Below are 139,329 nucleotides of genomic sequence, written 5' to 3'. Positions count from 1 at the left end.
GTACTTCAATAGAACAGCTCAGAAAGAAGGAACCAGAAACCGTGGTACCACTGTGCCCAGCATCCCCTCCTCCCCTGGAGGGCGACCTGTCCCTACTCCTCTGCCCCTAACCATCCTGGGGTGCCCTCCCCTCCTCGCCTGCCATGGGCCGTGCTCTCTGATGGATCCTTCCAGTTACTCACTCATGAATTCCAGGTGAGGCTGCCACCTGAACACTAGAACAGAACAAAACTTGCTCTCTAGACCTTGTACTTCTGTGCTTGTCTTCACAGCACGACTCCTCAGAAGAGCTGTCTACACTTGCCCTCTCAAATTTCCCTCTGGTGTTATCTCTTAAACCCTCAGGCTTCCGCCCCCCTCCCCCACTCCAACAAAATGCTCTGGTCCAGGACACCCAAGGCTTCGTGGGGTTGCATCCAGCAGCCACTGTCATCTCCATGACCCCCTCTGCTGCTCCCTCCTCCTGGAAACACTTTCCCCTCGGCCCATTTGGCCCCTTCTCCGGGTTCTGCCCTCTGACTGGCACCTTCCGGCCCCTCTGCCATCCTCTCCTCTCCCTGCGGTCCTGCTCCTGGCTGGTGGTCACTCCGCCCCACGGTTTCCAGCTCCGTCCAAATGCTGGCGACCCTCCAGTGTTTATGCAGGGACATGTCCCTCCAGTGAACAGCAGAACTCATCCCCACCAGGTTCAGGACACAACTCTGACCCCCTGGGCGGACCTGCTTCCCGTCTCAGCCAATGGCAGCTCCATCTTCTGTCACTGGGCACAAACATTTGGATTCATTCCAAATTCCTCTCCTTTCCTGTTTTCCCACATCCGCTTTATGTGGAAGTCCTGTCGGCCCTATCTTCAAACATGCCTTAATCCAACCATGGCTCTTGGCCTCCGCTGCTGCGGCCCGGGGCACAAGCCCACCTGTCCCCTCTGGGTTGCAGCTGCAGCTTCCGCCCCTGCCCCCCAGTCTATCCTGAACAGAGCAGCCAGTGAGCCAGTCCCCGAACACCTGAGTCAGAGCGAGCCAGGCCTCTGCTTAGAAGCCCAGCAGCGGCTCTGAGTCCCTGAGGTCCCATTCTGGGTCTGAACCCTGGCCCGACCCTGCCTGACCTCAGCTGCTCTCCCCTGCTCACTTCTTCCAGCCGTGTGGCTCTCCTTGACCCTCCTGGAGTGCCAGGCCCTTGTACCTCAAGGTAGGGGTAGAGCTGCTCCCAGGCCTGGGTGTCCCGTCCGCCCTGCCCAATGGCTCCTTCCCCTCTCAGGTCTGTGCTCAGATAACCCTGAGGCCTCTTCTGACCAATCTGCCAACAAAACCCCTGGCTTCACCCAGAACAAAGCATGGGGACATTTACAGGAATGCACTCAACAAGGACAATGCACTGCCTGGCATCCAGTCAAACTTACTGGATGCAGAGAAGGAAAATGCAACACATAATGAGGGAAAAAAATGAATCGAATGACACTGATGACAGAATCAGTAGAACAGACATTAAAACAATTCTTATAACTGTATCCTGGACGTTCAAAAGGGTGGGAAGAAGACTGAGCGAGCTTGGAGGGACTAGGGCCTGAACGAGGCCACAGGAAGCAAAGGCGTGGGAGACCGCTGGGCTCACAGGGACGGGAGCCGGGAGCCAACCCAGGGAGGCTCCCGTTGGCCAAATATGGGGCCAATGATCATCAGAGAGCATAATAGGCACAATAGATTAAAATATATCAAATATGTTTAAACCATGAATGCATAACGCTACCTAAAAAACCCAGCAAGGCAATGTAGGTGCTGAGGAACCAACACGTTACTTTTAAAACTGGCAAATAATGGGAGAGAATCAATCATCTATCTTCCATTATGAACAAACTGAACCTCAGGATAACCAAAGGTGTGATGAGGGGCCATTTCTCCTTGTGAATATTCCAGCTAATAAATGAAGAAGAAATGCAGAATTAGAATACTGCCATCTCACCGCCCTGATGGGATCATGGGCCACAGCAGCACCCATCCATGATGCTAACGGTGCCAAAAGGGAGATGATCAGACACTACGTGCTTCTAATCTAAGGACGGCAGCAGCAAAAATCCGACCTGAATCCCAGTGCAGCAGACTGTGCCTCACCCACATGCCATCCACCGTAGCCCCTCCAGTGGGCACCACAGTCTGTCCACTCTCTGTCCCAGGCCTTCTCCCACAAGGGGGAGGAGGAACCCCGGGAACACACGTACAAAATCACAATGGAGTGATGCTGCTGGATAGCCCCCCATGGCAGGGTGGCAGGGGGTGCACCTCCGGGAGCCATCTTTGAACCCTCTGGCGCCTGGAGGGTCCAGCCCCATTCCTGCAGAAGCAGCCTCTGATTTGGTGTTTGCTCCCTGCCTGTTTCTCACTCCCTCCTCTTTCCCGCGTCCTAAGATCATCTCCCAAATACAGCCCCTGACCTACATCCCTCTCTCAGGCTCTGCAGATTAAGACATGGATCCGCCTCCCGTCTCATGCCCACCAACCCACAGGGCAGCCGGAGACAGCTTGGGACGCAAGCAGAACAAGCGGCTCTGTTTCTTCCACAAACAGCTTTCAAGGGACTTAAAAAGATATATCAAGCGAAACTATGGATGGAAAAGGAGTGTAGCCCAATGCTTTATTTGGATCCTGAGTCAAACAAACTAAACAAAGCAAAGTAAGGCGTGCGACAGTCAGGGCGGGCAGGCACAGCCAGCTGTCAAGGATCTTGAACAGTCAGGGTCCCTTCTCAGGGTGTGGGGATGGAATTGTGGTTGTGTCTGTTTCAGTCTTATCTTTTAGAGATAGATACTAAAATATCTATGGGTGAAATGATGTGCTGTCTGAGATTTTTTCAGAATAATTTGGAGGAGTTGAGGTGGGGAGGAATCTAGAGGAAACAAGACCGGCCATGAGTCGATCGTTATGGGACCTGAGTGACGTATTCCCGTGTATTTATTACATAAGTCACTGTCCGTTTGTATTTGTTCAAATGTTCCATAATAAAAACTTTAAAAATTGCAATCACATGCACTGCCACCCTTCTCTGCTCTTTTTCCACCGAGTTCACCACCATCAGGCGTGGTACAGACCGTTTTACTCCCTCACTCTTCGTTGTCCGTTTCTCCGCCCCAGAAATCAGGCTGTCCTGAAAGTCGGGCACGTCTCTGCCACTTTTCTTCAGAGCTGCACTCCCAGCACCTGGAGCAGAACTGGGTCCAGAGAAGCAGGCGCATCAGCGAAGGAACGAGTGTCAGCGTGCAGATGGCGGCCTGGAGGCTCGCGGGGGCAGCAGTGGAGCAAGAAGGTGGGTAAGCACTGAAGGATGGTGAAGGACTGCCTGCCGGGCAGATTTGACAGGAGACAAAGATCTGCTTACGTTCCAGAGTAAAGAGAAGGTTTCTCTTTCTGGAAGGCAGGATGGGAAAGTCCCAGCAGTGCTGTGTGTGTGGTGCCTGAAATTCCTAATTTCAGAGTTCTTCTGAAATGCACCCGGCCGCCTGTGCAGTGCCACCTGCATGCCCGTGAAGATGGAACTGGAGGAGCCAACGCAGTGCATCGAGGCGGCTGCGAGTAGCAAATGCTCTTTGCCTCTGACTGGGGGCCTGTGCTTCCTGCAGACACATATGTGTGAGACTGTGCTAGGCTGCCTTGTCAGCTTGCAAGTAGAACAAAATCTCAAAGCCTTCACTGTTTCTGATTTAACACACACTCATTTCACACCACACACACACAAAGTGGATACCCTTTGCACACTATGCATCAAAGAAGTAGATGCCCATTTTTTCCCATTCAGACAGAAAAATTAAATAATCATTTCATTCCATATTATACACAAAAGACAGAGACTCATCTCATACCACACATACCAAAAAACAATACAGCTGCCTGTAACACACCATGGACAGACACATGATACTATCTCATACCAGACACACACAAAGTAGATGAACATCAGGCTATGCACAACAGCATCAGATACCCATCTCTCTCTGTCACACACACACATGACACTGCCTCACACTGTGCATGTACAAAAATGTGCCCATCTCACACTATACACACACACAAAAGTGAGAAAATCAGCTCTTTCCACTTCTTTAACAGGCTGAATGGGTCTAGGCAGCTAGGACAAAACAACCACAGAGGCATAGGTGGGAGGGGCCCGCAGGCTGGGTCCAAGTACCTGTTGACTCTGGGGTGTATGTGAGCCCCTCAGAGCTGGCCTTTCCCAGACTCTGTGGGAGGGAGACAGAGGAGAGGATGGGACAGGCGACCCCAAGGGCTTCTTTCTGGTGGGGACCAGCTGGAGCGCAGGCCGCAGGGACCAGAGCTGTTCTGCGTTTGGGTAGACAGGCTCACGTTCCAGTGCAGACTTGTAAACTGTTTTCAGTGGGCCGACTCTCAGATTGGCCTCCCATATGGATAAGGATGAAGTCACACTGTCCATTTTGAGGTGGCCTGAGAATCCGGATTCTGATTTGCTTACTCAGTTCCCTGCCATGGGGTGGTGTTGGAAGCAGCTCTGAGCAGGCATGAGTGAAGGTGTGGACACCAGGGGAAGGGTGTGCCTCTGGAATCGGACCGGCCCAGGTGGCTCCCTCCTGCCCAGGTGTGCATGGGTGGGGAAGTGGGCCACCCTGTGGAGAACCTGCAGGGCAGGCGGGGCCAGAGGCATCGCAGAGGCTGCCATGGAGGGGCGCAAGGCGGAAAGGTCCCCATCCCACTCACACACTTCTATCTTCACCTGCAACCATGTGCCAGCCACATCCCACTCCAGGGATTTGGGTGTGGGCAGACCGGCTCCTGCCCTGACATAGCTGACATTCTCTTGAGAGGAGCAGACAAAGACAAAGTAAAAAACAAACAGAATGGGGCCACCATCGACCACCTCATCATGTAAGGTAAGATTTTTCCGGGATGTTATCCTCAGCAAGGAAAGTGTTGCCTTTGCTGCAGTCTCAGCAAAGCAATGGCTCTCAGTTGCTTAATTTTTGACAAGATACTGTTTAGGGAAGACGCATTAGCCTGAAAATGCCTCAGCTAATGCTACTTCGGGATGCTGATAGGAGTCTATAATTGGTTAAGAAAAAAGGAGATAAAGAAATTGAAACACAGATTTAGTTATAATTGTGTGTTGATTGTTATTTTAAACAAGCCTTTAAAGATAATTTTCAAAAGCAGGACACTAGGTGGTTTTTGTGAAGAGATCTTGTCTTCAAGGTGTGAGAGTCCCCAAGGTGTGCAGATGGATTCTGGGCTCAGAATGACCACTTCTGTGGGTGGGGTTACACCTGGATCCAAAAGCTGAACAGCTTAGATGCTTATGTTGAAGATACTTGTCCAGAATGAAATAAAACCATCTCATTAAATGTGAGAGGAAAAAGTCATTGTTTCCAAATGAACGCGCTTTGCACATTACATGAGTTTTTAAAACTAAACTTCTTATTTTGAGATAATTGTAGATTCAGATGCAGTTGTAAGGAATAATACAGAGATTCCTTGTATACTTTACCCAGTTTCCTCCATAGATAACATCTTGCAAAACGCAAACATACGGTATCACAGCCATGAGACTGACCTTGATACAACCCACAAGAATAAGAAATCTTATTCAGAATTCTCCAGCTTCACTTGTGTGTGTGTACTTAGCTTGACTGTATCCCATGTGTAGATTTGTGTATCCACCGCAGCAAAGTACAGAACATTTCCATCACCATGAGGATCTCTGCTGTCTTCCTGTTATACCACCTCTCTCCCGCTCCCCCAATCCCTGAAACCACTAATCTGTTCTCCACTTCTAAAATTTTATCTTTTCAAAACTGTTATACAAATGGAATCACACAGTATGTAACCTTTTGAGCTTGGCTTTTTTTTCCCCACTTGGCATAATTATGCTGAGATTCACCCAGGCTGCTGAGGGTATGTCCACTCCCACCGAACACCATTCCATGGTGTAGATACACCGCAGTTTGCTTAACCATCCATCCACTAAAAGACATCTGGGTTGTTTCCAGTTTTTGACTATCACAAATATGGCTGCTATGAACATCTGGGTACTGATTTTTGTGTGAACACAAGTTTTTAGGGTCATATGATAATTGCATATTAGTTTTATAAGAAACTGCCAACCTGCTTTTCATACTGGCTGTAACATTTTATATGCTTGTCAGCAATGTATGAGTGACCGAGTTGTCCACAGCCTTGCCAGCATTTGATGTCGTTATTTTGTAGTTCGGCCATTCCGAAAGGTGCGTAGTGTCATCTCATTGTCACTTTAACTTGCATTTTGCTAATGGCTCGTGGTGCTAGCCGTTGCTCTGTTCCCATCTGTGCATCCTCTTCAGTGAGATGTCTCTTCATGTCTTTTGATCATTTTCTAACTGGACTTTTGTTGTTGTTGTTTTTTACTGTTGAGTTCTGAAGCCTCTTTACATATTCTGGAAACGAGTCCTTCGTTGGATACGTGGTTTGCAAATATTTTCTCCCAGTCTATGTCTACAAAAACTTTTTTGATAGGAACTATGTTAGACCTATAGATCAATCTGGGGAAAACTGACCTCTTCACTATGCTGAGTCTCCCTATCCATGAATTCAGTCTGTCCCTCCATTGTTTAAGGTCTTCGTTGATTTCTTTCATTACTGTTGCTTAATTTCTAGCGTACAAGTCCTGAGTACATTTTGCTGAGTTTATACCCAAATATTTAATTTTCTCTGAAGTAATTGTGAATGGTGGTGTATCTTTAATTCTGGTTTCCACGTGTGCGTTGGCATATAGAAATGAGACAGATTGCATCTGTGGCTCTTGCATCCCGCAACCTTGCTGAGCTGCCTAAGAGCCCTAGAAAGGGGGAGCCGCCCACACAGCCATGAGGGAGGGTCAGAGATGTGGAGAGGAGCACGGGTGCAAGGCCTAGCATCCTGTCCATTTACGTTAGCCCAGGGGAGACCACAAGTGACCTCGGGAAGAGCAGTACTGGGGGAGTACTGGGGAGGGGCTATCCGAGGTGGCCTGCTGGGTGGGGAGGAAGCTGGAGAGGAGACTGCCTGCCCTAGGGTGTTCTCCGCGGAGAGAGAGAGACTGACGCTACCACTCTTCTCTGCCTTCCAGCACACAGGTCTCTCCATCTGAAACAAACAGAAACCTGTGTTTCCTCGCTCTGCCCCAGCTGTTTTCTCAACTGGCAGATAATAACCCAGTGGGGAGGCTGTCTGTCCCCTGGCCCACCCAAGGTTCAGCGCTCTGGCGCCACCCTTTACCTGAGCAGAAGGTCAGGCTGGACTGGCCTGGCGCTTCCTCCTCCGCCAGCACCACCTCTGCCTGCTCCCCACTTCCTGCTTCCCTTCAAGGCCGAGTCTAATGACTAGTGTGGATCGGAGGCTCTTGGCAAACTGACCCCAGCCTCTGCTCCCAGGCTGGCCTCCTACTAACCCTCTCTGTGACTTGTTGGGACATCAGGAATTGGGGGAGGGGGGTGGGCGAAGGGGACCTTCCCAAAGACCCGGACTTTCCGCTGGGCAGAGTGACTTCTTGGCGCCCTCTCCTGCCCCTACTCGCGTGGGCGTGTCCACCCCACAAAGAGGCAGTGACCCGGCTTTGCCCCTGCGAGGGGACTCTGTCTCTGGTTTTGTGTCGGAGACTTCCATCCTGGTCAGAGGGGGAGGGTCCAACTTCACGACCTGTCCTTTTCGCACCTGGCGGTGCGGTGACTCCGTCCCTCGGGGCGGAGACTGACTCCGCCCGCCCCGCCCGGCGCGCCTGGCCCCACTCGAGGGCGGACCCGGCGTCGGCGCTGCGCTCCTGCAGCCGGCGAACCCAGCGCGGCGATGTCAGGGCCGGCGGGGGACAGGCCCGGGGCGGCCGAGACCCCGATCTTGGGCGCGCTGCGGGGCCACCGTGTCTATGCGCGCCGCTGGGTCTTCCTGCTGGTACTCAGCCTGCTCAGCTGCTCCAACGCCACGGTACGCGGGCGAGGGCTGGTTCGGGGCGGGGTGGGGGGTGCAGGGCACGGCCGAGGCCCCGACCCAGTCGGAGCCCCGGACCCGCCTCCCGCCAGGATCTGCGCGCTCCTCTCACCCTCCGGGGCCCCGGTGCGCCCAGGGCGCCTGTCTGCTCCAGGGCTCGGGTCTGCGGGGACTCCGACCGACCACCGACCGGACATTGGGACCACGGGGCTGGGCGGGGGAGTCGGCGACCTGAGCCAGCGGGTCCTGCAACCACGCGGATGTGGAGGCGCCGGGAAGGAGAGCCCCTTCTGTTGGCTGTGACTGCGCAGGGAGAAAAGGGGCAGGTGTCTGTCCTCGTGGCTGAGCCCAGGTCCTGAGACCTACGGTGGTTTTGAAAGGGTCCCTCTGCTGCGCCGGGACGGGCTAGAAGTCACTGCACAGCTGACAAGAGGTCCTCCAGTGGTCCCCCACTCCGCCTGGCATAGGCCTTCATAGTCTGGCTCCTGCCCTTCTGCTCCAGCCCCAACCCCTCAGGGCAGGTCAGGTCAGGGTCTGATCTGCCTACTTACCTGTGCTCAGGACACCCTCCTGGGTTTCTGACTCAGGTTTTTTTTGTTTTATTTTGTTTTGGTGAGGAAGATTGTCCCTGAGCTAACATCTGTTGCCAACCTTCCTCTTTTTGCTTGAGGAAGATTGTCCCTGAGCTAACATCTGTGCCAATCTTCCTCTATTTTGTGTGTGGGATGCCGCCACAGCATGGTGTGATGAGCAGTGCAGGTCTGTGCCTGGGATCTGAATCTGTGAACCCTGGGCCACCGAAGTGGAGCACACAAACTTAACCACTACGCCACCGGGCCGGCCTCCTGACTCAGTTTTGAGGTCCCTCACAGGAGGCCTTCCTTATCTGCCCCCCAGTCTCTCCATAGCTCACCAGCTGGGGTCCACAGTGACCTGTTACCTGTTCTAGAACTGTCCCCACTGTTGGCAGGGACTTAGCCATGTTCGTCATCACAACCTCTGAGATCAGGGGATCAGCCGGTGAGAACCAGGTCTGCCAGTTACCGAGGCCCAGTGGCCCCAACCTGCTTCTCCCCCAGGCTCAGCCCTGAGCCTGCAGTTGCTCTGCCCGGAGGCTTGGGCTCCTCTCTCCCCATCCCATCAGATACAGGTGGGCTCAGCGGGTGAACTTTTCTCCATCCTCCAGCCCCAGGCTGGGCCACCCCCATGTCCCTTGGACAGGCAACCACATGCACTTGAACAGAGGGAGGGCTTGGAGTCACCCTTCCCATACCTGATCCTGGCGTGGCTGCCTGCTCACGGGACCAGGCTGCCGTGCTGCCCCACACGGGGCTCCACTGGACCACCCGCGTCTCACCTCCCTGGTGCTGCCACCTCTGCCTCCCAAATGTGCCTGAAGGAACCTGTGTGTGATGACCCGGCCTCCCACAGAACCCCAGGGACTGGTTGGGCAGCATCTGGCCGCCATGTAGTCGTGTAATGCCAAGCCACAGTTGGCAGCAGGACTCACAGCTCAGGGAGGCACTGAGCGGCCGCGGGACAATCAAGGAGGAGGGATGGGGTGGGCAGGCATGGACAGTCCAGGCGGACAGCCTTGGGGGGGTTCTCAGGCAGCAGCCACTCTTCGACGTCATTCCAAACTTCTTGGGGCCTTTTTCTCCTTTCCTCCGTGGACGGATGTGGAGATCCAGCCCTGTGCCAGGACAGACAGCATCCATGGCCGGGGCCTGGGGTCTGCCGGGACTCCGGAGATCTCTGTTCTCCGCGGGACTAACCACTGTGGCTGGGCCCCAGGCCCCTGTGTCTGGACACTGGGAAGCTGGAACTGGCTTTGATTGCAGTGGTCTGAGGATGCAGGGCAGGGGTCTCCCTCGGCCTCTGGAGCTGCTTTGATAGGTCCTAGAGTGGACACGTGCCACGAATGGACTTGAGAAGTTTCTTGGACACTGAGGCAGTGTCGTGCTGCCCTCCCTTTTTATCCAGAAGTCATTGTGGAGCAAATAAGAATCTCACCAGGAATTGTTGTGACCCCTGCCTTGGTCACTGCAGTGAGCACTGACCATCAGGCTTACCTCTGCCAAGTTCACTGAGCTGCTCACTGGCTCTGTCTGCAGCCAGGTGACCAGGGCTCCCAGGTTCTAAGAGGGCAGCATGACGGGCAGGTGGAGCAGTGCTCAGAGTGAGGTCTGTGCAGCCCCAGAGTGGCTCAGGGAGACATCCCAGTGGTCTGGGTGAGAGCCAGCATGTGGGGTGGCTGCCAGCACACTCAAAGGGATGTGAGGGGCACCTGGCAGGGCTGGGAGCAGGTCAAAGGGGATTCTTGTGTCCTAGGGACAGATTGTCGTCTCCTTGCTTCCCGGCCACAAGCTCTGAGGAGGAACGAGGATGGGCGAGGCGGGCAGAAGGGCAGATTTGGGAAACAGACCCCACACTTTCTCTCTGCTGGATTGGGCCACGCAGGAAGCAGCTGGACCTGTGTGGGGGCTCTTTCTGAACTGGGAGATCTGTCCTCTGCTCTGTCCTGAAAAAAAGGAAGAAAAGGCAGCTGTTGCCCAAGCTCTCTGTCATGTGAGACTCTGCGGTCAGAGCTCTGTTGGGTCAGGAAGGCTGGATCTCACTGCCTCCACCAGGGAGGGTGTGGTGTGGGTCGTCTCAGCCCTGGAGTGATCCTGTGCTGTGATTTGTGACACCCTCGCCTTTATGCCCGGCCCTCCCCTGCCTCCTCCTGCGGTAAACCTTGGCAAGTGCCTCCTGTCCTCTTGGCCCGCCCGTCTTTCAGGGATGAGGCAGTGTCTCACCTCCTCCAGGAAGCCTTCCCCCTGACCCGGCTGCACTCGCTGTTTGCTGCGGGGTTGAGTCCCAGTACTGACCGTGCCTGTGGCTGGGAAACGCCACCTGCTTTGGGGAGGGTCTCACCTTCCAAACGCCTGGTCTCCCGTCGGGGGTTGGGCTGGCCACGGCAGGGCCGGCACATGGTCCAGGGGCTTCCCCTGGGACTCAGGCACTGAGTTTGCAGACAGGCTGGAGGTGCCTTTTGAGTCCCCTCCTGCCCCCCTGCCCCATGAAAGCTGCCCTTTTGCTGTCCCTTGCACTCGGCCCCTCCACAGCTCTGGGCCCACCCTGCCTCCTGCCCTTGTCCACCTGAGCGTCCACCACAGGCACTGAGTGTCTACTGAGTGTCCCCCCAAACATGCTCTTCTGCCTGGCCCACCTGGGCAAACTACACGTCCGTGGGACTGGGGGCCAGGGCTGCTGGCTGCCCTCACCCCGGCCCCCCTTCCTGCCCCCGTGCTCCATGTCCAGTCTAGGCCCCTGCCACACAGTGCCCCCCGGCACGGCGGACGTCCACCTCCTGCTGACAGCCCTCCTTGGACGGTCAGCCCTGGTGGAGCTCGCTGTCTGGCATGCTCGCACCAGGCTGTTGGCCTCCAACTGCCCCCAGCACCAGGCCTACAAAGACAGCGCTGGTCCGCAGCCTGGGCACCCTGACCCCCGGGCGCCATCCCAGGGGGTGACTGGGTGAAGACCCCAGCCCTTACAGGACTGCCGGGCACTTTCTCTCCCTCAGGCTGGCTTGCCACGCCCGGGACAACAGGTGGCTATGGGATCTATGGCGCCTGCCCTGGGGCTGACGCCAGTGTGTGTCCCACAGCTGTGGCTCAGCTTCGCGCCTGTGGCTGACAGGATCGTCCAGTACTTCCACCTCTCCACTGAGCAGATCAACTGGCTCTCGCTGGTCTACCTTGCAGTGTCCATCCCATTCGGCGTGGTGGCCATTTGGGTTCTGGACTTTGTCGGGCTCCGCTGGGCGGTGAGTCAGACTCCACACCAGGGCCCTCTGTGGGACGGAGCAGAGTCACCGAGTGTGGGCTAAAGAGCCACCGCCTCCTCTCCAGGCCAGGGTCCCCAGGCAGAGCCATTGGGGTGGTAGGGCGGAGGTTGGGGTGCTGGGAGGGGAGGCCGGGCTGGCCGGGCAGCGCTCCTGACCCCATCCCTGCAGACCATCCTGTGTGCATGGCTGAACTTTGCTGGGAGTGTGATCCGCAGCCTGTACTGCATGGACATCGGGACCCAGGACCCATTTGCCTTCCTCATGGGTGGGCAGAGCCTCTGTGCCCTGGCCCAGACCCTGGTCATCTTCTCTCCAGCCAAGCTGGCTGCCTTGTGGTTCCCCGAGCACCAGCGAGCCACAGCCAACATGATCGGCACCATGTGTGAGTTGCACTGATGGTCAGCTCCGGCTTAGTGCATGGGTCCCAGCATCTCTGCACTCTTAGCTCTCAGAGGGCAGAGGGCTCCACCTGTGGGCTGGGGACCAGGCCTGGCCACAACTGAGCTGACGCGTCTCCATCTGTCCATCCAGCAAACCCCCTGGGCATCCTGGTGGCCAACCTGCTGTCACCCGCCCTGGTGAAGAAGGAGGAGGATATCCCCTTAATGGTGAGGGAGCTCATGAGGCACACCCACACATGTGGGTGCATGTGCGTGTGTGTGTGTATGTTTATGTGTGGTATATGCACGTGTGTTTGTGTGATGTGTGCACGTGTCTGTGTGCACGTGTGTGCATGTATGGTGGGCTTGCACGTGCATGAATGTGTTCACACAAGTCAGAGTGTGCACCTGCCCCTCCCTGTGGCCACATGGGTGAGTACATTCGGTGCATGTGGGATTTCTCCGTGTGTGCAAGTACTGGGCACTTCTCAGTGTCAAGCGCGGCTCTGGGGACCAGGCTGTCGGGCACTTTCCCTCGTGGGGAGAGGCCTCCCTTGAGGTGAGAGGCTGGCTGGAGCAGGAGGAGGCGTTTGTGGGGAGGGAGACCAGGGACCAGCAGAGAAAGGCCCTAGGGTGGACTTGAGGTCAAGAGGTGGGAGCTGCAGCCAGAGGCCAGTGTGTCCACTGAGTAAGGGGAGGAGGAGGGGAGGGTCATCCCAGGTGGCAGGTGGTGCAGCACGTGGTTGCCTTTGGCGCAATGGAAGACCCACGGTGTCTAAGTAGGCGAGTGATTCAGTCTGGTCCAGAACAACCCGGAGACGAAGGATGTGGCCAGAGTGTCTGGGGGAGGGCTGGGGCTGTGGTCCAGAACAACCTAGAGACGAGGGGTGTGGCTGGAGTGTCTGGGGGAGGGCTGGGGGCTCTGGTCAGGTGGGAGAGCAGGGGCAGGCTTGAACTGAGGGTCTGGAGGTGCACTGAGGGACAAGGGGCTTCCAGCTGTGCAGCTGGGTGAGTGTTGGGGTCATTCACGGAGGCGGGAAGTGAGGTCCTGTTGGCAGTTGGATGAGTGAGTCTGGGGGAGGGTCGGGCTATGGCTGTCCCTGTGTCACTGTCACTGTGTCACTGTGTGTGGAAGTCATCCTTGGGCAATGTTTTGAAAGCTGGGGTTCCAAATGAAGCAAAGCAGAGCAGGCCCATCATAGGCCCTGGGGCTCACCAACGTACTCCTGGGGATGGAGAGTTGGGGCGGCCAGCCAGGGAGGCAGTGTGCCACCTGGAGCCCAGAGCAGCGTGTGGTGCCTGTGCATGTGTGCGTGTGTCCACCAGGGCCTGTGCATGTGCACACACACACACGTGTCCAGTAATGTATACCCACTCCCCAGCTGGGCATCTACATCATCCCTGCTGGCCTCGCCTGCCTGCTGGCCACTGCGTGCCTCTGGGAGAGCGTGCCCCCCACCCCGCCTTCTGCTGGGGCTGCCTGCTCCACCTCGGAGAAGTTCCTGGATGGGCTGAAGCTGGTCGGTACTGTGGGATCCCAGAGCTGGGGTGGATCTGGGGACCGAGGAGGATAAGGGGCAGGACAGGCCCTCTAGGAGCCCTTGGGTGTCCTGCTGGGGCTCCTGGGCTGAGCGGCCCCTTCCCCTGCAGCTTGTGCGGAACAAGGCCTACGTCATCCTGGCTGTGTGCTTCGGGGGTGGCATCGGCGTCTTCTCCAGCTTCTCAGCCCTTCTGGAACAGGTCCTCTGTGTGAAGGGCTACTCCAATGTGAGTGCTGGCCCTGCCCTGGGCCCCACCCCGCAGGCTGTCTGCCTCCCCCTCTCTCCCGCCTGTGGCCATGGAGTGGCCCAGGACCTCCCCAGGTGCTGCGGTTCCACAGCTAGACGGGGTGACCTCCTGTTGTTGTGGGCAGCATTGAGCCGCTGTGTGAACAGTCGTGTCAGATGCCAAACTTGGTCTGCAGACTGTGGGGTGGTGGCCTGGGGAGGGGGTGGTGCCCAGTGGTACCAGGACTTTTTGTGCTGTTTGTCATGGTCTTTCCCAATGACCCACCCAGGGCGGCTCCCATCTTGTGGGTGTCTGGGGAAGGGTCCTCGTCTGATGTTTGGAGATGCAGAGGAGAGGGCCTTGCTCTGCTCTAAGCGTCTCGGGCCGTGCCCTCTGCTGTCTGGCATCAGCCCTGGGTGTGGGGTTCGGGCTGGCATGTTCCCAGTTCTTCAGGGGCACATGGGCACTGAGGGGTGTCTGTAGCAACCAGGCCTTTCCCTTTACAAGTTGTTGAGTTCCTGGGGTGGAGGTGACACAGGGAAGGGGCACCTCCAGGGGAAGACATGCTACAACCCCCTGGCTCTATACACAGCCAGCGGTGCAGCCGAGCTTCCTGAGTCGTCCTGCCTGGGACTCAGGTGCTGCTCAGTGACCCTGTGTGGGCTCTCTGGTGACGGCGTACATCCTAAAGATGAGCGCCTCCTCCTGGGGCCCTGGTGGCACTATCCCCTGATGACCAGGTGCCCCCGGCCTCCTCTCCTCCTCCAGGAATTTGCGGGCTTCTGTGAGTCTCTCTTCATCGAATTTGGGGTGCTGGGGGCACTGGTTCTCAGCCTGTACGTGGACCGGACCAAGCATTTCACTGGAGCCCTCAAGATCGGCCTCTGTCTGACCTCCATGGTCAGTGTGGCCTTTGCCTTGGTGAGAGTCCCCTCAAGCCGAGACCACCCTGCAGGGGTAGGAGTGTGGTGCCCTGGGGCCAGGCAGCTGGCAGCTCAGCCGGAACAGACATCTAGATCGTCTTAGGCCCCGGCCCTGCCTGCTGGGTTGGTCTCCGGGTGGGATGGGCTCCCTGGTCCCCCAACTCCAAGTGCTGCTGAGATGGGGTGCTGGTGCAGGCCTGGCTGGGTCTGGTGGTCCAGGCTGCAGCATGTCTGACTGCTGCCCCATCCCTCTGTGTGGCTTGCTGCTCCCAGGTGTCCCAACTTCAGGGACAGACTGTTGCTCTGGCTGTCATCTGCTCACTGTTTGGGCTCTTTGGCTTCTCTGTGGCACCCGTAGCGATGGAGCTGGCGGTCGAGTGTTCCTTCCCAGTGGGTGAGGGTGCGGCCGCGGGCCTGATCTTCGTGCTGGGGTGAGTGTCTGTCCCCCTGCCACTTCCCTGGGGACCCCAGAGACCCTCCCCTCGCCCACCCCAGGCCACACAGTGAGTGACTCTGTGTGGGCTGCTCTGTCAGGGGCCAACATGTTCTGAGCACTCATGAAGGCTTGGCCTGGCCGCTGGGGCCTGCCCTGACCGGAGCAGTGCACTGTCCTCAGAATGACCGCTGGCCCTGTGGGCGGTAAGAAGTGCCCAGGGCAGGGCTGAGGGCCTCGTGGCTGTCCAGGCAGGCCGAGGGTGTGCTCATCATGGTGCTGCTGACAGCCCTGACCGTGCGTCGTGCAGAGCCGTCCTTCTCCACCTGCCAGGATGGCCAGGGCCCACTGGACTGGAAGGGTGAGTGCCCGGACCGCGGGAACCCTCGAGAGCACTGGCGAGGAGGTCAGGGCCTGGCTGCCCCCTGACCCTGGCTCCAGCTCTGGGAACCTCCCCTCCACGGGCCCTTTTTTCTTGGTGCCTTTTGCTCACCTTGATGGGCAGGTGCAGGGCACCCATGGGGCAAGGGCAGGATGGAGTCAGAGGTCGACAGCCAGAGCCCCTGGGCTCAGCATGGAGGGAGCAGCCCTGAGGCCTTGACAAAAGCCAGCCTCTAAACCCCCTGTGTGAGTCGTTTTAAAATGAGATCAGAGAAAGAGAGAGAGAGCGAGAGAGACAGAAGGAGAGACAGAGAGAGAGAGAGATAGAAGGAGAGACAAAGAGAGACAGAGACACAGGGACACAGAGAGAGAGAGAGACAGAGATAGAGAGAGAGAGACAAGAGAGACAGAGAAAGACAGAGACACGGAGAGAGACAGACACAGAGAGACAGAGAGAGACAGAGAGAATGAGAGAGAGAGAGACAGAGAGCCACAGAGATACAGAGACACAGAGAGACAAAGAGAGAGAGAGAGAGACAGAAGGAGACAGAGACACAGAGACCAGAGAGAGACAGAGAAGGAGAGACAGAGGGGGAATCGCGAGTGGGGATGGCCACCAGAGAGGTGGTGCTGCACGCCCACGACCCGAGACCCGGTGCAGTGACCTTGGAGTTCATAGCTGGGTCTGTGAACATGCCCTTGGGGCCTGTTGGGGCTGGGCTGGGATCTGTTTCCGGGGTCACTCTGTAGTTGTGGTTAGTGGGGTCTGTGGCCACCCCGGGTCCTGTACGGGGAGTTCTGGTTCTTGGGCGAGCCTCGGGGCAGAACTGGGCTGTTTCTCCCCAGTGTCCGTGCTGCTGATGGCTGGTCTGTGCACCCTCTTCACCTGCTTTTTGGTGTTCTTCTTCCATACCCCGTACCGGCGCCTGGAGGCCGAGGCCAGCGCTAGCCCCTCCATCCAGGAGGACGTGTGCCCGGCAGTCGAGGACCACACACCCCACCTGGCAGCCATGCCTGAGGCTCTGCGTTGGGACCCCATGACCCCCAGCACAGATGCTGCAGGAAGCTCAGGGGCAGCTCATTCCTAGAGCCTGCTCTCCTGACCCTGCCTTCCTCCTCCTGGGAGCCCCGAGCCCCCAGAACCCCCAGGATTTGCAGAGAAGTCACAAGAGATCCAGCAGAGGTCCAGAGGCCAAGGGAGCAGTTGGTCTGTCGAGAAGACGCCTGGGGACGTGAAGGGGAGGCCGGGAGAGGCCGGCCCTGGTCATCTCGGCTGTGCCAGCATGGCTGAGCCTGGGACAGGGTGTCAGCATCCTGCAGATGCCACAAGGACTTGGGGTCCTCGGCACACCCATGGCATGGCAGAGTGGCCCAGGAGGACCTTATGGCTGTAGCAAGAAGAGCTGCTGCTGTGTGGACAAGCAGCCACTGACCAGGCAGGATGCCCCAGTGGTCAGGCCAGACCCAGGGTGGCAAGTGCAGGGGCAGTGTATGGGGGGGTATGAGGGGCATGGGCTGAGGGGGAGCTGGATGGGTTGAGGGTCCTGAGGGCCCCCAGCATGGATGAGTCTGGAGTGGACAGGTGGAGGAAGGCCTTCCTTGAAGGAGCCCATCCCAGAGCGTCTCTCAACCTCTGCTGACCACTGAGTGACCAGACCCCCAGCCTGGGTGCTAGGACAGGTGTGGGGGGCAGGTGGGGCCAGGCTGGGCTGGGAGGGTGAAGCAGATGGAGGGCCCCAGAGGCAGACACTCACCCTGCAGACCCTCCCACTCCCAGGTGGACACCTCCTCCTCCCCCCACAGATACTCGCAGGCAGGTTTGTGGGTTCATGTTTATTGAACTGGCCGCAGCCCAGGTGGGGGCGGGGGACACCCCTCACTCCTTCTCCTCCCCGTGGGTGATCACGTAGCTCAGTGCCTTGTAGTCCAGGCTGCCCATAGCATCCACGGTCGCAAACTGGAACATCTGGTTGACCTATGAGCAGGTTTGATGGGGGAGTCAGGCCCAGGCAAGAGGGAGGGAGCAAAAGGGTCCCCAAGGTGGCAGCTGGCAAGTGAATTACAGGCCCTGAACTCCAGCCGGCTCCAGCCTTGTTTCTGTGCTTGGGGAGGAGAGGGGGGCACTGCAGGGCAAGGGGTGGGCTGGGGCTCAGCCACTTGGCGTCCCCCTCACCTGAGGGCCATGCATGTCCTTCACGGAGGGCTCTGGGAGAGCAAAGGCAGTGGGTGGGGGCCGAGAGGGCCAAACCTCTTCAGCGGTCATCTTGTCGGCCTGTGACATCAGCAGCCGCTTGATGCTGAGGACAAGGAGCGGGGAGCCCAGTTAGGCTTCTCTCAAGAGCTGGAGGGGCCGCCCAGGGAGCCCTATGACCAGTCAGTCAGTCCACACTGTCTGCTGCTCACAGCGCAGGTGCCCAGGGAGGCCTGTGACCGGTCAGTCCACACCGTCTGCTGCTCACAGTGCAGGTGCCCAGGGAGCCTTGCCTGACTTGCACACTCAGGGGTCCCTATACCTGGGGGGCTCTGCCCAGGGGGGTGGAGACTGAGGGAGATTAGAGGCAAGTGTCTGGCACAGCAAATATGCCCCTTCCCAGGGCTTGGTCGAAGTAGCCCCAAAGGGGCTAAAGTCCCAGTGATGTCTGAGTGGCAGTCACCACCCAGGTCACTGGGAGCCGGGCTGTGCGTGGGCAGGACTGGTTTTGCCCTTGGTTACCCTGAGGGACTTCAGGATCTGGGGGTGACTGCTCAAGTCCCGGAAGCTGGGGGTGGGCTTGCTGTCCCTCAGACGTGGGGAGATGCCCCAGGTGTTACAGCCACACTCACTAGTCCTTGTTGACGTTGCCCTTGCCGTCGGGGTCCAGCATCTTGAAGGCGTTTAGGATGGTCTCCTCGGTGTCCGTACCAAGGGCGTTTAGGGCCCCAGGCCAGCTCCCTGCCGCCCGGGCTTTGCCTCTGTGCACGCCGTGCCCTCAGCCAGAATGGCCTCCTGCTCCTGAGCACCTCGGAGCCCCTGGAGCCCCTGCCCTGGGGGACTATTCTCAGGGTCCCCAGGGTCCTGCCAGGCCCAGAGCTGGGGTGAGTGCTCAGCGAGTGAGGGACAGAGGCCACCACCAGTAGGAGACAGGAGGTGGCCCCACAGGTATGGGACCAGAATGCCAGGTCCTAGGGCTTTTCAAGAGATCGAAAATTTGGATTTTTCTTTGAAACGTCTGGATTTCTAAGTGTTAGGAGCTAACTACAGACACACACACACACACACACACACACACACACACACACGCACTATGTTGGCACACCGGCCTGCGCTCACCGCTCAGCTTCTCCCCAAACATGTTCAGGAACATGGTGAAGTTGTGGGCCCCAAGGCCTCCTTGAGCATGACATCCAGCTCATCGTCCTTGATGTTGATTTTGCCTGTCACAGACGCGGGGGTCACTGGGCAGGAATGTCACCCAGCCGTCCTTGTTGACTTGTCCACTGTCCCCACGGGCAGGTGCCCCACAGGACCGCCCATCTTCGTTGTTCTCCAGGTGACCCCAGAATAAATGGGGTGTCGGTGGGGAGGGCAGTGGGCCAGGCTGTACTGCGCCCAGGAAAGGACCAGCCTTCGGCTCCTCAGAGGAGCACGAGGGGCCTCCATACCTCGCCCAGCTCTGTTCCTGGGCCTCCTTACTGTGTCTGGGGGCAGGAGGGCAGGCCTCTCCCATGCAATTGTGTCCCATCTCCCATGCAATTGTGTCCCTTGGGGCATCACCACACCCACCCCCAAGCCCTGGTCCCAGCCTCCCTGCTCCAGGACGCCCATGCTGGGCTGTGCCACCACTCCCGTCTTGCCCTGGTGCTGTCCTCTGCCAGCCCTGATCAAACTGGAGGGCAGTTTCTCCTCGGGCGAGGCCCGGCCCACCTCCTCACAGCCTGCAGGACCTCAGATCAGGCTTGAAGGCTGAGGAGCAGAGCCAGGCTCTCAGGCTGGACGACATTCCGCAGTGGGCTCTGGCGGAGTTCTGCCCGGGGCACCTACCCAGGGAGGCGTAGGTGTCCTTCACATCCTCCTTGTCGATGAAGCCATCTCGGTTCTGATCCATTAGTGTGAACGCCTGGAACTGAGGCCAGGGTCACGGGGCTGCTGGCCCGCCGCACCTCGTGAGGACAGGCGCCCACTCTTACTGGCTCTGGGGCAAGGCTCACGCGGGGTCTTCTGGTCACTTGCGTGACGATTCCCAGGGGACCCCTCGGGCAGGAGCGTCTGGGTGGAGGGTTCCCGGGACAAGGGCAGAGCCTTACCTCCTTGAACTCCTGGATCTGGGTCTGCTCCAAGTTGGAAAAGACGTTGAAAGATGCCCGAAGAGCCCCTGCTTGCTTCTTCTTGGTCTTCCTTCTGGCCTGAGATGAGAACACCGAGGCTGAGGGTCCCCCAGGCTGGCTGGGGCTCTCCTTGGGGGGCACCCAGGTGTTTTGGGAGGCTTAACGAAGAGGATGGGTGGACGAGGCACTTGGGCTCCAGGGTTCCTGGGCTGTGTCCCGGGCTGGGGCAGCTGCAGGTGCTTGGCGTGGGCACAGGGAGCCTGAGAGGCCCTTCAGAGCAATGCCCAGGCCTCATCCTGAACTGTGCGCTGCTCGGTCTGTGGTCTAGCCAGGAGTCAACTGGGCCTCTGAGTGTCCGGGGAGCAAATGGACTGTGCAGGCGGCCAGCAGGCAGGTGGGCTTGTTCCTGGGATCCCGCCAGGACCCCCATCTTTCGGCCCCAGATTGTCACCGGGGCAGCCATGGGCACTTATCTCCCTTCCCCCCAGCACACACACACCCTCACACATATACACAAACTCAGCTTGTGTGCATGCACACTCAGGCAAAACATACACATGCACGTGGCACATGTGCACACACATTCATCCACACAGTCACACGTGCACATACATGCACATACACATGAAAGCATATGTGCACACTCATGCCCACACACGTGTGCACATGTAACACACTCACCATGCCTGGGTCTGCCTGATGCGATGGTCTCTGCCCTCCCTGCCCGTGTCGCTTGTCTTAAGCTCCTGCCCAGTCCCCCGGGACAGTTCAGACTCCGGCTGCCACTCCCTAAAAGGACAGGCTCAGGGCCTCCGGGGGACCCGACAACTGCAGAGTGAGCTTTGGCAGCCAGCAGTGACTCAGAGGCCCCCCTCCTCCCCACCCAGCAGGGTCCCCAGCCTCCCAGGCACCTCTTCACCTGCCCCCACCCTGGAGCCTACATTCTCCTGGATTCTGTGAATCTCCAAGGCCTCCTGCACGTGGGCCGAGGGCCTGGGGGGCTGCAGGAGCCAGAGGGAGCGGTGCCTCTCCCAGATTTGCACAAAGTCCCTGTGAGGGGCCCTGGCGGCCAGTCACCAAGCATTCCCCCAGCATGTTCTGTGTGCCCTTGCCTCCCTGCCTCAGTGGCAGAGAAGTCCCAGAGGCCCCAACCCCGGCCCTGGGGCCACCCTTCCTGTCCCCATGTCTGGGAGCTCCTTGCCTGGCACATGGGAGGATAACATTTCTGGGATGGAGGGCCGCACAGATGGGCCGGGCTGGGGACAGCACTCAGCCAGGTCTTCCCACTACACTGTGGCCCCATGGGCAGTCTGGGGACCCGGCCCAAGTGCCTGTTGGTGGTGCCCAAGGTCGAAGGTCACCAGAGTCAGGCTGGATGCCCTGGTCCCTGGTGGAGGGAGTGCAGGGCTGGGGGCAGGAAAGGGTGGGGTCTGTAGGCCAAGCTCGGGCTAGAGCGAAGTGGGCAGGCAGGACTCTGCAGTTTCACACCTGCAGAACGAGCCCTCAGGGCCCGGGGGGCCAGCCCCAGGGATGAGGGGGTCAGGCTGGGTGGGGTCCCTCGGGCACATCTCTGAGCCACGTGGTATTTGCTGCAGAGGTGGCTGCAAGTGTCACAGGGGACCTGCCACAGGGGGCACACCTTGGGCCACATGGTGCCCCTGAGGGGCTGCCACACGCTATCTCAGGGCCAGCTCACCAGGGCTGGCCACAGAGCTCGGGGAGATGGGTGGCAACTCTGAGGGAGACAGAGTATCCCGCAGGTGTGAGCCCCCGAAAAGCAAAAGGCAGCAGAATTGAGAGTGAGGTACTGTCTGGGGCTTCAGCAGTCCCTTACGCACAAGTCGAGGTGGACCTTGGAGCCTGGGACTGCAGGGTCCTGAAGCAGGAGTCAGGGAGACCAAGGGAGCAGGCTCTGCTGGGTGGTCCTCCCAGGAAGACCCCAGCCCTCTCTGCCAGAGAAGATCCTGGGGTGAGGAAGCTCTTGCTCTGCTGGGGTCTGGGCCTGGGAGTTGGGGGTGGCTGGAGGGGGCAGCCAAGCCAGTGTGGTCCCAGGAAGGGGCTTTGTGAGTCCAGAGGGGCCAACCATGGCCACCCCCTCCCTGGGTGAGGGGCCTGGGGGCAAGCGGCCTGGGGACAAGAGGGCCTAGGGGCACGGGGCCTGCCTTGCGGGCCTGGGGACAAGGGGTTGGGGGGAAAGGACAAGGGGGCCTGGGGGAAAGGGGGCCTGGGGACATGGGGCCCTGGGGACAAGGGGTCTAGGGGCACAGGGAGCCTGGGGGCATCGGGGCTGGGGACAAGAGGGCCTAGGGGCACAGGGCCTGACTTGGGGGCCTGGGGACAAGGGGCCCCAGGGCAAGGGCGCTGGCCTGCACTCCTGTCACACTTAGTGCTGGGACCCCAGATTCCCTGCCCAGGGCCTCGGGCCCCTTCCCGGCCGTCCTCAGGGCTGACCGGCCGGTGCGCTCCTGGACAGCCTTGGGCGGGGTGGGGCCACGCTCCAGGTTGCAGGTTGGGGCTCCGTCCCGTCCCCGACTTCCCGCTGTGAGCGGACAACCTCCAGGGCAAGAGCACAGAGCGCACTCTCGTCTGCACGTGGTAAGCTTGACTCATACTTTTCACTTATTCAGACCTACGGTGCTTGGGCCTCGATGTGCGCTCACTCTGGGCCGAGAACATCAGGGGTCGCGGGGTGGACCCGGCGGAGCGGCCGGGGTCGCACACCAGGATAACCACCCCGCACCGTCCAGCCATCGCGCATGCGCAGCCGGTCCCGAGGCGCGCGCCGCGGACCTCACGCGCGCCTGGTGACGTCACCCCTGAGCGGGCGGGCGCCGTTCGCCCCTCTGTCCGCCAGAGGGCGCCGCCCCACAGCCGCTCTTCCGACAGCGCCTGCGCTAGCCCGAGTACGCTTTTGCGTCTCCACGGCTTCCCGGGCCCTTGCGGCGTCCTCGGCCCTGGACTGTGCTTCCGGTGCGAAGGTCACGGACAAGATGGTGCCCCCGGTGCAGGTCTCTCCGCTCATCAAGGTGAACCAGGCTTCGTAAGCGCCGCCGGGTGCTCGGCTCCGCATGGGGCTCGTGTGTGCGACCCCCAGAGCCCGCGACCCTCATCCCGTCCTCTGCCCTCCTCCCCCATTCTCCCGGAGCCCGCGACCCTCACCGGGTCCTCCGGCCCCCTCCCCCATCCTCCCGGAGCCCGCGACCCTCACCCCGTTCTCCGGCTCCCTCCCCCATCTTCGCGGAGTCCGCGACCCTCACCGGGTCCTCCGCCCCCCTCCCCCATCCTCCCGGAGCCCGCGACCCTCACCCCGTCCTCCGGCCCCCTCCCCCATTTTCCCGCGCCTCTCACCCCCGCCCCTCTGACCGGCTTTTCCCCGCAGCTCGGCCGCTACTCCGCCCTGTTCCTCGGCGTCGCCTACGGAGCCAAGCGCTACAGTGAGTGACCGCTGTCCCCGCCGACCGGGCGGCGCTTGGGGCTTTTCGAGCCTGTTCGGCCTCCCCGGGCCCCCAGTAAACCCCAGCGAAGTAAACGCGCCAAGGACGAGAAAGGGGGGGCTTGACCGCTGAGCGCGGCCTGGGCAGAGGTGCATTAGCTTGGGCAGGGGTGCATTATCTCAGGTGTGCATTAACTCGAGCAGGGATGTATTAGCTCAGGCAGGGGTGCACTATCTCAGGTGTGCATTAGCTCGGGCAGGGGTGCATTAGCTCAGGTGTGCATTAGCTTGGGCAGGGGTGCGTTATCTCAGGTGTGCGTTAGCTCGGGCAGGGGTGTACTATTTCAGGTGTGCATTAGCTCGGGCACGGGTGCATTAGCTCAGGTGTGCATTACCTCGGGCAGGGGTGCATTATCTCAGGTGTGCATTAGTTCGAGCAGGGATGCATTATCTCAGGTGTGCATTAGTTCAGGCAGGGATGCATTATCTCAGGTGTGCATTAGCTCAGCCAGGGGTGCATTAGCTCGGGCAGGGGTGCATTAGTTCAGGTGTGCATTAGCTTGGGCAGGGGTGCATTATCTCAGGTGTGCATTAGTTCTGGCAGAGGTGCATTAGCTCGGCCAGGGGTGCATTAGCTCAGGTGTGCATTAACTCAGGTAGGGGTGTACTATTTTAGGTGTGCATTAGCTCAGGCAGGGGTGCATTAGCTCAGGTGTGCATTAGCTCGGGCAGGGGTGCATTATCTCAGGTGTGCATTAGCTTGGGCAGGGGTGTATTATCTCAGGTGTGCATTAACTCGGACAGAGGTGCATTAGCTCGGGCAGGGGTGCATTAGCTGAGGTGTGCATTAACTTCGGCAGGGGTGTACTGTCTCAGGTGTGAGCTTGGGCAGGGGTGCATTAGCTCAGGTGTGCATTAGCTCAGGTGGGTGTGCAGGTGGCAAGGACCCAAAGTATGTTCTGCTGCTGGACACTGCCCAGGGAACTGGAAAACTCAGTTCTTCTTGAAAACTGGAGCCCAGTGGGTGCTGGAGTGGTGCGGCGTGACCCGAGCAGCCCTTGTGGCACAGAGGCTGAAGCGAGGAAGGGCGTGTGGTGCAGGGCGCCTGGTGGCAGCGGGGACCCCATAGCTGCCCTCTGGGTCGGGCTCTCTGTTGAGGGGTGAAGGTCAGGCTTCCACCTCCATCGAGGTGAAGGAGAGGAAACAGGTGCGTCTGGCGTTCACAGTGCACCTGAAGGTAGCTTTGCGTGTGGACTAAGTTCCTTTTATGTGGTGTTTCAGTGAAGAAGTTAATTGCAAGTATCTCCCCCTCCCCTTCTGCTTTCCTCAAACAGGTTACCTGAAACCTCGGGCCGAAGAGGAAAGGCGGATAGCAGCTGAGGAGAAGAAGCAGCAGGATGAGCTGAAACGGATCCAGAGAGAATTGGCAGAAGGTACCCCTGTTACTGACTCTTATGGATTTGTTCTCCATCTAGATCTTCAGAAACAGCTGCCCTGAGCGAGCCCCATAGTGGACGGAGGGGCGGCCTCCCTTCATCCAGGACTGGTCCCATGGGGCCTCGGGGGGGAGGGGAGCAGAATCATGGATGATGGGGGGACACGGTGACACCTTGCCTCTGGTGAGGCCCAGGCATACTTTCCCCCCTGACTGCCATGGCAAGTTCCAGTCACAGGAGCAGGGACAAGGACGACCATGGATGAGGGTTGAAGGAGAGCACGGTGAGGCTCCCCTGGAATTAGACACTGGGTCCTTGTGGATCGCCTGAGCATGAAATGACGAGTGTTTCCTCTAACCTTTCAGCCCAAGACGACAGCATCCTCAAGTGAGCCCTTCTCTCTCCTGGAGCAGTGTGGACGAATAAAGCTTTCTGCATGTTGATGCTGTGGCCCTCTTTACTGTCTTACTTGTCCGATTTCTGGACTCAAGCTCAGTGTTGTACTCTGTCCTCCTTGGTTTATGTCGGGTAGGGATGGGGAGGGGGTTTCAGAAGAACCAGTCACCCGTCACAGAGCCAGGATGCAGTGCACAAACAGGGCAGGAAGCACAGAAACTGTGTCACCTGTTCTCTGGGGTGTCCAGGTGAGGATCCCCAAAGAGTGCAGTTTGTAATGGAGATACAGCTGGCCTGGGCGACACGGGTGCTGCTTGGTCTTCTCTCCTCTGAGCCCTGACCCAGACCCCTGGATGAACAGGGCAGGGAGTGGGCAGTGCAAATGTTGGTGGCTGGGGGTGGCCTGGTGCCCTTACAGTTGGGACCTGGATCGCCATCCCCTTCACGAATCTTCCCCTTGACCCCATGGAGGGGACGTGGCCTCCTGAGGACCAGGCTGGAGTCTGCATAAGCTGTTCAGGGGTTTGGGTCTGAGGTGCCTGAGCAGACAGCCTGTTCCGCCCCTCCTGGCTGTGCTCTTTTAACCCCTGACGCCTGGTGTTGGAATATTGCTCTTTCCCGGCTTATGCCTTGAGCAGATTTCCTGGGCTTTGAGCCCCAGTTCATTGGTAAAATAAGTTCATTTGCAAATAAGAAGAGCAGAAGCAGCATAGGAGCACTTCAGAGCCCTGTTTGTGGTTCAGGTGAGGTTTGGGTGAGCCTCAGGTGAGGGTGGGCTCCTCCTGAGGGGGTGGGATCCAGTTGAGAGCAGATGGCTGGTGCTGAGCCCCTCTGGGAACCTGGACGAGCCCCTGCCTCCATCATAGGCCCCTGTCACTGACTGCTGAGATGGAAAAACAGCCCCTCCTTCCTGTGAGCAATGGCTGTGGGGCGTGTCTACCCCCCGGGAGCTCTAGGAGAGGGCCTAGGTGGCAGCCCAATTGGCCTTACAGCCAGCGGCCTAAACCTGCAGCTGGGAGGGGTCTCTCAGTCTCAGGAACAAATGCTCTGGAGCGCACACTACCTGTTAACAAAGTCCTTAATTTCTGCCAGATGATTAGTACCCGGTTTGGGTCTGACTGTGCCTATCCTCCTGGCTCACAGACAGTAAGGCATTGGAGGTGTGTGGTTGCTGTCGGATGGGAACGCTCGGTTGTGAACTTGGGCAGAAGACGGGTGTTTGCATAAGGCCCACCCAGTCTGGGTCTGTGTGTCTGGTTCAGAGCAGCTCCACTCAGACCATCTACTGCAGATTACTGCTGCACTGATCACTGAAGTCTGATTGCTGCTCTACTCATGGCCTTGATCTTTCTGGCAGGGTTTTCCAATGGGTCATATGCCATGTACCCTCCACTGTAGTTTACGCCACGTGAAAAAAGGGCAACTTGTTTTCTTGTTATTTTATTCTAAACTTCTGGTCATAAGTTTTTTCCTAAACCGGAGGGAAAGCAGCATCTATGTATCCCTCTCTCTACTCATATACACATAAACCCATGTGCAGTTGTGAAGATTCCACCCAGTGCTTTCAGACACAGTTCACAGACCCTTTTCAGAGTTCTCGGTGGTGTTACTATGTATCCAAGAGATGGATGAGCGTAAGGTAGGCTACACTGTGCAAGTTATTCACAGTTGGCTTTAGTTTATAAAAACACAAACTTTAAAAAAATTCAAAACATCCAAAATTGTCTTCAGTCATTTTCTTGGGCTTCTTAACCTCTCGTACCACATGGTTAGAGGCACAGTCCCAGCGGGTGTAGGGGCCGGGGAGCTGTGGGACCCCACTGACTGGCTCACAGGATGCAGCAGGTGGAAGACTTGGGTGCTGGGCCACCATTGCACATTTCTGTGCCCGCTGCATGAGAAGACACGAGGGTGAGTGAGAACCGTGTGGACAGTGGCCTGGCTCCCCCATTTCTGCTGTGTCCTGTACCAGCCCCGAGGAGGAAGGGCAGAGCGTGGGTCTGTGGTCAGCTTAAGCTGATTAGCTGTGGCTAAGCCTTTCTTATCTTAGCCTGGTGACGCTTTCAGTGCTGGCCTCCCACAACCTGAAACCGTCTTGTTTACCTTGGTTCCCTCCCCATAGTGGGGACCTGGAGGGAACAGCAACAAAAGTCCCTGAGCTGAGGTGGCCGAGCACAGGGAATACCAAGGCAAAGGAAACAAAAGCTCTGACACAGCACAGGGAAAGGGCATGCACACCTGACTCTTCCCTCTTAGCTCACTTGTCTTTTTTAGGTCTGCTGTTTTGTTTCTGAGGGTGGCATGGAAGTATAGGTAGATTTTTTGAGTTGCTTAGGAGGGAACTGCTGCTTGATGGTGGACCAGAAGAGCTGCTAAGAGGTCATGATATTTCAACTGGGCTTTCCTCCCCTTTATAAAAGAAGTAACACTAGATTTGTTACTTCCTTAGAGAAAACGAGAGTGCCCGGCTAGGAGCAAGAGGAAATCCTTGTAGTCGAGCATGCGAGCTACATTGAATTAGCAGGGCCGGCTCTACGGGATGGGCCTCCCCACCTGCCTCCTCAGGGAGGAATCTGAGGGCGCCAACCACAGGCCCGTGGGAAACCTGCCTCTTCTCCAAATTTAACTCGGTTGCTTGATTCTGCCTCTTCACACACTTTGACTTGGGGATTAGCTACGTGCCAGCCCCCCGCCCCCTGCAGGCCGTGGCAGGAGCGGAACCCAGACCTTTCTTGGCCCCTGTTCTCTCCTCCTGCTTCTCCTCCAGGGCCTTCACTTTCGCCTCGTACTCGTCAGCTAGGGCCTTCCACTCCTTCCTGTTGTTCTGCAGTCGGTTGAACATGGGCAGGATCTCCTCGTGGAAACGGGAAAACTCCTGGAAAGGGAATCAAGTCAGACCACACCTCCCACAGCTCCTGGGCGGGCTGGGATGGGGGCTTCCCCAGGGGGAGAACCGTGAGGGGGCCCGCCTGGCGGGAGGAGGGAGGACCACTGAGATGTCACTTTCCCAGGAAAGCCTTGAAGATGGAGGGGGCTCAGAGTCTGTGTTCTTGACGTTAGAACGGGGAGCTGTGGGTGTGAAGGCTCGTGACACAGACGGTCTTAGTGGAACAGAGTGCAAAGTAACTGCAGAAGATGAGTCCCTGGCAGACGGGTAGGCAGGCTCGGTGGACATGCAGGTCCTGTGGCTCCTTCTCCTGTCTCTCCCACACAGCAGACTTCACGGTGCGCATGCTCACACGCTCCCACATGCACATGCACGCACGTGCTCACACATGCATGCATGCACGTGCTCACATGTGAACACACCCTCACACATGCACATGCTCACGCACACACCCACACATGCTCACACACATGCTCACACATGTACACGCACGCACATGCTCACATGGACACATGCACACACACGTGCATGCACACATGCTCACATGCACACATGCGCACACGCACACACACACCAGCTGTGGATCGTGTGGATGCAGCTGGGGAAGGCAGTGGGAGGGGAGCCCCACGGTGGGTTAGGGTTACGGTTAGGGTTAGGGGCCGTGCTCCTCCCCAGCACCTGCAGCCCTGTGGCGGAAGCAGGAAAGGGAGCCGGTGTTTCAGTAAAGGGAAGTGCGAGTGGCCTCAGGGGCCGAGGCGGGGAGTGGATGGGCCCAGTCAGCGATGACTTCACTCAGAACCAGTCCACCTCCTCCTTGGAGTGTGGGGTTGGCCCCTGCAGCCCCCGCTGCCCCTGCCACCAGAGTGAGTGGAGCCCGTGGATGTGTTGGGTGGCACTGGGAAGGGCTCTGCAGTCAGACCCCCTCACTTGCTGGCCAGTCCCCTGAGCTGTGACATCACAGCCCCTGCCCCGTGCCTCGTCATGGTGTCCCATGGTCACTCGTCAGTTGTGCAACATGCATGTGCTGGATGGGGCACACCCAGCTGTGACAGGTGGGCCCATCCCCATCCTCCCAGAGTGCATAGACACCGAGCAAGTGCACCTGCAGATAAATCGAAGTCAGTGCCCCAAAAAACAATGTGCAGGCCATGGGGGGGGGTGCGCCCTAGATGGGGTTTGGGGAGGGGACATTTGAGGTGAGACCTCAAGGTGGGGGGAGGATGTTCCCAGAGGGAGAGAGCCTGGTGGGAAAGCACCTCGACCGGGCGAGGGCGGGGGTGGGCGAGGACTCCCTTGGGGTGACACTGAGGTTTCCAGATTTTAAGTGCAGATGTGAGGAGAATGGGGGCCAGGGCGGCACTGGGCAATCAGGTGGCCCCACACCAGCGGCCTCCTCCTCCGAACCCTGTTCACCTTGTACACGAACGTGCACACGAAGTCGATGAAGCCAACCTGCAGTTTGGGGAGTTCGGCTGCCTTGTTCCGGTCCATCATCGGCTTATGGGGGGAGCAGAGACACAGTGAGGTGCTGGTGGCCGGTGTGCCCGACAACTCCTCTGAGCCCCCACGACCCTTGGGTCCCGCCCCAGCTAGGTGAGCATGTCCATGGACACAGACTGAGCAGCGGCTACTGGATGACGGTACAGCCCCTGGCTCTGGGACCAGTCTGCCTTGATAGACACTGGCCCTTGGAAGGGGAAATCCAGGACGCCCCGTGCCCCTCTGAGCCATCGGGCTTGGTTCCGGGGCAGCCCAGTCAGCGTCCATGGTGCTGGCTCGTCGCATGTCCTCTGGGCTCCCAGGGAGCTGCGCTAGGGATCCTTGGGCTCAGGCCAGGTCAGCCCTGGCTGGAGCTCTGCCAGCCCCTTCCTCCAGCCAACCCCTCCGGGACCTATCCATGGTGCTGACCCTAGACCTGGTGCGTGCTCCTGTGGGGCAAACCCCAGATGTGCTTGGAGGAGCTGTCCTCGGTGTCCACAGACTTCAGACCCCCAGCTACCTCCTGTCAGTCTCTCCTTCACAGTGAGCCACCCTCCCAGCACTGGTGTGGTGAGGGTGAGCCATGCAGGACCCTAGAGGCCTGGCCCAGAGGGGACAAATGAGCTGCCTGCCCTTCCCCCCAAAGAGTTTGCTGGTTGGTCAGGGATCATTTCCTGCTTCTGGATCTGGCCCCAAAGCCTTCTCCACCCTGCGTTCAGAGAGTTATACATTGACTGGCGTTGACTGTGACACAAACTCTCTCTCCACCTCTTCCACATGTTGTTGGACAGCGCTATGCTCTCCTTGTCCCCTTGGGATCCTGACCCCACACTGCTGACCTGAAGATCCCAGCACTGTCCATCTGCCACCCTGTGGGCCCCTGGACTCTAGTCACTGGCTTCCTCTGGCCCTTCACTCTCCCTGTGGGCCAGGCCTGCTCCGCCTGGGGCTTCCTGGAGCAGCTTATGGCCCAGCTGGGGTTCACCATGCAGCCGCCTGGGCCCATGGAGGCTCTTGGTTATGAGCCACAGCCTGGTTCTGCCAGTTTAAACAACGACTTTCCACCTCTGCACGGGCATCGCAACTCTATCCAGATCCCGAACCACCTAAATTCACACTTGGCTCATTTCACGTGAAACCATAAAGTGAGATTGAGGCCCCAGGACCCCAGAACCCTCGAGGGTTCCCTGTCTGCACCAAGCCAGGCCTGAGGCTCCCAAGGACTATGGTGGGGGTAGAAGATTCTGGAAGCAATACTCACAATGGGCTGCTGATCCAGAACAGTCCTTTCCAAGTCACCTTGTTCCCAGAACTCAGCCGCCACCAGCAGAGCGACCTAGGGGGCACACAGAGGCAGTCATCCTGTGGAGTTCAGGGCTGGGTCAGAAACTGTCCTGAAGCCCACCAGGAGGCTCCATGCCCTTAGTCTTCTCCACACAGATCCCTGGGGCCCCCACTATCCCAGCTGGGCCTGATGCTCAGCAGCACCTTCCACGGTGGTGGCTGCTGGCCCCACCCCAGAGCAGGGCGGCAGCCCTCAGCACCACTTGCAAACGAATGGGTCTGTCTCCCATCTCAGGTTCCCCTAGATGCAGTTCCATGAGGCAGTGACAACAGGGCGGGGACCCGCAGGACTTCTGACCTTGCTCTGGACTTCCCAGGGCTTGGTGATGGCAGACAGGTCACATGCCGTCATCATCATGGCCCTGCAGGCAAACAGAACTCCAGGTACACCCAGACCGGCCTCCCTCCACCCCTGCACCCTCCTGCCCCTGAGAGGCCGGGAGACTGCGGTGGCACAGGTCCAAGGCCCCGTGTCCTCCCACCAGTGGACGGCCTTGCTGTGCACACCACTCCAGCCCCCACACTCCCACTCCCCTGCAGCCACAACCTAAAGTCAACAGTGTTTATCGGCGCCTTCTGTGTGCTGGGGATGTACACGTCTTCCCTTACTGGGTCTCTGGGACCCGCCTGTGGAGGACGCACTTCTAAGGCCCCACTTTGCAGATGAAGGAGTGGAGGCTCATAAAGTGAGTAAACTATTGCCAAAGTCCACAAACTAAGGAGATGGCCTGTCTGACCCTGAATCCTGCACTGTCCTCCCTGAAAATGAGGAGCAAGTAAGATGGAGCACTTGTGTTGAGGCATCAAAGTCTTAAGAGATGACCTGTTCTTATTCTGGAGCTTCCAGGACCCCGGGGTCTCCTAGTCGTGTTGGGGTAGGTTTGCAGGAGCAACCAGCCACCCAGGGGCAGAGACCCTCCTGCCACCCCCACTGCTCACATGACTATCTCCTTCCGTGTTGTCTCCAGGGACAGGTACTCCACCCAGCTCTTCCTGTCCTCGTAGTTCTTGGACTCGTCCACAATCTTCTGGAACATTGTCCTCTTCCTGAACCCCAGGAACAAGGGGGAGAGAGTCGACTCCACCCCCTCACTCCATGCAGGACCTGCCCCTATGCGTGCTCCTGGATCCTAGCCCCACACCCTTCTACGAAAGGAATGATGCAGGGAGTCTACGCCTAGTGGGGCCGTGGGGAGGGCGTGGGTCGGCCCGGACCCCCCCCCCAGCGGGCTGCCGTCCGGCCTCCTGGGGTCCCCCCGGGTCTGCCCAGACCCCCCTCCCCCAAAGCGGGCTTCTGTCCGGCCTCCCGGGGGTCCTCGCGGGACCCACTTGAAGTAGAGCGCCAGGTCCGTGGCGATGATGGCGATGTCCATGAGGTGGATCACATGCTCGTGCTGCCGCCGGTTGAGGTTCTGGTAGATGTTCAGGGTCTGCGGGAGGGGCTCCTGTCGCGGGTGCGCCCCGGGCCGTCCCCACCCCCTCCCGGGGGTCGTCCATCCGCTCCTCCGGGCCTCGCTGGCCGGCTTCTACCCACGGGTCACGAGCACGCGGCCCGGGACCCTTACACCGCGCCCGGCTCCCGCCCGCCCGCCTCGGACCGAGCCCACCCACCCCGCGTCCGAGCCCCGCCTGCTGCGCCCCCGGACGCCGCGCGGTGTGGACGCGGATGGGGGCGCCCGGGGCGCAGGCGAGGGTCCAGGAAACACCGCGAACCTCCTCTGAGAGCAGGAACTTCCCGAACTCCAGGTGGTGCCGCTCCAAAATCGAGGAGCCGTGGAGCTTGGCCAAGGGATTCTGGGATCTGTTACAGAGGTTTTATCAAAAACGAGCAGCGGTTAGAAGCCCGAGAGGCCCCTGGGCCCTCCCCGCCGCGCAGGGAAGGGGCCCGATGCCCGACTGGTCGTGGGGTGAGCCCCGGGGACCCTCCCGGGAGGGGAGGTGGCGGGCCCCAGGTGCCGTACTTCATCTGGTACAGGTTGTTGGTGCCGCGGTGGTCGATGTCGTGGCACAGGCCTGCTGTCACCATGGCGAGGGCCTCCAGGTCCGTGTAGTAGCTTTTCAGCTTGCCCGTCTGCGGAGACGGGTGCCCAGGTCATGCAGCCCCGCTGCCCGCTGCCTTCCCTGCTCCCGGGGCTGGGACGGGTGGGGGGAGTAGGGGGGGAAGCAGGGTGCGGTGGGGGAGCTGGGCCTGACCCTGCTGCTGCTCCCAGGCCAGGTGCCCTCGCTCATTTCCCTGGCCTGGGGGGTGCCAGCCGGTTGGAGGGGCCTCCTCCACTGCTCAGCCCTTGAAGGGCCCTACTGCCCCTGTGGAGGGCCCCCCACCTCCAGGCGCCTGTGATACTGGCCTTGGGACCAGGAGGGTCTTCACAACCCTGGCCAGAGGAGGCACCTCTCGTGCCTGGGCTCCTGGCGCTCTGCCCCCCACCCCTGGGGACCACCGGCTCCTGGGGCTCTGCCCCGGCCCCATCCACGCACCATGAGCAACGTGAACATCGTCTGGGCCACGTTGAAGCCGTGGCGCCAGTTGTGGTAGGTGATTCTCCGGTACCCTTTGCTCACGGAGAACAGGAAGCGGACCAGGACCTGGCAGAGGCCGAGGGAAACGGGCTCTGGGCACAGAGCGTGTGTCCCCCAAAGCCTTCACAGGCTGCTGGCTCTGTGTGAAAGCCCTGCTCATCCCATCACCCCACATCCCATCCCCTGGGCCCCCTCGACCCTCCCTGTCCTGGTGATTCACCACGGGCCCTGACCACCTTCCTGGGTGGGGGGGGGGGGTGCCTCGTCCAGCACCTGCAAGGTGGACGAGGGGTGGCAAGCAGCCTGAGGGGGCCAGAGCTGAAGCTAAGAACTGCTCCAGCATTCATGGGGCTTCTGGGGCCTCCATCCTACTGCCCAGCCCAAAATTGGGAAGAGGACCCCAGGCGAGGGGTCTGGGATATTTTAGAAGAAGAGGTCTGTGTGTTTTTTGTTTCTGCTGTTTTTTTTTTTTTTTTTTTTTTGGTGAGCAAGATTTGCCCTGAGCTAACGTCTGTTGTCAACCTTCCTCATTTTTTGTTTGAGGAAGATTAGCCCTGAGCTAACATCTGTGCCCATCTTCCTCTATTTTGTATGTGGGATGGCGCCACACATGGCTGACGAGTGGTGTAGGTCTGCCCCCCGGATCTGAACCTGTGAACTTGGGCCGCCAAAGCGGAGTGCACCAAACTTAACCACTGTGCCTCGAGGCCAGCCTGGAAAAGATCTGTTTTAGGCATGGGTACTTGAATGGGGCAAGGTGTGTGGGCACCTGGCACGGGTGATGGAGAAATAAGATGGTGGCTGAAGGCCCGGAGGCTGAGGGGCAGGCAGGAGGGGTGAGCCTTTTTCTGTGGGGCAGTTATCTCTGGATGACAGAATGTGGGCCAAGGGGAGCCTCTTATTGTTGCCACTGTGATTTTTAGGGCCAGAAAATTATTTGGAAATATTTTTTATTCTGTTAATATTTTCTATATTTTTTACTTTTGTGTTTTTCATTAGTAGTTAGTAAAATTTCTTTTGAAATTCCCAGCCTGCTGCTCCTGTTCTCAGGGGTGCCTGAAGAAACCTGGCTCCCTTACTGGGAGGTGGGGAGGCAGGCGCTCCCGGAGCCCTGGAGGTGGAAGCAGTGCAGAAGCTGTGGGCAGAGCTGGAAGGCTGTCCCCTCCTCCCTGGGATGGTGTCTGAGGGGCCCTGTGTTCATGCCTAGAGGATGCTGCGTGCTTTCTGCACAGGTGGTGGGCTGCTTCTGTGTCTTCTACCCCACGCCCAGTGATGCACTTAATGGTCAAGTTGCCTGGAATTCCTATTTACCATTTTCCATTCATTCATCCATCCAGTCATTTATTCTAGGCATCCTTGCTGTGTGTATTTTACCTGCATGCACTGTCCATTCCGTAATGAATATGCCCCAAACTTCCTGTGGGATCTAGGACCCCCGATCACATCTCTCCCACCTCCTGCAACATCTGGGACCCCTGACCATGTCCCCATCTCACCTCCTGCAGCATCTGGGACCCCTGACCATGTCCTCATCCCACCTCCTGCAACATCTGGGACCCCTGACCATGTCCCCATCCCACCTCCTGGGGGATCTGGAACTTTCGGACCACGCCCAGTTCGTAGTACATCTGGATGCCGCATTTGACCAGCTCAAGCTCTGTGCACTCCAGGTCGGAGAAGTGGAACTCATAGATGTCGAACTTGGTGGGCCCTGGCAGCACTTCTTTCTGTGGGAGAGATTGATGGGCTGAGGGAGGCAGGCCCATCAAATCCCCACTTGTTCCTCATCTCTTCTCCTCCCAGGACCCTCTGTCCAGCCTCAGACGTCCCAGATGTCTGGTAACATCTGCCCTTCCAGTCACCCTGGCCTATAGCCAGGGACACCCACGTCCCTGCTGCCTCAGCCCCCTTCCTCTGCTCTCTTCCCACCCGTGGCCCAACAACTAGCTAGGCAGACATGGTGATGTCACCAGGGAAACAAACACAAAGATATGCACATAAAAAGATACCCAGGCACACCCAAAGATAGACAAGGACATGTGAATACACAGGTACACAGAAAGATACACAGGCACACACATGACACACACAACACACACAGACACACAAGCACACACACGACAGAGACACAGGCACACATGACACACACAGACGTAGGCACACATGACATGCAGACACACGACACAGGAACATATGACACACATGGACACAGGCACACATGACACACAGACACAGGCACACATGACAGACAGGCACACAGACACAGGTACACGTGACACACAAGGACACAGGCACACATGACACACACGGACATAGGCACACATGACACACAGACACACACGGACACATGACACACACATGGACACAGGTACATGGGTATGAAGACAGCAGCAAACGTCACAAGATGACACTGTGTGCTCAAGTGTCCTGGGAATGGAGAAGTCTCCCCTCCCCAGGCCCTTCCAGCCTCCACCTGAGAGGTGGGAGTCAGATTCTGACCAGGATTTTCCCCAGCTCGTCCTCTTCACAGTCAGCAGGCTCCTTCCCCAGGCGTTCTCTTGTTGGCTAGGAGAGAAAACAGATGTGTTATGAGACAGAGTGACAGTGTCACCTTCACTCCCCGTGTGAGGGACAAGGAGGCAGCATCACCTTCACCCCTCATGTGTGGGACGAGGTGACAGCATCACCTATAGCCTTCATGTGTGGGACAAGGTGACAGTGTCACCTACACCCCTCATGACTGTGGGACAAGGTGACAGTGTCACACCCTTTGTGACTGTGGGACAAGGTGACAGCATCACCTACACCCCTCGTGACTGTGGGACAAGGTGACAGCATCACCTACACCCTTCATGTGTGGGACAAAGTGACAGTGTCACCTACACCCCTCATGTGTGGGACAAGGTGACAGCAGCATCTACACCCCTTGTGACTGTGGGACAAGGTGACAGCATCACCTACACCCCTCATATGTGGGACAAGGTGACAGCATCACCTACACCCCTCATGACTGTATGACACGGTGACAGCGTCACCTACAATCCTCATGTGTGGGACAAGGTGACAGCATCACCTACACCCCTCATATGTGGGACAAGGTGACAGCATCACTTACACCCCTCATGACTGTGTGACAGGGTGACAGTGTCACCTACACCCCTCTGGCACAGAGGAATAATCATCGCCTTGGAAGCCCGGCCGAGCCTCCCATTTCGGAGAGGTGACAGTGCGCGTGGGGGGCTCACGCTGTTCGGCACGTTGTAAGCTGTCCACACAGATGACTGGGGGCGTCCTGTCACAGCACGACCTGGAAGGCTCTGACCACCCCCTCTCACAGCTGAGGAAGGGACCCCCCGGCCAGGCAGAGCGTGTGGGACCCCAGGACTGGGCCTGGCCGTCAGACCGCAGGATGGGCCAGCTGTCCTGTCCCCCACCGGGCAAAGCAGGGGCCAGGGAGTGGTGGGAGCGGTACCAGGATAGACTGGATCTCGTCCTTGTCGCATCTCACGTGGTACAGAACCATGTCCTGGGCGATGTCCTTGCGGTTCTCCAGCTTGTTCATCTTGTCGTAGGTGTCCGTGTTCAGCACTGACCAGCCCAGGAACTGCGTAAGGGACTGCAGAGGGGGCCAGCATCACCCACCCCGATGGGCACCTGCTGTGTGCCAGGCCCTATGTCCCGGTGTGCGGGTCCCCAGGCGTGCCACTCCAGGGCAGTGAGTGCTTCTAACGGAGTCTCCAGGGTGCCCCCCAGGGAGCTCCCCACTTCCAGGAATGGGACCTCACAGCTCTTCCTTGTCCCTACTCTCCTCGGGCCTGCTGCTGGGTCCAGGGGCTATAGCAGATGGTAGGGAGGGACGTTGCATTGCCAGGTCCTGTGCATCACACAGGTGTCACCTTGAGCCGCACCTGTGACAGGTGTTTACCTCCATGAGGACTTCGTCCTGCTCATCAAAGGGCTTCCCGTCTTTCCTGTTGTAAAACGTTGCAACCCCCACAATCTCCTCCTTTTTGTTGACGATGGGCATGGAGAGGACGTTCTTGATGATCCACCCCGAGTCGTCCAGAGGCCCTTCCTTCAGGGAGAGGTATCCAGAGATGACTGCTGCCCTGGGTCTGGCCCTGGCCTGGGCTTGTCTCCCAGCGAGCGTGAACCTCATTTCTTCTGCCCTCACACCATGGTGACCGGGTCATTGTTCCCATCTGTGCACTCCTCCCGCATGAGAACTTCACGGCTGGGGCTTTGTCGTGACTTCTCCGACCAGAGGAGGCGGAGGGTGTTTTCCCAGCAGGGCAGCTTCACCGTGTGAGTGTGAGGGTCACGCAGGGCCCCACGCTGACTGAACACTCTGCTGCCGGGCTCTTAAAGGTCTTAGTGACTGTTGAACAAGGGGCCTTGTGCTCCCATTCCACAGGGCCCCCAAATCATGCAGCTGGTCCTCTCTCCCATCCCACCAGTGCCTGGCCAGTGGAATATGGACACTGGCCAGTTCCTGGAGGATGCCTTTAGAAACAAAGCCCATTTCCACTGGTCCACTTGACCCTCGGCCTCCTCCAGAAAAGAGCCTGCCCTGGCCCTGTGTCCCCATGAGGACATGAGGAGCAGACTAAACCCTCGCTGGGGCCTAGCACGCCCAGCGAGCCCATGGGCCTGAGCGCGCGAGCTGTGTGTCTGTTGTTAGCCACTGAGATTTTGAGGCTGTTTCTTAAGCAGCAAAGGTGAATTCAGCCCATCGTTTCTGAACCACAGCATCTTCCTTCCTAAATACAGTACTCTCTATTAATGAGGGGACAGATACCTGAAATTTGAACATTTCATCAGCGGGAGCATTCATGATGTTACAGATCTGAAAAAGGATCAGAAAAACAGCTTCACCTGAAGCAGCTGAATGTAAAGTCAACAAGACTGTCCCACCCGATGGGCCTCTAAATGGCAAAGGGGAGCAGCTGGGCGCTGGCGGTGGTGCACAGGCTGGCGGGAAGGGCTGGGCGCGAGGGATGGAGGCTGGGGCCACGGGGGACTCACAAAGCCACTTTCTGCCACGTAGGTCGGAAGGCCACTGGCCAGGGCCCAGTGATCGGCCGGGGGTGTGCTGGGGAGAGAAGCAGAGGGTCAGGTGGCGCAGATGCTCAGGTGGATGGGTGTGTGCATGCAGATTGGCACGGTGTGTGTCAACGTTTATTTCCTGCTCCGAGTCCAGGTGGGACAGGGATTATGGAGGTGGTGGGGTGGGGTGGGGGAAGGCAGTGGGTCGTGGGAAAACAGTGAGGACTAGGGAGGGTGGGAGGAGGCCAGGGGCTGAGTTTTGGGGGCACCTGACCTGCCTCATTCCTCTTCCTCTGCCCATGCTGAGGCCCCACGTCCTGGAGGAGCCCCCTTTCCCTACTGGGAGCCACAAGCTCCATCCCAGCCTCTGGAGCTCAGCGCTGGTCACCTGCCCTGTGGGCCTGGCCCTGACCTACGTCCAGGCCTAGCCCCTGGATCCCAGTCCCTTGTGGGACCTGTGGGTGGGGTCCTGACATGAGGTCATGGGGTCACATGGCCATGAGGCCCTAGGGCTGGGAGTGGCCAGCTGCCTTTCGCGGTCTCTCTAGGTTGGAGTCCTGCCCTGTCCTCCACTTGGCTGTGCTGCCCGCTGGGCTGGCTGTGCCCTCCTGTCCCGCCCCACTGGGTGTGCAATGTTGGGCCCCCCTTCCAGGGGCTCCACCTTCCTCGGCTGGCTGGATGAGCCAAGATGGGACCCCAAGGGCCTCAAAGTTCAATTGCTGCTGACAGGGCCACCTGGACAACTCACTTAATCCGCTGGACGTCCACTCCGGGTGTCCATGCTGCCTCAGGCTGTCGCCTCCCTCCTCACCCGCCAACTCCTTTCCTCCCAGATCAGTGAGTCAGCCTCCCTCCCCATCCCATTATGCCGTGACCCACCATGCAGGGAGCACCATGGCGCGAGGAGCTGTGCTGGGCGCCACCGACTGCACTGTGACAAGTCCCCAGAGCCGACTCTGCTTGGGTCTGGGGGTGGTCCCTCCCTTAAGTGACACTTCTCGTAAAACCCTGGCACTTACGGGATGACCTTGATGTCTTCCTTGCCATGGAGGATGTAGTCAATGACTTTGTAGAAGAGGATTTCCTGAGAAACGGACCACAGCAGTCGTGAGAGGAGCCTTCCTGGGAGGTGCCCTGCCCTGGACACACACGTACACCTGCACACACACACACCACACACATGTGCACACACCACATCGCCCTCAGAGTTACACACAGCCACAGACGCGCACACCCGTACACACAGGCAGACCCTCACCGACACTCGGGGGACACACATCACTCACTCTGGTTCACACGTCTTCCCTCTCATCTGTGTCCTTATTACATTTGTGTCCCACTCCAGCCCACACACAAACGGGGCCCCACACTCCTTCACACACATGCACACTGCCCACGCAGGCCTGTACAGCTGTGACACACTCGTGGAACTATGGCAAGGTGTGGTCACAACTCACCCTTGTGCAAGGACTCTTCCACACACTTGGCACACAGTGACCACTGAATCCTCACAACGCCCTGTGACGAGGGCCCTGCTATGACCCCCATTTGACACGTGGGGAGACTGAGGCATGGCCAGGCTGTGCAGCATGCCCCAGGCTGCATGCACGATCAGTGGCAGGAGTATCTGCCTGTGCTCTTACCCTCTGTCCACACTGCCTCTCTCATGCACACACTGTGTGCACACGTGCACGCACACATACAAGTGGCTCCACTCGGGGAGATGTTACAATGATGTAAGGACAGGGCAGCTGGAGGATCGGCCAATCAGAACAGATGCTGGTCATTACAGCCAGGCTGACCACCTCATCAGGAGAGCAGCACAGGCCCCCCGGCCCCAGGGCAAGGCAGGGCTGGAGTCAGGAGGAGGTGGCAGACAGGCATGAGGGGGCCTGCCCTCAGGAGCAGTCAGACAGACGGCCCACAGCTGTCTGTCCTGCCTCCCCACACCCTTCCTCTCACCCTCCCTCTCCCACCCTGGGTCGGGCTGGGATAGGCCCCTTCCCATCCTTGAGTTGGAGCCAGGGAAACTGAAGTGTGTGGGCTGGGCCTGTCCCCCGCCAACATGACTCACACGGCCATCGGGCGTGCGTGGGCCTGAGTAGGGCTGGGCTTCTCCCATTAGCACAGGCCACACGTCGAAGAATTCCTGGGCAGAGAAGAGAAGGGAGCAAGGTAGGGAGTCAGTGCTGAAGTGGGACGAGGCTGGCCAGGGGGCCCGTGGGGAGCTGAGGCCTCACCTTCTCCTTGGTCATGTCCAGGAGGCCCACCGAGTATCGGTCGCAGTTCAGATAGGCCCGCACGGTGTAGAGAGCCTTGTGAAACTGCCTCTCGATGTCTGTCAGCTCCTCAAACACTTTGTTGGCTGACCACAGCAGCACCTGGGGGGGCACACCTGTGGGCCCATGGCCACACGCGCGCACACACACACACACCTGTGTGACCACAGAAGCACGTGGGTGTGAACTGTCACACCTGATACTCACACATGCACTCATGCATCTGACCACGGAACCCCACAGGGCCACTGATGGATGGTGTCTCCCAACAGTGTCTTGAAACAGTGCTGTCACCCAGGGTTTCATCCCAGCACAGGACTACCAGCTCCCAGACCCAGGGACCCTGGAAACAACCTTCTGGGAAGTAAGGCCTCCAGATTTTGTCACATCCCTGCCACTCACTGCCTGGAGCTGGCCTCACGTTGAGCTAGTGGGTGAATGAGTGTGTGGAAATTAGTAACAGAAACCCCAACTAAACTAGATGGGGAAGGCCTGCAGGGGGAGCTCTCACACCCCATGGCACATCATCAATTACAGCAATCAGGAAGTACAACCGCTTCACTACTGAAGGAAGATTTCTCTCCCCACGGGCAACAGTCTGGGTCAATGAGAAACGCCCCAACCCAGCCAATGAGAAACGCCCCAGCCCAGCCAATGAGAAACACTGCCACCCAGCCAATGAGAAACGCTGCCACCCAGCCAATGAGAAACGCCCCAGCCAAGCTAATGAGAAATACCAGAGCTCAGCCAATGTGAAACACCCCAGCCTAGCCAATGAGACACGCCCCAGCCATGACAATGAGAAACACTGTAGTTCAGCCAATGAGAAATGCTGCAGCCCAGCTAATGAGAAATGCTATAGCTCCGCCAATGAGGAACTGTTCCCTCACTGAACTGTCACTCTCCATTGATGGACTTTCCTTTAGAACAGCCCCTCCCTCTTCCCCTTTTCTCTATAAAAGCAGCTCCCTCCGTGTTCTCTGGGTTTGCCTGTGGTTTGCCAGAGCACGCACATCCTACAGTACAATTCTTTTGGCTATTCCTGAATAAACTCATTTTGAGATAAAATAAGAGGCAAATTTGCTTTTTAAGTTGGCAAGTGAATGAATGAAAATGAAAATCAGTTGCCACAAACTTGAAAGGCAAAGTTCTGACAAGCCAGCCCTCCATAATCAGCCTGTGAGAAGTAGGGTCTGAGGATAGGAATTCCTTGTTTTCTGGATGTCAGGTCCTTTTGTGGTCTCAGCAAAGCTAGGTGACAATTCATTGACACTCCGTGAGGCCCTGGCCAGATGCTGCCTAGGGCATTGACCCCCAACCAGCCCCAGGCTGCTGTCCAGGGCTTCCGGCCAGGCTCAGACTAACTCCGCAGGGCTCTCCTCCCCGCTTGCCTGGGCCAAGATCCTCAGTTTCTGCAGCCACTGCGCAGAGGCAGGTCCCTCCAGGCCCCACGCTCTGTCTCTGGCCTGTAACGAGCACCGCCCCATGTGAGCCCTTTCCTCCTCCTGATCCTTCCTCTCATGGCCTCCTTCCTGCCCGCCCCACTCACCCTCTGCAGCCCCCCACCTTTTGCTGTCACAGGCAGGGAAGGTCCTGGAGACTCCACCTACCCTGGAGTCCTCCCACCATGAGGCAGCCCAGCACCCACCTCTCTCCACCGCTGGGTGAGGCTTTCCCGGTGGCCTGGCCCTGTCCCCTCTCTGCCTATCTCTCTCCGTCGTGGCACTCCCATGTGCCCTCAGCACTCACTGACTGACTACAGGGCCCTTGCACAGGCTCTGTCCTCTGCCTTCACAGCCATCGTCCCAGGGCTTTCTCCTCCTTGAGTCTCAACCTAAAGTCCTCTCCGGAGGGCCCCCCTGAGCACCTGCCAAACCAGATCTGCAGCACCTCATTTTCTTCCCGATCTCACAGATGAACAGTCTCATTGTTTCCCCACTTGACCACAAGATCTGTGAGGTCAGGAGGTGCAGCTTCTTCGTGACCAGAGCAGCACTGCGCACCCGAGTGCTCAGTGTGCGTTTGTTGAATGCATGGAAGATGAGATTTGCAGCTGTGAGGCAGACTGAACAATGGGTCCTGTGGCCAGCTGCCACAGGAAGTCTGCACATGCATGTCAGGGGAGGGTGGGACTCCATGGTCACCCACACCCACTGCACCGCGTCTCCTTCATCCGTCAGCTGGTGGCTAAACATCTCAGTCCCTGGCTGCTAATGGCCTGGAAATGAAAGTGCCCAGTACAGAACTCTCAACCCTTTCCCCTGTGCACAGTGAGTAAGGATGCTGATCCGCCTCTCCCCAGCTCTGTGACCTCAGGACACTCGGCTGACTCGCAGACCTTCGTGTCCCCACCTGTAAAATGGGATAATGATATTCTGCCCTCAGGATACTGGAAAGATTAAAAGTGTCAAGCTCTCAGAAGAGTGCCTGGCTCTCGGGATCCCCATGTGTGAGTGTGAGTGTGTCTGTGTGTGTGTGTGTGTGTACATGCATGTGCATCTGGGCGTGAGTGTGTTAACCACCTGTGCGTCTATCCCACAGATACTCACTGAGCTCTCCCTGTGTACAAAGCCCTAGTTAGGACCAGAACCCACATCAGAGATGTCAGAGTTGGGGGATTCAGGGTGGGGGGAAGCCAGGCACTTAGAGATGTCAGGGACAGCTGTCCCTAGTCCTGCTGGAGCTTGGCGGGGTGTGCGTGTGTGTGTGTGTGTGTGTGTGTGTGTGTGTGTGTCTGGGCTGTACATTTAAGTTTTGAGCCATCTGAGTACTTTGGTTCCCAAAGCCCGCCCCCCAGGAGGGCGATAGAGTGAGGAGGAAAAGGGTTTAGGCTTCACAGCACAGTGTCTAGGCAAGAACTTCCTCCATTCTCCACCCTGTCCCCTCTGTCTCCATCCCCAGCAGAGCATCACCCCCTGGCTCTCCCATGCCCCAGTCATACCAGAGACCAATCACCATGTGCTGGACACTGCTCTGAGGCAGGTTCTATTATGGCCCGAAGGAAATGGGGGCTCAGCAGTTAGGTCAGTGTCCATGTGGTCTGAAGCCAGGCAGGTCCCCCACCCCCCTGCCCCAGGCCTCTCCCCTTCCTCCTTCTTCCCATTTCCTTTGTAAACTTTCTGAGTTGAGTCTGCCAACACAGTCAGTGAGTAAGGTGCAGGCGTCTTTGGAATGCGGCTGGATGGATTTTTACGTCAGCATGTACTTGCGTAGCCACCGCTAGGTCAGAATTTAGAGCATTCCAGCCCCCTGAAGGTCCTCTGCCCCTAGTCAGTACCTCCTAACCCCTCCTGGAACAGCTCTTCTGACCACTGGCCCTGGAGTGTCCTGGAACTTCACCTAAGTGTCCTTATGCATTGCCTCTCCAGTGTCATTCTGGGGTGGTTCTTCTTGAATCTCCACGGTCTGCTCCTCCCTCCCCTATGTGCGGGCCCTGGGCTGTCTCCGTCCTGACTGCTATGAATTGTGGTGTCTCAGCGGTGCCGGTTGGGGGCCCCCGGACACCCTCTCATCTGTTTCCTCGATCCTACTCTTGGAACTTCTGAGCCCCCTCCTATTTACTGGTTGCTCATCTTCTTCCCAGGGCAGCCTCCTCTGCCCCTTACTCCAGGCTAAGGAGAGCCCCAACCCTGGCTGATGCCCTCATGCTGCCTGCTGGAGATCAGCAGGCCAGGACCCTCAGGGAGCAGCCTCGAGAGGCAGGCGATGGGGCTCAGTCTTTCTAGAGAAGCTAGAAACCCAGATTCTTATGTGAAATCTCAACTTTAAGATGTTGGACATGTACCCTCTTTCAGGGTGCAGCTCATACCTCACCTTTTGAGTCTTCCAGACCTTGACCCCTCCCCAGGGAGTGGCAACCCCTTCTTGACTCTGAGCCTGTGCCGCTGTCATCAGCACACACATGTTACGTGAACAAAACACCAGGTGACTGTTTGAGTGACCAAGAGGGTGTGGTCGGCCAGGGGGCTGTAGTATTGCCCTTCGTGGATTCATTAATCGTGTTCTTGTTTAATGCTTCAAGACGAAACCTGGGGGTGATGGAGGGGGCCTCCTGGTGACCTTGGAAACAAGAGGAGTCCAATTGTATTTGGAGACACAAAACACAGGCCTGCATAGGCCCCTGGAAGGGGGAGGCTGGCCTTGTGAGGCCCAACCTTACACTCATACTAGGGAGGGAGGTGTCAGGATGCCTGGAGGGCAGGGGCCAGACAGGAAAGCTAACCCCAGTGAACCCTGGGCAGCTTCTGCTCCCAGGGCTCTTGTTTGGTGGTGAGCTCCTGAGAGCTGGTTGCAGAATCTTCAGGAATTTTGAGAGTCAGTTGTTAAACACAACATTCAAGTTAAATGATGTAAAATTAAAAATTAAGAAAATTATATTAAAACAGAAGTAATAAATATAAAAACTCATCACTTCCTCGTCATTTCAGTACAGTTTACTGTTACTCACGCTCTTGAGGTGTTTATGGGGGAAAGACAGTCTATACTACAGCACATCTGTTCCTGACTCTGTCCAGTGACGTCACGGTGGGGGCCTTGGTCATGGAAATCGGCGGCGCTGCCCGGGGTGGGGAGGCATGCCAGCCCCTCCTTGCTGTTTCCTGACTCACATGTCCCGACTCTGAACATTTCCACTTGTTCACGTTAACAAGAATATAAGGCCAGCAGTTGAGCACGTGTGCTCTCTACGTGGCCTTCTGAAACTGGAGGCCTCTCACCCTGTCCTGGGAGGGGCCAGTGCCCGTCCTCAGGTCTTCACACTGAGCCAGTGGGTCATAGAAACATGGACGGCCTGGAAGGTGGGGGAGGCCGAAGTCCTGCACCAATGGGGCCCTTCATCCAGCTTTGGGTGCAACATGGACTGCTGGGCAGTGGGAACCATTCAGCTAAACCTGACTGGTCAGCTTGATATGGTAGATCAGAGAGAAATCCCAACATCCTGGGGCCAAACCTACAGTTTCCTTATTGCATCTATTGCACCTGACCGAAGTGCCGAGACGTTTCAGGAGGGGATTGATGGGACCTCCTGAGCCAGAGTTCACAGGGGGGTGATAGTTTTTGACGGGGGACAGCAGCGTCTGAGGGGGCCAGAGCCCTGCTGAGGGGTCGTTAGGACTCTGGAGAGCTGCTAAGGTTCTGGGGGAGGGAAGGGATGAGTGCTACCTTGAGAACTGCCTTAATTCTCAGTCGCCCACTCTCCTACAGCACAAGGAAGAGAAAAAACAAAGGGAAGGCACCAGGCTTAACTCCAAGCCATGTAGGAGCCAGTCTTCATTCATTTTAGACTTTTCTTTTCAAAAACAGCTGTGAGGTAGAGCCTTTGCTTCGTGCAAATTAATTAGGTTTCTTAAAAATGCCGCTCAGAGTGTAAGGTTTCAGAAACTACTTTCTACCAGGACTAGGTGATGTCTTAGTGGAAAATCAAAGTACTTAATTGAGACGTGAATGTCCAATGCTGGAAGTCCACTTTAGAATCCCACTTAAAGCACATCGGTACATGTGTGTGGTCTGAGGAGTTGCAAACGATGTGTTGCCAGATAGTCTGTGTTACCTAAGTGTCAGCAATTCATCTGCTGGAATGATATTTATTACCTGGTTTAGGTCTGGGATAACTGGACAACAGAACAGACAAAAATCACCAACTCCTAGATTCATTTTCTAATGGAGGGGCTAGAACATGGACAAAGCAAGCAACCCACCTGGCTTGTCCGCAGGAGATGAGTAAATGGAGAGGAATATAGCAGGGAGTGGGTAGGGAATGGGCCCCAGGGTGGGGGTGCTCAGGTTAGGGGAGATCTCCCCGCAAAGGAGCTGTGGGGTGTGTGGGGATGGGGCTCCTGGCAGAGGGACCAGCAGGTGCACAGGCCCCTATGGAGGAGCCTGGCTGAGTGGAGTGGTGGGTGGGGAGAGCCACAAAGAGAGGTAGGGGATTGCAGGGCAGCCACTGAAGGCCGCCCAGTACATGACCTAAGCTTTCCAAGTATGGCTCTGACTGCTGAGCCAGGGGGAACTGATGAGAGATGCAGAAGGAAAGGGACCCTGAGACAGTATGCATAAAGGGGATCCAAAAAGAGGGGGTAGCTGGAGGGGGAGGTGGGACTCAGGACACAACAGGCAGAGAATTAAAAACCTGGCTTCTCCTGGGATATGACTTTCCTGGAGGGAACATGGTCCCCCTGGGTGAGACATTTGGGGGGAAAGTGTGTGTGGTGGGCAGGGCCCAGAAAATGCTCCCAAACTTGCCTCCCCAAGGCCCACACCTGGGCTATGTGGGATAGGATTGAATCTTGACCTGAGGCCACTGTTTCAGAGCTGCTGATGGTAAGAACTTGGGGAAACGTCCTCACAGCAATGAAGTTAAGGGGCTTGGCTGGGAGGAAGCTGCACTCCCTGCTCTTGTGGGGAAAGGGGAGCCACAAAGCAAGAGCAGAATGAGAGCCGCTCAGAACACAGCCTCAAGGGAGCTGGGCTGGACCCTGCCCAGGGCAGAAGGACAAGCAGAGAGAATATATGAAGAAATAATGGCTGGAAACGCCCTCAAATTTGATGAAAGACATGAATATTAACATTCAAGAAGCTCAACAAGCCCCAAGTAGGATGAACTCAAAGAAACCTGACCAAAACACATTATAATCAAACTGTCAAAAGCCAAAAGCAGAAAGAATCTGGAAAGCAGCAAGTGAAGTGAGTCACCACGTACAAGGGACCCTCAATAAGATCCTCAGCAGATTCCTCATCAGAAACTTTGGATCCAGAAGGCAGTGGACTTACATATTCAAAGTGCCAAAAGAAAACAAAAGTGTCAACCAAGAATCCTATATCTGGCAAAACTGTCCTCCAAAAGTGAAATTAAGAGAAATTAAGACATTCCCAGAGAAACAAAAGCTGAGGGAGTTTGTTACACTAGACCTGCCCTGGAAGAAATGCTAAAGGGAGTCCTGTAGGGTGAAATGGAAGGACACTAGACAGTAACTCAAAGCTGCAGAAATTAGTAACAGAAACCGCAACTAGACCAGACAGGGAAGGCCCTGTACCCCAAACAGGAAGGACAATGGCTTCACTACTAAAGGAAGATTTCTTTCCCCGGCAACAGCCCGGCCAATGAGAGACGCCGCAGCTCGGCCAATGAGAGACGCCGCAGCTCGGCCAATGAGGAGCCATTCCCTCCCTGAACTGTTACTTTCCTCCAATGGAAACTTTCCCTTAAAACAGCCCCTCCTTATTCCCCCTTTGTCTCTATAATAGCAACTCTCCTTTGTTTTCCAGAGTTGCCTATGGTCTGCCATAGCATGCACATCCTGGATTGCAAATCTTTTGGTTATTCCCAAATAAACTCGTTTCAAGGGTAAAGGAAAATTTGCCTTTTAGGTTGACAAAACCATATGAAGAAATAAAGATGTTAGTAAATACATGGGCAATTATAAAAGCTAGTACTACTGTAACAATGAAAGCTATAAAACATTGCTTAAATAAATTAAAAAGACATAAATAGATATAAATACATCCAATTTGTGAATTGTAAGACTTACTATTGTTACAATGTCAATACTACCCATAGTGACCTGCAGATTCAAGGCAATCTATATCAAAATCTCAATGATGTTTTTGCAGAAATAGAAAAACCTATCTTAAAATTCATACAGAATCTCAAGGGACCCTGAATAGCCAAAACAATATTGAAAAAGAAGAACAAAACTGGAGGACTGATACTTCCTGATTTCAAAGCATGCTACAAACCTACATTAATCAAAACAGTGTAGTACTGGCATAAAGACAGACATTTAGACCAATGGAATAGCATAGAGATCCAAGAAATAAACCCTCACACATATGTTCAAATGATTTTTGATAAAGGTACCAAGACCATTCAATGGGGAAAAGACAGTCTGTTCAACAAAGAGTGGTGAGAAAACTGGATATCCACATGCAAAAGAGCAAAGTTGGACTCTTACCTCACACCATATACAAAAATGAACTTAAAATGGATCAAGGACCTAAACGTAAGATCTAAAACCATAAAAATTTTAGAAAAAAATTAGGGTAAAATCTTCAGGACATTGAATTTGGCAATGATTTTTTGGATATGACATCAAAGGCACAGGCAAGAACGGAAAAAATAGACAAATTGAATTTCCTGAAAATTAAAATCTTTTGTGCATCAAAGGATGCTATCAACAGAGTGAAAAGGCAACTCATGGAATGGAAGAAAATATTTGAAAATTACATACCTGATAAGGGATTAATATCCAGAATATGTAGAGAACTCTTAAAACTCAACAACAAAAAACAAGACAGCCAGATTAAAAAATGGGCAAAGGACTTGAAGGGACATTTCTCCAAAGAAAATATGTGAATGGCCAATGACCACATGAAAAGATGCTCAACATCACTAATCATTAGGGAAATACAAATCAAAACTACAATGAGATACCACCTCACACCTATTAGGATGGCTACTATAAAAAAAAATTCAGAAAATAACAACTGTTGGTGAGAATGTGGAGAAATTGGGACCCTTGTGCACTGTTGGTGAGAATGTAAAATGGTAGAGCCATTGTGGAAAACAGTATGGCAATTCCTTAAAAAATTAAAAATAGAATTACTGTATGATCCAGCAATTCCACTTCTGAGTATATACCCCAAAGAATTGAAAGCAGGGTTTTAAAGAGATATCGGTACACCCATATGCATAGCAGTACTATTCACAATAGCTAAAATGTGGAAGCAACCCAAGTGTCCATTGATGGATGAATGGATAAGCAAAATGTGGTCCATTCATACACTAGAATATTATTTAACCTTAAAAAAGGAAGGAAATTCTGATATATGCTACAACATGGATGAACCTTGAGGACTTTATGTTGAGTGAAACAAACCAGTCACAAAAAGACAAATACTGTATGATTCCACTTGTATAAGGTACTTAGAGTAGTCGGAATCATAGAGACAGAAAGCAGAATAGTGGGTGCCAGGGAGGAGGGGGATGGGGAGTCAGTGTTTAATGGGGACAGAGTTTCAGTTTGGAAACATGTAAAGAGTTATGGAAATGGATGGTGGTGATGATTGCACAATATGAATGTACTTAATACCACTGAACTGTAGACTTAAAAATGGTTAAGATGGTAAATTTTATGTTATGTGTATTTTACCACAATAAAAATAATTGGAAAAAAAAAAGTAAAGGGAGATGAGGAAAGATATACCATGCTAATACCAATCAAAAGAAAGCTGGAGTAGCTATATTAATTTTAGACAAAGCAGACTTCAGAAGAAGGAGAATTATCAGAGGTAATATATATCAAAACTTGTGGGATGCAGTGAAAGCAGTGCTTTGAGGGAAATGTACAGCATTGAATGCAGTTATTAGAAGAGAAGAGAGATTCAAAGTCAATAATATGATCTTAGGAAACTAGAAAAAGAAGATCAATTTAAGCCTAAAGCAGGCAGAAGAAAAGAAATAATAAATAAATAATAATTATTAAGAACAACTGTATGCCCTCAAATTTGATAACTTAGATGAAATAAATTTTTCATCTTGAAAGACACAAACTATTAACACTCACACCAGGGGAAATAGAATAATCTGAACAGACCTACAAATACTAAAGACATTGGACTAATAATTAATAATCTTCCAAAAAGAAAGCACTAGTCCCTGATGGATTCACTGGTGAATTCTACCATTTAGGGAAGAAATTATGCCAATTCACTACAATCTCTTCCAGAAAATAGAAGCAGAGAGAATACTTCTTCACCCACTCTTTGAGGCCAGCATTACCCTAATACCAAACCAGATAAAGACATTACAAGAAAGAAAAACTACAAACCAAAATCTCTCATGAACATAGATGCAAAAATTCTTAACAAAATATTAGCAAAACCAATCCAATAATACATAAAAATGATTATACTCCATGACCAAGTGGGACTTATCCCAGGTATGCAAGGCAGGTTCAACATTTGAAAATCCCTATAATCTACCATATTAACAGGCTAAAGAAGAAAAAAATAACACAATCATATCACTTGATGGAGAAAAAGCACTTGACAAAATCCAATACTCATTCAGAATAAAAACTCTAAGCAAAGTAGAAATAGAGGGGCACTTCCTCAACTAGATAAAATTCTACAAAAACTCTACAGTGAACATAATACTTAATGGTGAAACACTGGATGTTTTCTCCTAATGTTGGGAAAAAGGCAAGGATGTCTCCTGTCACCACTCATATTTAACATGGTACTGGGAGTCCTAGCAAGCGCAATAAGACAAGAAAAGGAAATACGATGTATACAGATTGGGAAGGAAGGAATAAAACTGTCTTTATTTGCAGATGACATGATCATCTATGTGAAAATACCAAGGAATCAATTAAAAAGAACAATGAACAATTAGAACTTGAAATTAAGAACACAATATCACTTATGTTAGCATAAAAAATTAAACACTTTGGTACAAATTCACAAAAAATGTACAGGATCTATATGCAAAAACTACAAAACTCTGAAGAAATCGAAGAAGATCTAAATAAATAGAGAGTCTCTGTTCATGAATTGGAAGACCCATTATTGTTAAGACACCAATTCTTCCCAACATCATGTACAGATTTAATACAGTCCCAATTAAAACGTCAGCAAGCTCTTTTATGGATATGGACAAACAGATTTTAAAATTTACGTGAAAAGACAAAACAAACAAGCAAACAAACAAACGCACCACAGAATAGCCAGCACAATACCACAGGAAAAAAAAGTGTTGGAGAATTGACATTCTTGACCACAAGACTGTAAGGCTATAGTGCTCAAGATGGTATGGTATTGGTGAAACAATGGACACTTAGATCAATGGAACAGAATAGAGAGCGCAGAAATAGACTCATACAAATATGGTCAACTGCAGTTTGACAAAGGAGCAAGGCAATTCAACGGAGAAAGGCTAGTCTTTTCACTAAATGCTGTGGGAACAATTTGACATTCATATGCAAAAAGAGTATCTAGACACAGACTTACCTTTCACAAGGATTAATTTAGACTTAAGTGTAAAACCACAAAACTATAAAACTTCCAGAAGATGACACAGGAAAAAATCTAGGTGACCTTGGGTTTGGTGATGAGTTTCAAGATACAACACCCAAATACAATTCATGAGGGAAAAATTAAGTTGGACTTTATTAAAATTGAAGACTTCTGTTTTTACCCAATACACTGTTAAGAGAATGAAAAGACAAGCTACATCCTTAGAGAAAATATTTGCAAAATGCATATCTGCTAAAGGACTTGTACCCAAAAACTTAGAAAAAACTCTTAAAACTAAAAATAAGAAAAGAGACAACCTAACTTAAAAATGGGCAAAAGATCTGAACAGACACCTCACCAAAGAATAAGATATACAAATGGCAAATAAGTACATGAAAAGATGCTCAACATCATTTGTCATTAGGGAATTGTAAATTAAAACAATAATGAGATAAACCTATTATAATGACTGAAATCCAAACAACTGACAATACCAAAAGCTGGTGAGGATGCAGAACAATAGGAATTTTCATTCATTGTTGATGGGAATGCAAAATGGCACAGCTGCTTTTTAGCAGTTTCTCACAAAGTTAAACATGGTCATACCATATTATCCAGCAATTGCACCCCTTGGTATTTACTCAGCTGGATTGAAAACTTTTGTCCACACAAAAACCTGTACATACATGTTTATAGCAGTTTTATTCATAATTTCCCCAAACTGGAAGCAACCAAGATGTCCCTCCATAGCTGAATGGATAAATAAACTGTGGTCCATCCAGACAATGAAATATTATTCATCGATAAAAAGAAATAAGCTGTCAAGCCATGAAAAGACGTGGAGGAAACCTAAATCGTATTACTAAGGGAAAGAAGCCAATCTGAAAAGGCTACGTACTGCATGCTTTCAACTACCTGACATTCTGGAAAAGGAAAACTATGGAGAGAGTAAAAAGATCAGTGGTTGCTGGGGGTTTGGTGGAGGTGGGGTGGGGAGGGATAACTGGATAGAGCAAAGGGGATTTTTAGGGTAGTGAAATTATTCTTCATGAATGTAGAATGGGGGATACAGCCAGCCCTGGTGGTCTAGTGGTTAAGATTCAGTGCTCTCACTGCTTCAGCCCCAGTTCATTTCCTGGTCAGGGAACCACACCACCTTCTGTTGGTTGTCATCCTGTGGTGGCTGTGTCTTGCTGTGATACTGAACGCTATGCTACCAGGATTTCCCATACTAGCAGGTGGACAGGTTTCAGTGGAGCTTCCAGACTAAGACAGACTAGGAAGAAGGACCTGGCCACCCACTTCCAAAAGAATTGGCCATGAAAAATTGGCTACGAATAGCAGTGAAGCATGGTCTGATATACCACTGGAAGATGAGAGGATGGCACAAAAAGACCAGATATTCCGCTCTGCTGTCCACTGGGCTGCTAGGAATTGAAATCCACTCAAGAGCACCACCAATAGCAATGGTGGATACTTGTCATAATGTATTTGTCAAAACCTATTGAAGTTTGCAGCGCAAAGAATGGAACTTAATATATGCAAATACAAAAAGCATTTAGTAGAGGGGGGGATTCTGAGAAAGAATGTGGACTCTGACAAGACAATCTAACTGTATTGAAATGCATGAAACCACCTCGTGGAAGGGGGTGGAGAAAAAGGTGCTGACCTAAGTGTTTTTGGAAATGAGGAGTCTGTAAGAGTAAAGGTAAAAGGAACTGCACACAGCACTGTGCTCCAGCCGATAAAGCGCCGTGTCCCATGGTGCTATAGGTTAGCAATTCTGGCACTGCTATACACGTACCCTGGAATTGAACAATTAAGTAAATGGTTATGGGATGCTGGGAGCCAGGTGTCTTGCTGTTGGAGTGGAAATTTACATACCAGCAAGGGGAGGAGGCCAGAATGATGCATGTGGTGATGGAGTTGGAGACATCAGCAAGAACCCGTGTTTACCTTAACATAGATAGAGATGGTTGCATGCAGAAATATTTATAGAGGTGACTATGCTTGGGCTAGTAGGCACACATCTGTCTCCTTCTCTGTTGGCTTATAGGGTCTAGATGCTAGCACACACCAGCAGCAATGAGCACATCCGGCACCCAGATCTTGGCTTCTAAGACCATTCTCCAATAAAAGCAGCCAGGGCTCCTTGAGGAATGGCTGATTCCAGGACTGGGCAGGAAATACATAATTGAGCCTGGACCATTATGTAGTGGCCAGAGAGTAAGGAGGTGCAAAACCCCCAAAACCAAAAACCCACTCACCAACCAACCAAAACAAAAAACAACCCAGAAGGATGGGGTCGATGAGCCCTGCCAGAGGGCACAGGAGGCTCTCCGTGGCCATGTGGAACTGAGGGGACTTAGGGAACAAGCTGAGCAACAAAGTCAATAAAGCCGTACTGGGTTATAACCTAAAGCATGAGAAACACCCATGAGTCTAGACTGGTATAAACAAATGACTACACAAATTAATAAATGGGCGAGAAGCGACAATCTCCCGTGCAAACCCCCATTCCTGCAGTGTGGGGCTCATAGCGATTTCCTGCCCAAGAGCACAGTCCGTCCAGTGGTCTTTCTAGATGCAAGTTGGACTGCATTCGCCCACCTCAGTCCTTCAGTTGCTCCCCAGCCTGGCCCTGAGCTCTGCGTGACTGCTGGGAGGCCCCTGCTCTCAGCCCACTGCTGCAGTCCCACTGGCCGCTGGTTTCCAGGTCCTCCATGGCCTCAGGCCCTGGCCACACCCTTCCCTCTGCCCTGGGCATCCTTTTGCCCCTTCCTCTCTCTCAAGCGTCCTCCCTTTGCCCCCTCTGCACAGGCCACACTGCGAGTGCTGGGACTGGGGCCCCGTCCTCCCCGGGCTGCAGCCTTAGCCCCACATGGTCCTGGCCCCAGAGAGGTATCCCTTGTGGAGGGTTTTATCACAGGTGCCTATCAGCAGGGCTGGCCTGTGGCCAGGAGACCCTCAGGGGGCTTGGGTTGCCCCCAGACCGCCTGCCCAGGCTACTCCTCTCGCAGCCCATGGGTCAGGAGGAGGCTCCCAGACTCAGCCTTTTTCTTGTGCTGAGATAAGCACAAGAACAGCAAGTGGCTAGGATGCAGACAGAACAGCAGGCGGTGATGGCACGGAGTGACCAGGTCAGCATCGATGTCCTCTGAGGCTCAGCCCAAAGGCCACATTGTGTACGGCTTTCTCAGCCCCAGGCCCAGGGTGATGGTAGCTGCCTTTTTGTCTCCTCTCCCACCCCACTCATGGTTTTTCCGAGGCTCTTGTGGGCTGGGGACTCAGAGGCAGGAGGACATGGAGGGACCTGCACTCCGCCCAGTGCCCATCAACTCCGCACCTGTTCCCACGACACAAGGTCCCGCCCTGCTCCCGCCAGGCCCCCACACCTCCCTGGCTCAGGGGGAAGCAGATTCCAGCCCTGGAATAGATTGCCCTCCTGTGTACCCAGGGCCCGAATCCACGGGGTCTCAGCCACCGACCGACGGGGCCCTCTGTTCTGGTTGTCCACCCATAATCCACCCCAGCTCCTTCCAAGGAGGGCTGGAGGCAGCTTCTGAGGAGGGCAGTGCCTGCAGCATTTGCAGATGCTCACACCCACCTGGGCCAGAGGGTGAGCTGATGAGCAGACAGGGAGCGGGAGACCCAGCCTCCCACAGGTTCCGGCGCCGCAGAACTTCCTGGCACCGCCTCCCTGCCTGCAGCGTGCCACACTAATCCATCACACCCACAACCACAAAAGCCACGGAACCCTGTCCCTGCAGCTGCCAGCCCTGGACCTGCCCAGGTGAATGCAGCACCACCGTCCTCGTCCAGACGGGTCAGGGGACCCGGACACACAGCTCTGCACCACGGCCGGGCTCGGAGGCCTGGCAGGCCGGGGAGGACGGTACCTGGCCTCGGCGTGTCTCACAGTTGTGGAGGTAGCTCAAGTGGTAGATTTTCAGGTTCAATGTGCCAAAATTCAGGTACTTCAAGAAAACCTGAAAGAGGAGTTGTAAAGACAGGAGTTAAACCCCGGTCTTCAGATGTATGCCCAGTCTACATTTGTGGAAGAGACACCGGCTGCCCGGAGGAGGGGCCCCACGTGCAGCATGGACTTCAGCACGTGTGGGCCGTGGATGGGCACACATGCCCATGTGCATGAAGATGCACACGGATGCGTAGAAGACACAGATACAGAGGAGCTGGGGTGCTAGGTCACAGAGAGGAGCACACAGACAGCAGCAGACGTGCATGTGGCATGGGCCACGCAGGGACTCAGGCAGAGAGGCGGCTTGCACACACATGCCTGCACGCCCAGTGGGCTCCCCGACACTCACGTCTTCATCTTCGCTTGTGAAACACTGGCCGTTGAGCTTGTTCACTGCCATGATCACGGCCACTACGTCTTTGCCATTCATGACGGGTGTGGCCAGGATGTTCCTCGTCACATAGCCGGTCAGCTCGTCAGCGAAGGGGCTGAAGTGGGGACACTGTGAGGCAAAGGGCGAGAAAAGAGAGGCTGTTGCTCTGTGGTCGCCTGTGCTACCTGTGCTTATCTGAGCATCTGGAGAGAAGGGCTGAGTCTGGGGGCCTCCTCTTGGCTCTGGGCTGCGAGAGGAGCAGCCTGGCCACGTGTGCCCTAGCACCCTGGTCCTGGGGTCAGGGCTAAGCTCCGTGGAGGCTGCCACTGGGCCAGTGCCGAGACCCAGCTGGCCCTGCCCTGGGCCTCGGGAGCCAAGGCAGCACAGGTACACGGCCTGTCCTTGGGGCTCCAGCCTGGCTCAGTCCCTGTCACCTCCCCTCGGAGCCGATGGCCACTGGTCCTCCATCCGCAGACTCTTTAGAGTCCTCACAGGCACCTCCCGCCCTGCACTCCACCTGGGCTGTGGGCAGACCGGGGTCCTCCCACACCTGCCACTATCGGCCGAGCTGGCCTCCTGGATGCCTCTTGAGTCTGTCCTGTCCACCTGTCCTCAAGCCCCTCCTAGTTCAGGCTGCCAAGCCCTCCTGCCTCCAGCCACCCTTGGGCAGCCCCCTCAGGCTCCTCCCAAAAGATAAGTGTTGGCTGAATGAAGGGTGAGTGCGAGTTGGGGTGGAGGGTCGCCTGCACCCCCAGGACCAGTCCACTAGTCCCTTTGGGTCTCCCAGGCCTACGCTCCAGCCAGTGTCTTCTCGAGGGGCTCGTTGCCCTCATGATAGACCTTTGTTTACCTCTGGCCCCTGGGGTGGCTCCCACCAGTCTTAGAGTGTCTCCTTGGGGCTTCTCCCCTATCGGGGCCGGTTGAGGGGCTCTTTGGTTCCGTTTCCACAGGGAACAGGTCAGCTGAGCTTTGTCTGGGCCCAGGTGGCTGAGTGTTGCTGGGACCAGGCTCCCCCGTGACCGGGACTCTGTCCCTCGGAGTGGACATGACCTGGCCTCACCCGCCTACTTTCCGGTGCTGACACTCATTGACACGAGGCCAGAGTGAGCCAGTGTGGTGGCCATGGTGGACGGCTTGGAGTCAGATGGCCTGGGCTGGGCTCTGGACTTCCGCCTGTGTGACGTCCTGCAAGGATGGGATGGCTCCGTGCCCCTTTCCTCACTGGTCAACTTGGTTGAGCAAGGGAATCCCTGTAAATGCTCCTTACATTTTATTATTATTTTTATGGCTAAAGGAACTCTCTCAGGGTTACTCAAGGACTATAAGTCCTGTGGCAGACAGAGGGGTGACTGGCCCCACGTGACTTCTGCTGCCTCCTCTGTTGCTCGGCCCCTGCGCAACCCAGGGAAGCTGACTCGCCGCCCAAGGGGACGTCAGAGGAAGCCTGCCGGACGAGGACAGGTGTTGATGCTCTTGTAAAGGGTGCGGGTGGCAGGCCCCGACTCTTCTCCTCTCTTCTCCTTCCTGATTCCTGGAAAGGCAGTGGCTCCTGGTGTCAAAGGAAAATCAGTCCTCAAGCCCTGGCAGTGGTGGCGGCATTGGGCGGTGGCACCAACGTCCTGTTGCGTGAGGACACCAAGACCCTCACTGGCCCAGCCACTGCCCTGGTCTTTCTGCTGGTCGGAACTGAGCACCGATAGAGCCTCCGTGGCATCTTCCTCTTGTGCTCAGGACTGGGTCCATGCTCTCAGCCCCCGCCATCTGCCGTCCTCTCTGGGCACCTTCATTGCACTTGCTGCTCTGGGGTCTTGCCTTCCTGGCTGCACCACCGCGTCTCCTGGCTCTACCCTGGACTCTCCTGACTGTCCTTATGCAGACGCATTCCCCTGCTCCTACCTGGGACCTCACATCGCCCTGACTGCTCCCAGGTCCCTCACGCCATGCCAGATACCCCCTCTTGCTCTCCCCACTGCATGGGGACCTTCACCCCATGCCTCTGGCTGCAGCCTCTTGGTGTCTCTGTAGGCAGCTCACCAGCCCCCACCACACCCTCGGCACAAGGTGAACAGACCTCAGAAACATCGGGGGCAGGTTCTGGCCAGGATCTGTACTCTCAGAGCCGAGTCACCTAATGGCTGGGGTCACCCACACTCCTCACCCTTATACCCTGTACACGTTCAGGCTCTGTCCCCCAGCAGTGAGAGTCCCTGAATCCTGTGCCCATTCAGGCTCTGTCCCCCAGGAGTGAGCTTGGGGCTCCCTGCCTGTGTCACTTCTACTTCACTGTCTCCCAAATCAATGCTCCCACTCGGCTTCTCTGCTGAATCAGACCCTGCTGCCCCAGAGCCTCACTGCTCAGAGCCCGGATGGCCTTGCAGGCAACAGGTGATGCTCAGGCTCCCAGAAACCTGGAGCCACACTTGCCTCTAACCAGCCTGGGGGCTGCAAATGTGCATTAGAGTCAGAGGGAGCAGTGCCCCCAACTCTCCATTCTCACTGCCCAGATCCACGTTATCCCTCACCTAGCATCCCGGCATCCCTCCGGCCTCCGCGTGCCTCCTGACCCATTTTTGCGGGCACAGCTAGTCCTACTGCCCTCCTCCCTCGCCTGAACTGTCCTGGCTCCAGGGAGCTTCCCCACAAACCCGTGTCCCTAACGCCAGCTCTGCTTCCATCAGCCCTATAAGGGCCGGTCTCTACCACTGGGGTCCAGACGCTTTGGTGACACACAGGACCCCCATAATGAGGAATCTCAGGACTCACAGCTCTTTGGGTTGGTAGGTCAGAGGCCAACACAGAGCCAGGACCTGGGTCTGGTCTTGCCCACCTGCTTGGCGGCTGTGGCCAAGCCACATTCCTACCCTGGGCCTTCCAGGAGTTTCTGCCAGGCTGCCTCACCACAAGCCCTCGGGGGTCTTAGGAGCTGCAAAGGGGTGGTGGGGTGGTGTCATAGCCCTGTGGAATCCCCCTCCTGCCACCACACACCAGTTTTCTCTGCCACGTGCAAGGGTTCCCAGCACCACAGGCACCCATTGCTCTCCAAAAATGGCCCCCATGCTGCCCACGCCCTCCGAGGATGGTGCCGGCACCTCAGGGTGAAGCACAGGGACTCTCTGCCTCTGTCTCCCCTCTGTAAAACGATGCATGAACCTGGCACTGACAATGCTTAGGGCTGCGTGACGCACTTAATGGAAACTCGCTTGTTTGCTGATTTTGACTCTGGTCTCTGTTCCACTGCACCTGAGATATATGAAAGACCCAGCGAGGCCCTGAGCATTGAGGCCAACGCCGTGCCCCTGTCCCATGGAGGAGGCATCCGCAGTGCTGGGCAGTCAGGGAGACATCAGAGGAGGCCGTCCTGATGGAGGTTGGAAGGGTCCTGAGAAGTCAAGGCCCCAGGGAAAAACAGCTCTTGAGGGGTGGGTGGGGTGAGGGGGACAGGAACCAGGACAGCCACACAGTGAACCAGACCCTCGGAGCAACCACGAGACACCCACAGCACAGCTCTGGATGGAGGAGGATGGCAGCTGGAGAATAGATCCCTGGGGGCTGAGAGGACCATTCCAGACTCAGAGAAGGGAGGGGACAAGATGTAGCTAGGAGAGGAGGTAGGGAGAGAGAGAGGGGGAGAGGAAGGGGGGGATAGAGAAGGGGTACAGAGAGAGAGGGGAAGAAGAGGAGGAAGGGGGAGGGAGATGGGGGACAGAGAAGGGGAGGGAGAGAAGGGGAAGGGAGAGGGGAGGCAGGAGAAGGGGAAATGTACAAGAGGGAGGGGGGGAGAGGCAGAGGGAGGGGAAGGGAGAGAGGGGGAGAAGGAGAGGGAGGTGGGAGGGAGAGGGAGGAAGACCCTCAGTGCCCCCTCACTGTTGAACTTCCTGTTTCCCTGGCAGTTCCTGCTCCTGATATTCTGATTTGTGTGTGACCCATTTCCTAAAAAGAGAGTGAAGATGAAGCTAATCCTAGAGATTACTATATCCAGGTCGCTGGACCGAGGCCTGTTTAGAGCAGATAAGTTTAAGAGGATTGCAGCCACGGCTGCTTCCTTCCCAGGTACCCGGGGCTGGGGGCCTGGCCACTCGTCCCTTTGTCTCCAGGGGACACTGGCTGCTTCGGGGGAGGCCTGGGTGGGTAATCCCCTCTGGATTCCTGCATGGGAAGTAGAAGAGGCTGATCCAGCTGATGGCTCCTGCTTCCAGCTCCCAGGCTGGGTCCTCTCGGAGTAGGAAAGGGAAAGGAGGCGAGAAGGCAGCCAGCCCCTCTTCTGCTCGCTGTGGCTGCTCCTCCATGCTTCTTCTCCTCAGAGCCCCTCATCCACCTCAGGGCCTCTGCCCCTCACACGTCCAGCAGGCACTTCAAACTCAGTGCACCCCAGACCAACATCGCCTCCCCCATCCAGTCCACACTCTTCTCCCCATGTCCTCCTGGTGCTTCCACACTCTTCTCCCCCTGGGGGACACCTGTCCCCCTGGTGCATCCACACTCTTCTCCCCCTGGGGACACCTGTCCTCCTGGTGTGCCAGCTCGCACCCAGCAGGGTCATTGGCACTTTCTCTTCTTCCTGCCCAACAAGAACTGGTCCTCCTGAATCCCACAGCTCCACGCAGTGCTGTCCACCCCTCCTACCCACCCTGGACCAGCCCTGGTCTCCCTGCTGCTTCTCCAGAACCCCCAAATTTTCCCTCCCCAGTGAGCAGCGTGGTCTCCTATGGGTTGTGATCTTGGGGCTCCGAGGTCCACCGGTTCCTGCTCTGACCCCTTCCTCCTCAATCCCTGGTCCAGGGAGCTGTGGGCCAAGGAGACACAGCAGGGCCTTCCCAGGCCACCCTCCCAGCTAACCCAGGGCTTCCCTCCTTCCTGGGAGCTCTGGCCGGGCCCCACTCTACTTGCCACCCCACCCCCCCCGGCCACCTTCCTGAAAGCTGAGGGTCCCCACATGGCCCGTGGGCTGACCTGTCCCATGAGGCCTGTGGGAACCCCTCACCAACCCGCGAGGTGTGGTCCAGAACCCACCTTGGTCACATCCTCGACGTTCACCATTTTCTTGGTCTGAGCCACGTGGCCCACGACCCCAATGTCCAGCGGGAAGACAATCTCGGAGTCGGGGGGCACCAGGGAGTCCTCCAGGACGCTGTCGGGCTGCACACTGAAGAGGCGTGTGGCGAGCTCGGCTACACCGTTGCGCTGGCGGTACATGAAGAGGCTGCAGCGGTCAGCATGCAGGATGGTGCAGAGGCGTCGCAGGATCTTGAAGACCACCCGCTCCATGTTCACGTTCTCCTGCATGTCCTGCACCAGCTCGAACAGGGCCGCGCTCTCCTCCACCTGGCACAGCTCACGGAAGCTGGTGCAGTCCGCCGGGCACCCATCCACGCAGGCACTGGCCACATTCTCTGGGCTCAGCTTCTTCCCAAAGTACTGGTCCGTGAAGCTGGGGTTCTGGTCAAGGAACTTCTGCACCTGCTCCTCGCTGAGGCTCATGGTGTTCCGCTCCCTGCCCGGGAGAAGCTGCCAGTCCCCAGGTGCACACGGATTCCCAGCAAACACTGTCATCAGCAAAGACTTTCTTAGTGACGATTACTGAGTCCTGGGAGGACACCAGCTGACTCACCCACCTCTGCCCCCCTCTCCTTAGATCTCAGACTTCCCACCTCCCCTGGGAAAATCAGATCCCCTGAAATGGGGGCTGTGGGGTACCACTCAAGGTCTCCGGCTCGTGGCAGGGGTCCTGGGCAGCTGGAGGCAGGCACTTGGCTTCTAGTGGAGCAGGCCCTCACACCTGATACTCCGGAGGGAGGTAATCCCACAAACGCCATGACCCTTTCTGCCTGGGGGGCCTCCTGGGTGCCCAGATCTGGGCTTAGATGTGCTGGGGAGGCGGGGGCACCAGCCCTGCCTAGGCGAGATGCAGCACGGCCCCAGGCAGGGAGAAGGGAACCCCTGACGGTGCTGGAGGTCGAGGGGTTCAGCTCTGTCACCCCATCCCCACAGAAGGAAGCGGGGAGAAGGGAGGAAGGTGACCAGCGCCCGGCGTGGAGGTGGGACCGCATGTGGGGGCTTCGCACAGACTGTTCCTTCTCTTTGCTGGTGGGCCATGGTTCTGGGTATTCGGTTCTTGCAGGCGAGGGGTTTGAACGTGAGAATCAGTCACCCGAGGGCACAACAGTGCTTCTCTGATAAGAGCTAAGGCCTTTAGTTAGAAGTCCTCTTGATGAGCCTGGAACATGCGTCTCTCTTCTTGGCCTCATTCCTACTTTTCGAGCACCTTTATTCATGCTGCTAGACCCTCTCCTCCCATAGAGTCCACAACCGCACTGCGGGCACTGCCGTGTTTTACAGATGGGACCGTTCCTGGGCATCCATGCCTCAAAGGGACCGGCATGCCTAGATGGCTGCAGGCGCCTCTCACCGAGGGCTTGTCTGTCTGCCCTGGGTATCACACAGATATTAGCTTCTCTGTGAGCCATGATGTGATTAAAAGAGAGGTTGGATTACAACTGGAGGACTCACCCCAGGTGTGTCTGACTTTCCTGCTGCAGGAGTGCCCTTTACTTCACACAAAAGAAACTGTGTGCAGATGTGTGTGCATGTGCATACATGTGGGTGCATGCACATCCATGCTGGGTGTGCATTGTGTGTGTGCATGGATGTGCATGTGCATAGATGTGTGTGCGTGCTGGGTGTGCATGAGTGTGATGTGTGCGTGTGCCCATGGACTGCTGGAAGGTTGGGGGTAGAAGCTACATCTGTGGTGTGAACCGCCCTGCACATCACTCAGCGGAGACCAGGTGGGCACCTGGCATTCTGGACTCACCTTCTGGAGCAGGAGCCAGAAGCAATGCCGACAGGCCTTGTCCACAGAGGCAGAAGCAGAAAGTTATAGTCAGAAGGACTTCAGGCCTCTCTCAGCCAAGGACCAGCAATCACAATCCAGGGCCTCGACTGAGGGAAACAGCCTCAGCTTTCTTCGTCTCTTCCTCATGTTGCCTATGTCCATATTGTCACTACAGTTTTAGCCTGGATACAGGTTTGTGTGTGGTTCTGACTTTTACTGCATTCAGCTGGCAAAAATGTGTGTGCATGCATGTATAAGCATGCATATGTGCACATGCATGAGTGAGTGCACACACATGTGAGCATGGGGCCAGTGTGGCCTCTTCTGCTTAGACAAGTTTTCTCAGCACAAGTCTTGGTTCCAGGGGACCTTCTGCATGGGCTCTGGGATGGTGCCCTGCAGCTGTGCCGACCACAATGGGCCCAGCTGGCCAAGTGTGGGGTGCGGGCACTTGTGCTGTGACGTTCCTGCCTCTGCTTAGTCATGCAGCAGATTCCTTTCAGGGATATGCTCCGAGGTCTCCCACTTTTCCTAAAAATAGTGAGTTTCTGACTGAGGATGAAGGAGAGCGGGATGAGGGGGAGGCAGGTGCTGTGGGGAGGGTGCTGTGGTGCTTGGATTTGGGGCCAGGGCTGAGGGCCACCTCTCTCTGCATTCAGCCCCCAGACAGCTTCCAGAGCCCTTCCAGCGTATTGTCTCCAGACACTCCAAGCTGGAGTCCAAATTATGCCTGGATGTGAGGGAAATGCCAACGAGGCAGCCATATGGCTGAGCAGACCAGGGTAGCTAGATCTTTGGGGGAACACTTCCCAAATCCTCAGCTCACCCCCACCCTGATGCCCACTCTCAGTGCTGCAGCCCACACTCCCTGCTTCTGCTCGCTCATTCCTGTCAGCTGATCCCTCCTCTGCTCTCTTCTTCCCCCTCTCTTGCAGATAGGCTCCTTCCCTGGAGGGCTGAGGAAAATGGGGTGTAGGTGTGAAGCTCATCTGGTGTGAGGTGTGTGTGAGCACTGAGTAGGGCAGCACCCCTGGGGCAGTGGAGGCCCTCCGGTGAAGCTGTGAGGGGAGGTCGCAGCAGTGGGAGCAGCATGGCCATGGATTCAGAGGCACGACGTGCTCAGGGTTCGTGGAGTGGTGAGGGTTCGGTGGAGAGAGTGGGTAGGGGGTGGAGGAGGGTGCTGGCTGAGGAGTTCGGGGCACTAGTGTGCCACAGCTAGACACTGGGAGCAATAGGTTGGAGCAGAAGGGAGCCCAGAGTAAGGATGCACCCACACACATCCCTCATCATAACAAATGTGCCGCCTGACTTACACCTGTGGCACCTGCATCACTTTACCTGTGGGTTGCCCTGCCCCTGAGCCTGCAGTGCTTGCAGGTGTGGGACCCCAGAGGCACCAGGAGTTAACATCTCCTAGAGGTACCCTTGGCCTGTGACTAACAAGGTCATGTGTAAATGCCCCAACTACCTCACCTGCAGGGCCCAGGGATAACTGCTCAACAACATATTCTGTATCAGCTCCTTCCCGTCTTCGTTTGACTCCCTGACCCACCTACTGGTGGTGCCTGGGGCCCCTGAGCAGGCCCTAAGGGGTGGACTCTTGACGCAGTTAGAGAGAATCACCTGTGAGGTTCACCTGTGAGGTATGTCTGTGAGATGCACCTGTGAGAAGCACCTGTGAGGTGCACTTGTGAGGTACACCTGTGAGATAAAATTATGAAGTACACCTGTGAGGTACACTATTTAGGTATACCTGTGAAGTGCACCTGTGCGGTGCACCTGTGAAGTGCACCCGTGGGGTGTACCAGTGAGATAGGCTTGTGATATACACCTGTGAGGTGCGCCTGAGAGTTATGCTTGTGAGACACACCTGTGAGGTGTGCCCGTGAGATGCACCTGTGAGGTACACCTGTGAAGTGTACCTGAGGTATGCTTGCGAGGTACACCTGTGAGTACACTTTTGAGATGCCTTTGTGATGAATGCCTGTGAGATACACCCATGAGGAACACCTGTGAGGTATTCCTGTGAGATATGCCTGTGAGATACAACGTGAGGTATGCCTGTGTGGTACACCTTGAGGTATGTCTGTGAGGTATGCCTGTGAGGTGCACTTTTGTGGTATACCTGTGAGACATGTCTGTGAGATATATCTGTGAGGTGTGCCTCTGAGGTACACATTTGAGGTATGCCTGTGAGGTGCACTTGTGAGGTACACCTGTGAGGTATACTTGTGAGGTATTCCTGTGATGTACGCCTGTGAGGTGCACCTGATGTACATCTTTGAGGTGTGTCTGTGAGATATACCTGTGAGGTGCACCTGTGAAGTGCATCTGTGAGATACTCATGTATAGCACATCTGTGAGGTATGCCTGTGAGATACACTCAGGAAGTATAACTGTAAAGTACTTCTTGAGGTATACCTGTAATGTATGCCTCTGAAGTGTGCCTGTGAGATACACTTGTGAGGTGCACCTGTGAAGAGCACTTGTGACATAGCACATATAAATATGTGATGTATAGCCTCTGAAGTGTTCCTGTGAGGTACACCTGTCAGATGCATTTGTTTGTTTGTTTGTTTGTTTTTTGTGAGGAAGATCAGCCCTGAGCGAACATCCATGATAATCCTCCTCTTTTTGCTGAGGAAGACCGACTCTGAGCTAACTTCTATTGCCAATCCTCCTCCTTTTTTGTCCCCCCAAAGCCCCAGTAGATAGTTGTATGTCATAGTTGCACATCCTTCTAGTTGCTGTATGTGGGATACGGCCTCAGCATGGCTGGAGAAGTGGTGCGGCGGTGCGCGCCCGGGATCTGAACCCGGGCCGCCAGCAGCAGAGCATGCACACTTAACCGCTAAGCCACGGGGCCTGCCCTGTCAGGTGCATTTGTGAGGTACAACTTTGAGGTACACCTGTGAGATAGGCCTGTAAGGTATGCCTGTCAGGTGCACCTGTGGTACAGCTGTGACGTGTGCCTATCAGATATGCCTGTGAGATACACTTGTGAGGCATGCCTGCAATGTACACCTGTGAGGTTTGCCTATGAGGTGTGCCTGTGTGGTGCCCCTGAGGTACACCTATAACGTACACTGTGAGGTGTGTCTTGAAGTACTCTTGTGAGGTACACCTGTGAGATACACCTTTGAGATGCACCTGTGGGGTACAACTGTGAGGTGCACCTGAGAGGTATGTCTGTGATGTGTGCCTGTGAGTTTTGTCTGTGATATAGGCCTGTGGAGTGCACCTGTGAGATTCACCTGTGAGGTACACCTGTGAGGTATTCTTGTGAGGTGCACCTGTGAGATACACCTGAGAAAGATCTGTGAGGTACACCTGTGAGGTGTGCCTGTGAGGAACATCTTTGAGGTAAGCCTGGGAGGTGTGCCTGTGAGTTAAACCTGTGAGATACACCTGTTAGATGTGTGTGTGAGATACACTTGTGTGGTATATCTGTGAGGTACACCTGTGACATATACCTGTGAGGTACACCTATCAAGTGTGCCTGTGAGGTATGCCTTTGAGGTGCACTTCTGAGTAAATCTGTGAAGTACACATTTGAGGTACACCTGTGAGGTACACTTGTGTGGTATGCCTGTGAGACACACTTGGTAGGTATGCCTGTGAGGTGGGCCTGTGGACACACCTGTGAGGTGCCCTTGTGAGATACACCTGTGAGGAATGCTTGTGAGGTGCACCTGTGAGGTGCACCTGTGACATACACCTGTGTTCAAGGGCCCATCAGATACAACAGGTAACTTCTCCACAGATGAACTTGAGGGATATTTGAGGAGAAATTGCATTGCTCCTTTGCTACGTTCCTATTAATTTTACCTCATCGTAATGCGGAATTTTAAAATTAGTAAGCACATCCTGGAAGCCACATATAACAAGGAATATGTCTCAAATAGCTAATACATGAAAAGAATTCTAGTTTCTTGTCCCAAACTGTGGAGAAGACGCATTTCACAAGGAGCATTATGCCCTGAAATTAAAATTAACCAGTCAAGAGCAAAGGCAAGAGATGGAAAGGGTGAGGAGATCGGAGTCCACATTCAGAAATCTCATGAAACTTGCGGTGCAAGGAAATGGACACACCTGTTAGGACTTTGTACTTCCATAGGACAAGTTTTGCTGGAAAGATGACAGGAGAGGTGTTAACCGGCCGTCTGGTCGCTAATGTGGGAGGTGGGGTGAGGTGGGGAGATGCCTCAGACTCCGAACCCAGGACGGGGCCTGGGGTGTGTGTGGGCTGAGGGGGGCGTGCACGCGGCTCCATCCTCTGCCCCCACCAGCTGCCTGACCTCAGGGCAATCATCCGACTTCTTTTGTTTCTGGCAACAAGGATCTTGCTGTGTCGTTTTTCAGGTGAGACAGGGCAATGTAAAGTGTGTGGCATGGGCACTGTACAGCGTGAGGTCCTGTTGAGAACAGGCCACAGAGGACAGCTGTCCTGCTCGACAAGGGATCAGGGAGGGGAAGGCTGGGGGTGTGGGAGAGAACAGAGGCCAAGTTGTCAGAGGGTACCTGGAGGGAGGAGGTGCAGAGCTGGGAGTAGAGGGATGAGGGGGCCATGTGGCCCCTGTCTGGGGTCTGTGCTGATCTGGTGTGGGAGCCGCAACTTGGGTAAAAAGCAATGTTGGACCAAGAAGAGAAAGCCAGGCCTGTGCTCGGTCCGTAGGGAATGGAGTGCAGGAGAAATTGGAACTTCCTCACTCATATTTTGTGATCATCTTCTCTGTAGGACAGACTTGATGTGCCCGAGCCCTTGGCATGGGGTGGGTGGATCTATGAATGGGACCACAATTCTTTGTTGGGATGTGGCCAGAGGGCACCCATGTGGTCCTTGAGACTGTGGCCCAGAGGGCAGAGGCAGGGGCAAGAGGCTGAACACACATTCCTTCTGATAGTCTGGGCAGCCCTGGCCCCATCCCAGCAGGACCTGCGGTGCCCCCAAGGGCAACTATGGGGGTTCATGTATGATTGTCTCTGGTGAGCCTGCCCCCAGTGGCAGGCAGGACAGGGAGGGGAAGAGGAGGGTCCATATGAAGCAGCTGAGGTCTCCTAGGCCAACTAGCCAAGGGCTGGTCCCAACTGCCAGACTTATGACCAAGGTCATCTTAGACCATCCAGCCCCAAGCCAGCTGCCAGCTGACCACATCTGCAATGTGACCTCAGGCAAGACTGGAGAAGAACTGCTCAGCCCAAATGACTGACCCACAGAATCAGGAGCAAATGAAAATTTAAGCCACTAAGTTTTGGGGCATTTTGTCATGCAGCAAAAGGTAACTGATAGTCCTGGATTCTCTAGAAGACAGAGCCTGGAGTGTGGACTAAGTGCGAATGCTTGATAAGGGAGACAGAATCCATGCGGGAGTGGGGGGGTGGGCAGAAAGTGAGACGTGGAGGAATGGAAGCAAATCCAGGTTAGCATCCTGAGCCCTGGTTCTGAGGAACCACAGACACAGCTGGTTGCTCAGCAGGTGTGTCCTTTTGGCCACGTGCACAGAGAAACCACCCCTCAGAATAGCCTTCCTCCTCAGAAGGAACAAGGGGAATTTACCTTCTCTATCTCTCCAGCCTCCTGCTTCCCACTGGTCCAAGTCTGCCCCATGGGGAATGGGCTCTCCACAGTTACAGGGGGCACTCCCACCCCCTTGGGCAGCCATTCAGAAACCCAGATGCCCCTTCCTGTGGGGTGGAGTTTCATCCACAGGCAGAAGTGGCAGGAGAAGCCAGCCAAGAGGGAGAACGTGCCCTGTCCAGGCAAGAGATTGGTCAGAGCCAGGCGGGCCAGGTGGGCCAGCTGGTGGTGGCTGAGGCGGATCAGTGGCAAGGGCCTGGGGACACTAGGTCAACCCCAGGGGCCACAGGTCAGCCTAACACAATGTTCGCAGGGTGTCACTACCAAACAGGAGGCAGTTCTTTGATCGAAACAGAACGTGTTAGAAGTCACACGAGGAGACATGCATGGTTGGGGAGCTGAAGTACAGACAAAGAAAGAATCACTCCTCTACCCCACCACGAAGAGGCCGGGTGTCAGGTGTCCGTGGGAGTGGACGCAGGCCTCGCTCACTAATGCCATTTCCACCCCAAGAGCTTTGCGCTTATGGATAATGTAAGATCCCTCCAGCCTTCTTCCTCTTTGCACGCACATCCATGTGAACGATTCTGTAATGGGACCATAGGACACAGGTTATTTTGTAGCCTGCCCATCAGTATTTTCAGTGGCTGCACAGAATTCTGTTATGTGGGGGTTCCATAACTTATTTAATTAATGTCCTATTCATGGACTTTTAGGATGTTTCTGTTTGGGTTTTTGAGGGAAAATAAATGATGCTTGGTTCTCTGTCCCATTTCTGGAGCAGTTCAGACAGTGGATGGAGAGGAGTATCACCTTTGTTGCTGAGGGCGCTCCAAGGAAGGTGTGGCCTTGTGTGCCAGCCAGGTGGCCTTGCTGACACTGCCTGCCTCCTGGGCCAGAGCTGGGAGCAGCCCACACTTACCCAGGCTATTATCTGACATGAACCAGGGGAAGAGGGCCGAAGAGACCCAATCCCGCAGACTTACAGATGCTTATGGTTTGGCCTCACTCAATCAGAAAGAGGACCAGTGTCTGTGGCCGCCAACCAGGCAGCATTCCACCTCTGTGGGGGGGGGGTGGTTAGAGGGGTGCACAGGAGTGCTAAGGGAAGCAGGGAAGTGGGAGCGGGCGTCCCCTCGTCCAGAGGGTTTTGTCTTCTAAAAACTATAATAAAGAAGGCTCTGATGAATTAACTTCTGCCTTTTGTTTTTTTAACCTGGGATCTGTGAATGTGACTTTATTTGGAAGCAAAGTCTTTGCAGATGAACCAATTTAAGATTACGCCATACTGGATTAAGGTGGGCCCTAAATCCAGTCCCTGGTGTCTTCAGAAGAAGAGGCATAGAGGAGGCCATTTGGGGACAGAGGCAGAGACTGGAGGGGATGCCAAGGATTGTCAGCCACCACCAGAAACTGGAGAGAGGCCTAGAACAGATTCCTCCCCAGAGCTCCCAGAGGGAACCAGCCCTTGATCTTGGACTTCTGGCTTTCAGAACTGGGAGACAATAAATTTTTGTTGTTTTAAGCTCCCTACTTTGTGTGTTTGGTTCGGGTAGCCCTAGAAGACTAACACAGGTGATAGGCCAGGTTGTGCCTGTGGGCTGCAGTTTGTCTGGTCTAAGCTAGCCACAGCCTCTTCCTTCTGGCCAGCGACCAGTTGGGGACCAGATATGAGCCACCTCGAACGGTTTTCTGACAACTGCTATGGTGCAGAGGGGACTGCTGGGCCCACGCTGGCCAGTCATGGTCTTTCCTTCTTCTGGACGTGCAGAGTGGTTGCCCAGTTGCAGCCATCTTGCGGGAGGCAGGTCTGAGGGCAGAGCCAAGACTAGAGGAGGGAAGGGCCCGAGAACTTGAGGGGACAGATGGAGCTGGGAGCCCCCCGCCTCCTCTGCAATTTGTCATTTCGGCCCTTTGACCAGATCTTCTGTAACCTGCAGGGGACGGCAGTGTAAGAGGTTTATCTGAACAAAAAGTTCAATTATTGGACTAGTCAGGGCTCCCCAGAGAAACAGAACCAATAGGATAGGGAGAGAGGGAAAGATTTATTTTGAGGAATTGGCTCAGGCGGCTATGGAGACTGAGAAGTCCCACAATCTGCTGTCTGCAAGTTGGAGATCCAGGGGAGCCGACAGTGCTAGTTCCAGTCCTGGTGCAGGAGACTGATGTCCAGAATTCTCTCTTCCTCCACCTTTTGTTCTATTCGGGCCTCCAATGGATTGGATGAGGCCCAAACATATTGGGGAGGGCCATCGGCTTTATTGAGTCCACCAATTCAAACGCTCATCTCATCTGGAAACACCCTCACAGACCCACCCAGAAATAATGTTTAGCCAAATATCTAGGCACCCCACGGTCCAGTCAAGTTGACACATAAAATTAACCATTGCAGTTATTTAGAGGTCAGCTTACACCCTACAAGGCCAGCTCTGATCACCAGGCCCCTCCCAGTGGGACCAGGCCCAGGAAAAGGCAGTGCCTCCCCCTCTGAGACCAAATACAGTCTCCCCAGTTCTCAGCTGCACCAGACACCTGAAAGCCAAAGCCTGCCCCCGAAGACGGCGCTGGGGCTGAGCAGTTCCCAATCTTAGATGCGCATTCTCATGCCTTTTGCTTCTGTCCAACAAGCTTATGCTCAGCTGTCCACGTGGAATCTGTGTGCATGCCCAGTGCATCCGTGCACACGCATGGGAAAGTTCACAATGGCTTTATTCATAATATCCCAAACTAGAAACAAGCAAATGCTTGTCATGAGTAAAATGGATAAAGAAACTGTGGCATATTCATACAACGGCTGAGTGTCCAGCAACAGAAGTGAATGAACTACGGACACAACAACAGGGATGAATTTCACAGACACAAAGTTGAATGAAAGAAGCCAGGCACAGAATAACCACACACTATGATTCTATTTATATAAAGTTCAAAAACAGGCAAAGCAAAACTAAAACGTTTAGGGGTGCATGTCTGTGTGACGGAAAGACAAATAAACCCAAGGAGGTGGTTTCAAGTGAGGTCAGCAGAACCTTCGTCGGGAGAGAGCAGGTGCTGCGTACTCAATGCTGCCATATTCTGCTTCTTGATTGGTGGCAAGTATACACATGCTCGTTTATAAGCCATTAAGCTGTTACACGTGTATTTTATGGATTTTTCTGAGGATCTATTATATTTCACAAGACAGAAGATTTTAGAATACTAATTAAAGTGCATTCTTGTGTCTGCAAGAGCTTACTGGCTCTGGTTTCATGAGACTGAGTTTTTCAGATTTGTCATCCCCGTGCAGAGTTGGCACAGAGATGCCCACACCACATCTGTAAATGAAGATCAATAGTGATCGTTCCTGGGAAAAAAGGGGTGAGAATTAAAAATAAAAGAAAATTTTGAGTATTTAGCCACTTAAAAGGATAAAAATACTGAAAAGGTAAATGATAAATTAGAAAAAATAATTAGAATCAGCCAAATTAAGTGGAGTCAATACTCTAGGAGACTGGATTTTAAATGCTAATAAATATTAAAACGTAAAGGCAACAAGGAAAATACTCTTCCCTTGATACATGATTACTGTTGCAATCGGAAAAGCACATGACGGTTTAAAACGTCGTCATCTCCGGGCGCCGGCTCCCTGTCTTTAGAACAAGGCAGTGGCGTGTTCCACGCGGAGCTGCCACGAGGGCCCCTGTGAAGGTGCGTGGCACGTGGCGGGCTCTGTGATTTTTAAAATAACTCCTCTTTCGCTGACAACCTGTACAAAGGTGTATGGCGGTGCTTCTTTCCAGAGCGGGCCCCCTGCCTGACCCCTGAGCCCCGCCAAATCACCCGACTACGGACCACAGCTGCTCTGTGGCCCCTCTGACCACACTGAGGAAAGGCAGGAAGAATGCTGCAGGTGGTCAGGAGGGAAGGGGCTTCACAGGTGAGCCGGGCAGGAGCTGGGAGGAAGGATTCTGCCAGAAAGCAATGGAATCAGCTGTCAAAATGTGCACGGGTCGTTTCAATTTACACCCCTGGTTATAGGTGTCAGAAACCAGCTCAGTGCAGAGGTCCTCACTGCGAGAGAGAGGAGCAGTTACAGGGTCCCTGGGAGCCCGACAGACACCCTAAAAGGCAGCTTCGTATGACAGGGACCACAGACTGCTGCTCCCTCCCCCTGCAGACACAGAGGCATTTACTGGGGAAGACAGCTGACCACCTGCTGAGCGCCAGTCAGTGACGGGGAGGGGGAGGGGGCAAGCCTGAGACTAAAGAGCACAGGAGCACCACGATGGGGGCAGGCCCCTCTACCTGCGCTCAAACCACCCCCATGCCCCCACCTCCCCGACCCCATCTTCATGCAGCAGTGTTCCTGCTAAAACTCAAGCCACAGCAGCCTGCTGCCTGCCAGGCTCTCCCACCCTCAGGATGAGGTCCACACCAGCACAGCCCAAGGCACTTCAGGACAGGGCACCTGCTGGTCACTCTCTGCCCCAGCCTTTCTCCAGTTCCATGCTCTCTCCTCAGGGCCCTGCCCTCCCTCCTTCCGGCTCCCTCCCCAAGAGCCTTCCCTCACCCCAACTTGGGGGCTCTCCTGCCTCTGCCCTGGCCTGTGTCACCTGGCCATGTTCCCCTGTGAGCAGAACCGGACTGACATTTAGACTCTGTCACAGGACAGAGCCACCCAAGTTTGGCTGCTGGCCACTCATTCATTCATTCATTTGCTCCTTCATTCATTCCACACAGCCAGGGCAGGGCCCAGTCCTGGGGAGGGGGGCAAGTCAGACCTGGACCTGGATTGCACTGAGCTCCCAGTCTGGTGGGGAAGAAAAAATAACCTCTGAGTGATTAAAATCTAGACTAACTAGACAAAATACCACATCACTTACTGATCCAGACATTTAGACTACTGAGGATCCTGCCTGCTACGGGGGATCCTCGGCCAGGGGCAGGGGAGCAGGGAATTGGGAGGACAAGGAGGTGGGGGTGCAGGGAAGTGAGGGGTCAGGGATGTGGGGTGCAGGGAAGTGGGGGAGCAGGGAGGTTGGGGTACAGGGAGGTGGGGGGCAGGGAGGTGGGGGTGCAGGGAGGTGGGGCTACAGGGAGATGAGGGGGCAGGGAGGTGGGGGTGCATGGGGGTAGGGCTGCAGGGAGATGAGGGGGCAGGGAGGTGGGGGTGCAGGGAGGTGGGGGTTCAGGGAGGTGAGAGGGCAGGGAGGTAGGGTGCAGGGAGGTGAGGGTGCAGGGAGGTGAGGGTGCAGGGAGGTGGTGGGGCAGGGAGGTGGGGGTTCAGGGAGGTGAGAGGGCAGGGAGGTGGGGTGTAGGGAGGTGGGGATGCAGGGAGGTGAGGGGGCAGGGAGTTGAGTGGCCCAGGAGGTGGGGGTGCAGCGAGGTGAGGTGGCAGGGAGGAGAGAGGGCTGGGAGGTGGGGGTGCAGGGAGGTGAGAGGGCAGGGAGGTGGGGGGCAGGGAGGTGGGGGTGCAGGGAGGTGAGGGGGCAGGGAGGTGAGTGGGCGGGGAGGTGGGGGTGCAGGGTAGTGAGGGTACTGGGAGGTAGGGGTGCAGGGAGGTGAGGGGGCAGGGAGGTGGGGGGCAGGGAGGTGAGTGGGCCAGGATGTGGGGCTGCAGGGAGATGAGGGGGCAGGGAGGTTGGGGGCAGGGATGTGGTGGTGCAGGGAGGTGGGGGTGCAGGGCGGTGAGGGGGCAGGGAGGTGGGGGTGCAGGGCAGTGAGGGGGCAGGGAGGTGGGGGTGCAGGGCGGTGAGTGGGCCGGGAGGTGGGGGGCACAGAGGTGGGGTGCAGGGAGGTGGGGGGCAGGGAGGTGAGGAGCAGGGAGGTGGGGGGCAGGGAGGTGAGGAGCAGGGAGGTAGGGGGCAGGGAGGCAGCGCACAGAGTCTGGGTTTGAATCCTGGCTCTGCAGGTCTCTGACTTCTTCATGGAAAGCCTCCACGGATAATCGGGCCTCCTGCCTCAGGGTTTATTGCATGGACTCAATGAGAAAGCCATGCAAAGCACTCATTAGTGTCTGGAGAACAGCAGGCAGCCAGCAAAAGTTAGTTACTGTTAAGTGAGGTGAAGCTAAGATCTAAGAAATAAGAAAGCAGAAGTAGGGTGAGGATGTGGCAAGGGGGACCTACAACATAAAGAGGGAACAGCATATGCAAAGGCCATGTGGCAGGAAGAGGCAGGGTGAGTTTAAGGAACAGGGAAGTGTTCAGGAGGATGCAATTGTCTGGTGAAGGGTCGGGGGAGGGGCGCTGGAGCTAGAGTAGGCCAGATCTCGAAGTACTACACCCCTGACCTGCCTGGTGTGGGCCTTTGATGGCAGAAGCCGCCACACAGCCCCTCCCAGCAAGGCCCCGCCCACGTGGACTCAGGCCCTTCCCAGGGCGGGCGAGGGTGACCCCCGGCAGTTCACTTCCTCCCCCAAAGCCTAATCAATCTGGCTTCGGCGTTGGGAATGAAGAGGCTGTTCCATCCTTCCCCACGGAGGTGGCTGCAAACCTCGTCTCCCTGGAAACCGAAATAATCATTGGAGGGCAGCTCATGACAACTCCGCTCACGCGCGTGGGTGCCACAATTATTATACAAGCTGATTTACACACTGTCCTTTCAAAACCTATACAGCATAAACGTGAAAGAAGGCTCACTATTCCTACTTTTCTGGCAAGTCATCATGCATGAGGAGGACGGAACGAGGAGGTTCAGCTGATGTTCTAAAATCTGCGCTCCCTGCTAAAAATACAGCGAAACCTGCCCCTTCTCCGCGCAGCCGTTGCGGTTCAAGTGAATCCCACGCAAACGTCCAGAGAGCCGCAGGAAGCGCCTTCGCATATATTCACTGGGCAGATGGTTTCCGTGAAATGTGGGCGAGGGCCCCCTGCGCGCTGGCTGCCTGGCTAATGTGGGTGCGGCTTTCTCCAGAGCAAGGGGCCTCCGAGGGCTTGTGCCCCTGCCCACCGGACGCCAACAGACACTCCGTGCACGAAGGGGCATGAAGCTGTGAGCTCTGGCTCCTGTGTCCACGTGCTAGAACTTGCTAAGTGGGTGGCAGGGACTGGGGTGCGTTCTCAAATCTCCCCTGCACCACCCCCGTCCCCTCCTCCCCCAGCGCGGTCCCTAGTGCAGCCGCGCCTGCCTGCCTCTCCTGGATCCGGCGCAAAGTTATTTAACGCTGCAATTAGCCAGCAGGGTGAGTCATCGGCTCCCGGGCCTGACTGCTGCTGCGGCGGCAGAGACCCTGTGGAAGGAACCACGCGGGCAGGCCCAGCCGCTCGGCCTGATGGGACCTCACAGGGCCTTCCAGAGACGCCCCCCTCCCCAGGTCTCCTATCAAGAAGAGGACGAGGGCCCAGAGAGGCCTGGGGGAAGGCCATCTCCCCCGCCCTATCCATCCCCACTCCTTCCTCTCACCCACCTTGAGTTATCATGGTCGGGAATAGGGCGATTTGCTGCCGCCCTCCCCCCCACCATTGCACTCAGGCCGTGAACCGCCTTCTGATGAATTAACTCACATGCACCTGCGTATGGGGAAATTCCTGCATGATCGCGGAGAAGGGCTTTTTAGACTAAAGCCCAAACGAGACTCATCCAGCTTGGCAGCACCAATACTCACCGGCCACCCCCCGCCCCCACCCCGCACACGAGCCGGCGCTTCGCAGGCTGCGCTGGAGGCGCCAGCACCCGAGCTCCTCCTCCTCCCCCCGCCCGGCCCCCCTCCCACCGCATCCAGAATCCCGCCCCACTCCCCCGAGCACCCTGGTTCCCCTCCCCCGGCTCCCCAACCCCCAACCCCGCACCCAAACCTCCTCCCTCCCCTCTCCTGCAGACTCGCCTCTTCCCCTTCTCCCGCTCCCAGGCTCTCCCCCATACCCGCTCCCAGCACTCGGACTCCCCTCTTCCCCCTCTCCCTGCACCCCGAGCTAACTTCCTCAGGCTTCCTGGCCGCTGGCAGGCCGGTGGGCATGGAGTGCGGCCCTAGCCCTGTCGCCAGGGAGGCGCAGACGTAGGGGCAAAGAAGTGGAGGTGCTGGGGGTGGGGCTGGGGGGGGTCCCAGGAAGAGAGTCCTGGGGTGGGGGGTTGCTTTCCCAAAGCGGCCAGGGGCTCAGTCAAGGGGAGGAAGGCGGAGAGACGCGGTGGGGGCGGGGGCCACCTCTCCTTGGGGAGGCGGCGGAGGGGCGTCCTAGGGCCTGCGGGTGCTGGGGGGGGGGCGAGGGAGGGCGGCGCCTGGGCCAGGCGCGCAGGGCCGCGGGCGGGGTGGGGGGAGCCGAGCGTCCTGGGAGGGGCGCCGCGGGCTGGGGAGGGGGCGCGCGCGCCCTGCGGTTCTCGGCGCCGCATCGGTTCCCGGCGCGGGGCCGCGGCGGCAGCGGGAGGCGGAGGATGTGGGCTCCGGCGGCGGCGGCGGCGGCGCAGGCCCGGGAGGACGCGGGAGGATGAGGAGGAGGCCGGCGGTCCGGCCGCGCGGCGCCGGGAGGAGGCGCAGGCGGCGGGGGCGGCGGCGGGCGGCGGCGGGCGCGCGGGGTGCGGGCCGGCTCGGGCGCGGAGGATGAAGTGGAGCGTCCGCGGGGCCTGCGCCGCGCTCTCCTCCTGCCTCCTGCTCGCCTGTGCGCTCAGCGCCGCCGCCGTCGGCCTCAAGTGCTTCTCGCTGGGCTCGGAGCTGCGCGGGGAGCCGTTCCGGCTGGGGGCGGCCGCCGGCGCCTTCTACTCGGGGCTGCTGCTGGCCGCCGGCCTCTCGCTGCTCGGCGCCGCCCTGCTCTGTTGCGGGCCCCGGGAAGCGCCGCTCGCGGGGCCGGGGCCGGGCCCGGGGCTCGGGGTCCCCGCGGCCCCGGCAGGGGCTCCAGAGGCCGCGCCGGGCGAGCCGGGGGCCGCAGCCGGGCCCTCAGGGCCGGTGAACAGCCAGAACCTGCTCCTGCTCGGCGTCCTCGTCTTCATGCTCGGGGTCCTCAGCGCATTTGCGGGCGCCGTGATCGACGGCGACACCGTGTCCCTAGTGGAACGCAAGTACTCCCACTACTGCCTGCCCCCGCGCGCGCCGGCCGCGGCCCCCGGCCCCGGGGCCGCCGCTCCGGGCCCGGCCCCCGGCGCGCCGCGCGCGCGCAGCACCCTGGACAGCGCCACGTCCGCCAAGTGCCGCCAGCTGAAGGACTACCAGCGTGGCCTGGTGCTTTCCACCGTCTTCAACTCGCTCGAGTGCCTCCTGGGCCTGCTCAGCCTCCTCCTGGTCAAGAACTACAAGTCGTCGCAGGCCCGGCGCGGCCGGCGCGGCCGGCGGAGGGGAGGCCGGGCCCTGGCGCGGCCCCGCAGCGGCCCCGGGCTCCGCGCGCAGCCGCTAGCCTCCCGGGCACGGCGCGGCCGGCGGGGCCGGCGGGGGCGGCGGCTGCAGCAGCGGCCGAGCGAGGCTTCCATCCTGTCCCCCGAGGAATCGGACTTCGCCGCCCCGGGGGACTGCGCGGGCTTCTCGGCGCACCACGCCGTTTCCTACATCAACGTGGGCGGCTTCCACGCGTTCGACGAGGCGGGTGTGGAGGTGTGCTGCGGGGGGCACCCGTCGGTGGAGCTGCCGGGGTACGCCCCCTCGGACCCCGACCTCAACGCCTCCTACCCCTACTGCTGCCGGCCGCCCTGCGAGGCCGTGCGCCCCTGGGAGCCAAGCCGGGCCTGCTGAGGCCGCAGGGCGACCCCGGACGGACCGCGCCCGCGCGCGCCTCGCACCCAACCACCGCGGCGAGGAAGGACCCAGGCTGGCGGGGCGCAGAGCCAGGCCTCGCCGAGGCGTCGCATCTTCAGGGGCGGTCTGGCCCGCCGCCTCTGAGGGCTCCCCGCCAGAGACTGGTCCTCCAGTATTATCATTTCTGTGTCTGGGAGGTTTCTCTTTTTTTCTGTGTCTGTTCGTATCCGGATTCCATTTTAAAGTTTACAATAAATGTTTTGGGGTCGGCTCGCCCCCACCGCACTTCTCTTTGGCAAGTCCGTTCCCTGGGGTCTCGCTCCGAGGTCCCCCGTGAGAGCTCACCACGCGAGGGTGGTTTCGCGGGAGGACGAGTCCTGGCGGAGGAAGGACAGAAAGACAAAGCAGCTAGTACTTCAGGAAGGAAAGAAGAGAAAAGCACCCACAGCAACACTTTGTACACGGATGTGCCTGCTTTTGTTGATACTTTCTTACTGTAAAGCTCTCCATAAACAGTGAAAATGTTTGGTAAATTTATTGCAATTTAAAATTGGTGAGTTCCTTTATTAAATTAATTGCTATGTTATTGGAGATATTCATCAAACTGGAGTTGGAGGGTGTCTGCACACATCAGTTTGGGGGAAATGGTTTGGTTTGGTCAGGCAGATGCTGAGTTTGAACAGTTGTATCCTGCTCGTTGGCTGACTTCATCCAGCCTCCTTCTGAAGCTAACCTTCTTGTGTACCAGGTTCCATACGTTTCTGTTCTTGGAAACTGGCCATGGGGTCTCTACTGCAAAGCTCAGCTTATTTCCGGTTAATATATATGAACAATCCAATCCTATTTTGGCAAGTCATAGTTTTTCTGGCAAATTATTTTCCTGTTTAATTCATTAATCTGGTAATTTTGAATATTGTATCATTTCATTTAAAATATACCCCTTAAATAGCTTTAATTGATGTGAAGGTCATACTTTTAAATCATTAGGATATACATGTGAGTGCATATTTACACACACAATAGGAAATGCACTCCAAATGATGGTGAAGATGATGGTACAGTGTGTTTCCACCTGGTCGGTGGGCTGGCTGGGAGCCAGCAGGCTCAGGGTCTCAGGAAAAGGTGATCCAGTGCCTGTGTGCTGGAATTGTGGCACCAGGAAGGTATGCCACTGATTGTGAACGTGCTTGGAGCAGAGCCCCACCCTGACCCAAATGGCGTGTGCCTCCTGCAAAAGGAGATATGGGCACACCCCGTGCTCTGCCAGAGGTGAGCACAGCACAAAACACTTTAGGTGAGAAAAGCTCAAGAAATAATGTGTAATATCTTTACAATGTATGGGGATTCACTTCTAATCGTGGAATAGCAGCCAGATTTGGGGCTGGAGATGGTTTCCAGGTGCAGGCTCTGGAGTGACGTCTCTCCTCAGCTCTGAGGTGCCCTGCCCAAAGCCAGAGTCCCCCATGCCCCCGAGACTGAGGCCCCATCCCAGCCGAGACCTGGCCGGGCTGCCCAGCTGCAGTAGAGGCTGCTAGAGAGAGAAGGCCCCATTTCCACACAGAGAAGTGGGGACCTGTCACCATTCAGCGGCTGACCTATGGAGCTGGCAAACCCATTGCACTGATGCCTGGACAACTACTAGGAAACCTGGAGATCTGATCAAAGAGGCCACGGGCCCATGTTCCCTCCTTGGCATGTTGATGCCACCTGAGGAGACAGAATCATTCAGGGCCACTTTACTAGCGTCTCATCCACTGGCCTCCTGAGATACTGGTCTCTGTTTGGCCTCTGAATTCAGCCAGGCTGAAGGCATGGCCCAACTAGTCCCACTGCTGGACTTTACAGCCTGGCCCCTCTCCTGCCCCTGCACTACCAGCCCACTGGCCATCAGCGTAAAGCAGAAAATGTGATCAGTGGCAGCAAAGTGACTTTTAAAATACTTTCCCATCTACCTAAATCAAATCAATAAGGCATTGTCCTGAGCAGAGCTGCTCCCCACTCCTGGAGCAGAGACCTCAGAGGCAGCTGCGAGGCTGATTTCCCAGCCCTACAGCGGAGGTGGCCAGGCCAGTGTGTGCCCAATGGGTGGGCACACAGTGCACTCCTGCAGAAGGCTGCTGGGCAGGGACTGCCTGAACGGAACAAATCCACGGGCAGCGCGGACTTAAGACGTCAGAGCTACCATAGCCTCCTTATTTTATGAGGGTTACACGGTTTGTACAGCTTAAAATGTTAGATGCCTTATGAGTCTTTCAAATGTCAATTTGCGATCAAAATCAGTGACCTGTCTAGTTTCAGACTTTTCTTGGGATAGAACAGAAGGCAGAACCGGGAGGGGCAGGGAGCATCTGGGGGTGCGCAGACAGCTGCTTTTTGCCAGCGAACTTCTATGTGACCGACAAACTAGATGAGATTTTTTAAGATGCGAGTGTTTCCAACTCCACGAATATTATTAACTTCACTTTACAAAGGCTGATATCATGATGTGGGATACCAGGGTTTTATCTTTTGAAGTTTACTAGAGGAAATAAAATCACAAATATCCCTAAACTCTAACTGTTCCAAAGATCGGTACTCAGGGAAGTGAGTGGAGAGTCACGAAGCTGCAACTCTTTCCGATTAGCTCTGACTCTCGGGGGCCTCTCCAAGGCCCTCAAGGTCCCCCGACTCTCGGCAGCACTTTTATTCACGCTCATTCTACTGTTTGAAAGTTTAAGTTAGTTGTTTAGAATTGGCTTTTTATGCTCCTTGGAAAATAATGCCAGTTCTTGGACCTTTCTTAAAATGGGTTTATTCTGCTTCTCAGAATAACTAACTCTTGGCCTGGTAGAGGCCAGACTGAGAGTTTATGATGATGATGAAATACCAAAATTAAACTAAACACATTTTAGCGTTTTTACATGGCTTAATGCTGAGTTTGTAAGTTATTGTTTTAAACATAAAAGTTGTTTACTTTTAAGGGAATAATTTAAGATAACACAGGATATAGTCACCATACCAGCCATGTTTTCTGATGATGGATGAACAGGTGCTCCCAGGGTCTCAGATGTGTAGTTTTACACACCTTCCTTAATCAGAGGGGGTGTTCTGCCCTTTGCAACACAATCTGAACCACACAACTGAATTTTTGACTGAAATTCAATTAAATAATCATTTAATTTAAAAAATCAGTCAGATGGTGTTTGTGTGAAGATCAAACTGCTGGTGATTGAAGTTTTTACTCCTGGCTGGTGTCATGACACGGTGCAGGCGAAGGCACACAGGCACATACACACACGAGTGTACACGTGAGCGCACATGCATGCACACACAAGATGCACTGGTGCGCACACACATGTGAGCACATGCGCACATTTGCGCATACATGCATGTAGGTGAGCACATGTACGCAGCACACACTCACATACACATGCGTGCACGCCCAGACATATGCACATACACGTTACACACGTGCATGCAAACACACATACAAACACACACGGCCTCCTGGGTGGTGTCTGAGGGCCAGGCCAGCAGCCCTGCTTGGGGCACCCAGGACCCCAAGTGGAAGCTGTTGGGGTGGGGTGACCTGGCTGTGGACTGGTGTGTCCCCTTGCTGCAGCGGTGTAGGATCTGCTCATGGGCAGCACGCCTCAGAGAGCACCTACTGGGGGCTGAGCTGCAGGTAGGCTCTCACTGCCACATCCAGGTGGGCAGGCTGGTGGGCAGCCCCTCTCCCGGGTGCCAGCACAGCATGGCCTCATCAGAGCTGTGTTGGGGTTGGGGTGAGTTTCCAGGCTTCCAGGTGGGTCTGTGTTGCACAGACACTGCAGAGGCCTGGCTGGTGCTGATTTCTTGAGTCATCTTCGGGTCTAGCTCCCCCTCTGAACAACAGCTGCACACATACATATTGTCCGTGGTGGCCTGAAAGTTGTTATTGCCCCAAAGCACTGTTTTCTCACCAAGATATCAAAGAAAATGAATAAATGACAGAGACCTTAAGAAAAATGAATTCTGGCATATAAATAAGTATAAAGTTTATATACCTATCTCTTTTTATATGAGACTCAGGCAGCAGCCTAATGTCAACTCGTTTACTTTCCAGGTGATCTCATATCTTTGCTTTATTTGATACTTTTCAGCATAGTAATCGACAGGAACAAAAAACCAACAAAACGGAAAAAGAAAATTTAACTTAGGAAAATAGTACGCATATATCGTAATGTCCCCAATTTGAATTCTCCCAAGCACTCTCGGGGTGGCAGGAGAAAGCCTGCCTGGTGGTTCCCGTCACAGATCTGTGTTTATAACAGTTTTCTTAAAATCTTCCTGTTTAGAGGGGAATCTGCTTACACATGTGAGTTTCATCCAGAGAAGCCCTGATCTCTGTTTTGCCTTTTTATCTGCCATTGATCCTCAACAGAATGTCAATAAAAATCTTGTCACTTTAGGATCAACGATATCTGCGTTAAAGCACAATACACTCCACAAAACAACCCTTTATTCCCCGTCTCTGTGTGGCTCTCGTCCCAGTCCTGCAGCCCGTGTGGCAGAGTGTGGCCAGATCTACTTGGGATGTGCCCAGGGCAGGAGGGCAGAGCAGGTAAGTGGTGGAGGAGGCTGCTCTGGCCCTGCGCTGCCCCTGCCCTGCTCTGCCCACAGCTCCTGGAGGGGTGCCCCACCTCACTTGCCTTTCTCCCTGTCATCCAGGCCGCAAACTTGCCCTTACGCACTGGCAGTGGTCCTTACAATATTCCTAAACCACTAGCCTCTTCCCTTTCTTCATCTCCACTCCTGAGGCAACATTTTCCTAAAACATGGGTCAGATATGTTATCCTCTTAGAAACTTTCAAGAACTGCCCTTCTCCTGAAGGAAAGTAAAATGTTGAGGACCTGGACCAGCCTGACCGTTCAGCCTTCTCTGTGGGCCACCAGGGGTTGAGGACAAACTGATGAGGGGCTGCCATCTGGTGGGGCCCTGTGAATAAACAGGTGTGATGACTGAGGCTGGCGCTCCCTGGACAAACATCGGGGACCCGTGGGGTGTGCAGTGGTATTGACTGGATGAGGGAGGGAAATGGACGTCAGGAGCAACACAATGAGGGGTGGGCCTGAACATTTTAGGAGTTTGTATAAGCTTCCTGCAGCTGCTGTCATGAAGCACCACAAACCGGGTGGCTTAAAACAGCAAATGTTTATTCTCTCACAGTTCTGGAGGCCCAAAGTCCAAGATCCAGGTGTCGTCCGGGTTGGTTCCTTCTGGAAGCTCTGAGGAAGAATCCATTCCGCGCCTTTCTCCCAGCTTCTGGGGGCTGCCAGCAATCCTTGGCGTTTCTTGGCTTGTAGACTCATCATTCCATTTCTGCCTTCACATGGCCTTCTTCTCCGTCTCTGTGTCCTTCTCTGTCTCTTACAAGGACATTCTCATTGGATTTAGATCCCACTGTAATCCAGTATGATCTGCAAAGACCCTATTTCCCACTAAGGCCATGTTCTGGGTGGACAAGAATTTTGGGGGGACAATATTGAACCCAGTACAGAACTCAACCAAGGTTCGTGGTTTGCTCATTCTTTTCTGCAGGAAGCATTCATTCCTTCCTGCATGGGGCTGTCTCCTGAGGACCTGGGGACGGGCGCTCCTTCCCTGGGCCAGGGCCGGGTGGGAATGAAGCCATTGGAGCCCTCGTCAGACCACGAGTGTTCATGGACCTGAACAGATCTGAATAGATGAATATTCTAAAAGAGCTTAAACATTAAAATTAATTGTCCAAGGGAAGAACTTTCTGAAAATAAGTTACATTTGTCTTATTGGCAAACATTTTCAGATAAAGCCACACTAACTGAATTATTTTGCAAACTCAGGCTGGCACAAGTCACGCTCCTCTCCACGGGGGGTTGAGGCACGAGTGGCCTCAGTGCGGGGGTCAGGGGGGTGCTCCAGGTCCAGCCAGGAGACTCAACACACGGGTGGACAAAGGCCGCGGGACCATGAGCTCACGGCCCCTAGGCTGCTCTGAAAGGGACCTTCTCCCTCTGACACGGATTCCTCCTGGCCTCTGCCTCGGGCCTTGAGTCCTCGGTTCACATAGCTCCTTGTGCGAATGTGCCCATCCCCCACCCGACCCCATCCCTTTGTCCTGGCCCAGCTGGGGCGCCTCTGCTGGGAGCCTCCCTCACATTCATTGGCAGGACACTGGCCCCTTCACTGCAGCGCTTTGCACACCTGTCCCAGGGGGCCTGGCCGTGAGAGTCCCTCTTGCCTTTCAAGTGTAACTCAGGTTATTTTTTCTTTAAATTCATGACTTCAGTTCTCCCACGTTGAAGCCCACATCCGTGAGCTCTGCCTGCCTCTCTCCTGCCGCCCTGGGCTCCTGCCCAGGCACTCCCACCCTCCTTCACCTCTTGTCCATCCCCATCCATTCCTCAAGATTGGGGAAAGAAGGCTCCTGGAGCTGCCAGAGGCCATGCCCTCGCCTGCCCAACTGCACACCAGCCCTGGGATCCGCGGGGAACCTGAGCGCACCCCAGTGTCTTTGTCGGCGTGGGCATCACCTAACCGATGGCTGATTTGTCTTGAGGGCTCAACAAGGGCCAGGCCTTGTGTGCCAAGCACTTCAGGTTCACTGCCTCCTTCGATCCTGAAAGCGATCCCTTTATAGGCAGGAAAACTGAGGCTTGGGGAATGCGCTTCTGTGGCAAAGATGGAGCAGGTATGAGCTCAGTCTCTCCTGGTGCCTGAGACCCTGTCTTGTTCCAGCCGCAAAGCAGGACCAAGCTGCTGTTCCTAAGCGGCATTTGTGGGAGTTCTGCAAGCCCAGGTACAGGGTGGGCAGGTGACAGTCTCCATCTCCCTCCAGACTGCCAGGAGCTTACAGCCCCTCAGGGTCCCTCAGGACCCCAAACTTGACACCTCCCTCTTCTTGGCTGAGTGGCTCCATCCCTGCCCCATCACCCACCCTGAGTCCTGTCCTGCATGCCCTGCACACACCTGTCACCAAGCCCTTCAGCTCAGCACTCTGCTAATCCATCTCATTCGCTGTTTCACTCAACAACTATCAACGGGCCAGAGCTGGAAGCTCCAGAGTGTGCCCCATGCTCTGCCCCTGCCAGGTGCCCTGACTCGAGTGCCTGTGCTTGCTCTTGGCAGAATCGTGGGATAAAGAGATTTTACATTCTTTTTTTCATACTAAGTCCAGAAATCTGGTTGTATTTTACACGTAGAGCTCCAGCCACTTTCCCAATTCTCAATAGCTTCGTGTGGCGAGTGGCTGCCAACGGCCTGACTCAAAGCCTCCTCTTTCCCTGCACACGTCTGTATTTAGATTAGGAAAACGCTGAACACGAAGTGCTGCACGTGGTCCTACACACAGGAATCCCCCATGGAGACTCAGTGTGCATTGCTATCAAAACTAAAACACAGGGGCCAGTCCCGGTGGCCCAGTGGTTAAGTTCTGTGTGCTCTGCTTCGTGGGCTGGGTTCGGTTCCTGGGTGCGAACCTACACCATTCATCTGTCAGTGGCCATGTTGTGATGGTGGCTCACATACAAAATAGAGGAAGATTGGCAGCAGACGTTAGCTCAGGGTGAATCTTTCTCAGCAAAAACAAAACAAAAAAAACTAAAACACAAAAATTTAAAATTTTGACAGTTTAAATACTCCCTGTACTTGGTCCACATTTCTCTTTTATTTTTAGTTAAACCAAGTGTTACAGGAGCAGCCAGAGATCCCCTTGTTCTTCCGGCCACCACTCACCTCGCTATGGGTCACTCCCAGGGATGTTTTTGTGCTTCTGCCACAAAAGCATGTGTCTGTGCACGTTATATTGTTTTGCACATTTTTAAACTTTACATAATGGTGTCACACTGTATAACCTTTATGTGATATGCTTTCTTGCATTCAACATGACGTTTCCCCCGGGGCCTCTGGCTCACTTATTCTGACTGAGGTATTGTATTCTGTTGCGTAGATAAACCACGGCTGATTCAGCAGTCCCGTACGGAGGCCCTCCTAGATTATGTCCTTTTTCACTTACAATCGGGGCTGCAATGAAAATCCTTACCCATCTTCTTGTTCACGGGTAAGACTTTCTCTAGACACCCCCACCAGGTGTGATTGTGGGGCACATGCATTTCAGTTCCGCTGGGAGCTCAGGACGCTCTGCATCCTGATGGTACCAAGACAGGAACACACAAGTTACTGGACCAGCAGCGAACTTCCCCACCCTGCTCAGCACCCCTCACTTTGTCCTTGTGTTGGCTGCTGTGAAATGGTGTCTCCTTGTTTTCACTTGCATTCCCACAGTTACTAGGGAGGTATCTGTATCTGTTCAGTGTCTTCTGCGTTCTTATCCTCTAGTTTACTCAGTGATTTCTAGGAGTTTGTGACACACACTCTGGATAACCTCCTCTGGAGTTTGCAAATATCGTTCTCAGAGTGCAGCTGTCTTTTCATTTGTTTGTGGTGTCACTTGTCAAAAAGTAAATCACATCTATTAATCTTTTCCTTTATGATTTGTCTTCCTTTTTGTTGCTTAAGAAATCCTCCCTATCCCGATGTTTTGAAGATATTTTTCCTTTTCTCGTATAAGTTTTACAGTTTTGCTTTTATATTTAGGTCTTTAATCCATCTGGGAATTTATCTTTGTTTATAATGTGAGGTAGAGATCTCATTTTATCTCTTAGTATTAGATATGTATGTATTTATGTCTGTACATATCTCTATCTATCCATCTACCTATCTGTCCATCCATCTATCTATCATCTACCCACCTATCTCCTTTATCATTTTATCCTTTGTTGTGTGGATAGCTAATTTTTCTAGCACCTTTTCTCTTTTATCATGTTAAGACAATTATTTCAGTGCCTTTATTAAATCTATTATTTCAAGCTGTTTTTAACATCATCTCACATACACCACTATTCCATATTTACACAATTTTTCTTCTGTGTTCTTCATTTTTTTCTATTGATCTACATGTCCCACATCTTTCTTCATCAAAATGTTGCTCCTGGCACGTTCCACATGCTTTTTAGACTGTCACATGCTGTGCAGAATCTTGCCAGGATGCAGACTGGAATTGCAATGCATTTGCACATTAATTTGGGTAGAATACCATCTTGACAATTTTGAGTCCTTTCATCTTTGAATAGGTCTTCTCTCTACTTATTTAGGTCTTCTTTTATGTTTTTTCAATAAAGTTTAATGCTTTTCTCTGTAGATGCCTTGCATGACTGTTGTTAGATTTTTCTTGAGATGCATTTTCGTTTTCGTGGTTATTGTAAATGTTGTCCTTGTAAAAACGACATTTTTTATGTGTTTGTTGCTGGTTTAAAGCCTATGACTGAGCTGGTACACTGATTTTGTACCTGGCAACATTGTAAAAATTTCTTTTCAGTTCTAATAATTTGTCTATTTCCAATATCATCTGTAACTAATGACGATTTTGCTTCTTGCTTTCTGAACCCTCTGAATATTTTCTAGTCTGAGTGTTCTTGCTCAGATCCAACACAGACTTGAGTAGAGTGGGAATGACAGGACTCCTCTTCTCGTTTCTGACTTAAGTCATTAATACAGGGGTTGCCCAGGATCTTGCCAGATACCTTTTAACACATTAAGGACGTTTCCTTGAATCTTTAATTTGCTAAGAGGGTTTATTTTTCCTTAGGCATAAATGGGTATTGAATTCTATTCAGGTCTTTTTTTCATCAATCATTATAATCATTTGTTTTCTTTCTGTATTAATCTGTTATTATGGTAAATTACACTAATATATATTTTGATTTTTTAACTTTTATTTATTTTTCCCCCCAAAGCCCCAGTAGACAGTTGTATGTCATAGTTGCACATTCTTCCAGTTGCTGTATGTGGGACTCGGCCTCAGCATGGCCGGAGAAGCGGTGCATCGGTGCGAGCCTGGGATCCGAACCCGGGCCGCCAGCAGCGGAGCGCACGCACTTAACCGCCAAGCCACGGGGCCGGCCCTATATTTTGATTTTAAATCAAGCTAATAATGCATCTAGTTTAAAAGTCTGTGGTACCATTGTTTTGTCCTCCTACTCTGTATTTCTGCCCCATAAGCAACTACTTTCTTTGGTAATATGCCTTTGTATTTATGGAAAAAATAACTACACTGCTGTTCTGGTTATTTCCATTTTGTGTATGATTACTGATTTCTTACTACTGCACTTTGGGATTAGTTTTCTTACACCCTCAACTCGACACACAATCTTCTCACCCTCCCAGGAGAGTTTTTGGGTCAAATCATGTTCTACTTAAATATTAAGATCCTACACATTGTCCACAGGTGAGGATTATAGCATTTCATGACTCTTCCTTGTTTCCCTTGAAATTCAACGTGATGTTTCCCACGAAATTGTGAGGGCCAAGTCATCCCCAACTTTTGACAGAAGTGAAAACATTCTCTCTGTGTGTTTAAACATGCCAAGTAATCCAGGATTTCTTCTTGTACAGACCACCCTTCCTGAGCCCCCTGCCCCTCCTGACACGGGCTCTGAGGGTCTCTGTACAGTCGACATTGCAGAGCTCTGTCTGCTCCTCGCAGGTCCCTGCGTGTAGCTGCATGCAGCTATGTCCCAGTATCTCAGGGGGTGGCAAGTGGGGCTGAATTCCTGCTGAGCAACACTGTCCATTATGGATGCTTGTAGCAGGTTTATTCATAATTGCCAAAACTTGGAAGCAACCAAGATGTCCTTCAGTAGGTGAATGGATAAACTGTGGTACCTCCAGACAATGGAATATTATTCAGCACTAAAAAGAAATGAGCTATCCAGCCATGAAAAGACATGGAAGAATCTTAAACTCATATTACTAAGGGAAAGAAGCCAATCTGAAAAGGCTACATACTGTATGATTCTAACTGCATAACATTTTGGAAAAGGCAAAACTATGGAGACAGTAAAAAGATCAGTGGTTGCCAGGGGTTCAGGGGAGGGAGGGATGAATCTGTGGAGCACAAATTTTTAGGGCAGTGAAATTATCCTATATGATACTGTAATGGTGAATACATGTCATTACACATTTCTCAGAACCAGTAAATTACACAAGAGTGAACCCTAATGTAAATTATGGACTTTAGCTAATAATAATGTGTCAATATTGGCTCGTCAATTGTAACAAGTGCACCACACTAATGCAAGATGTTAATAATAGAGGAAACTATGTGTGTGGGGGGGAGTGTAATATGAGAGCTCTCTGTACTTGCCATTGAATTTTTCTGTACACCTAAAACTATTCTAAAAGATTAAGTATGTCAACTAAAATAAAGACAATGGTGAAGATAAAATGGAATACTGTTAACTCAAAGAAGGCAGGAAAGGAGAAACAGAAGAATGACAAAAAATGAAAGAAATAGAAAAATGTCAGCTGTAAATCTAACACTATCAATAATTACAGTAAATGTAAATGGACTAAATATTCCAGTTAAAAGGTAGAGATTGTCAGACTGGATAAAAAAAGCAGGACCCAAGCTGTGAGTTTACAAGAGCCACACTTTTTTTTTTTTTTTATAATTTTATTTATTTTTTCCCCCAAAGCCCCAGCAGATAGTTGTATGTCATAGCTGCACATCCTTCTAGTTGCTGTATGTGGGACACGGCCTCAGCAGGGCCGGAGAAGCAGTGCATCGGTGCGCGCCCGGGATCCGAACCTGGGCCGCCAGCAGCTGAGCACACGCACTTAACCACCAAGCCACGGGGCCGGCCCACAAGAGCCACACTTTAAATACAGACACAGTAAGTAGAAATTAAAAGGATGGGAAAAGATATATGTAAACTCTAGTCATAAGAAAGTTAGAGTGGCAGTATTAATATCAGACAAAATAGACTTTAAGACAGGAGCATTACCAGAGATAAAAAGGGATATTTTATAATGATATAAAATAAATATATCAGGAAGATATAACAAATATCAACGTATATGTGTCTAATAGAGTTTTAAAATACATGAGGCAAAAACTAAGATCTGAGAGAAACACATAAACCCACAATCACAGATGGAAATTTTAGTAATCCTCTCTCAGTAATTGATAGACTAAGTAGACAAAGAAATCAGTAAGGACACAGAAAGCCTGGTTGACAACTGCTTTGACCTAATTGACATTTATAGAACGTCACACCAAACAACTGTTGAATTTACATTTCTTTTCTGTTGCACATGGAGTGTTCATCAAGACAGACCAAACACTAGGCCATAAAAGTAGAGCAAGAAATATTTCAAACTGAATGATAATAAATATGTAGCATATGAAAATTTGTAAATGCAGTGAAAACAAAGCTCACAGGGAAATGTATAGCTTGAAATGCTTATATTGGAAAGAAAAAAAGACTGAAAATGATTCTAAGTTTCTAATTTAAGAAGCTAGAAAGAAAGAAAGAGCAACTGTTGTTCACAACCATACAAACTATTGGGTGGCCGGGAAGCCATGGTTTCAGCATCCTGCCTCCTAACACGGCCACATGTTACTCACATGCCGGCATCTCACTGTGTGTGGCTACATGTTAGGAAACTGGCCGGGTGCCTGTGTATAACATGTGACGCATTCTCATAATTTTCTATTTAAAATAATGGAAAATAGATCTCCAGTTAGTGTTTCAGCATGAAACAATGGATTTTCAGAATCGATTATTGATGTTAAGTGGGAGAGGTCCTATAACTAGAAAAAACAATTTTAGAAAGTGATAAAAAACCTTAAATATTTGTAAATTAAATATTTGTACATTAAGAAACACTCTCCCATCAAAAAGATAAAAAATAACAAGTGTTGGTGAGGATGTGGAGAAAGGGAATGTAAATTGGTGCAGCCACTATGGAAAACAGTATGGAAGTTCCTCAAGAAACTAAAAATAGAGCTACCACATGATCTGAAGGAAATAATAACACTAATTTGAAAAGACATCTGCACCCCTATGTTCACTGTAGCATTATTTATAATAGCCAAGACAAGGAAGCAACCTAAGTGTTCATCGATGGATGAATGGATAAAGAAAACATGGTATATATATACATACACACACATACACAATGGAATATTATTCAGCCATAAAAAGAAGGAAATCTTGCCATTTGCGACCACATGGATGGACTGTGAGGGCATTATGCTAACTGAAATAAGTCAGACAGAGAAAGACACATACCATATGATCTCACTGATATGTGGAATCTAAAAACACAAAAACAAAAACAAAGCAAAAAATAAAAAAATGAGCTCATAGATACAGAGAATAGATTGGTGGTTACCAGAGGTGAGTGATGGGGGGCGGGGGGGAACGAAATGAGTGAAGGGATCAAAAGGTACAAACTTCCAGCTATAAGATAAATAAGTCCTGGGGATGTCATGTACAGCCTGGTAACTAGAGTTAATAATATTGTATTGTATATTTAAAAGTTGCTAAAAGAGTAGATAGTAAAAGTTCTCAGCACCAGAAAAAACACTGATGCTATGTGAGGTGACAGATGTTAACAAATTTATTGTGGTGATCATTTCATAATATATACAAATATTGAATCATGATGTTGTACACCTGAAAATAATATATGTCAATCATATCTCAATTAAAAAAAGAGAGAAAAAACTCCGCTTTCCTAGAAAACCTTTGGAATGGATGGAAAATCAGTAACTATGTAGAAGCCAATGAAAATGAAAGGAAAAAATCCAGAAAGACAAGGAGAAAAACAGAAGAAAAGAAGAAAGGAAAGAAGGAAGAAAAAGAAAGAAAAAAAAGGAAAGAACGAAGCAATAGAAGCAAGTGATGAGTAAGGGGAGAAAGTGAGTTTGGTTCAGATGACCCACGACCACAGACAACAGCAGAGACAGACGTCCACGCGTCCCGAGGGAGGCACCACGCACGAGAATCCTACTCCAGACGACACCACACAGACGCAAAGACTAGGAAGTCCACGTCCCCGAATCTTTTTTTTTTTTTTTTAAAGAAAATTCAAGGTTCAGTGTTTTATTTTTTCCAAAATGAAATATATGGGATAATTATTGTTCCTTCCACCAGCATGGAAACAAAATAGGCTATTTAAGATGAGGAAATTCTCAGGGCATGTTGCCATTTTCAGTTCAGTCCCAGATAGCTTTTTAAAAATGTTCTCAGTTCCAACCCCTCACCCTTCCAGTCAACCCTGGGCAACCTAAAAAAGTCGTAACACATTTTTTCTCCAAGACAAGTCGCCTCATGCAGGTAATATCAATACCAGCAGCAAGAGGTACCACAGGTGTGCACCTGCCACCACTTACAAGTCCCTCTTACAAGTTTCCCACGCAGGTGGCAGAAACAGCGGTGAAGCGTGGTTTTAACTTTGGTGATACTGATCAGTTATTCCGTGAACCTTTTTTGAAAAAAAGTAATAGATAATAAAATCCACCCTGCAAATCGAAGAAAGAAAATAACGAACAAGCAGTGGGGAAAGGACTGGGGGTGAGCATGAGTCATTTATCAGAGTCAAAACCGATCAGTTATGTAAATTACAGAACAAGTATGTCTGTTACAGATCGCGATGATAATTCTACAGGAATGTTTGGTAAGTGGGGGAAGGAAGGAAGAATGTGTGATAATCTTATGTTTTATAGCAGGAGTCCATAGATATGGACTAAAATAGGAAAGAGTAGTTAATTTTTAAAAAACCACCTTACTCCTTCTCAGCATTTTTATAATCTTTTTTCTTAATTTTATAGGAATATTTATGATCTAATACTTCTTGTAACGAAAAACATCTTTCCCAAGTTCAGCACTTTATTTGGTTTCACTTTAATTTCTTTTTCTACTGTTAAATTCAGAAAAATTACATGAAATCCTTTGGATTAAAAATAGCAGTGTATAGTAGATCCTCACATACGCATCCTCCCTCCCCCTTCAGAGATGTCATGAATTGTGTTTACCAAATGTTAATAATTGTTGCTTCTGGGTGGTGAGATTTAAAAACATTTTCTCTTTTCAAAATTTGGTCTTTTTCTTTATTGTTTGAAGTATTTACAATTTAAAAAATTACTGGGGCCGGCCTGGTGGCATAGTGGTTAAGTTCTCGCACTCTGCTTTGGCAGCCCAGGGTTCGCAGATGCGGATCCCGGGCGTGGACCGATGCACCGCTTATCAAGCCATACTGTGGCAGCATCCCATATAAATAGAGGAAGATGGGCAAGGATGTTAGCCCAGGGCCAATCTTCCTCACAAAAAAAAAGAAAAATTACAAACGACATCAAGTCATTACTCCTTAAAAAGGAGGGGGCAGACTCTAGGGCGGTGCGGAGGAGGGGAAGGGGAGAGTGACAGGAGAAATAAGAAGGCTCTAGGTCAAGAAGGCAGCGCAGCAAGGCACGGCTGAATAAGCAGCACTGCATACTGCTGGGCACAGCCCTCTGAGGCAGAGGGAGCTGGTGCAGCTGCAGACGGGGGGTGGGGGGTGGGGGTGTGTGTCTGTGGAGGTGAGGGCAGGGTGGAGGGCCATCATGGGCCATGACCAGGAGCTTGGGTTTTATTCTAAGTGAATGAGATAAGCCCTAGAAGGGTTTTGAGCAGGGCGCTGTTGACTGGTTTTCAGTTTCCAAGATCCCTGTGGCTGTTCTATGCGGAACCTGGGCAAGAGATGCTGGTGACCTAGGCAAGGCGATGGAGTGTGTTGATGGATTGTCTTCTGGCTGAGAGAGGTAGTGTGAGGGGCGTTGGGGGGGAGTGCTGCCATTTCCAAGATGGGGACAGGAGGCAAGGTCTGGAGGCTCCTCTTTTCACACTTGGTCTGAGGTGCCCCTGAGCCTTCCCACATACTGTCATATCCCCAGATGGCTCCTCCACCCACTGGGCCCACTGGGAGGCTCCAGGCGGGCCCAGGCACCCCACTAAGCTATGTGCTGGTAGGGGCGGGCAGCACTCCTCTGTGCCCTGCTGTGTGGTTGCTCTGCCCTCCGCCCACCACTGAGCCCAGACCAGCCACTAACCCTGGACCAGCCACTGAGCCTGGACTGGCTGCTGACCCCTGGACCAGCCACTGAGCCTGGACCAGCTCTCTAGCACTTAAGTCTTCATCCCACGTCCTTCGCCACGAAGATGGTTTTACAGCAGAGCCTGATACTGTCTGACCAGACTGTCTACAACATTCACTGGCCATGTGGCTTCAGGCAGGATTTTTCTGTTTTTCATCTGCAATTAGTTCTGATAACAATAGTACAAGACTGGTGGGACAGTCAGATGCAAAGGGCCTTGCAGATGGGGTCTTCCCTGCCTCACCTCGGCTGCTCTCTCTGGAACACTGCAATCTGCCCCTCCAGCATCTTGATCAATCCCCCATTCTCTGGCTCTGTGGTGCTCCTGCATCGACACGGGGGGACAGCTATATTTTCCGGCTCTGTTTTTGGAAAACTTGCATGTGCCACTGTGAGCTTCCACTATTTAAAGACTTTTCTGATGAGACTGTTGGAGATATAACAAGTGATTTTTGGCATTGAATAATGAACTGTGTCAACATCTGGAAGATCTATGTAACTCAGAGAATCGTTATTTTCCAAATGATAATGTAGATATTACAGAATCACACCAGGGTCCATTCAGGTGCAAGACAGATCAATGGATTTTAATGAAGCCAAGCACAAAAGTTCATTGATATGGTTTCAGCTTCCATATTGCAACTAATCTTTTCTTTTTAAAAATAACTTCTATTTTGAAATAGTTTAAATTGCACAAGAAGTTGCAGAGAGTTCCATGGACCGTTCACCCAGCTCCCCCAATCATGATCTCGTGCACGGTCCCAGGACTTGTTGGCCAGGCCCATAGCGTTGGTACAGTTTGTTAGCTCAGGGGCAGACCTCAACGGGGTTTCACTGTTGTACATGCACTCGTTTCTTTTTTCTGCAACTAACCTTTAAGAAACTATCATTTGTCGAGTTTTAGTGCAGTATCAAAAAAGAACACCCACAACGATCAGAAAAAGGATACTAAAATACTTCTTCCTTTCCCAACTGCATATCTGTGTGACTACTTCCACCAAACACACGTCACCAGACTGAATGCAGTCCAACTGTCTTCAACTAAACCAGACATTAAAGATCTATAAAAATGTAAAGCAATGCCACTGTCCTCGCTGAATATTTTTGTTTTAGAAAATATAGTTATTTTTCTTAAAAATATGTTATGTTAGGGGCCGGCCCCATGGCGTAGTGGTTAAATGCGCGCGCTCCGCTGCTGGTGGCCCGGGGTTCGCCGGTTCAGATCCCGGGTGCACACTGACACACCGCTTGTCAGGCCATGCTGTGGCGGCATCCCACATAAAGTGGAGAAAGATCGGCACGGATGTTAGCTCAGGGCCAGTCTTCCTCAGCAAAAAGAGGAGGATTGGCATGGATGTTAGCTCAGGGCTGATCTTCCTCACCAAAAAAAAAAAAAAAAGTTATATTAACATGCAGTGGGTTTATATCTTTATTTTCAAATGAATAAATTTTTTTGAAATGTTTTAGTTTTGCTTTCAAATGCCATAAATGCTGACAGATGTAACCCACATAAACCAAAGCTCCTGGGGCCCCCCAGGGGTTTCAGGATCCTAAAGGGGTTGAGCTTGTGAAGTAAACCTTGGCAGCAGACGAGCCTCCTCCCTCGAGCTCCTGGGCTCTCTGAGTTCACACACACCACAAACCTGGAGCCTTTTTATTCACCAATTTAAATGCACATATTTGGGTCATATCGTAACTTATCTAGAGGAAATTAAAAGTTCAGAAGTTTCTGGAGTGATTGCCAACAGAATAATACAATGCATATTCAAACTAAGTATTTTAAAGTGATCTTTTATTAAACTACTTACTATTTAATCTAAATTCAAGTACAGTAGTCAAAGAAATTGAAGCTATTCATCAACCTGGTAGAATTCACATCTTTTTTTGTAGAATGATCTTGCATTTAAATCTTTGAAGTAAACAGTAGACTTTAAAAATACATTATTTTTCCAGTGTCTTAATAGCATAGCTTAAGACTTTGTGTTGGTCTGATCCATGGCTGTGAAGAACACGCAGACAGCAGCTGTGATGAGCAGATGCATTCCCTCATAGAGAAGTTTTGGAGAAAACACACTCCATATAAATAAATGATACCGCAGGGATGTCACCAAAATGATATATGCGGAGACTGGAAAAGAACGAATCAGTGCGTAGCAGAGGCAAGCGTGACTCAGTGCTGAACCACTGTTAATAAAAAAGGAAATCTGTATGAGCACGGCCACTGAGGTGTCAGGTAAGGCACGAACACACACGTAGTCAATACTTGCACTCTGAAAATGGCTAAGGTAATTCTTGTTCCCGGGAGCCCCCTGCCCCCAGAAATCAGGATCTGGTCAGTCTGGTGGTAGGAGTCTCCATTTCTAATGGGCACTGAGGTGCCCAAGGAGACAACAGCGGGCGCCTCCAGTCATTCTCCAGCGCCACCACAATCATAAAATGTTGAAAAATGCACCCCAAATTTTGCAGTAATTTATTTTAAAATTATACGTGTGTACTACTAAACACATGTATATGTTATAAAATATAAACAAAGAAAAGAAAACCACACAGGATGAGACACGCGTGCTGAGCTCTTCTTCAGGCTGCTGTCCAGTGGAGCATCGGGTTTGTCTGGTCTGGGGACGCTGGCCCAAGAGTGTTTGCTGAGCAAGTGAATAGTGAGGAAGAGCATTCTTGAAATGCAAACAACCCTTCCAAGTCATGAATGTCCTCCCTCTGTCTTCAAACTACCCACACAATTGATATGTAAATCTAACCTGCTCTTTAAGGCAACTTCCCGAGATTGGGATTAATCCAAATCAGCTCCATCACCCACACATCTTTCACTCAGCCACCCTGCAAATCCTCGGAGGTCAGGCTTGCCAGGTTCTGGTTAAGCCAAGTTCCAGTTCTGACACCCCCCTCAAACACTGTGATGAGTCTTGAGGTGGCCTCTCTGCGGTCAGTCCACATCACCCGTCACCGCTGCCTGCTCTTTCTGGAGCACGGGCTCTGTCACACTCACCGCTCTCTTCACTGACTGTGTGCTCACGTCAGCACTGCTGTGTTTGAGGACATGGCGCTGGGATTATTGGAGTTCCTGGTGGGAAGCAGCGCACCTGCTGGAGTGGACGACTTGTGTGCTCAGGAGAGTCTTGGGGGTGCCAGGCTCACGCTGGGAAGGGTCTGGATGTGAAAGGTGAGCGGCGAGGAGCTCTGTGTAGGGGCAGCAAAGGCAGAGCTTCGTGTGTGTGCATGTGCATGCCAGAGGCAGAGCAGTGCGTGTGTGCATGTGCAGAGGTGCGTGCACATGTGCAAGGGTGCGCACACATGTGAGTGGGTGCGTGCCTGTGTACACGCACATGTGTGTATGGGTTTGCGTGTGCATGGGTATGTGTGCGTGCACGTACACACGTGTGCCTGTGTGCATTCGTGTGAGTGTACCTGCACACATGTGCTCTACAAAGGGACTCCTTAGGCCCATCGACCAGGTCCTATCACCCAGTGCCACTCTAAGATGCCCCCCAACGTGCTCACTGTCCAGTGAAGGGTGCTGACAGCCATTCAGGAGCCAAAGGACACCTGGCCCCTCATGCTCACAGCTCTTGCCCCCATCGTGGCCTCACTTTGCCCTAAGTGGCCCCCACCTTGGGCCTTGGGGCCTGTCCTTCTAGCTGGGTTCTCCAACTGCCCTATCACCCTTGGCGGGCAACGCGCTCTGCTTCCCTTTCGCACGTGCTCTTCCCCCTGCTCCCTCGACTGGCCCTCCTCTGGGATGCTGTTCCGACCCCGAAGCCAGCAGACTCAGGTGCTCAGCCACTCTGGGATCAGGTCTGCGATGGCACTCAGTGTGTAACCAGTTCATTTTGGGGGTAGGGAGGGCACCCCAACCTTGTTCTCCAACTCGAATGCCGGCCTCCATGGGGGACAGGACAGGGCATGGTCACACAGTGCACCCTCAAGCAGCCCCTCAGGACTATCCAGGCTCCTGTCCAGCACAGATCCTGGAGGCGAGAGCCAGCATCTCGTCTTCATGTCTCAAAGGGAAGACTCCCTACTCCCCAACCAGGCTACCAGCAAGCAGAGAAACCAAGAAGGGATTTTTCCTTCTTGTGCTTCTGGAAACCACATCCTGTTATGAGCTGGAAGAGGTCAGTGGAGACTGGGCTGCCCCTGTAGGTCCCCAGCCATCCCCACACAGACCCGCACTCGCACCCACCTCTGGCCCACGTGTTGTGGATGTTCATTCTTATTCCAGGAAAAGAAAACAGATGAAGAAGAACTTTGGCCCCTGGTGTTCGGACACCCTGTGTCTGGAACGGGGCGTTACTCGCCATCAGATACTGTGCTGCGAGACAAAGGAGGAGCCTCACCTGCTGGCTTCTGAGCTCAGGAAGCTCACTAAGTGGCTGGCCCAGAGCACAGGCTCTGCATACGTCGCAAATGCCGTCAGGAACATGGCTGGGATCTCCACGTAGGCGTCCAGGCCCACAAAGCCCGCCGAGATGTCCACCGTGGCGATGTTGTTGGAGTTCCCCTGGGACACAGGGAGAAACAGCACTGACACGGCCAGACTCACAACACAGTCACTAGCAACCATGAAAAGCCACCGATGGTCATGGCCACGGCGACATGCACACAGAGGAGCCCCAGCCACCCATCCACTCCTTCCAATCCTCGGGCTGACCTTGGACGAGCCGCCCCACCACCTGCCCACCTCACTCCCGGGCAGGGAGGAGCAAGTGAAATGTCTGCTATTTTTGAGAAACTGTAGTCAGGCACTGCACAATGATGTCTCGGTCAACAGCAGACAACATGTATGACCGCAGTCCCATAAAATGAGCACCGCATAGCCTAGGTCTGGCCGTACCATCTAGGTTTGTGTAAGGACACTGTATGATATTCACACAACGAAGAAATCCCCTAACAAAGCCTTCTCAGAACGTGTCCCCGTCATTAAGTGATGCATGACTGTGTACAAATGTAAGCCCACTGATGAACTACAGCAATTTCCACTTTCCCCAGATCTAGCTACTTAAGACGGACACACCAACCTCCCTCCTCAGGGACCCTGTCCAAGGGATGCATGTGGCCCTGGGAGGCAAAGCGGCCGAGGCGGCATGTGTTGGAGGTGGAAGGCAGTGCTGCTGCACACCTTGTTGGGGGACAATGCTGCTGTTAGGCAGCAGATGGCAGGCTGGCCCTGGGAGGGGAGGGCTTCTCGGTGTCCAGTTTACACGTCAGACCCGAGATTCTGGTCATTATCTGCGCAGCCCGACTCGCTGTGGGCCCACTCTGCTCCCCTGTCCACACTGCTGCCTGTTGCCCCAACTTGCTGTTGGGCCACTCTGCTCCCATCCTTGCACTACTGCTTGTCGCCGTAAGACTTGCTGTGGGGCCTGCTGAGCAAGGACGGGATCTGTGCTGAGTTCGCTCGCTGGCAGACTCCCCGCACACACAACGGGGCCCGCTGCAGGAACACCAGTGTCTGTCAAACATGTGTGCTCCGGCTGGCCTCAGATGTGCCAGCATCATGTGCTATCACCGAAGCTTGTCCCTCACTTCCTCATGGAATGTGGTCACATGCTGCAGAGGAGCAAACTGAAAGTCAGAGGCTGTCTCCTTGCTCGGGCTCTCTAACTGTGGCTCTGTCAGTCTTCCTGACACTGAGGCCTTGGCGCTGGGCCAGGCTGCCTGACCAGCACCTGCCTTCTCCATCTCGGCTCAGAGGGAGCCTGCGGAATCCTCCCTGACAGTGCCAGCAGGGTCTGCCATACCATCAGTCCACAAACACCAGGACACATCCGTGGATTGTGGCCCTGCCAGGATTGCTCCCACACGGAGCCGTGGCTGTGTCCGTGCCCCTGGGCAGGAGTGCTCTGTGTTCATCAGACATGCTCACCATCTAGCACGGTGCCTGGGGAACCTGGAGAAGGGAGGGGGCTGTGGTGATTTTCCTTGGGGACTCCATTCCCATTGCCCACAGAGCCACTTATGGTCAGAGACTGAGTGACCATCATTAACAGACCTCCAGATGGGAGGCAACCCCCAGGAACAGGCCTGCCCACAACTTCCGGATAAAGAGAGGGAACTGAGACACAGGCTATGTGGAAATTTCTGAAATGCTCAACAAACCTTAAAGTCTTTCTGTAGCAACACGTAAGTTATACCAATGGGCAAACGTTACAGAATCCTGACAGGATTGAATTGTACCAATTCAAATGAAGCAGCAAATCACGCTGAAAGAAACACAGCATCCGCAGCTATCTGCAAGTTCGCCTTAAGCCATTTTGCTTTTATGAAAGACCTATGTTAGTACCTGTTTTGGCTAACTGAAAGAAACGCCAATGAGTTTTCATTTTTAGAAGAAAACGTGAAAAGCAAAATAGCGTTCAGTGTTTGTTTTGCGGGAGCCGTTACAGAGGCTGCTGCACCCCAAGCAGCTCCAGTGGTGACACCAGGCTCCTTCCCCAGAACTACTCTCCTCACCTCAGCCTCAAGCCGCCATAGCCTTGCACTGTGTTTGAGCATCTGTGCTTTATGACTATTTATTTTGGTAGGTTATTTTTCGGGTCTGGGAATGCTGAAAACTTTTTTCCATATAAATTAATAGTAATTGCTTCCTCGCTTCACGCCGTTTTGGCCTACAAAAGGTTTCATAGGAATGCTCTACCCTCGGAGAGTGGGGGAACCTGCACTTCAGACCTGTCCCTTGTCCCCTCTCACCGGGCCTCTCTCCGGCTGTGTGTTTACAGCTGCTTCCCTCGTTTTCTTCCCGTTTCCATGGGCACTCTGGAATTCCTGGGCAAACTCCGAATTTCCCCACATTCACAATGCTTGTGACCTTCTAAGTGTCTTCTAACAGGATGAAAAAGCTGTGGCCTTTGAAATACGCATGCTCGACACCATGGAGATACACGAAGAAGTGAAATATCACGAGGCCACCAGAGGTCAGCCTGTGCCGGGCTGCGCCAACTGGCACATCTCCAGGCCTCAGTGTCCTGGTCATCAGGGTGGGTCCTCAATCATCCAGCACCTTCCTATGACCGGTGGCAACTGCTCGTCTGGCTCAGATTCCAGGGAGGTGCAGTCCACTCTGGAGGTCCAGCTACGACTTCTCTACCGGGGCCTGACCAACACGGGCCAGCACTGAGAACTTACTGCGCACAGGCCACCGCCTGTTTCTCATGCTGGTTAACTTAATCCTCACAACAACCGAGGAGGAGGCAAACTATTACCCCACTTGACAGATGAGGAGACAGGCGCAGTAGGTGCCCTTCAGAGGCCACCTAGCTCAGGAGTGCTGGACACCAGTGTTGGGGCTGCAGCCGCCTGTAGTTCTGCTGGGGACCGCCACTCTAGAAGCCACTTGAGTACAGGGCTGAGAGAAGTGCAGAGTCCTTGAGGGGAAAGCCATGGCTGGAGTGAAGGTAAGTAGGCTCCGAGAACCAGGGGCTAAGGGCTGGTCCTAGTCAGGTCACATCCCTGTAAGACTCATGAATTTCTAGAATTTCACCCCCACCCACTTCTGGGCTTCACACAGAAAAGCTGTGCGACTGTGGGCTGCTCTGTGAGTGAGGCTGGGAGTACCAGGAAACCAGGAAAGAAGGAGGGGATGGGGAGGCAGGCCCAGGATACACAGAACCAGACAAGTCTCTGGGCTTTGGATGGAGGAGGAGGGGGGAGCCGGTGCACATGGAGAAAACACAGATCCTCACTGTAAAGATGGGAAAACATGACCGAGACGTTCTGTAGCTTATGCAAATCACTCAACCAGGGAGTGCTGGAGCAGGGAGGGGAACTCTGGTGAGCTGTGCCCCATCCTTGTGGGTACCAACAGCAGTGACCAGGTCAAGGGTGGGGCCACTTGACCCAGGGCAGTGATGCGGGAGGGCTGGGATGGAACTGGTACCTCCAAGGCCAGGAGCTGGACCCTCTCTCCACCTGTCCGGGTGCTGTTCCAAGCACGCAGGTGCATACTAAAGTCTATCCTAGAGGCAGCTTGCACTTGCCTCTGATGGGCCCTTCAACACTGGAGAGAAGACATGACAACCACCGGGCCCCAGGGGACGAATAACCAGGTGGGGACACCCCATAGTGCCCAGTGCTGACAGCCAGGGGAAAGGGCACAAGACAGCAGTTACCATTCTTGTCAGATGAAGCAACGGAAACGTGATGTGCTTCCTGACAGCCTGCGGGAGACAGATCCAGCACAGCCACCTCTCACTGTCTCAGGCACTCATGGATCCACAGCGAAGAGGTCTGTCTTAAATAACTACTTGTATTTTATCTTATAAAATACACACGAGATTTAAGCATAATTCACCATGCCATACTAAGATTTCTTTCACCGAACAAACATTATAGCTTCCCAAATTATGGTAAAATTTTCTCCAAGAAAAACGAAAAGATAAATGACATAAAAAGTTAATAGTCTTCTACCCACGATAACAACAAAAACCTACCTGAAAATAGAAGAACGCTTGACCGAACCAATAATGCATTACAGTGATCTCGGCTGCGTCATGCCTCAGGGGTTTCCAGACGAACTTAGCCATTAGAGTCTGAATCAAGAGGCTCAGCACTAAGACGGGAAGATTATGTGGTCTCGAGAGCAATGCTGCCAGAAGAACTAGTCCACTATATATCTCCCACAAACCCACAGTCTTGACTGTGAAGTCTGCAGCAATGACTTGAGATTTAAGCAAGTCTTTGGTGCCCGTGAACAGAATGCCAAGGACAAAGACATAAACAAAACGAGCTTCAATAATACCCCTAAAAAAAAGCAAAATAGGTTAGATTCGTTAGCACCAGCTAGAGAAATGCAAACACACATTTTCCCATGAAAAGCATGTGTCTGCTTGGCTGACTAAACAAGCCACAGCACCTGCCTGCCTGGGGAACTCCATGGAAGTTTCGGGGGTGTCTGCCTCTGCGCATCAGCCCCCAGGACCCCCTACCCAGAGGCCTGTTCTCTCTGTGTGCACTTGTCTGATTGCGCCGGCTCACGGGAAATCTTGCCCATTCGGCCCAAGGATCACCTGGGTGCAAGACCAGAGCCATCACTTGTGGCATGCCAGAAAAACTGTCCCCCTCCTTTGCACACCTAATTTGAAAAACCACTGCAGGAGGTTAAGGCCCGGCCATGTCGGGGACTTCTGTAAGTCTATAAATGCTGAGATACAATTGAGCATGTTCACAACCATGCAGATTCAAGCAAGTACTTGTATCTGATGTGCACACACATCCACAATGGTGCATCCAGACTCTGGGGTCTGGAGAAAGGCAGGGGCAGGTCAGCCTGGGTTCTGCCACTTACTAGCTCTGTTATTGGGGGCAAGTTAATTAAGACCTCTGATGCTCAGCTTTGTTAGTTGTAAAATGAAGAGAAATGGTAGCTAGACCTCACAAGGCTGTCCTGGGAATGAAACAAGAGAACACACGTAAAGTGTCTGGCACACAGTAAACATTAAGTCCTATTGTGAATGAAGTATTTTAGCACTTCACTTACAGTCATCTGTAAAGTATACAATTTATGACACTATACCAAAGAATTTCATCTTATAAAACACATATATTTCTAAAACATATTTCAAATAAATTTCATGTCAAATATTTTATATATACTAGAAAAACTGATCTTTAAAGTAATGCTAAGTAAATAAAATTTTAAAGGAAATAATCACTCTAATAATGTATCTGTTTTCAAAAACTGAATTTTTCTATTTCAGATTTTCTTAGGAAGGTTTATGCATTAAAAAAATAATTCCTTGTTTTTAGTTTGATCAGTTTAATTCAAACAGTCAGAGCACTGTCTACCATGTGCCTGGCAGTGTGGAGACAACCAAGACTGGCGTGACGCCTGCCATGGGGCCACGCGTAGGCCGAGAAGCTGGGGTCAAGTGCAATCCCACAGCCAAGGTGTGTGCTAAGCTGAGCACTAACGATGGACCCACAAGGGTTAAAGAAGGAGAAATCAGCAAAGGCTGATTCAGAGAATCAGAGAAGTTCCAAGGAAGAAGGGGGCTGAACTGAGCATGCCAGGGTAGGCTGGAGGGTGAACATGAGGGAGACTGCCACCGGAGGCCTTCAGTGGGTCCACCTCCTAGCCCTAATGAGTCAGGGCTGTTTCTGCACATCTAGGACCACTGCAACCTGGCCTTCCACTCCAGCCAAACCTGGGCTTCAGAGTGCAGAATAAAGTCAGGAGTTATATGTAACGGAAGATTTTAGAATATCGATGGATAGCAGCACCGGGGGGACTGAAAGGAGAGACGCAGCGATTAGGGGGATCTAGAATTAGGATGGCTCTAGAATTGGGGTAGATCTGGAACCAGGACAGATCTAGAATCAGGATGGCTTTAGAAGCAGAATGGACTCAGAACCAGGATGGAACTAGAATCAGGATTGCTCCAGAATCAGAATGGACTTGGAACCAGGATGGATCTAGAACCAGGGTGGCTCTAGAATCAGAATGGACTTGGAACCAGGATGGATCTAGAATCAGGGTGGGGCTAGAACAAGGACAGATCTGGAACCAGGATGGTTCGAGAATCAGGATAGATGGGGGTGGGGAACGAAAGCATTTTACAGGAAGAATGTGAACCAAGCAGCGCAGGTTAAACAAAAGGGTGCACCAGCCTATTTTTTGGACACCAACAAGGTACATGCTGTTGTATCCATGAAAAGTAAGGTAAGTCATCCAAGACTACCAGTGAGTGATGCTGAAATTAGGTGCGTCAATCTGAGATCTGAGAGGAAATGAGGAACTGAATCCTGTATCACACTTTGAGATTTAATCAGACACCCCCATGTTGAACACCCTCAAATGTGACATCCAGCCTTGACATCTGCCCAGAGTCTCACACAGAACAGCCTTCAAGATATCTCCAGACCACGTGCTCCCCACCTGACCTCCCTGTGTCAGGTGAAGGCGCACCACCCTGCTGTCACCTCAGCCAGGCCCTTGGCATCACCTCGACTCCCCAACCTGGTTGGCAGGTCCTGTTTCCAGGTGTGCCCCTTGCACCCCTTGGCCACCCACACAGCCCGGCTGCAGCCCTCAGCTTTCACTTCGACCTTTTCAGAGGAGACGACATTTGCTTTTCTTTCTATGATTAGAAAAGCCATACAAAACTGAGTGAAAAGGAGTGAAAAGGACGATCCACGTCCTAATGTGATCACAGCCAATTACATGTTCTAGTGTTTCATATAAATATGAAAAAATACGTACATACTTCATAAGATGGGGTCATACTACAGTTTTACAGCCTACTGCTCCACATCTTTATATGTTCTATGAAAACACACTACTTAGTCAACTACTTAACGGCTGCAAGATTCCAGCAGAGCTGTAATGTAGCTCAGGGGCTCATCCCACTACTGTTGGCCAGTTACCTTGTTTTTCACTCTGTGCAACTGTAAATAATGCTTCAGAGGCATGCCCGCATCCCACTCTCAGGCCTCATATCTGGATTTATTCTTGAGATCAATTCTACAAGAGGACGCCGGCGTCAGAGGGTTGGACACATTCAAGGTTCTTAACGCGTTTCACAAACAGCTCTCCAGCGTGGCCCCTGCTCACCCCACCCCACGTCACCATTAAAAACAGAGAAGCTGCCACTTTGAGATGCAAAAGGTGGCCTTCATGATGCACTCTGCTTGCGGCACCCCCTTACAGGAATTCACTGTAAATTATGGGAAAGTTTGTTTTCCTGGAATGCCTCATTTCCCAACTGCTGGGAAGATCCATTTGTTATCCTCATTACTAGTTACTTCCTGAGTGAGCAAAACTGAATTCTTTAGATTCTTTACTTCTAAAGAATCCCTTATTTAAAAAAATAAACCTCAGTGATCTTACTCCCAAGTTACTTGTCTCCTTCCTACTAAACAAAGATGCCAACGAATTGGTTCATTGAGGCGTTCTTAGTGAGTTCTACTAACCGCAGGTGAAATCACAATTCTCAAAAACCAAACTCCAATGCTCTCACGATTGCACGGCATTTGTTAGTACATAAAACATTAAAATAGATCTAAAAGCAAATCCTCGTGTCTGCCAGCACACTTACTTTGAAATGTCTTTGTTGTCTTGTTGCCAGGGAAACAGCACATTTCCAATGGCCGCCCTGTAGCAATAGACGCCCAGCAGGCCGAGCGCCATGGCGACTTTCGATGCCAGGGAGCACCTCCTCTGAACCAATGTGAAAATCACGACAAGGGAGAGGGCAGCCAGAACAGAGAGTGCAGTTTTATGATCAGAGCTGAAATGAAATGGAAAATGCCAAAAATTACTAATAAGTATAACCAGTGATGTTATGGACCTATACCAAGGGACTTTCTAAAACGTGTACTAAAAATAGCTGATTTTCCTGAAAAAGCAAAAAAGAAAATTGCTGGTTATTTAAATTCAAACAAAGGTTCTTAAAAGGGAACAAATAAAGGACTGTTAACCTGAACTCTCATTTCTCACTCACAAGTGGTCCCACCAGCAGCTCTGCACCGGCCAGGGCAGCTATATGCATATAAAACACTTTCACTGGCTCCCCTGGTGCCCCTTTTCTGGGGCAGCCCCACTTTCCCAACTACAGGTAAAGAGGTTCTGGGTAAACCACACATTTATCAGTGTACACTGCACTCACAGGAGACACGCAAGTCCTGGTGGGACCCCCTTCCCTTCACTCAATAAGACAGATTGACTCAGTCAGAGCATCTGCCCCATTCCCAGCTGTCACAGGACAGAGCCCGGGCCCCTCTCTCACCTGGCCCTTGCCCACTACCCTGCTACCTTGGGGAGTGCTGAGCAGGGAAGGCAGGGTTCTTTTCTGCTTTATTCACCCTAGCTCACACTCAAGAAACCTGGACACTCCACAGTTGCATGGGTGACTATTGTGCCAAGGTGTACATATACAAATGGAAAAAAGTGACTTGGAAAGATGTGGCCCATGTCAGGATATGGGTCCCAGGGATGGCAGGTGGTGCAAGGGACACACTGGGGCCTGGTACCGCCCTCGTCCTTGCTCTGGGAGGTGGTCACGTGGGTGTCCATTCATTGTTGCTCATTAAACTGTGTGCTTTACGCACTCTCCTGGATTGTTAACTGTCACAACTGCAAAATGGAGCAATAGAGAAGGTGAGTTTAGGTGCCTCTGGAGGAGCTCTCCTGTGAGGAAGGCATGGGGTGACACTGCAGCCTCTTTACAAACTGTCAGGAATGACCCGTCAGTTACTCCTCACAGCGCGCAGGGAAAACTGCAATGCAGGAGGTAAGCGCCTCGGGCAGGAAGGGGCTGGGGTCCTGTGTGCTGGAGGAGGGTCCAGACTGAGCAGTGGGCACAGCTGCACCCTGGAGAGGGGGGCAGGGCCCGTGGGGGCGCCCCTGCATGCACAGTAGTGCATCTGGGGGTGGCAATCAGCAAATTCTCCTGCTGTGCTTCAATTTTCCAGAAAAGTAAGAAGTGAGGTCATGGTGCTGTCCCAGCGCTCTTGTCCTCACAGGCTCGGGCTCTGGCCACGACGCCAGCCAGGCGCTCTCAACTCCCCTCTGCTTCCTCAGCCCAAGGGGGACAGGCCAGCGTCCTCTCTCAGGTTGCTGTGAAAATGAAACGAGCGGACATACAGCAGGCACCCAGAAAATGCTGCCTGTGGTTACTGTGGCTGCCAAGGGTTGGCTAATATGGTTAATATTCAGGAGAAATTTCCCACAAGAATTATTGGGCAGAGGAATAAAGAATTTTACAGACTTTGATGTGCAATTCCAGGTGTCTTCCAAAAAGACTGTGCCAATGCGTGGTTCTGGGGTCCTCCCGTGCCCCCATCCTGGGTTTCATTCTTCCTTTGGTGTCTCCACCTCGCTAGGCATACAATCACCCAGTGCTCTCTAACCGGAAGTTGCCCAATTCCTAGAGGGAGTAAGCACTTCCCTTTTCCTTCTTTTGGCATTTCCTCCTTCAGAATGTGTCTGCCACTGTCCTAAGCCCCTGCCTGTAGGCAGTTCTTAGAGAAGCTCCTCACAGCACCCAGGCAGGGACCTCTGTGTCACACTCGTGGGAAAAATTTTTTCCTCTTGCTGTTCTCCTTTTACTTCAGTTTTCTAAGTCTTCACTGACAGACAATTAAGACCTATAATATAGCCAAATCTTGATCTTTTCTGTCTGGTTTTTTTCTCTCTACTCCAATCCTCCCTGTCTGCTATACTTTCTACTAGTTTTCTAGCCACTGTGAGCGGCTTCGGAGCTGGCTGAAGATTCACCCCTTTCTAGGGAGGGAGAGAGGAAAGGGAGGACAGAGGAGGAGTGCGCACAAATGGCAGAGCTCGCCCAGCCCTGCCCTATCTCCCCAGCCCCGCCTCACCTCCCCCCTCGCCCAGCCCAGCCCCATCTCCCCGAGCCCAGCCCCGTCTCCCCCAACCCACCCCATCTCCCCAGCTCCCCTAGCCCTGCCCCGTATCCCCCAGCCCTGCCCCGTATCCCCCAGCCCTGCCTCATCTCCCCCAGCCCAGCCCCATCTCATCTCCCCCAGCCCAGCCCTGTCTCCCCGAGCCCTGCCCCGTCTCCCCCAGCCCTGCCCTGTCTCCTCCAACCTGCCCCGTCTCCCCATCTCCCCCAGCCCTGCCCCTTCTGGGAGGAGGCACCGAGTGACAAAACTACATCCTTGCTACAATTATCATGTTAAAACTCAGGTTTTCAAACATGAACAATTACAGTGATTCAGCAATAAAAAACCAAACATATTACGCTAGCCTCAAATTCACCCTTCAACATCAATTCATGGGTTATGGTATATTTTTCCATTTCTTCAGATCTCAAATACCAACTGTATCCTGAATATAAAAAGTAGGCCTCAATTTTGAACAAGAAGACTGTGAGCGGACAGTCAGCCGTGGAAGGTATGGCCTAAGACCACAGCTCATGCTCTCACCTGGCAAGCCAGTGCCCCAGGTCAGGCCGGTGGGCCCACTGCACACCCGTCTGGTTTAGAGACCGCAACAGCCGGCAGCAGATGAGTATCACCCACGGGCTTGCCAGCACCATCCACTTCTCACAGCCTCTGAGCGCGTCCAGGGAAGGGTGGCCCTTGCACCCTCTGTTGAGCTCCAGCACGGCAGAGCCGGCGTTCTTGTCCTGCAAAGCTGGTGTGGCACTGCCAAAGCATTCCTCCATGTGGAGGCTGCGCTGAAGCTCACAGTCGTCTCCCAGAAGGCAGTTTCTGTAGATGTCGTGACACAGAGCCAGACACAGGGTGCTGACGAGGAAGTACCAGGTCTGGTGCTCCTCCTCAATGAAGCTGCTCGCACCCAGACTCAGGACGTGGCCCACGGTCCCCAACAAGATAAGAAGATCTAACTCCGACCACCGTGCATTGGAATGAGCTGCATTCTGTAAAAAGGAACAAGTCTTTTGAAAGGGAAAACTTTGAAAATGACACAGATCTTGCTGCACGTACTTGGAGTCCTTGCTCACAGACGTGGTCTGCTGTGACAGACACCTGCTGCTCCTCACGCCAGCACCGCTGCCCCTGCTTTCGTGGCATAGCCAGGGGGACACAGAAACAGCATGGGCAGTCCTCACCTTGGACTGCCAGTCCTAAGCTGAGTGACAAGACAGAAGATGTTTCGACTCAAACCATCCGGGCAGTGCCAGAGCTCAGAGAGCTCGCCTGCCAACCCCTGGACCCAACTCTCCATGCACCATTCTTGCCTTCTTGGAGCCAGTTCCTGCTAGTTGAAACCGAAGAACCCCAAGGATATATTCCACCAAACCAGACATCTAATTTCTCCATGAATTTTCCAGAAATTCAGAAAGTTTCCACTAAAACGGTTAATTCTATTGAAATGGCATCACAGTACTATCTCTTAAATACACCAACCTAAAGCATTTAAAATGAAAGATGAGGACTCAATGATTGTCATTTGATAACTACTCGATATTTATTCTATTTATCATGTGCCGCTAGTATACAACACACAGAGATCCCCTGAACCTAGTTAGGCCCCGGAGAACAAATCAAACGGCTCTAGGGAACCTCTGCTCTAACGGGGGGGAGCACCGTGTCATCGACAACACGGACATGTGGGAACAGGCATCTGGCGGCCCCTGTCACAAGCGGGCTGCACTGGGGGCCTGGAGTCACTGCACCGGGTCCCTCGGGCCCTGGGCACCGTGGACCAACTGTGACTGCCACCTCTTCCTCGCCGCCCTGCCACCACAACCAGCCAATGAATGAAGGTGTCAGAGGTCTAGGAATTCTAAAGGAAAACATCAGTCTTGAAAAGAAAACTGTACTTTACAAGGCAGAACGATTCCTAAGGAGGGCAGGACGAGGACAGGGTCCAAGCCCCCTTCTGACCTTCCTGGGGTGTCTAAGGAGTTGACTGAAATGGTCTTCCCTTGGCTGCAGCACAAACACCTCTTCTGAGAGATGCTCTGATTCACGCAATCCCCCGTCAGCCAGTTGCCTATGCACCTGTGACCAGCAGCTCTGTACCGTCCCCTGTGTTACAGTCACAGGGACCTTGTCTGTCCAACTAAGAAGTAAAGCTTGTGATCTGACAGCCAGATCTGAGTGTCTGAAGCTGGGATGCTCAGGGCCCCGGAGACGGGCTGCTCTAAGCACTTTCTCGTCGGCCCACTCTAAGCAATTCCTCGTCGGCCCCTCTGAAATGTGGGCTCCTTTCCTCGGCTCCCGCCAGCACTGTGCCTGGTACACACCAGGGTTTTAACCAATGTCTGATGAACGAAAGATCGTCTGAAATAACAAAAAATGGCCCATCCAGAAAGACAGTGGCATAGTCACAGGAACCAGACTCACCTTACTCAGAAGCTTTCCATCAACAAACACCTTGGTAAGAGCAGATACGACAGCGCAGAGCAGTGCAGAAATCAGCATCATCACTCCACCTGCCGTCAGCCACGAGAGGCTACAGAAATAGCACGAACTCTCGGCTGAGGTGCACATGATGACATGAATGGCCGAAAGAACCAGGAATGTCAAATAGAAGAGCAGAGAAAACACAGGTGACAACAGGGGAACCTCCAGCTCAGCCTTGTTGCTCAGTGCTTGCGGGGTGCTGAGCAGGAGCAGGGTGAGAACCTGGAACAGGAACACGACAGCAGTGAGCACAACTGCTGGGCTTGGGGAAGCCTACTTAGAAAAAGCCCATCTCCCGAACTTGTGTCAGCTGCTCAGACAGCGGAAACAGAAGAAGAAAGCCCCATCAACACTACTTCTACTGAACTGTCCAGAACACACGTCTGCAGCAACGTGGAGCGGAGCTACCTGACACCTGACAGTACTTGTGGACACAAAAGGAAAGAGTTCAACAAACAAGAAAGCTCCTATTTTTCCCTTTTTAGAAACATGGCTTTATATATCTTTAAACTATAATATTCTGGCTGAGTTATCTAATCAGTTTAACAGCTGAGCCACACAAGCGCCCGTACCTCCAAAACCACGATGGTCCCCACCGCCATCGAGTAGACATCATACTGGGCCACTTGTCTGCTCAGGGACAGGCTCAGGGTCTTCAGGGCATCCAAGTACTGCTTGCGAACCTTGGTTCCCAGGTTGAAAAGGACTTCTGAGTTATTTTCCTCCAAGTACAGTCTGATCCAGTTCCCATGCAACCTCTCTGAGATTTTAAACTGCTCAAATCCAGGCTCTAACAAGAAGAGAAAAAGGTCACATGCATATCATGGACACACACACACACACGTATAATTTCAAAGTATTCAGTTATTCACGGTATGCGGTGAAGACTGATACCTAAGGAAGATGAACTATTCCTTGGGAGGGTGGTCAGCAATACTTTCAGGAAACTAACAGCTGATGATACTTTGCATCCTCTGACATCCTTGCTGCCCGCCAGCCTGCCATGGCCCTTGGCACGTTGCAGCACAACGTGGACAGAAGTGTCTACTCGCCACTCTGTCCCTCTCTGGACCTGGCCTTACCTCCTCCTCCCCTTCTCTCTCTGTCTCTCTCCACTCTTTTCTTCTTCAATTCGCAATATGAACACAACCCAGAAATGCATTACATTAACAGGCCCTGTTTTACAGAATCTTTCCGGCACTCATGCACTGTGTGAGGACTGGGCGGGCAGTGGCCTGACACCTTCTCCGCCGTGTCCACTTCCCCATTGTAGGCTGGCCCTTCTGGCCTTCCACTAACGGCTCCTATCTTTGACCAGCTTCCCTTTTCCACATGTCCTCCTTGGAAAGGAATGCAGTCTCCTGGCCCTTCCTGCCATGACACTGAGCTATGTTTCCAATGCCAATGCCCAGCTAGACAATCCACCCCCGATGCAAAGCCAGTACTGGCGGAACAGCTCCTGGATGCGGCCCAGCCCCAGCTGCTGCTGGGTCCCCTTTTGGGACGGGAATGTGTGCTGCCCAAGGTCAGGGGGCTAACCTCCTTCCTTTCAGAGCTGGACCAGCCTTACTTTTGACTTGACTGGTCTGCAAAGCAAGAACTTCCTTTCCGAGATTCCTTGGTGTTCAACATGCCCTTCCTTGGGGCCGGCCTGGTGGCACAAGCAGTTAAGTGCTCACGCTCCATTTCAGTGGCCCGGGGTTCGGAGGTTTGGATCCCGGGTGCACACCAACACACCGCTTGTTGAGCCATGCTGTGGCAGCATCCCATATAAAGTGGAGGAAGAGGGGCACGGATGTGAGCTCAGGGCCAACCTTCCTCAGCAAAAAAGAAAAAAAGAGGAGGATGGGCATTGGATGTTAGCTCAGGGCTGATGTTCCTCAGCAAAAAAAAAAAAAAAAAAAAATGCCCTTCCGACGCCCAGCAAAGCCATTCGAGGGGCCTTGGCCCTACCCACTGGCAGTGTGCCCACCTCAGCTTTTCCCCATCATGACCAGGACAGAACCCGTGCCACCTGTCGCACGCTGCCCAGCATCCTCGATGCACGACTCCTGAGCACAGGCCCAAATGGCTACGCCTGGCCATTGCTGCTGGCACCAACTGACTTGTCCCAAGCACTGGTGGCCAGCACAACACTAAGCCCCTCATTCTTGTCCTCTCCTCGTGACCTAGAGACAGGGACGATTACTATGCTCACGCCAGAGAGGAGGCAACTCAAGACACCAGCTCACAGACTAGTGGGTGAGCTAGGATCTACCTCAGGTAGTCTGGATCCATGCAGGCATGCTTATTGCTACACTCGACACCCAGAGTCACAGACACCAGGGGCACCTGTGTCTACACCCCACCACCCAGAGTCACAGAGACATGGAGCACCTGTGTCTACACTCGACCACCCAGAGTCACAGAGACATGGGGCACCAGTGTCTATACCCCACCACCCAGAGTCACAGAGACATGGGGCACATGTGTCACCCATTACCCAGAGTCACACACATGGGGATGCCTGTGTCTACACCCCACCACCCAGAGTCACAGACACATGGTGGCACCTGTGTCTATACCCCACCACCTAGACTCAATACACATGGGGCACCTGTGTCTACACCCCATTAGCTAGAGTCACAGAGACATGGGGGACCTGTGTTTACACCCCATTACCCAGTGTCACAGACACATGGGGGCACCTGTGTCTACTCCTCTCTACCCAGAGTTATGGAGACATGGGGCCCCTGTGCATGCATCCCAACAAACACCCACTGAGCACTGACTACATGCTGTGTGCAAAGAGGTACAGTCCCCGCCTGCTTGGGCTTGTGATCCAGTAGGGTTCCCACCCATATGTATAATGACAAGTTGTGGAAAATGCTATGGAGGAAAAGTAGAGGGACTAATGAGACACTTCTGGTAATGGAGAGGGAACTGACTAAGACGGGTTGAGGGTGGGGGACAAGGAAGTTGTGACATTTTAAGCTGAAACGTAAAGGATGCCCAGGAATTAAGCAGGTGAACCTTGGGGAAAAGCATCTAGTCAATGGGAATGGCACACGCAAAGGTCCTGAGGTGAGAAAGCCCATCCCAGTAGAACTGAAGAGTCACATGAGCGATGGGCTAGGTTGCATCAGACTGGGCCGGAGATCACAGAAGCCTTAAAACCTATTTTATTGTCAGACGTGTACCCAGTTTTGTTTCAGGAAACACAATCACTGGGGTATAGACCAAGGGTGCCCCAGGGGTGTAAGCCCCAGGAATGCTTTCTCCTTCCAGGGACTGGCCTACGTTCATTTCACAGGCTCATTTCTGGCCACATCCACTGCAGTGCTCAATTCTCCCTACACTGCTCTTCCTGAAATAAGCCAACAATCCCATTGCTTTTTTGTTTTTGTTGTCTTTATCAGTTGTTAGTATAGGAAAATGACACAAATTACCAATAACAACAAATTTGCAAAAGCTACCAAGCTCATAAGTTATTTTGAAAAAAACAAAAATAAAGTAACAGTTATCTCTGGTCTGGACTGAAATGTGCACTGTGGCCAGGCGTCACCTTCGACGAAGTCCGGGCCATCTCACGGACTAAGAGCTGGTGCTCCCCAAGTTCTCCTGCCACTTAGGACATCTGGTTCCCAACCACTCCCTGCTGGCACCTCACGGTCAGCCTCCACCTCAGCACAAACGCATGGGTATTCCCTCTACGTGGTAGTACCCCACTATTTCAAGTAGGAAAAGCTGCCAACATCACATTAATGCTGCCGCAAACCGGGTGTCGACTTCCTCTAGATTCCCAAACTTGCCCCAGTCCCAGTGTCAAGCACGTTATCCGTGATGTGCCTGGATGGGTCAGAGTAAACTGTTTGAAACTATGGTGCTGGGAAGTGCGCGCTCCTGTTCCGGATCATTCCTACCGGCATATAAACACCTAGTTTCTCCCAGCTTAAAAACGAAAACAACATACCCCATCTTGGCCTCCCGTCCACTTCAGACAATAGTCCATTTCCATGCTCCCATGAGAGCTGCTGTGTCTGTCTCCAGTTCCTCATGGCACCCCCTCCAGCCAGGATTTCCCCACGTGAACTGCCCCTTTCAAAGTCACTGATAACCTCACTTGCCAGAGGAATAGTCAATTCTCAATTCCTCATTTTATTTTACCTTGAGCAGCATTCAACACAGCTGCTCACTTCCTCCTTCTTGAAATTCTTTCTTTTCTTGGCTTCTTTGACACCAATCCCCTCGCCCTGTGAGCACCCTGCCTTGCAAACTTGCTCCTCCTACAACCTTCCCCACCTCGGTAATGGTCACCCCATTCTTCCACTGTTCAGCTGAAAACCCCAGTCATTCCTTATGCCCCTGGTTTGCTTGTACCTTACATCCAGTGCATCAACAAATCCTGCTTGCTCTACCTTCAAAACAAACCCAGCATGCAACGCTTTGTCCTGGGTTCCACTGCCACAGCCTGGGCTCTCACACCCTCACCAAAGTGCCGGATCAGCCTCCTGACTCGCCCACAGCACAAGCCTGAGCCCTCCACGCAGCACCCGAGAGCCTTTGAAAATGGAAGCCAAAGATTTCAGGCTCTGCACGAAACCCTGCAGTAACTCCCCACCTAACTCAGAATGAAAGCTCCCCCTCCTATGCCTAAAAGGCCCTCATATCACTCTGACCTCATCTCCTTCGTCTTTCCCCCAGTTCACTCTGCTCCAGCCACTCCGGCCCCTGGTTGTTCCTTGAATGTGCAGGCATGTCCCCACTGCAGGATCCCGCGTCTGCCACCACACTCTGTCCCAGGCTCAAAGGCCAGGCCAGCACGGCCCTCACACACCTGCACTCCCTGCCCCTTCCCCGGTTCATCCTTTTCCTAAGGCGCTCATCACCACCTGAAATCTATCGCTTCTTCGTTTCCTCTCTCTCCCCGCCTGCAAGGTCACCTCCATGAGGGCAGAGCCCTTGTACTGCTGTATCTCCAGGGCTCTGAACAGTCCCCAGGCAAACAGGGACTTAGTGGAAAAAATTCAACATTTGTTGAATGAATGAATTTATGACAGACCTTGATTTAGATAATTGTATCTGCGGGTGTTGCTAATGGTGGTAGTCAGGGTTCTAAGAAAACAGGAACGCATCTGTATAGTCAGAGACCGATGAAGTGCACCCCACTAAACACCAGGAAAACGCTAGGCACAATGGAAACACACAGTCTAACAGACGTCAGCAACTGTTAACTGACTTACCTTTTTTATATGATGGTACAGTCTCTTGCAACAATTTGGCAAGCTGTACTGTATTTAAATGTAAAAACCTCAGTTGTTCTCGCATTGGTTTCCCTTCTATGGCTGGGAATAAGAGACTGCCTACACTGTTTTTTGGAATTGGCAGACCAAGCCCTATTGCCAGTGTTGCAGCCAAGTCAGTCTGCTGGACGTGCTCTGGACGTCTGACATCACCTGGAAAAAAGAAAACAGTTTAAATGACAGGCTCTGGGAGGTGTGTGACGTAGTCATTCTCCAAACTGACCTTCTGCAACTACTGTAAGTCAAATTCCCCTTCTCTTCAAACCATTCCCCGTAGATTTATACAGACAGCACCTCATTGTTTTTTACGTCCATAAATTTACTGAACACCCACCCTGTGTGGAGCACGGTGCCTTCCCTGAAGTAGTGTACAATACACAGGAGAGATACTAATGCAAGAAACTCAATGCCGTGTGATTTCGGAGTGTGGGGTGGGCACGCAGGTAGCAGGGAGCTCAGCAGACGCTGAGAGACAGTCACTTCGGCGAGGTCAACAGTCAACCCCCTGAACAAGGGTGAGGGCGGGATCCCTGGTGGCCCTGTTCCTCTGGATTCAGAGTGGTCCACGCAGCCCCACAAGAGAGGTGGATGCAGATGTCTCTGCAGCTCCCGAGCAGCAGCAGGCGCCTCTACTGGGGAAAGCGGGATGCGGCTGGGTTCAGCTGGGCTGAGTTCCATAACCATCTCTGACAAGCAAGACATCTGCCTACCGACGGCCTGAGCAACCAGAGTGCTTCAAGCCCCAGCAGTGGTCGGCCATACTACTAACTCCTGCCAGAATGGGCACGACATCAGGATGCTGGGCTCCGGCCCCTGCTCTGCTACTGTCCAGTGGGAGGCCCTGGACAAGAAACTCAGTTTTCTCTCCTGTAAAGAGAGCACTCAGCCCCCACACCCCAGAAGCCACAATGCAGGCCCGCAGGGAAGCCTATCCGGGAGAGGCGGCGCTCAGTGCGAGTCTCTTAGACACGCTGGGGTGAGTCTGTACAGGTTTTACTTTGATTGTGGTAATTTTGGGTTGCCTAGAATTTTTCTTTTAATTAAAAATTTGTTAATCTCTTCTTGACCAACCCCCTACTGATGGCTTCTGGGTTGTATTTAGAAAGAACTTTTACACTCCAACATTATTACTTGTTTTCTCCTAGTATTTTCTTACATTAAGTGCTCTGATCTGAAACAAAACAAAAAGCCCACCTTAAACTGCTTTGGGTACTGATGTGGTGGTGCTGGTGCTGTCACTCTGAGACCACTGAGGTCATTATGCGATACTCTAATTCTATCATAACCGGGACTGTCGACAACCAGGATTCTGAACTTGGGAGGAAGACAGTACAGATTTAAGGTTACTTTTACAGCAGTGAATGTGAATTGCAAGTATCCATACAAGATCAAGATCAATTTTATCTTAAAAAGATTTCCTTGCTTTGTCCAGAAATGATGACTAAGCCCGTATCCATGAGCACTGCTAGCTCTGACAGTGGTTCTCAAAAACTCCTTTCCACTGAAAGGAACCAGGGCACCTTGGAGAAGCAGCCGGTTCCAGGTCCAGGGAAGGAACTGTGCGTGAGAGGCTGGAATACCTTCTCAGACCAGACAGCAATAGAGCACTCAGAGATGCTGAGGTCTTTGAGACCTTAAGGTTGGAAGGACTCAGGAGCTAATCTGAAGATATTCCCACTGGCTAAAGATGGAACAATTTGAATATTAAAAAGAATAATATCTACAGTGAATTGAAACAAATAAAATATGCTTAAATCCATAAATACACAATGTTACTTAAAAAAACTAATTGGTCATAGCTGAAGCATGTTAGTGAACTCATTCACTGATTTGAAACTGGTAATTAAGTGGAAAGAATAAGCCATCATTTATCCAATCTCTTTTATGTAAATGGTACTGCTGGGTAACTAAAAAGTAGATGGGGATGAATTCTCTGTATAGATTTATTCTGGCTAGTTAATGAAAAAAAGAATTATAGAATTAAAATATCACTATTTGCAACCTCTAGTGAATCACTGGCCCTAGCTGGTCACCAACGGCTCCCAACATCACAATATAGCAGACAGTCAGACACCATGTACTTCCTGTTAGAAAGGAAGGTGCTTCCTTTTGCCCAAACCCACCAAACCAACGGGATATGAATCTGCTCGCACCTGCAGGCCAGACAGCATTTACAGGACGGACAGAGGACATATCAGCAGACAGTGCAGAGAGACTTCACAGACTCCACAAACAACCAGGTCTCTTCAATAAACAACAGTAAAATAAAAGAGGATTGGTGGAGACCTACAGATTAAAAGAGACTTAAAGAGACATATCAACAAATTGTAGTGCACAGATCTTATTTGGATCCTAATCCAAACAAACTAAAACAACTAGAGAGAGAGAGACAGACATTGAAATTTGAACACTGTCTATTTGATGATATTAAGGAATTAATGCTATTTTTTAAATGTGATAATGGTATCAAGATTATGTAAAAAAATAAAAAGAGCACATATCTTTTAGAGCCCTGCTTCCAAGTAACAAAGGAGAAGGCAGATGAGTGAGGCTACAGATGACATAAGATTGGCTATAACTGGCTGACAACCGTAGAAGCTGGGTGGTGGGCTTGGGGGCTTATTATACTATTTTGACTACTTGTATACGTCTGAAAATTTCCGTAATAAAGAGTCTTTAAAAAAGATTACAGTGCTTTGATCCGGGATTTATATTGGTTTAAAGAACGAGGTAGAGCCTCAGCATTATTTTTGTCCAGAAGGTTAGCCAGACATCCTAACATCACGTGTGGAATGCCGTGTCTTTTCTCAACTAATCTGAAATGCCACCTATGTCACCAAAGGCCCATACATACTGGGGTCTATTTTTGGCCTCTTGATTTTGCTCCATCGATTAGTGTGACTCGTTCTGGCCAGCACTAATTATTTTAATGATTGTAATTCTGTAATCCTAACACAGGCAGGCCACATTACAGAGGCAGTTTTATCCTGCAGCAACAGGAAGCCATTAAAGAATTAAAAGCATCTCAGAAGGCCATTCCTGCGGTCCAGCAGCCAGTGCTCCCCCACGTCACCACCTCTGCTGGCCCCCACTACCTGCTCTGCACAGCTGAGCCATCTTTTAAACATTCAATCAACAAACACTGACGAGACGTCCACTAGGTGCTGGGCGCTAGTCCAGGCTGGAGGGATAGAACAGTAAGACAAAATAGGCAAAGTGCCTCCCTTCATGGAGCTTCCATCGTGGGAGCAGGAAGTGGACAATAAAACAGACCTGCTCTGCCCTGTGTGGAGCTCCAGGAAGAGGCATGCTCTCCTTCCCAGACCCCCTGGCCCTGGACTGACCCAGATCTGAGCTTCTCTTACTGGGAGGTAAGGACTCTGGGGTGGGCAGTAGCAGGCTGGGCGTATATAAAATCACATGGTACACAATCCAAAATTGCTTATTCTCAAAATAATAAACACCTTAATATTTATTTTTATTAAAATATGCAATAAGAAATTTGCATGAATTGTAGGATAAAAACAAGCCTTCACAGAACTATCAGGAATGGTGGTGTGAGGAGCTCTCTGGACCTGCTCATCAGCAAAACAACATAACTAGTCAAAATCATAAAAATCACAACCACCACCACCACTTACAGCCTCTGGAAACCATCCAGGGGCATACAGCAAATGAAAAAATCTTTATTCAAGAAAATCTACTAAAACTTGGTAAGAGCAGGGGAGGCTGAGGCACTTGAGGAACCATGACTCACTCCCTCCCTCCCTTCCCAGCTCTGTGGGACAGAAACTCCACTCTGAGTGGGTGCAGCCAAGAACACAGGGCTCCCTCTCCCCCAAGCCTCCGGAGGGGCTCTGTGCTCCCCTGGGAGGGGCGGGCTTCCAGCATTGCTCATCCTCTGCAGCCACATGGTGCAAAGGCTCAATCCCAGGGAGTCGCTGGGAGCCCCCTTTTTCCAACCAGCACCACCCAGAGTCTCTACCCCAGGTACAACAGCCCTAAAATATCGGGGCCCACTCACCCTTACCCCAGTTTGCTTGCAGGGTGGAGGCTGCCCCCTGGGAGAAGCTATGGGAGAAGACCAGAGGATACTCCACAGAGCCCTGTGTGTAAAGCAGGGTGTCACTCCAAGAGAAGGGGACTGCTGTCTCCACCCACCACTAGGAACTGTGGCTCAGAGATTTTGCCTAGGGAGACAGACAGGCCAGAGAACAGAGCAAAGCTCCCCCAGAAGAACTGACATTCTTTGAAACAGAATGTGGGGAGTTCCAGCCTAAGGCTGCTCTTGAAAACAATGGAGATTCTGGAGGTAAGCAACTAAGAGGAGGCTGGAGGCTTCACGAGAGGAACAAGCTAAAACCACAGGCCAGCTAGAGGTTGATCAGAGAGCGCCAGGGAAAAAGACAGCTGAGCAGGGCTCTCCTGGGGTCAGAACAACTTCAAAGACTGGCCTCGAAAATGACCCCTGCAAAGGAGTCCAAATATAATGAGATTGGACCATGGAGCACATTTATTATAAGTTGTTGAAAATAAGAGAGCAGTCAGCTGGCAAGGAGTGGAGCCTAACAGCTGGCATCACAGCAACAGAGGCAGCAGCTTAGCAGAGCCACCCCAGAGAGAGACAGTCACAGGGCACCACAAAGACGCTGTCATCCCAGGGAGGTTGTGCCCCCACAGGAGCGACAGCAGAGACTGCACACTGTGGGGGAAGACGTCACTGAAATGGTCCAGCAAAGTCACCCAACAAATAAACCAGCAAACAACAATGACAACAGGCCCTGGAGGGGAGGGATCAGTGTCCAGAGTTGCTACAATATGTTATTTAAAATGTTCAGTTTTCATCAAAAACTATGAGCAATTATACAAAGAAACAGTAAAATCTGACTCAAACAGAAAAAAAAGTGGGCAACAGAACCTTCTGTGAAGGGCCCAGATGTGAGAGTTAATAGACAAAATCATCATACATACATTCAAAGAACTAAGGGAAACTAAAGAAGTAAAGGAAGGTGAGCCAATAATGTCTCATCAAATAGAGAGTATCAGTAAAGAGATAGAAACTATAAAAAAGAACCAAATGGAAACTCTGGAGTTGAAAAATACAGTAACTGAATATATAAAATATAATAAATGAAATGAAAAATTCACTACAGTCACTCAATGACAGATTTTGAACAGGCAGGAGAATCAGCGAATTTAAAGACAAATTGCCAAAAATTACACAATCTAAAAAACAGAAAATTTCCCGAATTTGATGAAAAACATTAATCTACACATCCAAGAAGCTCAATGAACTACAAGTTGGATAAACAGAAAATACATAGACACATTGTAATACAAATGCTGAAAGACAAAGATAAAGAGAAGGGAACCTATCAGATTAAGCTGATTTCTCATCAGAAACCACGGAGGCCAGAAGGCAGCAGGATAGCATACTCAAAGTGTTGGAAGAAAAAAGAACAGTCAACCAAGAATCTCACATCCAGCTAAACTATCTTTCAAAAATAAAGGTGAGATAAAGACATCCTCAGATTGAAAAAAAAAGACAGTTCATTGCTAGCAGACTTGCCTTACAAGCAATACTAAGGGCAGTTCTTCAGGCCGAAAGCAAGTGACTCCAGACGGTTATCTGGATCCACATAAAAAAATAAAGGTAACTAAACAATTATAAAAGACAGCACAAAAACATATTTCTTCTCCTGATTTAAAAAGCAATTATAGAAAACCATATACATATAATTATATTGTTAGTCTATAACATATAGAAATGTAATGTATTTGACAATAACAGCACAGAGGAGGTAGGTGGGGGCAAAGCCATACTGGAGAGAGAAAGTGACACCATATGAAAACATATTTCAGCACAAGAACTTGTTCACAAAAGTTCACAGCAGCATTATTCATAGTAGCCAAAAAGTGGAAACAACCCAAATATCCATCAACTGATGAATGGATAAATCAGTGGGGTCATCCACACAACGGCATATTATTCTGCAGCAGAAAGGAATGAAGTCCTGATATGTGATACAGTGGGGATGAACCTTGAAAGCACGATCCTGAGTGGAAGAAGTTAATCACAAAAGACCACACATTATAGGGTTCCTTGTATAGAAAATATCCAGAAGAGGCACATCTCTAGAGACCAAAGGATGAATGGTTACCCGCAGCTGAGGGTGGGGTGGGCAGATTACCGGTTGGGGGAAGTGGGAGTGCTGACTGTGGAGGTGACGAAATGCCCTAAAGTTGATATTGATGATGGCTGCCCAACTCTGAATGAACTAAAAGCTGTGCAGTCCTGGCTCATAAAATGAGCACAATGAGAATACAGAATATAACTATTCTTAAAACAAACAAAACCAGGGGGCCACCCTGGTGGCACAAGTGGTTAGGTGCATGTGCTCCACTGCGGCGGCCCAGGGTTCGCAAGTTCGGGTCCCTGGAGTGCACCGATGCACCGCTTGTCAAGCCATGCTGTGGTGGCGTTCCATATAAAGCAGAGGAAGATGGGCATGGATGTTAGCCCAGGGCCAATCTTCCTCAGCCAAAAAAAGAGGAGGATTGGCATCAGATGTTAGCTCAGGGCTGATCTTCCACACACACAAAACCAAACAAAACCAAAAATTCAGAGCCAACTGTTCACTGAGGTCAGCTGTCTGAGCAGCCCTTGCCGGCAGTCTACATGCAGCCGCCCGGCCCTTCCTGGCTTTGAAGATGCAGTCAGGCCTCCCAGGGAGGAGATTCTTACATACTCATCTTAAAGATGAAACATCAGCACTTAAAACAATAACCCTAACATTCCTATAATATGAAAATGTCAGTTTAGTTGTCTCTTTTCCTCCCCAGACTACAGGCTCCCTGAGGGTGAATGTGTCCATGATGCCCAGCATGGTGCCTGGCTTACCACAGGTGCTCAGTACACCTGTGCTGGACAGATGGTTGGATGGACGGATGGATGGATGGATGGAAAGGGTGTTTCTGGTGTGGGGTTCTCACTCAGGTAGGTGAGCCACATGGGATCTTGCTTTGGGTATGCAGTGTGGGAAAGCTGGGTGTAAAAGGCTGGTGCTCTGGTGGGTACTGCCCACATTCACTGGAAGACAGGCTCCAGCTGGTCACCTTGAAAGGCTCAAGTTACAAAAGCCAATAACTTATATCTTAAGTCCAAGAGGAGGAAGTGCGGTAGAAAGACAGAAGGAAACAGGTGGAGGTTCTTCTCCGACCAGTCCTCGCTCAAGTGGAAAATTCATTCATTTGACAAGTATTTCTCGGCACCCGTTGCATGCCAGGTAGTCTAGGCCCGAGGCATATAGTGATGAACCCAACAGACTTGGTCCTGCCCAGCTCCAGCTTAAAGTGCAGTGAGAGGGCAGGTATTACAGGAATCACACAAGCAGGCCTGTAATTACAAACCATACTAGAATGATGGTAGAAAGCATCAGGTGCCATGAGAGTAACAGAGGGAATGTAATTTAGCTTTGTGGGTGAATGAGTGACATTAGCTGAGACCAAGGATGAGTGGACGAGCAGGCTGAGGAGCTGAGGAGGCCAAAGTGGGGGCACGTGAGAAAGAGCTTGTCACTCGGAGGATCTGTCACATAGGATTTTTACTTTATCTTAAGTTCAGCTACTGAAAGGTTTTGTGTATGGGAGATTGGGGCTGGTCTGGAATGTGGGGAGCAAGGGAGAAGGAAGATCAAGGGGGATACCCAAGTTTCCAACTTGAAGAACCACCGAATGGTGTCGTTTGCTGACAGGGAAATAAGGGAGGGCAGATTGGATGTGAAGTTGTCACGTCTGCTTTGTCTGTGGGAGATCCGAGTGGAGGCATCACAGAGGCAGCTGAGTAGACAGTCTGGTGGCTGGAAAAGAGGAGACAGCTAGAGGGATAAATGTGACCGGTGTGAGCCTATTCATGGCAGTGAAAACCTGGAAGTGGATGAGATCATCTCAGGAGTGAATGTAGAATGAAACAAAGAGGCAGTCCAGAACAAAGGGCCAGGGCACGGAAGCTAAGCCAGCAAAGAGGACCAGACAGCAAAGTGAGACAGAGGAGGAAAACCAGACAAACGGTGGGTTCCAGAACCATGGGTTGGCCGTGATGAACAGGCCTAAAGGATCACGTGAGAGGAACCCAGAGTGTACACACTGCAAATAACCAGCCAGCTGACAGCAAGCATGCTGTAAAGCACGTTGAGGAGGCAGAGGCCAGGCTCAAATGGATGGCGAGGGAGAAAGGGCGGGCGGCTGTGAGGGAGGCTGGTGCGGGTCCGAGGGGCCCGTGTGTATTTGGGGTGGAGAGCTGGGGTGTCTTAATGCAGACAGATGGGCCCTCTCTGACTGGTCCCATGACTCTTGTTGACATTGCTATGCAATATAGTTTCAAATAATGGATACTTTTTAAAAAGTTTAATTATTAGTGTTTCAGTTCATATATGCAGTTCAGATGTCTCTAAGCTACTGGCAATTTTTATTAACAGTTTCAGATATCCAGGCAGTGGCATTCACACAACAAAATTCCCACAAACAATATCTGTATTTTAAGAATCAGGGTAAGAAATGTGAACTCCAAACCCTGACCACCCTTCGCCCCATTCATTTTCATTCTCTCGGTGCTCAGGAAACTGCAGACTTACACAGCTTCCAAAAAATGGTTTTAAAATTAAAATCAGACTATCGAAAATAGAGAAATAAAACATAGTTTCAAAATGTTAAACATTCCTAAATTCTCACCAGGTTTCCTTTCAAATGCAGAACTGATTAAGATCAGAGGGGTGTTCACCTCCTCCATGGAAGAGGCCCCATGACTTCCTGTTTCAGACATGCCGTGATCCCCACAAAGAACCAGCAAATTGGGTAAAAGAGTCTCTCTCTCCTATAAGGCAAAGGAGAAACTTCAGTAGCATTCAGACTGAGAACACATGACCTTGTTAAGAAAACAACTTTAGATTTAAGCGTTACTTTATAAATAGCAGCTCTTTCTAAATGAGTTAGATTTTTTACCTATGAATTTATAGCCAGATGAAAGTTCAAGGTCAAATACCGTCATAAAGAAAACAAAAAGAATCGTATGGAGGTCAGAGAGCACAGGAGGGTCATGTTCATGGCCTCTCAGGTCCCTTTGCCACTTCCAAGCTGTGAGAGCCGGAGCGCGTTACTCGCCGTGCCTCAGTCTTCTCATTTGTCACACAGAGCCGCCCCTCTGCCCCTGGGACTCTGCCTTGCCTTTGCTGCTGCTTCACCTGCAATGTACCCTCAGAGATGGCGCATCTGCCCCTCCCTCCCTTCAAGTATCTGCTCACATCTCACATGTCCTCAAGGACGACTGCTCTGATCATGTTGTTTAAAACTATGGCCTCTCAGATGCTGTTCCCTCCTCCTGCCTGACGTTTTCCTGTGGCACCAATCACTCTCTAGAATACCTATGGACTCATTTATTATGCTTCTTGTTTGTCCCTCCTGACTAGAAACCCCACAAATGCCCGGACAGGAACAGTGACAGAGAAGGAACAATGATCTAGAAGGAATTCAAGAGATATTACTGGATGGACAGTGGACAGGTAGAGATAAGAGCCGCTCCCCTACAAGGCTGCTGGGAGACTGAGGCAGCGCAGGTGAATGTCCAAATGATGGCAAAACGGTGCCCAGCACGTGGCATGTGCTCTGTTTGAGAAGGCTGAGTGATGGCGGATGTGACTTCACATAAGGCAACCTGAATTCACTTTAGGAGCTTTCTTCCTTCTAGGAAACAGGCACCGTGACATTCTAGCACCACAGTGCGCCTCACCTCTGACAGCAGCGAGGTGTGGATCTTCATCAGGATGCTGTCCATCTCGTTGAGCTTGCGCCCGATCAGGGGGCTGCTGGGCCCGGAAACGTGGCCGATGTGGTCCAGCCCGAGGTAGTGGAGGATTAGCACATCCCAATCCCCTCTTTTTAATGCTTTATCCAAATGCCTTGTAACATTCTCATCCACCTTTAATGGGGGAAAAGAACATATGAATAATTCCCCTAACTTCCCTTGATCCTGACTCTCCAGGGAAAAGTGACATGCTCATTTTAAAATGTAGGGGTTTATTTTAGGTAACAGGACTTAATGAGAGTTCGAAAAAAGCAAAAAAAAACAAACAAAAAAAACTGTCATAAAAAAATTAAAGAAACATTAGCATTAGATTAAGTTTCACTAATATCGTTTTAATGTCTCTAGGTTACAGATAGAACATATTATACAGCTAATTTAAATGAGCAAGGGTTGTCCTGACAAAAAAATTCTGTGGGATCACTACTGGGGCTTAATTAAAGCTGAGCAGATGACGAAGTTACTTAGTGTCAAGTTGTTATGAGGTAACTAAGGGCTAAAGGCAGTTAGCTAAGACAAGACAGTACCCAGACTTCAAGTAACGAGCAGGGTGAAGCTGAGGGCATCTATGTGTGTCCCAGGAGAAGGCTGTTCTGGGAGGAAAGAGACACAGCCCTCAGTGATTAGCCACCAGCCTGGTCAGCCCTGGCCCTCAGCTGGCCCACCTCCCTCCCACTGAAAAATCTACCACAAAGAGAAGTGTTTCTGAGTGATTGTACACAGGACGGGAAAACTCAGTCACTGCTGCACAGTAACTGCTGTGTCTGCACAGGTCACCTTCAGCCAAGGGTCTCAACGTAAGCAGGACAGCAGATGTTCCACCAGGCCCAGCAAACTGAGAGGTGCGGGTGATGCAAGGCCATCCTCCCCAATGCCAAGCTCAGACATATGAGTGTGCCTCTGCCCTATGGGGCCTTCCTCTGCCCCAGGGTCAACTTCTAACTATGGGTCTAATCATGCTCTTTTCCTTGTTGGACACCACACTCCCAGCATGGGCCGATGCCCCTCAGGACTGGGCTCTGCCTAGCTCACCGTCTGCCCTCACACCGCCCCACTTGGGGTGCCACCCCACTCGCAGGAGAACCAACAGCCTTGAGAATTCCAGGCAGGCTGTGGAATCCTTGGGCTCTGCCTCATACAGATGCTGCCACCCCATTCTGTCCACTTGGGAAGTCCCCACTCACCTGTCAAAACTCAGCTTAAATGGCTCCTTGCTGAGAAGCCCTTCCTGATCCTCTGGACCCTGTCACTGGGCGCTCAGCTGTTCTAGGCTTTGGTCTCCAGAGTACTCTGCTCACACCTGCACCAGGGTTTATGTCCCTGGGTTGCAACCAATCATGTAAATGAACAATTTTTACAACCTCTCCATACTACTCCCAACACAGAACAACGTTGTCTGTCACTAAGTAAGAGGGTACCGGGCTCTACCTAGTAGGACATATTTTTCTTATTTAAAAAACTGACCTCTGTATAATCCGACACAAAATATGAGGTTGTTCCATCATACTCCACAAAATGCTTAGGAAATAACTTCATCCATGTTTCATCTCCATAAAAGATGATTCTTTTCCCAGCTGCTTTTGCCTGTGCGATCACGTTGTCTTCCAGCAGTGCAGGAGAATTGAGGTTCCTAACAACATCGATGAAGCCGGGGAGGCTCCCTGTCATCAACGCCTGCAGGAGGAAACACTCAAGAATTGGACCACGGAGGGCTGGCCCCGTGGCCTAGCGGTTAAGTTTGGCACGCTCAGCTTCGGTGGCCCAGTTCAGTTCCCGGGCGCAGACCTACACCACTTGTCGGTGGCCATGCTGTGGCGGCGACCCACATAGAAAATAGAGGAAGATCGGCACAGATGTTAGCTCAGGGCTAATCTTCCTCAGCAAAAAAGAAAAAAAAAAGAATTGGACCATGGAATCCAAAGCATGGCATGGGAAGGGGTGCCAAAGATCATTTTACAGATGAAAGAGGCAAGCATAAAACTAGGGCACTCCCAATACTGGAGGCCAGATCAGTGTTAGCACAAAGCGGGAAAAGCCACAGAAAGATCCTGGGCAAAACCAGCAAAGTCAACGGTGAAGACTTGACCACGTCTCAGCCAATGAGAAGACAGAAGAGGCTGTCTGTAGCTGGACGGCGGTGGCCAGGAAAGAAGCTATGGGTTATGAGAACAGAAGCCAAGGGCAAAGTGTGGTATGCAATGAAAACACGAACCTGCGCATTCAGATCCACAGTCAGGTCTTCCCCCAGGCTTCCGATCTGCTCCGTGTGACAAGCAAACTCCACGTATGGACCTTACAACCCAGCGATTCTAAGGGCCACCCCTGAGGGAAAGAACAGCCTCTCACACACCTAGGGAGGAAAGAGGTCTCTAGGCACGAACTCGCAGGAAGTCTCACAGGAAACCGGCCCAGGGATGCTGGTGGGACACCCCTCATGCGGCACCATAATTTCTGGGAGGAGAGGGTGGGTGTGACATGTACTCACACCCTTCTGATATAGAATTAAGTCAACAACCTCCCTCACTTTAGCACAGAGTCTAAGAGACCATAGCAAAGTCACGGGTCTCCATGATTTGGAGTTATCTGACAACCCACGACATCCAGGGACCTGTGCAATGAAAATGAACAGGGATCTGGATAATGCCAACAGGCGTAATACTTTTGCCAAGACTTCTTTAACAGAAAATAAATGCAAATATGAATTAACTGGACTTCTGGAATGCCAGAGTGAGGAGCTTGGCAGACCCTCTCCCCCAAAAGCAATAAAACTGGATAGAACTGTCAAAAACAACCATTTTAGCACTTCGAAAACTGTTGTATATCCCCAAGGACATACAACAAATGATTATTAAATCTCAGTAAGAGTGTGAGTACCTGTGGTGTTTTAACATGGGCTGCTCCCCTGCCTCACCCCCAGCTCTGTGATGCAGGAGCCATGAGAACCAGGAGGGGCCCACGTGGTTTGGGGCTCCAAGGAAAAGTCCCACACCAGGGGTGTGATGAAAACAACAGGGAAGGCCAACATCACAGCTGCCTGAAGCTTCAATGCTGATTGTACTAAGAGACCAGCCCAAAATTTAAAAAGGGGATCTGGGGAATGAGATAGCTGTAGTAGACATCTGTAAGCTCCCATATATTCCTGGAATCTGGAAGCCTGCGTGCACACGTGGGACTGAGTGTACACTCAGGAGAGACCAGAGAGGGCCAAGTTACCTGTTCCTTCCAGCTGAACAGGAGGCCCTGCTCAAACAGAAAGTGAGAATCAAGCCAGACTCATAAACTGCCTGAACAGTGAGCATGTGGGCCAACCCACACATCAATCCCCTGCAAAGGGTGGAAGCCTTACCACATGGTGTGTTTAAGCACAACCTCTGACCAATCGTTGGCTAACCACTAAGCTATGCTGACCCAGGGGTGACCCTTAGGAAGACCGGCTTAAAAATAAAAAGAATTGAAAACAGAAAAAGAACAAGCAGAGACATCACTTACTGCACACTTGGGGGGAGACAGACTCTACAAACTAGTTCAGGCGAGTCACTACACAAACAAACAAAAGAGCAGTGACAACACCCACCACTCTTGGGTGGAGGATCAGAATCCAGAGTTGAGGTAGGGGTTGCATGGATATATACATTTGTTAAATGTCATCCACCGGACACACAAAAACATGTGTGCCGCACTGTATGAAAATTCTACCTCAATAAAGCTATTTTTCAAAATGTAAGCCTCTCTTACCCCAAAATTCTACTCCCTAAAGGTAACCAGTTACTTTTGGTGAGTATCCTCTCATACTTTTTTTGTGTATGTATACAATCAAAAATATACAAAGATACACATTTTTTATCAAAATGGTAACAAACTATATAAATAATTCTACAACTTGCTTTTTCCAACTAACAACATATCATGAACCTCCTTCCCCAGAAAACATACAGCTACTCCATCTTCTTTTTAACAGCTACAAAGTACTCCAGTGTTTGGATGCACAATATATTTAACCAAGACTGTTTTAAAGGACACTTATTTTAAAAAGCTTCCAATGGAAGCACCATTTGAGCTGTGAAGCGAGTGAGAAACCCCAACCAGACTGGACCGGGAAGGCCGCAACGGAGCTCCTGCCCCGTCACACACGTCAGTTACTTCAAACAGGAAGTACAACCCTTCACTACTGAGGGAAGATTTCTCTTCCGGCCCAGCAACAGCCTGGCCAATGAGAAACGCCACAGCTCAGCCAATGGGAAATGCCACAGCTCAGCCAATGAAAAACACTGCAGCTCAGCCAATGGGAAATGCCGCAGCTCAGCCAATGGGAAACGCTGCAGCTCAGCCAATGGGAAATGCCACAGCTCGGCCAATGAGAAACACTGCAGCTCAGCCAATGGGAAATGCCACAGCTCAGCCAATGGGAAACACCACAGCTCAGCCAATGAGAAACACTGCAGCTCAGCCAATGGGAACCACCACAGCTCAGCCAATGAGAAATGCTACTGCTCAGCCAATGAGGAACTGTTGCCGCCCTGAACTGTCACTCTCCCTCAATGCTCTTTCCTTTAGAACAGCCCCTCCCTCTCTCCCTTTTCTCTATAAAAGCAGCTCCTTCCGTGTTCTCTGGATTTGCCTGTGGTTCGCCAGAGCACGCACATCCTAAAGTACAATTCTTTTTGCTACTCCCGATTAACTCCTTCTGAGGATAAAATAACAGGTGAATTTGCTTTTTAAGTTGACAGAGCCAAGACCTGCAGGTCGAAGTGTTGTCCAGGTGAGGTGAGGTGGGGCTTTCCAGGGGGAAATACAGCAAACTGCAAAGACCCCAAGGCAGAGAGAGGGCAGCACGCTTGCAGAACTGAGCTATGTGTGATCTGTGTGGACGAAAGACATAGGAGGAGAGAAAGTAGCTCAGATGAGGCTGGAGGGGTAAGCAGGGGCAAGACCACACGGCCTCAAGGCCTGGGTTAGCAGGAAGAGTGTAAGCCTGGAGGGTTTTAAGAAGTAGAGGAGCACAACCTGGTTTGTGTCTGTATGGGATCTGGGCAAGAAGAGGTGCTCGGAGACTTTTACAGTCCAGGCTGGAGACCACAGAAGACTGGACTAGGGTGGTGGCAGTGGAGGTGCTGGCTCGGTCCAGTTACATTCACACCCACAGTATTAAGAACACCTGTTTACCTCATTTCTTGTGAAGAGTGGGTTATCATCAATCTTTAAATGTTTACAATGTGATAGACAACAACTGGACTTACAGACTGTTTAGTTAGCCTTGCTCTGATTCCTTGTAAAGTTAAAATTCTTTTCTTATGTTACTGGCCATTTCGATTTCTCCTTTCTGGATTTCTTTATATCCTTTGTCCAGTTGCCACTGGATGGTTGTCCTTGATCAGATTCTCTTTACATATCATGGGCTTAACATCTTGTTTGTTATGTCAACTGTAAATAATTTTTCCAGTTTATCATTTGTCAGTTGTCTTCGTGTATAACGTCCTTTGCCACAGAAAGGTTTTCTGTTTTCGTGTAGTTGAATCTGTCCATCCTTTCCTCTGGGGCTTTTACAAGGCACTTCCCTTCTTCTCACACTAGCTTGGGTTCCCACTGACATTTTCACAGAGGGCAGGGACTACTTGGTATACCCTTCACTCCAGGAAGCATGCAGGCAGCAACTGAGTTGCAGCAGGGAGTCCTAGGAAGTCTAAGTGAGAGCTCGAGTCTGTCACCTCCTTGGAGGTTTTCCCGTGGTTGCTGTGGCCTTGGGAACAGTAGTCTCTTGCCTTCTGAAAATTAAGGAGGGCTCTGCAGAGGCTACTGAAAGAGGATTTGACCTGGGCACCCTATTCTGCAGTACTGCTGTATAACACAGTGTGACCGGCAGAGGCTTTGAAACCAGGCAACATAGGCTTACGCTCGGTTTCTGAGGCCACTTGGGTGATTTTACCAATTGAAACCTGTTTCCTCATCTGGAAAATGGAGAAGACAGAGTGCCGACCTCACAAAGCCTAGCTCACAGGGCTGTTGTGAAAGTGCGTGAGATAATGCCTGCGTTCTGTACTCACTGCAGTCAGCGATCGGTAACTGCTCCTTATTATGACTATAAATTCCCTGATGAAAGGAAAGGCATTCAAAAATTAATTAACTAATTTTAGAAAGAAGCTACTGCAGGATCTTATCATGTGAAAGTGCTACCAGGGACATTAGTCTTGAGATGTTAAGACCAGTGTTTCACGACAATTGTATCAACACTTTGAGATTAACTAAGTCCCTGCCCTATCTGGTGGCAGGGAAGAGGACACACTCCTTAGCCAACACTACCCGATCCTACCAAATTCTAGAGCTGTGTGGACTTAACTCTAGTATGGACTTCCTGTTCTAGCTCCTCCCTGAGAGGGAATGAGGAGGAAGAACCTACAAAGGACTGAAAACAAAACAAAACAAAACACTGGTTTTGTGCAATGAAACAAACGGGCTGGAGACGAGAGGCCCTAAGAACGACACTGGTCAATGTGCAGGTCTGAATAGAACCTGGAGCCTGCACACTCAAACATTTTCTTACGTGTCAGGCCAGATTCCTAATAACACTTTTCCTACCAGAATGAAGGAGGAATGGGTTCCTTCCACACTTCTAATAGAACAGATAAAGAAATTGGTGTTCCTGAGGGTCAGGAGCCTGGATACCTTTCCTCCAGCTTTCCCAGGAATGGTCTCAGCAGAATGACCACTCCTGAGAGGCCATCTTTGAGCATCTTGACTAAAGGTGCCCTCTCCTGCTCCCCACAACTCTCTATCATGTTCTCTTCCTTGATTTCTTCCACAGCATGTATTGCTTTCTGAAACTATCTTGATTATTTATTTGTATACTTATGTATTTTCTGTCCCCTCAATTAGAAAGTAAGCTCCATGAAGACAGGACAGTTACTGTCTTGTTCTTTACTGAATCCTTCTTATCTAGAACAGTGCATGGTACTGAACAGAGCATGGTAGATGCTCAATAAATATTACCAAATGAAGGATACACCACATTCAAAAGTGGCAGAGAGAGTGGGAAACTCAAGAAGGCAAAGTCAGTGAAAGATGTGACATTAATCCCTTCAATCCAAGACTGTTTTATTCATCCAGTAAACATTTACTGAGTATCTACTAAATGCTGCCCCCAAGCTTTAAATCAGCAAGTGGCTCCTTCTCACCAAACAGTAAGGTGTCACATGATCAGCCACAGATGTAAGGCTCAACCAGAGACTTCTATACCATACTAGCATGCAATATATTCACAGACGAACATTTAAGCTCCTCTGTCTCTTTCTGTCCTCACCCTTCTAGTCCTCCTTCCAGTCTGAGTTTGAATGTAACTCTCAGACAGGCTTTTCTGACCCCTCAACCTACACTGAGCCCACCCCCAAGCAATGAGCATCATGTCCTGCTCTTCTTCATCATGCATTAATCACACTTTACAACTGCACGATTCAGTTGTATATGCATTTGTTTAATGGCTACGTCTCTCATTAGAGACTAAAAGCTCCATGAAGGCACAGATACTATTTTGCTCCAACTATATACCCGTTACAATGTCAGCATATAGGAGTTGCTCAATAGATAGTTCTTGAGCCAATCAATAAAGCTTCATTCTTTTCTTTACCCATAGTTCGTGGGTAAAGCACTATACACTTCAAAGCGACTCTCACTAGGCTGAACACCTGAAGGGGGTTTCTATAGTAGAAATAGTGATAACTGTCAAGGCCAGATCATGCTGGCTTGATCATTGTGTATACTACAATTTTGGACGAGTCATTTAATTTATCTGAGGTTGCTTCCTCATCTATAAAGTCAAGAGATTGCACTAGACAACCCTAAAGGTTCCTTCCAGGATTGTAACTGACCCACTGACAATTAAAGAAGAGAGCAGGTTGGCAGAAGGATGGTAACTCTTGGATGATCTTGCTCTAAATCCTTTATGCTCCCCATGAAGCATGAGTTTTGAATACTTGACGAGGGACACAGATCCTGGGTCTCAGCTCCATCCCAGCTGTGAGGCTTCTTCAGCATTATATTGCCCCAGCCAGGTTGATAGCACCAAACTAATTTCCATTTAGTTAAAATTGGGACTCCAAGTAAAAGGCTAGAGAAAGCCCCTCTAAACCTCCAAAGAAGTCAAACCATGATTTATAAAACATTAAGTCAAACTGTTTACCTTGATTCGAGGCATAGTAACAGTAGGTGGCTTTGCTTCAGCCACAAAACTGTGAGATGCTCCTTTTTCCACGAGATAAGTTGTGTAGGGCATAAATTTCACACCCTTTGAGCCAAATACAAAATCATCTCTCAAGGCGTCTATCAGCATAATAACAACTTTACTGAAGAGAGGTGGCGGGAGCTTGGTCCAGTTGGAAGTGGATCCTAAAAGTGTTTAAAAGAAAAAAGGAAACTGAATTTTAAACTTTATTTAGCATCCAAGCACCTTATACTCTAGTTTCTGCCTACTTTTCCAGCACATATCCTGTCATATCTACATATCTCAACCCAAAGAAAGAGGCCTGTTCTTGATAGACAGTGCTGGGAGCGGGAGAGGGTGAGGGTGAGCAAGCTCAGGGAGTCCCAGTTTTAAGTCGTGAATTGCTCTTAGCATGGTGAGGAGTACTGGAACAGGGGAGTCCCTTTGTGAGGGTCCCAGAATGTGACATTTAGGGAGCTTGACCTAAAACAGTGCTGCAAGTGGTGACGGGCGAGCATTTGCAAACTGTGTTTACAAAGCCAGCAGCTGGTATTGTGTGGACCTGGTCCAAAACGGGCAAGCCTTTACCTGGTATGTACTACCGGGTAGGTGAAGGCTAAGAAGAAGTCTACGCAGGGAATTCTTAACTACTGGGAATAAAGGGGTTTTGGAGGACTGTCATAGAAGAAAATGCGAGAGGGCAGCAGGAATCTTATCTGTTGTGTCCTATCGACGAAAAAGCGTCCCCAGAACAGAGAGTGACCCAAAGGCCTGCTCAGGGAAGGGGGTGTTACTGGATGAACAGAGCTGGGGAGAGGCGGGAGCCTTTGCGGTGGCCAGGGAGGATGGTCGACGTAGGGCTGGTAGGTGGTTGCCACAAGGTTGTAGGATACATAAAAACAGGCTGGAGCGGTAAGAAGGGGGCTCTTGATGATGGGGACCAGAATGGAAGAGGAGACCACTCGGGAGACCCGGGAAGAAGTCCGAGAGGCGGGGCTCAGAGGAGGAGGGTCCCCCAGGAAAAGGGGGGCCCGGAGAGCGGAGACGCCCGGGGAGGGGTCCGTACCAGCCGAGGGTTCGGGCGCTGGGGGCTCTGCTTGGTGCTTCGTCCCGGAAAAGGACCGAACGGGAGCCGGGAAGAATCCCCGAAGGAAGAGCACGACCCCGAGCACCTCGACCACTACGCAGCAGGCAGCGAAGGTCCCAGAGCCCAGCCGCATTGCGCCCACCACGATCCCAGCTCCCCGAGCGCAACGCAAGTCTCCTCCAGCTTCCGGCTCCAGGGAGCAACCTCTGAGCAAGCGCGAACTGACGGCGCTGACAGGTGCCGCTCCCGGTGTCGTCACGCCCGCCGGCGCGCCGGAAATACGCACGAACGGGGGGACGCTTCCGGGCGTTTGCTGGCCCTGAGCTCTGGGATCCTTTGCGCTTATTTCTGGAGTGCCCACGCCCGAATCCCCGCCCACCCGCGAGCCCCCGCCCCCGCCCACCTGTGAGGCTCTGCCCCAGCCCCGCGCCTACTCGAATCCCCGCCCGCCTGAGAGGCCCGCCCAGGCCCCGCCCGCCCCGCATTACAGGTTCAACTATGGCCTGTTCCGTGTGTAGCAATACGTATCACGTGCCATGCCTCCTCCTGGGAGCTTCCACACGTGTTGCCTCGTTTTTCCTCACATCAACCTCTGAGTCATGTGTCTTGGGCAGGTCTGTGCAGAGGACGGTCTCTGACCTTGGCTTCAAGTTGGGCTGCCATAACAGTACATCGCTAAGTGACCCTGGGAAGGTCTGCTGACTTCTGGGACTAGGCGTCCTTGTGCGGGATTGGACTCTGGGACATTGTTGGGGCCCCATCCAGACCCTTTACTGGCCGGTGCCTCTGTCTCCAGCCCCTGGGTGTGCTGGGGGCTAACGTCTCTGTTGACCTGAAAAAGCTCAAAACGAGTTTATCCCAGAATAGCGAAAAGAATTGCACTTCAGGACGTGCGTGCTCTGGCCAACCATAAATAAATCCAGAAAACAAAGCAGAGGAGCTGCTTTTATAGAGAAAAGGGGGAATAGGGAGGGGCTGTTCTAAAGGAAAGTCCTTCGGGTGAAAGTGACAGTTCAGGGTGGCAACAGCTTCTCATTGGCTGAGCTGTGGCATTTCTCATTGTTTGGGCCGCAGCATTTCCCATTGGCTGGGCTGCAGAGTTTCTGATTGGCTGGGCTGTTGCCTGCGGGGAGAGAAATCTTCCTTCAGTAGTGAAGCAGTTGTACTTCATGTTTGTTGTGCGTGATGGGGAGGGAGCTCCCGTGGGGGCCTTCCCTATCCAGTCTAGTTGAGGTTTCTTTATTAATTTCTACAGCTCACAGCTGCCCCCTTTTCTGGAGAACTACCCTTGGCTGCTGGGAACCCCTGAGCACCGGAGGTTACCAGCCCCTAAACACCTGGAGCGATGACTGACTGGTATTGTGTGGAATTAGCCTCAAATTCTCAGAGTTTAGCTTTCTCTGTTGTGAAAATTAATAAAGAGAAACCTCATTTAAAATGGAATTGGGAAGCCAGAAAGAGAACTCTCATGCACATGCCACTCAATGCACACTACAGACCCCAATAGGGAGAGAGGTACCTGCATCTCCGATGGGAAGCGATACAACTTACCACCCCAGCAGGAGGAAGGAGGAAATTCCTCCTTGCACAGCAACAGCTCATCCAGAGACAGGCTGCCATAATTCATCCAATGAAAAGCCACTATACATACTTCCAACTTGTAGTCTCCTCCAATGGACTCTTCCTTTATAACAGGCCCTCCCCACTTCATAAAAGAACACTCCTCTCCCTGTTTCTCCAGGCTGCATGTCCTGAATTGCAATTGTTTGCTGTTCCTAAATAAACTCATTTTGCTGGTAAAATAACTGGCTGTTTATTTGTTTCAGGTCAACACTGTCCTACTTTAGATTCCAAAATTTTATTGACATCTCTCCTAGTTTTTGTTCTCTTTTTTGTCCATGTGGTTTTGTCCATGCCTCCCTCTTTCTGGTCATTTTGGTAGAATATTGGGGAACCAGGACCACACACTGTGTGCTGTCCACCATAGCCTTCATTCTTCAAGGCTCATCTTCTAGATTTCTCCCAGGTCATCAACAGCCTGGAACATTATAGTTTTCATTCATGAGAATGTCAAAGGTTCCAAGATCAAGGAGCTTTCTAAAAATTTGTTATGGGTGGTTTTAGTGACACGGAAAGAGCTGCCTATTCCCATAACTGGTTACCCCCAGAGTACTAGGTGGTGGTGGGACAGAGTCTCATTTTTCTCATTTCGTTTTAAAATTTTATTTGAAATATAGGCATTCACAGATTTGCAAGGTCAAGTCATCTTCAGAGCAGCCCCTCCTGCCCGGGGTCCTAGCTCCCGGCTTCCCTTCCTGAACTTAGCTAGCTCTGTGCATCGCCCCTCCTGTCCAGCTGCCCCTCCCGTCCAGCTGCCCCTCCCTGAGTCCTTGGGTGTCATGTTTGTTTCTGGTTCTCAGAGGTGATGGCTCCACTGAGGTTTGTAGTCAGGTGCCAGCCTCTTGTTTGCAGCTTGGTGTGCCTCATGTAAACACTCTCCTGGTGAGTGTTCCTGGGAGTGTTTGGTTGCCTTTTCCCATTCCCCTCGCGGTGTGGCTACATAGAGCTTGGCTGGTTCTCCTGGATAACTCGTTTCTAACTGAAGTGAGCTTTTCCTGAACTAGGTTTTCCTGAACCAGTCACTGTGGGGCTGTTTGCCACACAAGCCTCATGCTTTACTCAACAGACCATTTGCTGTGATGTGGTTGCTAGGTGGCTTGCCTTGGCCCTGCTGCATTTTCTGCCCAGTGCGGCAGTGTCACTGGTCCAGGGGAGCCCCTACTCAGCCCGTGCACCCCATTCCCAAGCTGCACAGCATAGGTTTCAGCGTCCTGCTCAGATGTGCCTTGTGTGTACTCTGAGAGCCTCACACTCCATCTTTGCTTTCCCTCTCTCACAACTGTTTTCAATCAGCACTGCTTTGGTGCCTCTTTCCACTTATGTTTTAGTTTTGTGGTTTGGAATTTTCTCTTTCTTCAAGGTTATTTGAAGACTATTTGAAGATGGATTTTTGTATTTGTTCCTGACTTCTCGTTGCTGTTGGGTGATTTAGAGAGAAGACGGAGAAAATACCAAATTTAGGCCATCTTCTTGAAACAACCCAAATAGATAACTTTTAATGATAAAGAATATGGTTAAGAGAACATATTTTCATGCAATAAAATTATTACTATTAAACATGGTATTGGCATACAAAAAAACATTAAGGCATTTGTCCTCCTTTTAGCCAGACCTTTAAAATGGCCCATAAGGGGCCATGCAATTTCTGGGGAGGTTTTAAAATAAAGATTTCTTGGTGCAATTCCAAGCCTACTAAGACAGCATTCCCCAAAGGTGATACCCAGGCTCCTATATATTTTTTATTCAACTTTTTTTATTGTGGTAAAATACAAGTAACGTAAAACTTGCCATCTTAACCGTTTTAAGTACAGTCGAGTGGTATTAAACATTCATATTATTGTGCAACTAAATTACCTACCCTAAAGGTGAGGGTTAGGGTAGGGGTTAGGGTAGGGGTTAGGGTAGGGTGAGAGTAAGTGTTAGGGTTAAGGTTAGGGTTAGTGTTACGGTTAGGATTAGTGTTATGTTAGCCTTAGTGTTAAGGAGGGGTTGGGGGTTAGAGCTAGAGTTAGGGTTTAGGGTTTAGGGTTCGGGTTAGGGTTAGGATTAGGATTTATGATTAGGGCTAGGGTTAGTGTCAGGGTCAGGGTCAGGGTCAGGGTCAGGGTCAGGGTTAGTATCAGGGGCAGGGACAGAGTTAGATTTCAGGGTTAGAGTTAGGTTCAGGGTTAGGGTTAGAGTTCATGGTTAGGGTTAGGGTTCAGAGTTAGGGTTAGGGTTCAGGGTTCCGGGTTCGGGTTCGGGTTACAGTTCGAATTCGGGTTAGGGTTCG

General features: G+C 52.4%; 6 protein-coding genes across 17 annotated transcripts; 3 read left to right on the top strand and 3 right to left on the bottom strand.

Moving 5' to 3' along the window:
* Positions 1–7,802: 7,802 nt before the first annotated feature.
* Positions 7,803–17,749, top strand: SLC49A3 (solute carrier family 49 member 3). Of its 5 annotated transcripts, XM_058546478.1 has the most exons (10): positions 7,803–7,952; positions 11,608–11,766; positions 11,956–12,169; positions 12,319–12,395; positions 13,550–13,687; positions 13,818–13,934; positions 14,703–14,834; positions 15,131–15,288; positions 15,542–15,651; positions 16,518–17,749. In XM_058546478.1, the coding sequence occupies exons 1-10, from the start codon at positions 7,818–7,820 to the stop codon at positions 16,757–16,759; spliced, it is 1,482 nt and encodes a 493-aa protein (XP_058402461.1). In that variant the 5' UTR covers positions 7,803–7,817; the 3' UTR covers positions 16,760–17,749. The 5 variants fall into 5 exon arrangements, with proteins under 5 accessions (XP_058402461.1, XP_058402462.1, XP_058402464.1 ...); XM_058546479.1 differs by lacking the exon at positions 14,703–14,834; XM_058546481.1 differs by lacking the exon at positions 15,542–15,651 and having other exon boundaries at positions 14,703–14,855; positions 16,518–16,721.
* MYL5 (myosin light chain 5) lies at positions 17,548–20,757 on the bottom strand. Its single transcript, XM_058546483.1, is given in 8 exon segments — positions 17,548–17,646; positions 17,920–17,968; positions 18,495–18,575; positions 18,984–19,026; positions 19,029–19,085; positions 19,693–19,768; positions 19,956–20,054; positions 20,658–20,757. Coding segments are annotated over 8 exon segments (507 nt in total). The 5' UTR covers positions 20,661–20,757.
* Positions 20,758–22,898: 2,141 nt separating this feature from the next.
* ATP5ME (ATP synthase membrane subunit e) lies at positions 22,899–25,288 on the top strand. Its single transcript, XM_058546477.1, has 4 exons — positions 22,899–23,002; positions 23,356–23,410; positions 24,744–24,842; positions 25,211–25,288. The coding sequence occupies exons 1-4, from the start codon at positions 22,967–22,969 to the stop codon at positions 25,234–25,236; spliced, it is 216 nt and encodes a 71-aa protein (XP_058402460.1). The 5' UTR covers positions 22,899–22,966; the 3' UTR covers positions 25,237–25,288.
* A 1,684-nt stretch (positions 25,289–26,972) lies between these two features.
* Positions 26,973–61,633, bottom strand: PDE6B (phosphodiesterase 6B). 2 transcript variants are annotated; one of them, XM_058546475.1, is made up of 22 exons: positions 61,166–61,633; positions 56,132–56,284; positions 55,703–55,792; positions 40,755–40,895; positions 40,589–40,663; positions 39,534–39,598; positions 38,494–38,560; positions 38,267–38,314; positions 37,394–37,543; positions 36,941–37,084; positions 35,968–36,033; positions 35,049–35,195; positions 33,427–33,534; positions 32,913–33,022; positions 32,665–32,752; positions 32,281–32,381; positions 31,891–31,998; positions 31,250–31,313; positions 30,869–30,943; positions 29,542–29,625; positions 27,969–28,116; positions 27,021–27,132 (listed from the first exon to the last, which is right to left on the bottom strand). In XM_058546475.1, exons 1-22 carry the CDS (start codon positions 61,631–61,633, stop codon positions 27,071–27,073), a joined length of 2,562 nt encoding a protein of 853 aa, XP_058402458.1. In that variant the 3' UTR covers positions 27,021–27,070. The 2 variants fall into 2 exon arrangements, with proteins under 2 accessions (XP_058402459.1, XP_058402458.1); XM_058546476.1 differs by lacking the exons at positions 55,703–55,792; positions 56,132–56,284; positions 61,166–61,633 and having other exon boundaries at positions 26,973–27,132; positions 28,031–28,116; positions 40,755–40,769.
* A 15,263-nt stretch (positions 61,634–76,896) lies between these two features.
* Positions 76,897–79,159, top strand: TMEM271 (transmembrane protein 271). Its single transcript, XM_058546358.1, has one exon. The coding sequence runs from the start codon at positions 77,078–77,080 to the stop codon at positions 78,194–78,196; it is 1,119 nt and encodes a 372-aa protein (XP_058402341.1). The 5' UTR covers positions 76,897–77,077; the 3' UTR covers positions 78,197–79,159.
* Positions 79,160–95,951: 16,792 nt separating this feature from the next.
* PIGG (phosphatidylinositol glycan anchor biosynthesis class G) lies at positions 95,952–135,647 on the bottom strand. 7 transcript variants are annotated; one of them, XM_058546469.1, is made up of 13 exons: positions 135,417–135,647; positions 134,330–134,535; positions 127,624–127,833; positions 126,088–126,276; positions 125,034–125,175; positions 116,244–116,456; positions 111,594–111,811; positions 110,962–111,243; positions 109,072–109,529; positions 106,224–106,415; positions 102,621–102,930; positions 98,529–98,692; positions 95,952–96,360 (listed from the first exon to the last, which is right to left on the bottom strand). In XM_058546469.1, exons 1-13 carry the CDS (start codon positions 135,568–135,570, stop codon positions 96,147–96,149), a joined length of 2,952 nt encoding a protein of 983 aa, XP_058402452.1. In that variant the 5' UTR covers positions 135,571–135,647; the 3' UTR covers positions 95,952–96,146. The 7 variants fall into 7 exon arrangements, 6 of the variants coding, with proteins under 6 accessions (XP_058402452.1, XP_058402453.1, XP_058402454.1 ...); XM_058546470.1 differs by having other exon boundaries at positions 111,705–111,811; XM_058546471.1 differs by lacking the exons at positions 134,330–134,535; positions 135,417–135,647 and adding an exon at positions 128,372–128,437.
* Between the last annotated feature and the right edge of the window lie 3,682 nt (positions 135,648–139,329).

Source organism: Diceros bicornis, chromosome 8 (assembly GCF_020826845.1).
Source record: "Diceros bicornis minor isolate mBicDic1 chromosome 8, mDicBic1.mat.cur, whole genome shotgun sequence".
Lineage (NCBI taxonomy): Eukaryota > Metazoa > Chordata > Mammalia > Perissodactyla > Rhinocerotidae > Diceros > Diceros bicornis.
The sequence above is the reverse complement of the archived record's forward strand: the minus strand, read 5'-3'. Positions and strand labels throughout refer to the sequence as shown.

What these genes read in the sequence shown, in the direction of transcription:
- SLC49A3 (XM_058546478.1), top strand. Translation starts at nt 7,818, where the DNA reads ATGTCAGGGCCGGCGGGGGACAGGCCCGGGGCGGCCGAGACCCCGATC. An exon ending in TTGTCGGGCTCCGCTGGGCG is followed by an intron (nt 11,767 to 11,955) that starts GTGAGTCAGACT and finishes CCATCCCTGCAG; the next exon opens with ACCATCCTGTGTGCATGGCT. An exon ending in GCCTCTGTCTGACCTCCATG is followed by an intron (nt 14,835 to 15,130) that starts GTCAGTGTGGCC and finishes TGCTGCTCCCAG; the next exon opens with GTGTCCCAACTTCAGGGACA.
- ATP5ME (XM_058546477.1), top strand. Translation starts at nt 22,967, where the DNA reads ATGGTGCCCCCGGTGCAGGTCTCTCCGCTCATCAAG. An exon ending in AGGTCTCTCCGCTCATCAAG is followed by an intron (nt 23,003 to 23,355) that starts GTGAACCAGGCT and finishes TTTTCCCCGCAG; the next exon opens with CTCGGCCGCTACTCCGCCCT. An exon ending in CTACGGAGCCAAGCGCTACA is followed by an intron (nt 23,411 to 24,743) that starts GTGAGTGACCGC and finishes TTCCTCAAACAG; the next exon opens with GTTACCTGAAACCTCGGGCC.
- PDE6B (XM_058546475.1), bottom strand. Translation starts at nt 61,633, where the DNA reads ATGAGCCTCAGCGAGGAGCAGGTGCAGAAGTTCCTTGACCAGAACCCC. An exon ending in TTCTGGATCAGCAGCCCATT is followed by an intron (nt 29,626 to 30,868) that starts GTGAGTATTGCT and finishes TCCCCCCATAAG; the next exon opens with CCGATGATGGACCGGAACAA. An exon ending in GAGAACAGGGGCCAAGAAAG is followed by an intron (nt 27,133 to 27,968) that starts GTCTGGGTTCCG and finishes CTTCTCATGCAG; the next exon opens with CGGGCACAGAAATGTGCAAT.
- TMEM271 (XM_058546358.1), top strand. Translation starts at nt 77,078, where the DNA reads ATGAAGTGGAGCGTCCGCGGGGCCTGCGCCGCGCTCTCCTCCTGCCTC.
- PIGG (XM_058546469.1), bottom strand. Translation starts at nt 135,570, where the DNA reads ATGCGGCTGGGCTCTGGGACCTTCGCTGCCTGCTGCGTAGTGGTCGAG. An exon ending in TTGTGTCGGATTATACAGAG is followed by an intron (nt 126,277 to 127,623) that starts GTCAGTTTTTTA and finishes CCCCCATTAAAG; the next exon opens with GTGGATGAGAATGTTACAAG. An exon ending in GGACCATCGTGGTTTTGGAG is followed by an intron (nt 111,244 to 111,593) that starts GTACGGGCGCTT and finishes TTCCTGTTCCAG; the next exon opens with GTTCTCACCCTGCTCCTGCT.